At 51.9% G+C, this 133,494-nt stretch overlaps 30 protein-coding genes across 30 annotated transcripts; 11 read left to right on the forward strand and 19 right to left on the reverse strand.

The window, feature by feature from the left end:
• Positions 1-10,258: 10,258 nt before the first annotated feature.
• On the reverse strand, positions 10,259-11,060 carry CDEST_15404 (uncharacterized protein). Its single transcript, XM_062931560.1, has 2 exons — positions 10,782-11,060; positions 10,259-10,713 (listed from the first exon to the last, which is right to left on the reverse strand). The coding sequence occupies exons 1-2, from the start codon at positions 10,938-10,940 to the stop codon at positions 10,690-10,692; spliced, it is 183 nt and encodes a 60-aa protein (XP_062787611.1). The 5' UTR covers positions 10,941-11,060; the 3' UTR covers positions 10,259-10,689.
• Positions 11,061-13,846: 2,786 nt separating this feature from the next.
• CDEST_15405 (uncharacterized protein) lies at positions 13,847-14,173 on the forward strand. Its single transcript, XM_062931561.1, has 2 exons — positions 13,847-13,967; positions 14,017-14,173. Exons 1-2 carry the CDS (start codon positions 13,900-13,902, stop codon positions 14,141-14,143), a joined length of 195 nt encoding a protein of 64 aa, XP_062787612.1. The 5' UTR covers positions 13,847-13,899; the 3' UTR covers positions 14,144-14,173.
• A 459-nt stretch (positions 14,174-14,632) lies between these two features.
• Positions 14,633-15,406, forward strand: CDEST_15406 (uncharacterized protein). Its single transcript, XM_062931562.1, has 3 exons — positions 14,633-14,881; positions 14,937-14,951; positions 15,004-15,406. Exons 1-3 carry the CDS (start codon positions 14,732-14,734, stop codon positions 15,034-15,036), a joined length of 198 nt encoding a protein of 65 aa, XP_062787613.1. The 5' UTR covers positions 14,633-14,731; the 3' UTR covers positions 15,037-15,406.
• Positions 15,407-16,792: 1,386 nt separating this feature from the next.
• On the forward strand, positions 16,793-17,544 carry CDEST_15407 (uncharacterized protein). Its single transcript, XM_062931563.1, has 2 exons — positions 16,793-16,887; positions 16,945-17,544. The coding sequence occupies exons 1-2, from the start codon at positions 16,826-16,828 to the stop codon at positions 17,219-17,221; spliced, it is 339 nt and encodes a 112-aa protein (XP_062787614.1). The 5' UTR covers positions 16,793-16,825; the 3' UTR covers positions 17,222-17,544.
• Positions 17,545-17,787: 243 nt separating this feature from the next.
• CDEST_15408 (Putative FAD-binding domain, FAD/NAD(P)-binding domain superfamily) lies at positions 17,788-19,608 on the reverse strand. The gene is made up of 4 exons (XM_062931564.1): positions 19,352-19,608; positions 18,746-19,296; positions 18,343-18,680; positions 17,788-18,292 (listed from the first exon to the last, which is right to left on the reverse strand). The coding sequence occupies exons 1-4, from the start codon at positions 19,530-19,532 to the stop codon at positions 17,980-17,982; spliced, it is 1,383 nt and encodes a 460-aa protein (XP_062787615.1). The 5' UTR covers positions 19,533-19,608; the 3' UTR covers positions 17,788-17,979.
• A 2,409-nt stretch (positions 19,609-22,017) lies between these two features.
• On the forward strand, positions 22,018-24,835 carry CDEST_15409 (Putative cytochrome P450). The gene is made up of 6 exons (XM_062931565.1): positions 22,018-22,305; positions 22,356-22,472; positions 22,528-22,630; positions 22,690-22,758; positions 22,817-23,422; positions 23,474-24,835. The coding sequence occupies exons 1-6, from the start codon at positions 22,054-22,056 to the stop codon at positions 23,899-23,901; spliced, it is 1,575 nt and encodes a 524-aa protein (XP_062787616.1). The 5' UTR covers positions 22,018-22,053; the 3' UTR covers positions 23,902-24,835.
• Positions 24,836-26,338: 1,503 nt separating this feature from the next.
• CDEST_15410 (uncharacterized protein) lies at positions 26,339-30,348 on the forward strand. The gene is made up of 8 exons (XM_062931566.1): positions 26,339-27,074; positions 27,190-27,370; positions 27,490-27,818; positions 27,923-28,111; positions 28,222-28,490; positions 28,572-28,709; positions 28,746-29,290; positions 29,360-30,348. Exons 1-8 carry the CDS (start codon positions 27,059-27,061, stop codon positions 29,634-29,636), a joined length of 1,944 nt encoding a protein of 647 aa, XP_062787617.1. The 5' UTR covers positions 26,339-27,058; the 3' UTR covers positions 29,637-30,348.
• Positions 30,349-30,955: 607 nt separating this feature from the next.
• On the reverse strand, positions 30,956-34,365 carry CDEST_15411 (uncharacterized protein). The gene is made up of 2 exons (XM_062931567.1): positions 33,771-34,365; positions 30,956-33,709 (listed from the first exon to the last, which is right to left on the reverse strand). The coding sequence occupies exons 1-2, from the start codon at positions 34,260-34,262 to the stop codon at positions 33,197-33,199; spliced, it is 1,005 nt and encodes a 334-aa protein (XP_062787618.1). The 5' UTR covers positions 34,263-34,365; the 3' UTR covers positions 30,956-33,196.
• On the forward strand, positions 31,044-32,796 carry CDEST_15412 (Putative alpha/Beta hydrolase). Its single transcript, XM_062931568.1, has one exon. The coding sequence runs from the start codon at positions 31,513-31,515 to the stop codon at positions 32,731-32,733; it is 1,221 nt and encodes a 406-aa protein (XP_062787619.1). The 5' UTR covers positions 31,044-31,512; the 3' UTR covers positions 32,734-32,796.
• A 2,889-nt stretch (positions 34,366-37,254) lies between the features above and the next one.
• Positions 37,255-38,949, forward strand: CDEST_15413 (Putative Ctr copper transporter; the record flags this gene model as incomplete). Its single annotated transcript, XM_062931569.1, has 2 exons — positions 37,255-38,788; positions 38,841-38,949. Exons 1-2 carry the CDS (start codon positions 38,247-38,249, stop codon positions 38,947-38,949), a joined length of 651 nt encoding a protein of 216 aa, XP_062787620.1. The 5' UTR covers positions 37,255-38,246.
• An 8,498-nt stretch (positions 38,950-47,447) lies between these two features.
• On the reverse strand, positions 47,448-48,686 carry CDEST_15414 (Putative zn(2)Cys(6) fungal-type DNA-binding domain-containing protein). Its single transcript, XM_062931570.1, has 2 exons — positions 47,539-48,686; positions 47,448-47,478 (listed from the first exon to the last, which is right to left on the reverse strand). Exon 1 carries the CDS (start codon positions 48,365-48,367, stop codon positions 47,630-47,632), a length of 738 nt encoding a protein of 245 aa, XP_062787621.1. The 5' UTR covers positions 48,368-48,686; the 3' UTR covers positions 47,448-47,478; positions 47,539-47,629.
• On the forward strand, positions 48,423-50,581 carry CDEST_15415 (Putative cytochrome P450; the record flags this gene model as incomplete). The annotated part of the gene is made up of 5 exons (XM_062931571.1): positions 48,423-48,427; positions 48,677-49,053; positions 49,156-49,237; positions 49,297-49,952; positions 50,559-50,581. 5 exons carry the CDS (start codon positions 48,423-48,425, stop codon positions 50,579-50,581), a joined length of 1,143 nt encoding a protein of 380 aa, XP_062787622.1.
• Positions 50,582-50,766: 185 nt separating this feature from the next.
• On the reverse strand, positions 50,767-52,185 carry CDEST_15416 (uncharacterized protein; the record flags this gene model as incomplete). Its single annotated transcript, XM_062931572.1, has 1 exon — positions 50,767-52,185. The coding sequence occupies one exon, from the start codon at positions 52,183-52,185 to the stop codon at positions 50,767-50,769; it is 1,419 nt and encodes a 472-aa protein (XP_062787623.1).
• A 449-nt stretch (positions 52,186-52,634) lies between these two features.
• Positions 52,635-53,290, reverse strand: CDEST_15417 (uncharacterized protein; the record flags this gene model as incomplete). The annotated part of the gene is made up of 2 exons (XM_062931573.1): positions 52,635-53,155; positions 53,215-53,290. 2 exons carry the CDS (start codon positions 53,288-53,290, stop codon positions 52,635-52,637), a joined length of 597 nt encoding a protein of 198 aa, XP_062787624.1.
• Positions 53,291-53,549: 259 nt separating this feature from the next.
• CDEST_15418 (uncharacterized protein) lies at positions 53,550-55,613 on the reverse strand (the record flags this gene model as incomplete). The annotated part of the gene is made up of 1 exon (XM_062931574.1): positions 53,550-55,613. The coding sequence occupies one exon, from the start codon at positions 55,611-55,613 to the stop codon at positions 53,550-53,552; it is 2,064 nt and encodes a 687-aa protein (XP_062787625.1).
• A 4,180-nt stretch (positions 55,614-59,793) lies between these two features.
• CDEST_15419 (uncharacterized protein) lies at positions 59,794-60,839 on the reverse strand (the record flags this gene model as incomplete). Its single annotated transcript, XM_062931575.1, has 1 exon — positions 59,794-60,839. The coding sequence occupies exon 1, from the start codon at positions 60,295-60,297 to the stop codon at positions 59,794-59,796; it is 504 nt and encodes a 167-aa protein (XP_062787626.1). The 5' UTR covers positions 60,298-60,839.
• Positions 60,840-66,752: 5,913 nt separating this feature from the next.
• On the forward strand, positions 66,753-67,967 carry CDEST_15420 (Putative serine/threonine-protein kinase/endoribonuclease IRE1/2). Its single transcript, XM_062931576.1, has 2 exons — positions 66,753-66,885; positions 66,968-67,967. The coding sequence occupies exons 1-2, from the start codon at positions 66,849-66,851 to the stop codon at positions 67,804-67,806; spliced, it is 876 nt and encodes a 291-aa protein (XP_062787627.1). The 5' UTR covers positions 66,753-66,848; the 3' UTR covers positions 67,807-67,967.
• A 2,273-nt stretch (positions 67,968-70,240) lies between these two features.
• CDEST_15421 (Putative protein kinase) lies at positions 70,241-72,886 on the reverse strand. The gene has a single exon (XM_062931577.1). It carries the CDS (start codon positions 72,559-72,561, stop codon positions 70,324-70,326), a length of 2,238 nt encoding a protein of 745 aa, XP_062787628.1. The 5' UTR covers positions 72,562-72,886; the 3' UTR covers positions 70,241-70,323.
• Positions 72,887-73,672: 786 nt separating this feature from the next.
• CDEST_15422 (Putative zn(2)Cys(6) fungal-type DNA-binding domain-containing protein) lies at positions 73,673-77,020 on the reverse strand. The gene is made up of 6 exons (XM_062931578.1): positions 76,827-77,020; positions 76,304-76,722; positions 75,853-76,237; positions 75,460-75,779; positions 75,052-75,414; positions 73,673-74,984 (listed from the first exon to the last, which is right to left on the reverse strand). The coding sequence occupies exons 1-6, from the start codon at positions 76,968-76,970 to the stop codon at positions 74,414-74,416; spliced, it is 2,202 nt and encodes a 733-aa protein (XP_062787629.1). The 5' UTR covers positions 76,971-77,020; the 3' UTR covers positions 73,673-74,413.
• Positions 77,021-79,170: 2,150 nt separating this feature from the next.
• On the reverse strand, positions 79,171-80,153 carry CDEST_15423 (uncharacterized protein; the record flags this gene model as incomplete). The annotated part of the gene is made up of 2 exons (XM_062931579.1): positions 79,171-79,241; positions 79,310-80,153. The coding sequence occupies 2 exons, from the start codon at positions 80,151-80,153 to the stop codon at positions 79,171-79,173; spliced, it is 915 nt and encodes a 304-aa protein (XP_062787630.1).
• Positions 80,154-81,291: 1,138 nt separating this feature from the next.
• CDEST_15424 (Putative P-loop containing nucleoside triphosphate hydrolase) lies at positions 81,292-81,828 on the reverse strand (the record flags this gene model as incomplete). The annotated part of the gene is made up of 3 exons (XM_062931580.1): positions 81,292-81,299; positions 81,353-81,738; positions 81,791-81,828. The coding sequence occupies 3 exons, from the start codon at positions 81,826-81,828 to the stop codon at positions 81,292-81,294; spliced, it is 432 nt and encodes a 143-aa protein (XP_062787631.1).
• A 4,848-nt stretch (positions 81,829-86,676) lies between these two features.
• Positions 86,677-89,958, reverse strand: CDEST_15425 (Putative quinoprotein alcohol dehydrogenase-like superfamily). The gene is made up of 3 exons (XM_062931581.1): positions 89,821-89,958; positions 88,147-89,760; positions 86,677-88,094 (listed from the first exon to the last, which is right to left on the reverse strand). Exons 2-3 carry the CDS (start codon positions 89,737-89,739, stop codon positions 86,736-86,738), a joined length of 2,952 nt encoding a protein of 983 aa, XP_062787632.1. The 5' UTR covers positions 89,740-89,760; positions 89,821-89,958; the 3' UTR covers positions 86,677-86,735.
• Positions 89,959-90,263: 305 nt separating this feature from the next.
• Positions 90,264-91,186, reverse strand: CDEST_15426 (Putative het-s prion-forming domain, prion-inhibition and propagation, HeLo). The gene has a single exon (XM_062931582.1). It carries the CDS (start codon positions 91,130-91,132, stop codon positions 90,278-90,280), a length of 855 nt encoding a protein of 284 aa, XP_062787633.1. The 5' UTR covers positions 91,133-91,186; the 3' UTR covers positions 90,264-90,277.
• Positions 91,187-92,991: 1,805 nt separating this feature from the next.
• CDEST_15427 (Putative NACHT nucleoside triphosphatase, WD40/YVTN repeat-like-containing domain superfamily) lies at positions 92,992-96,106 on the forward strand. Its single transcript, XM_062931583.1, has 4 exons — positions 92,992-94,709; positions 94,767-94,958; positions 95,013-95,691; positions 95,772-96,106. Exons 1-4 carry the CDS (start codon positions 93,048-93,050, stop codon positions 95,831-95,833), a joined length of 2,595 nt encoding a protein of 864 aa, XP_062787634.1. The 5' UTR covers positions 92,992-93,047; the 3' UTR covers positions 95,834-96,106.
• Positions 96,107-103,497: 7,391 nt separating this feature from the next.
• CDEST_15428 (Putative reverse transcriptase domain-containing protein) lies at positions 103,498-104,560 on the reverse strand (the record flags this gene model as incomplete). Its single annotated transcript, XM_062931584.1, has 3 exons — positions 103,498-103,606; positions 103,639-104,403; positions 104,466-104,560. 3 exons carry the CDS (start codon positions 104,558-104,560, stop codon positions 103,498-103,500), a joined length of 969 nt encoding a protein of 322 aa, XP_062787635.1.
• Positions 104,561-104,619: 59 nt separating this feature from the next.
• On the reverse strand, positions 104,620-105,042 carry CDEST_15429 (uncharacterized protein; the record flags this gene model as incomplete). Its single annotated transcript, XM_062931585.1, has 1 exon — positions 104,620-105,042. One exon carries the CDS (start codon positions 105,040-105,042, stop codon positions 104,620-104,622), a length of 423 nt encoding a protein of 140 aa, XP_062787636.1.
• Positions 105,043-109,243: 4,201 nt separating this feature from the next.
• On the reverse strand, positions 109,244-111,181 carry CDEST_15430 (Putative S-adenosyl-L-methionine-dependent methyltransferase superfamily; the record flags this gene model as incomplete). The annotated part of the gene is made up of 7 exons (XM_062931586.1): positions 109,244-109,671; positions 109,726-110,145; positions 110,209-110,346; positions 110,563-110,689; positions 110,906-110,996; positions 111,044-111,085; positions 111,149-111,181. The coding sequence occupies 7 exons, from the start codon at positions 111,179-111,181 to the stop codon at positions 109,524-109,526; spliced, it is 999 nt and encodes a 332-aa protein (XP_062787637.1). The 3' UTR covers positions 109,244-109,523.
• Positions 111,182-118,228: 7,047 nt separating this feature from the next.
• On the reverse strand, positions 118,229-118,723 carry CDEST_15431 (uncharacterized protein; the record flags this gene model as incomplete). The annotated part of the gene is made up of 1 exon (XM_062931587.1): positions 118,229-118,723. The coding sequence occupies one exon, from the start codon at positions 118,721-118,723 to the stop codon at positions 118,229-118,231; it is 495 nt and encodes a 164-aa protein (XP_062787638.1).
• Positions 118,724-119,950: 1,227 nt separating this feature from the next.
• CDEST_15432 (uncharacterized protein) lies at positions 119,951-120,272 on the reverse strand. The gene has a single exon (XM_062931588.1). It carries the CDS (start codon positions 120,184-120,186, stop codon positions 120,037-120,039), a length of 150 nt encoding a protein of 49 aa, XP_062787639.1. The 5' UTR covers positions 120,187-120,272; the 3' UTR covers positions 119,951-120,036.
• A 1,507-nt stretch (positions 120,273-121,779) lies between these two features.
• Positions 121,780-122,892, forward strand: CDEST_15433 (uncharacterized protein; the record flags this gene model as incomplete). The annotated part of the gene is given in 4 exon segments (XM_062931589.1): positions 121,780-121,846; positions 121,864-122,127; positions 122,161-122,616; positions 122,651-122,892. 4 exon segments carry the CDS (start codon positions 121,780-121,782, stop codon positions 122,890-122,892), a joined length of 1,029 nt encoding a protein of 342 aa, XP_062787640.1.
• Between the last annotated feature and the right edge of the window lie 10,602 nt (positions 122,893-133,494).

Below are 133,494 nucleotides of genomic sequence, written 5' to 3' on the forward strand. Positions count from 1 at the left end.
GAAAGGCGCACCCCGCTGCCCTTCCGGATAGGAACGTCGAAGGTGGCTGGAGGTAGGCTGGACTGTGACCTACGTCCATGCTCAGAAAGTGTTGTGCCTTCCTCATCCAAGAGTAATCATTCTTAACAGTGCGTGCAGCAAACAAACTACACGAGCCCAAATAACAATTTCCTGTTGTATTACAAGAATGCTAGCAAGTAGTGATCTTAATGCGAACGTGTTGTGTAGAAGATGGTGGCCAGTATGCGGCTGATCAGTTACATCGCATCTCTCATGTTATCATTAACTGCGGATCCAGCCACTGTGATAATTGGAACGATCCGGGCATCACGATGTTGGAGAAAGTCGGAACCGAGTTCCAGGGTAGCACTTGATTGTATCCTTCCGCCAATGATGCATGGGATGTCGTATCCGGATTCCAGAGGTTGTATTCCGTTAGGGGAAAGGCGTAATCGAATGGACTGTAGGTCGAAAATGGAGTACTGGTTGTGGTCGGGAAGGGAAATTCGGACGAGTCTGTTTCCTCAATCTCATCCATCGGTGTCCCTAGCTCAACTGGCACGGATGCATCAAGCTGAGGTGTAGAAGGCCCCGTCTCATCTTCCAAAAGACGCCTCACTCGCCGCATGTCGTTACATGCCACTGCTTCGCGGATGTCCTTGACCTTTTTCTGGAGTTGGTCCAATTCGGATCTCATGCGTCTTGCTGCTTCTATCTTTTTCTTCCGGTGCTTGGCCTGGGCTTCTCTGTTTTTTTCCTTTCTCATTTCTGGTGTTGTGCGTGCCATTGCGGTGTAGGTTGGGGACACGCTGTGGATCGTTCTCTGACACAGGCCGAAGTAGGCATTGATATACGACTAGGCGTTAGGAGGAATGGCACTGGCATCGGAAAGCAACTTGGTAGTCCTATGATCTGAAACAATCTCTTTCGAGTTTCACAACTACGCCTTCAACCATAACCGTGTTTCAAGCATCTTACATAAAAGTACTGAAGTTGGCGTTCTGGAAGCAAAGTCACTTGATGAATGTAAATAGCAAGGCGCCAGTGAATTAGCACATCTCGACGGCATGAATTCGAGGGATTCAGCCGAGGATGACACATTACGTACATCGGGCACAATGAAACAGTCGTTCAAGTGAACACTAGAATTAAGAAACAATAGGATCTGACAAGATTGCACTTCAATCTACGTCCCGAGGTTGCAATAGCTGACGATTTGGTGGCTATCGACTCCGGGTTCAATGAGTTGGTGGAGAGGTGAGCATCCGTCTTGCCCCTTATTCACTCGCCATATGGCCTGTAGCTTCTGTGTTTCTGTGTTAAGGGCCAAAGGCCAAAGTTCGTACGTCCGGATTGATTGATCCCTTTTGGAGGCGGCACCTCCGACAGCGACCCTCTTGGTGCCTGTCAGCCATGACAGCCGCAACAAACAAAACACTTGGTACATGCACCGCAAGCCATGCACTAATCAGGCGGCTTGGCATAATTGTGACTGAGTGCATGGACTTCATTAGCAGCACCCATTATTAGGTCAGAGTGGCAAGAATTCAAAACACTATCCTTTGCTGCACTCTGTTGTGTAACTGACGTTACCCTTACGTCTGCCTTATTTAGTGCTTGGGTTATGCCATGGGCGTTGCATCACAGCATATCCTCTGTTGGGACCGGACAAAGCGTGATGATGTTGCAATAGCCTTACCAAGGCGGGCGTGCTCAGACGAGCGTGCCAAAAGAGGCGTGCCAAGACCGCGAGGCAAGACCAATCAGATATGCCCTGTTCGTTCGTGGCGGCGCCTGCTCTCATGGCGCGGTTGTTATTGTCGGGTGCTTCTTATTACAAAACGTATCCATACAATCATGTTGTATCAACAGCGTGCTGCGAATCTACTAGCATCAAGTTGTGCCTCGACTTGGCTCAGTCAGTGGTATGGTTATTGAAATGAGTTGGAACACCCAGTGGGACCCAGGAGATCTCTGGTGATTTTGGCATCGATATCTTTGGATGGAACATGGGAGAAGGGCTTTCGTCCATGCTGCACACGGTGCTGTTACAAAACATTGATATTCAGAGTGATTACAGGGGCATTCGGAATGGGCCAACCAGGCCGACTTGGTCGGATAACTTGACCTGCGAGTCCTACAATAATCCTAGTGCGGTGGAAGGAGAGAGGGACGGAACGGAGGGGAACACATATGGGCGCACGGCCCCCGTCCTTGACCTCATGTGTCGTGACGGTTAGTCAGGGTGGCCAGCGGAATATGCATATATGAGTGAGCAGAAAAGAGTGTCTTATTCGTACTAAAGAGTGGATGGGATCACCACAGGCTTGTGGGCCTAATGCTATCCTAATAACTGTTCCAGAGCTAGGGCCAGGTGGAAATGACAGGCTGGCCTGTTTAAGTACAGTCAGACCATCCTGGATGGGTTATGTCCATGACTCGCATAGAAGCATGCATGGATTCTGTCACACCCCCTCAGAGAGGCAACTGTTGAAGTTGTGTCTCTGGATAAAGAAGAGCTTTTGATAACTGACGATTAGCGAGAGCGACAGAAGGTAGGGTAATGTAGTGTTGAAGACCCAAGATTGGGATTTCCCTTGATCAAGTCGTGTGGTGTTGTGACCACTGCTGATCTGGTCTGCAGATCATCCTACCCAAGCATCTAAGCTGCCTGAGCTATCTCGGCTTCTCTGAGAGCCTTGACTTGTTGCTCAACGTTTGCCATACCTAGCTGGGCTAGAAATCGGCAGTACTTCTGAGCTGGCAGTGCTTTGGTGAGTCCGTCTGCGACCATCTCATTGGTTTTGATCCAGTTGAAGTTGATGAGACCATCCCTGACTTCCTGACGAAGCCAAAGATTGCTGATATTGATATGACGAAGCTTGCTAGTCACTTGAGGTCTCTCGGTGGTGAGGAGTCTCAAGGTTGCTTGGTTGTCGCACTGGAGAGAGTAGTCACCATCAAGATCAAGCTGAAGTTGTTCGACTAGTCGGATAGTGGCCTTGTATTCCTTTGCAGCTTGCGTGAGGGCGACCAGCTCAGCCTCAGTACTCGAGGTAACAACGCGACGTTGCTTAGATGACCTCCAGCCAATAGGGCCACCAAACATCATCATCATATACCCTTGGGTGCTCTTGCGAGTTGCGAGGTCGTCAGCAAAGGAGGCATCTGAGGCACAGAAGAGAGTTCCTGGTCCTTGAGAGTTGTATTCGATCGCGAGATAACGAGTATGATCGAGGTAGTCAAGGCAAGCGTCGGCTGCCTTCTTGTGGTTGGCTGATGGGTTGGTGAGGAATTCAGAGAGTCTGGATGAAGTTCTAGAGATGTCTGGTCTTCCAACGACTCCTGCATAGTTGAGGGATCCAATAAGTCGCTGATAGTGGTGGATTTCGGCTGGAGTTGCTTCCTGATCGTTAGGAGCTAGGTTGTCGACAGCCATTGGTGTCCCAGCTGGCTTCTTCCTCTTGTTCACTGCGAATTCGTCGCAGATCTTGGCAATGTAGTTGTCAAGGCTTAGCCAAAGCTTGCCAGCCTTGCGGTCTCTGATGACTCGTATGCCTAGAAAGATGTTCATTTCTCCTATGATCTTCATCTCGTAGATCTCTTGAAGTCCCTTGACGACTTGCTCGGCCATCTTTTTGTTTTTCTTACGATAAATCACAGCAATATCGTCCACAAAGAAGAAGACTAGGACTCCCTTACCGATGAGGATACAGTCGTCCTCATCAAGGGGAGCAAGTCCAAGTTTCTTGAGAGTATCAGAGAGGCTCTTCTGCCACAAAAGAGGGCTTCTCCTCAGACCATAGAGTGCCTTGCGAAGGATGAGGCAGAATCCCGGCCTGCTGTAGCCCGGAGGGAACCAGACATAAACCAGTTCATCAAGGGTAGCGTTAGTGAAGGCATTTACAGCATCAAGCTGCATCGTCTCTAGGTTGAAACGTGCCACAAGGGCCATCACGCTGCGAAATGATCTTCCAGCGAGTGTCGATGCGTAGGTTTCCAGCCCATTGAGTGGCTGAAGATCTCCTCTGACACAGATCCTTGCTTTGAATCGCTTGAGAAATCCATGCTTGTCGAATTTGTAGGTATATACCCATTTGAGAGGAAGAATTCGATGGATCTTCTGATTGACGTCTTGCAGTCTGGTAAGCTCGAAGGTGCCCTTCTTCCAGACTGTTCGATATTCCACGTTCATTGCTGCCAGCCACTTGGGCCAGAACTTGTGCTCTTTTGCTTCGGAGTATTTCTGGGGAGGTGAGGGGAGGTCTCTGCGATGAATTTGACCTAGATCATGAGCGAAGTCGTCCCATCTATCCTTTTCCTTGGTTGAATCTGTCAACTGGAAGAAGGAAGATCTGATTGATGAAGATCTATCCTTAAGTCGGCGAGAGGATCTTGTAGCTGCCTCTGGTTGGTGATTGGTTTGACCAATTGGCGTTTCCCGATTGTAAATAGAGTTATTGCGGCTTCCTCTTGGTCGTCCTTTTGGTCTCCCTGTACCTATAGTAGGAGGTGGAGCATCCGAAGAATCAGCGACGTGGATTGTTGACTCAGCGGTAGTTGCTGAAGAAGATAATGATAAGGCGGAGGGCGAGCGATCCTGAATTGCAGTATCCGGAGTGGGTGACTCTTCATGGGTTGTTGACTCAGGAGTAGGAGGGTCCTGAATGAAAGGTTGATCTGAGTCTGAAGTTGTTTGTAGTGACAGTTGCTGAGTAACTGTCTCTTCTTCTGGGTCTGTATAGGTTAAAACATGCTCTTCCACCCCCTCAACTGAAGGAGTGTGTGACTCCTGAAGTTGTGTTCCTGGAGAGCCAGTAGGAGTAGGCAGTTGAGGCTCTCGCTGTTGGTCGAAGCACTGTTCCCTGGCATCCCTCGGTCCAACTGCAGCAGCTGAATGATGCTGGAGGTCTTCGTCATTCCACAGTCGTGAATCCATGGGGAGATCTTCACTCTGAGGATCAGGAATCGGAATCTCCAGAATAGAGAAGACTCTCTCTAGCTCCGTTCGATGAAGGAGACTGGTATCCTCCTGGCTGGGATCGTATAGCTTCGTTTCGTCGAATGTGACATCTCTGGTCCTCATGACCTTGTTGATTGCTGGGACCCAGATGCGATAAATGTTGGTACTGTCATAACCACAGAGATACCCAACGTGGGCTCTAGGCTCGGTCTTGTTCGCCTTCTCTTCCCCTCTAAGGTATGTTGCAGTGAGCGGGTAGGCCTTGCAGCCGTATCGTCGTAGATGAGCAAGTTGGGGGAGCTCAGCTCTCTGATGAGTAGTCCAGGGCCTAGAGTTGAGCCAAGAATTGATCAATCCCTCTGGGGTTTGCCAAGCGTGCCTCTTGCGGGGCATTCTGTTGCTGAGATAATTTGCAGCTCTCACAAGTTCAGGGGCTAATTCCTCTGGGAATCGTGATTGATATCGTAGGGCCCTGGTGATCTTGAAGAGAATCTCACCAGCCTTCTCTGCTGGATTTTGAGCCCCAGTATAGGCTGCAGATCGCTCAATAAGCTTGCCGTTATCTGCTGCCCACAAGTCGAAGGCATTTCGAAGAGCTGTTTCCCAATCAAGGCGAAGGATCGAGAGTTTGAAGTGGTATTGTTGCTCAAGAAATGTGGCGATCTGAATGATCGCCTGGAGTCCCTCCTTACGAGAATTGAGGAACCGGACCCATGTAAACCCACTCCATTCGTCCCTTACGAGCAGGACGATCTTCTCACCATTATAGGTCCTTCTCAGTGTGAAGAAGTCTATGGAGACGTAATCTCCTGGGGCGGTCGGATTGTGGTCAGGCCTCCTTCTTGAGACTTTACGAATCGCCTTGCCTGTGCTGCAAGCCTCGCATTCGATGGTTGTCACCCCCTGAATCTTGATTCCTCGGCTGGTCTTGAGCAGATGCTCAAGAGCTTTTGCACTTGGATGGCCGAGACGTTCGTGCCAGATCATGGCCTCTGCAATGGAGGGCGTAAGAGGATCCCTGGAATTAGGTTGACCTCGCTTGGCTGCAGGCTGGGCGTCTGAAAGAACGAAGCTAACGTGTTTATCGGAGGTTGTATTTGCTGGGACTGACGTCGTGGTGTCATTGTTATTAAAGGATGAAGCTTGAGCAATAGTTGAGTCATGATTGTGGTACTCCAGGAGATATTGACCATGTTTCCAAGGTGTGTGATACAGGACCTCTCCTGTTCTGGTCTCAAGTCCTGGATGGCGAACCGTGAAGATCAGGCCTTTTTCCTTCAGGGGCTCAGCTCCAATGAGGGTTACAGGGTAGTCTGGGCAATACCAGGCATCCCGTACGATAAACCCTTTCTTCCTGAGACCACCTTGGTTAGGGCGGATCTTCATAGTCCCGCGAGCGATAGCTGTCATTCTTCCTCCTCCAGTAGTGAACTCTGTTGAATGGCTGAAGTCTAGATCCTTCATTCTAGAGCGATCGTTGCAGATGTGGAATCCAGTCCCAGAGTCGACGATAACACTGTTCCGGAGTGGAAAACCAGCATATAGACTTATTGCTGGAGCGCTGTTTGGGGCAGCATAGAAGGACGAGGAATCAGAACTGTGTTCGGTGTCCCTATCGGAGTCTGACTGCTCTTGGTTGAAGTAGGAAGAACTTTGACCTGCGTTCTCCTTGTACGGTGGAGAGGAAGATTGAGTAGCCGGCTTGTCTGACGAGGCTGACGAGGAGACTTTAGCGTTGTTGAGTCGCCCCTGCGCCCTTGGGTTCTTCTTAAGCCAGGCCTGACCCCGTTCAATAGCCTTCTTGTTCTGAGGATGGTTTGGGTCGTAACTAGCCTTCCTCTTCTCCGGGTTGAAGTGAGGACAGTCAATGACCCAGTGTTTTATATAACCAAGGCAAGCAGGACACTTGGGAACCAGTATCTCGTTTCTTTTCCCTTGTGACTCTGTTGGATTGCCCTTCTCATCTTCTCCTTGCCAAGTGGCGAAGCTAGATGCTTTGGCATCTTTGAATAGCCAGTCAGGATGGAAGGACCTGACCCATTGACGGAAGAAGTTGGCTTGTTGAATTCCAGCACATTTCTCTCCTGCCTTAGGGGGTTTCTTTATGCCGTTTTGGTTGAAGGAGAAGGTAGCAGTTGTATAGTAGCTGGGAGCGAGTGGCTCGACTGCCTTAAGGAAGTCAGCAACTTGAGTGGTTGGGTCAAGAAGCGCTGGAAGTCCAACGTCAACGACCTCATCCATGATGTCAATGTAGTTGCTGAGCCAATCAGACAGCTTGGATCGCTTGATTGAGCCCATGTGAGCTTGATAGCGACGAAGAATGAGTTGTTGCCTCGCGTAGTTATCCGGGGCAAGCTCGTCTCTGAGAGCGATGATCATTTCTCTGAGACTCTCTTTACCACTGACGTGGTTGATGTACTGGGCCTCAACTGTGGAGGTGACCCAGGAAAGAACGGCAATGATGCCTTTGTTAGCCCTTTTGTAGTCTTCCATTCGATCGGCATGTCTGGCCTTAGCCAAGGCAAGCTCGTTGACGAAGTTCTCGGCTTCAGGGCTTGGTTCAGTAAGACGGGGCCTGATGTTCACCACTTGTTGGTCTGGATCTATATAGTTCCAGACCTCATGGATCCTAGCCACCAGCTTGAGGTTTCCGTACCATTTGGTCCAGTCAGCGTCAGAAGTCAGCTTCTGAGTGACCTTAGATGACTCCATGGTTGAGGAAGAGGCAATTGTAGCCTTGTGGGGTTGTATCGATATCGTTAGGATGGATCGATTGCCTATAGAGAGGCAGAGTTGTTGCTTCCGTTGAAGCTGAAGATCCTGGCCTGTGTGGCTGCAGGATTGGCGCTGGCCAAAGGAGACTGAATAGTCTCAAGAGTTGCAATGCACTTGATCGATTGATGCTGTCTGAGTGACAGGTCCTTGCCTCTTGGCTGAAGGAATCAATCAAGACGACAGTTGCTAGAGTCGACTGGGCTCATAACTGACGGTTAGTCAGGGTGGCCAGCGGAATATGCATATATGAGTGAGCAGAAAAGAGTGTCTTATTCGTACTAAAGAGTGGATGGGATCACCACAGGCTTGTGGGCCTAATGCTATCCTAATAACTGTTCCAGAGCTAGGGCCAGGTGGAAATGACAGGCTGGCCTGTTTAAGTACAGTCAGACCATCCTGGATGGGTTATGTCCATGACTCGCATAGAAGCATGCATGGATTCTGTCACGGGTCAGTCGTGCACTTCTCAGGACCTTCACAATACATCAATCAATTACTCACCCACCTCACCCACAACGCCTTGAATTAACTTAAACTAATCGAAATCTAAACCTCCAGATGCTTCTCTATCTATCATCTCACAAGTGCATGCATTGTGACCAATATTTCCGCAGATGCTACAGTGCTTTCCGCGCGGCTGCGCCCTCCTCGCGCGACTACTACCCGCACGCGTTTCCTCCTCCAATTGTGTATTGGCGTCTTTTTGGTCCAAAAGATCTTGTGCCTCGCCGATAGTAAGTGTGCCCCCTTGCCTCAGATTCGTTTTCTTTGCCCTACGACGTTTAGCGAGGCTGATGTTTGCCTCTCGAAGGGTGCGGTTCTCAGCCTTGAGGAGGGCGTTCTCGTGCATTATCGCCATCGCACCTTTCGCAAACTGGTCAACTGCTGATATGATTGGTGTTGGAGAGCTCCCTTGGTGACGGCGGACTCGATTTTTAATAAATTCAGTCTGTGAAGTCGCCTCGGTTGGGTTGTGTGGCGTCTGAGAGGCCCATGGGATGTTCGCGGCTGGAAGGCTCCCGGTCGGTGAAGGTGTTGATAACTTCACATCCAGCTTAGACATGACCTTATCTGGGTCAAGAGGAATTAAACCAGCCCCCTGAAATCCAGCCTTAATGTTGTATGGTGTAAAAACCTTTGAAACCGCAGTCTGGAAGGCAATAAAGAACTCCGTCTTCGTAATGTGGTTCACATGCGATCTCATGAACTGTTCGATTTCGCGACCGTACGCCCGCTTCAATGGACCAAAACACCCAACATCAAGTGGCTGGAGCAGATGCGACGAGTGAGGAGGCATAGCGACTGTGATGATGTCCTTCTCTTTGCAGAAAGCCTGGAAAACGGCCGAAACGTGGCTCTCGTGCCCATCGATCACCAACATCCGATAAAGGCCCTTTGTGCGTGCAGCAGTGTGTTTATCGAAATGGTGAATCCAGTCCAGGCCAGTTACGTTATCGGTCCATCCATTTGTAGTAGGTTTAATCACCCAGTCGCGTGGTAAAGTGCTGTCAGTGTACCAATTCGCAAGGTGGGTTTTACCCTTCACTACTATGAACGGCGGAACGCACCAGCCGTCTGCACACACGCCCTGGATCACAGTAACCCATTCTCGGTTCCCATGCTGGACTTTCTTTCGTTTACCCCTGCGATCAGCGCGCGTAACAACCATCGAGGGCGCGATCTGGCCCATCATAAAGCCGGTCTCGTCAAAGTTGTACAGATCCTCGTCGAGGATACCGTACTTTGTCTTCATGTTATGGAAAAGCGGAAACCAAGCTGCAACCGTCTCAGGATCTTCGCAGAGGGCCCTCTGGTAGTCGTATACGCGAGAAAAACGCGTCTTTATTTCTGGTTGTCGTGCGACAAAGGTCGAGGCCCAGCGCGTCCCAACGCGTGATGCGTCGCGTGCCGCAAGGATATCATTCGCCATATCTTCCACATCGCTGAGCCGAGGCGCAAACCCTCGTGAATCCAGATCGATGACGTATTTGATGACCGCATCCTCTTCCAACTTCGTCAACCGAGCGCTGGCGGAGCGGGTATCCTGTCGGGCGCGTTTTCCTTTCATTCTATCAAGGAAGGTTGATAGAGGAACATCAAAGATCTTCGCAGCGCGTCGGCGAGATAATTTAGGATCCGTTCGGATGGCCTGGACAGCCAGATTAATTTGAGACTCTCTCGAAGGGTTTGCCATGTTCATTGATAGAGATATGTTGAGTTGAAGTTCGGATAGTGGAAATTAGTGCAAAGTGCACGACTGACCCACATGCACGACTGACCCGACACTTACGTTAGTAGTCGATGTATTTGATAGAAATTCCCTGCCCTTGGAAAGAATGGGGCCTTATAGCACTCAATGAGAAATAAGCAAAAGGTTCTGGACCCCCATATTTGCAAGGCGTATGCAATTGCAGCACGCGAGTGGAACGGCGCAGGATATGAATACCAAGCGCACGCATGGGCATGTCAAAGTGTCAAGACCGGTCCAATGGCTGGATCTGAAACCGGCATGGAAGAATATGTGAATGGCATGGAAGTCCTACGGGATGGGGGTTAGAAAGCATTGGTCTTGGAGATACAGCGCGCATTCCTAGGCAAAGCCATCACGTACTTCACAAAGCCTTATGTGACGAAACGACAGTGTTTGAGTTTACTACTGTTGAGCCAGCGGGCAAAAAGGCACAATATTCGGTCGAAAGACCGAATCCCAAGCTACTACATGACTGACCCGTGACACCTTAGCATGATAAGATTGTTACAATCGGCCCAATTGGTCACTGTGCATTGTACTTGTGCAGAACAGTGATAATGATGCAGGTGCATCATTCCCGTTTACGAGTATATCGACGAATAAGCACCAATACCCCAGGCTTCTTTCCGGCATGTGCCCTTGATACGATGATGACATTGCTGTAAGGATCGCTCATCCATCCCATGGCTACTGTGATGCTTTACTGAGGACATCCGATAGGGCACTGCGTATTTGATTTATCAGCTATAGTGTCTTTAGCTACCACTTGAATACAACTTGAATGTCACCTACGCAAGAAGCCTGGCAAACTCCGGGAACCGATGAACAGCAGCTGGGACCAGATCCAGGGATGGGTCCCTTGGAACGGCCGTAGATCTTGGGTTGATCAACAACCGGGACGGCTAAGACCATGGAGGCGAAGAGGGTGGCGAGGACGAGCTTGAGCTGCATTTTGGATAGTGACGGTGGATGTTGTGTTGGAAGTATCGGAACAGTGATGGCTTTGTTATTACCCAACTGCTAAGACAGCTCAACGAAGCGGCTTTTATAGTTTTGACGTCGGTTGTCTCGGAATTATTCATCGGATGTGACACTGTTATTTGTTTCTTCTACAGATTCCTTGTGCCTAATTGCAAGGTCTCAGTGAAGATCTCACGGACTCCTCGCACCTCCGGCCCACCAACACGAGGAAAGCGAAGTCCACGGTATCACCCCGTGACGCAGTTAATATATTTGAGTTCCAGTTGTTTTTGCTTCTCGTTCGATCAGTCCGTTTTGCTCTTCCGCACAACACAGTACCAAGTTTCTGTGAAACTTTTGTCTTCGACACAAACCGCTCAACCCGAGCCGTGGTTCAAAGTAGGTTGAGGTCTCATCAAGAACTCAGTCTTCACAGGATTCGCTGGACAAACCAAGAAGAGATAGTGTCGGAACATTAGCTGTCCGGCCGGCGGCCGGATGACTCGTGTGCCCGGAAGGCTACATATCGGCCTCCAACGGCCATGACAACAACCTCCCTTTGTATTACACACACTAAGCAATATCATAAGTAGACCAATATAACGAGTCTTCGTTGCTTCACCTCGCCGTATGTACGGATACCTGGTATAGTTACCAACAGTTACTGCTATGTACAAGTCCAGTGATCTCCTTGATCTCTTGAGTGCCTTGGGTAGTCCCATTGTGCAAGAGACGTAAGTATCGACTCCCAGCGGTCCACAAATTTCCATGCCCCCTTATTTGGCTATGGAATCTTTTCAACTCGCCATCTGTAAACGACAGGGATTTCCCTAGGTCAGCTTGACCGACAGCTAGAAAGCAGAGCAGCCCTACAAAAGGCCCGACGATTCTTTGCAACTTGCGGCCAAGCTGGATTTGATTGCGAAGTTTGTTCCGATTATAGTCTTTGTTTTCACGTTTTCTGTGCTCTAGGATCTTGTCCAGCTCAGCAGAGTCTACTCTTTGCCTACCTGACTCCTCCTTGGTCCGGTCAAGAAGCTGAGCCATTTGCATAAGCGCATAGTACTGGCACATTTTTGTGAGACCGACCCCACGCTCGCACTTCTCTACATATCGGCTGATCAGGGACAACGATCGGTATGTACCCTGGCTCGCATGTCGTATTTCTTGAAGTTGCAGCCGGTCAAATGAATGATTACTGGACGTCACTACCTCGACGAAGCCCCTCACTGTTTCCTTGCGTGTGACATCCTTCAGCAAATCGTCCAGTCCGTTTGTTTGGGCAACGGAATTCCTAGGCTTTTTGCGGTAGGGCACTCTTGACCCGAGGGAATGCGCCGGAGTCCTCTTGCATCCACTCTGTTGTCGACCCGACCGCCTCAGGCTATTGTCATCATCCGCGCCTCTATTCGAGTAACATTTCTCGGTAGTACGGAATGGGGAACCCTCTCCAGGCTCATCAGAGGACAAAGGCTGTTCTGTCCGGACAGATGAGAGAGGTACGCCTTGGGTCTGGGGTGGCTGTGCACGCTCCGGGGAAACAACTCCTCGATGATTCAGAGCGGTGACCTGGCTCTCAACACGGAGGGCTTTCTGAATGTACTCTGCAGCCTGCTGCAATTGCACTTTTGAACGAGGTCCAAGAGCTGCTAGTTGCTGAAGCTTATCGTTGAAGACGGATAGTTGGTGGTGAATCGGGGCCGCTTCTTCCTGATGTCTTTGAATATACCCCTCGGGAGGTCTGCGACAAGGGCTCCACCCTTGCCGCCATGGCGTTAAATACAACAACAACAACAACAACAACAACAACAACAACAACAACAACAGATGTAAGTGTTGGTATCACAGGCGTGACACCCGATCGGGTCATTTTTTGAAGCAGTAGGTCAATTCTGGTTGTATCTAGTTGCTCAAATGGTAAAAAAGGGAGGAAGTTCGTGATACACGAACTGTCTTGGATTTAACCGCGAGAGTACGGTGATATCCCTATAATGCTATTGGCCAGGAAAAGCCGGCAATCTCCTAGCATTCCTGGCTGGGGCTGGAAGTGGCTGGCGCCACTCCTGTGCCACTATACTCCTTGGGCTTCCGATGAGTTGTTCTAACAGTAAGGTTTATCCTTGTACCAGTGCATCCATTATTAAGCCAAAGCTGGATAAAGATGATATCCGGCCACGTAAGCAGCATCACTTTTGTTTTATCTCCTTAGGTCAATTTGCACAATATTGCCTCGCTGGCCTGACACAACACCTAAGCTAGGAAACTTCCTATTCCGGACTTAAGGTCACAACCAACTCTGAACTGCCTAGTCCGCCTGACCACGAAACAGAGGTCTTCTAACCTCCCCGAAACCAAGCATTCGGTTAACCCGGAAACTTCAGAAGAGATGTATTCATAGCATTTGTCATTGTGTCGCACTGTACAGTGTTTTATCACACGGCTGTATTGGAAGCGTTTGACTTTTTAGAAATCTATAGGCAAACCACCTCATGTGCCACTTTTACCCCACACTTAGATCAGCACATGACAATGCGTCATCTAAATTACTCAGGGTGCAATAGACAATGCGAGGATCCTTATTTCGTGTGCAGGGGTGACTGTTTCTTAGTAGGCGACTACTACCTAATGTGCTTAATAGTGGCAGTTTAAAAGTCGCCGTCTAGGGGAGACTGCGGCTCCGTGCCAAAGTTTATCTGTCAACTATTAAGCTCTTGCGCTTGACCACCCCAGGGCTTTCATCAGCTGGTTAAACTCAAGGATAGCATCAGGAGATGACAAATTCTATCTCGTTAAGCGGTGAAGATCGCTAGTGAGAGGGGAGAGCATGCCTACGGGCGTAGGAAATATCTACTTAAAGGCAGATTGGGCCCAAAATGTTAAACCGATTTTACCGCCTTATATCACAACAACTTCACGCATTCAATGAGTAGAAAAACCGAAATCCGCCAAGATGAAATTACTCCCTACCGTTATTCTAGCCATTTCCGTCAGCGGTGCTTATGCGGTCCCAAGACTGGCGTAAGCTCACTTTGAGGACTGACTTCTGTGCTTTGCTAATAAATTGAAGAAGCCAGCACCCTAGACCGAGAGATCCTGCAGGGTTAGAAGCTAGAGGCATCAAACTTGTTAAGCGACCCAACTCTCCAGCTCCGCCATCTAATGGAGAAACGTGTACAGAGCCCCCATGCAGATAGGAGGTGCGGCTTGAGAGATTTCTAGACACTAGAAGCAAGCTCGGTCTTTAAATGTATATGGAGACATGATCTCAAAGAAACAATGTCAAAACGATGCAATCCGCCATGTGTTGAATGTTCATAAAAGAAGTGCGTGAATTAACAGATATCACTCCGAACAGGTTTTTTTGCACAGTTCAGTTGATCACTGTGCTGCGTACCCATATTACAGAACAGGGAGTAAGGAGATAGGAGTTCTGCTTACCGAAGCTTTTGCTTTCTCGCGCAGTTCGTTGTCCCGACCTGCTTGTGACGCAACTGCACAGGCTACATATTATTGTATTGATTTCTTCGTATTGCTCTACGGGGTCTCAGTAAACCTAATTTCATTATGTGCATGGTACAAGTCAAAGTAGTCAAAACTCGTCTTGCTTGTCCTTTCTGTAAAGGTGCGCATCGGCGTCTGTAGACTGTAGTGACACTCTATTAAAAATTATAAAGACTGGCAGATTTCCACCAACCCGGTGATGAGGGTTTTGTTCGACGTATCGCAACAAGGCTGGCATCATAACGATTCTCTAACACCATAACATTGTCTACTAGGACAGGATGCGCCTTATCATAGTAGTCTTTCTTTTCCTTGGAGCTTCGTCGGCTTCTACTGTAGGGAGTGATGGCCCTTCGAAAGTACAGGCCGCGACGCCTGACCGGATTTTAGCGGCACGGCAAAGCTGTTGTTCAAAAGAATCTGGCGTATGCGTAAGTCCAATTTCAGTGCCTCAGGAGGACAGACGTATCTAACGTGATAGCACAGGTTTGTTGGGAAAAGGTTCGTCTCAACTGGAATACATAAACTACTACTATGGTTAACTGGTACTTAGACGCGCTGCTGCGGACAGAATCCAGGTCCCTAGGCACTATAGTTGTAGAATACCTCAGGCGGAAATTCCGCTTCCGCATCAAGGACATTGCTCTTATGCAGAGGCTTCTAGATATAACGGTTCTAATCTGTTAGTAAATACACCGGGTATCTGTACATACAGCGGTGTGAAGCAACGAAGGCTCGTAATATTGGTCTACTGATAGTATTGCTTATTGAGGGGAAGAAAGAGGGAGGTTATTGCCAGAGCCGTTAGAAGCCGATATGTAGCCTTCCAGGCACACAACTCATCCGGCCGGCGGCCGGACAGCTAATGTTTCACGTAAACCCATAAGACAGATCTTGTTACGACCCGTTAGACAAAACAGGATCAGGGAGCGCCCCGCAGGGCACCTGGCGGCTACAGGACAGGATATGATTGATTGATTGATTGATTAACTACCGGGAAACGAGGAAGCAGACGCTCTAGCCAAGGAGGCCTGCAAACAGATGCCAGAATCACAGCCTCAGCCTACACTCGCGCACTTGAAACGGCAGTCTAAAGCAGTCGCTTTCCAAGCTTTCGCTAGGAGATGGCCGTCAATCTGCCCTCGGCAGTATGCCGACCTTGGGATAGTTCCTCATCCCAAGCCCCCCGAACTTCACCTTCCCCGGCATCTGCTGGGAAGGCTATATGCAGCAAGGTCCCATCACGAAGACTTTGCAGCGTACCACGAGAGATTTGATAACCAAGACGCACTGCTCAACTGCAGTTGCGGACGGCGCAAAAGCCCAGTACACTTTTGCTTCTGTAAGCGCGGCCGGAAGGCCACGCCTCGCCATCTCCGCCAACGCATGGCGAAAGCAAGCATAGATGTTCTGCTAGGCTCTACGCAGGGAGCTTCTCTTCTGTGCGAATGGATGGAGGCAACCAATTTCTTTTCCGAAATCTGCCCGACTTTCGAACAGGAACGTTAGGTGAAGACGGTGGCCTGTAACATAGCTTAGATTAGCATAGACCATGTCGGCACTGCGCCCGGCACGTCCATCGGTACTCCGGACGTTAAATATCATCATCATCATCAGCAGCACACGGGAGGGCATTCAGAGCTCCAAACCCCTCATCCTCCTCACCGTCCACCACAGCAGCCCTGCCCTTGCTCTTGCCCTTGAGCGTAGGTGCAGACAAGGCCGCATCGGTCGTCTTGCCCCTGACCGGGGTTTTGGCCGCCATCATCGGGGTGGTACGACCACCAACCCCCGTGGTCTCGCCTATTGCTTTTTTCTAATGATTACAAGCCACACAAGCCGAGGGATTCTTCCACCTATCCATTGTACGCGCTGTTCCCACGCAATAGAATTATTCCTTTGTCTGTCGCCTGCTGGGGTTGGCCGGATTTCCTCCCGGTGTGTAATGCCCCAAAACCGAGCTGGCAATTCTTTCTTATCAGTTTAATAACGGTCATACAGGGCTTCGCGATTCACTTTGAGTTGATCCCTGTTGTATGGTGCACAATTCGGCAAAGCGGCAAGTCAAAGGGATGCTCTGGATAAGTTACCAGTGGTCATTTCCATGCGCCGGGCAAACAAGGGACACTGACTCGTCTAGAAACACAACACGAGGTGGTTAATTTACCTTCTCTTAATGATCTGACTTGTGAGTGGTAGTTAAACCCCTCTGTTGCTTGGGCAGTGGGTATGCGCTGTTTGTGGGGTTGGTTGACTTAATAACATCCTCGGCGGCTTTTCGGCGCTTCCGAGTCGAGGTTTCCAGTAGGGGTAAACCTTTTTTGTTTACTGGCTTTTTTTGAATTGTATTTATATTTGCTTCTCAACCCTTCCTCATGATATCATTTCCTTCCGCAGACGCGCGCAAAGTTCAATTTCACGTCATACTCAACTCGTTGTTAGTATCATTCAAGCCCCATACTACTTTAAGGATCTTTACTAACGTCTCACTTAGCAAGAACCCGGTGGCAACACGTTGCGCGCACACGATCCGATTCAGCATGAAGACCGGACTCACTACACTTCTCCTCACCCTGTCGGGGCTCTGCAATGCTGCCAGTATGTGCGAGTTCAAACACACTAGTGGCTCGGAAATGTTTGGAATAGGGACTAGTGATGGCTTTGTCAACCACCCCGCCGGTTGCTCTTATTCGTTTGTATGCGAGGCGGCCGGGTGCAGTTTCTCGAACACCCATCCAGCAGGTTGTGTTTCCTCATGCCATCTGCAGTAAAGGAATGACATGCCTTAACAATCACCGGAGGCCAAGTTGATCGCTGGAAGCCAGTGTCACGGTAAAAAGTGAGGGAAGATCCAGATGAGACATTCATACAGACCGAGCGGATCATAGAGACTAAGGCAGAGATTGATGCTCAGTGCGTCAGTCTGTTCGTTAGTGCCACAACAGGCACAATAAAACAAAGAGCTTGATTTACAATCGTTTGCTCAGGGTTCCAAGACTAGGCCTGTGTTGCCGCCAGAATTAGAATCTAGCCTATCGAGTGCCAACACACTACATTATTTGCCAACACGCTTAATAATCCACCTTAGTGTCACAACCCAACAAGCTACAAGAGCTGTAAGCTCCCACTGCTCTCAAGGATTCTGATGATGATGCTAATAGCACATGGAAGCAGATTCTATGTTCCGGCTTACTAGAGATATGGGTAATTATGTGAATGGGCGATAGTAAAAAATAGACACCTATCTGTCTTATCTTGGGCGTACTGAACTCTGCGTATGCGTTCATTCTCTACGTGCCTTTTTCTACATCAATCAAAAGGGTTTTTGTCTTACGCCAGGAACTTTCTTGCCTTGGAAAGCATGGTAGATGTTGTTTAGAATGGTCTGCACGCTAGTAGCTGCCTCTGATAGCGCATCGCCGTCCGGCAGTCCTGGTTGGACCACTCAGATCTTGGCCTGCAACCACAGGTGCTTGTACAATCAAGAGGGACCTTCTCATCTCCCAGAAACGAAAAAGCACCCTATTATTCAAAACCAATCGCCATCATCCACAATCTTTTCCCCTCGTGCTGCGTAATCTAGAAGCTCTGAAACCGTCCATGGCGCAAAGGTATGCCCTGGTGGCGTGTTTGAATTGTGGAATGGTGTTCCGGTGATAATGTGACTAACGCACTTCGTGTACATGTCGTAAGCATACCTCTCTGGGTCGTGCCTGGAGACCCAGTCACCAATCTGCTTATTGACTGAAGAGGGATTCCTGGCTACAGCATCCCAGTCAGTATTATGGAAAGTTTCCCTGTTTTTGAAGCCCATCTTCTGAGCACATGTCACACGCTCAAACCTTCAAACAGGTTAGCCACTAATAGCTTGATGAGCACATGACGAACTGACCTGAGCTTGTTTTGAACCCTCAGTGCCAACGGCGCGTTGTTCTTCCCTCCCAGATGAAGCAGAGCTGCAAGAGAAAACGCATCCTCAAGTGCCATCGTAGCACCGCTCGCCGACGTGGGTAGGAACGTGTGGGCTGCGTCGCCAACCTGGACAACTCGTGCTTTGGGAGAAACCCACGTTTCCCGAGGATTGCGCCACATTAGCTTGAAGTCCACTACCCTGTCTTTCGGGGTTGTCTTGATAAGTTCCTTGAACCATGGCGCCCAGCCCTCCACATAAGGAAGCGCGTCCATAGGATCGGCAGGTCTGGCCCAGTCTTCTGCAGCATTGCCATCGTCCTAAGCACAGAGATTAGTTCAATAGATGCTCAACTGTGTTTTCTGTTCTAATAAGTGTCAACTACCTTGTGTGTGAGCATCCAGATCATATCTTTGGGCGTTTTCCCCATTACCATATGAGCTCCAGGGCCGAAGTACAGCCGACTCTCTGACTCAACGCCTGCGAAGGCCTCGGCAATCAACGGGTTCTGCATGGCCAACTCAACCGGAAAGGTGCTCCTGAACATGGCGAAGCTTGAGCTTATGGGCTCTTCCTTAGTGCCAGCTATCAATCGCCATGATCTTGAGCCGATCCCGTCAGCGGCGACGACGACATCTGCAGTGAGGTGCTCTCCGCTCTCAAGTATGACGCCACCCTGGCTGTCAGTCTCAAAATAATCCACTGCCTTGGCTGAGTTGCGAATGGAAACACCGATTCGTAACGCATACTGATGCAGCAGGCGATGAAATTCAGCTCGGCTCATTCCAAGACCTTCTCCCAACTTTCCAATAAGTGAGCCATCATACTTGTATGCCATGTAAGATTTCGGGAAAGGCGTTTCGTAACATGCTTCAAGAAACCCAGGCCAGTGTTTCATTGAATGCAAAGCAGAGTCCAGGATGCCGATAATATCACCTAAGCCTGATTTTTAGCTGAGTTGCAGCTGAGTTGTTGTAGTGGTGCCTAGTACCGTAATCTTCGAAGTTGGGTCGCCGATCAATGATGCGAACATTATGACCCTTTCGATATCCTTCAATTGCAAAGCCCAAACCAGCGATTCCACCCCCGACTACTAAAATAGATAGTCCAGATGAAGTTTCGCGCTGCATGGGCTCCGCGCTGTCGAATCTGTTTTGGAGTGTGCTCATCATGTCTGTGTCCCGATTTGAGGGGGCGGATTCCCGGTGATGAAAGTTGGGTTTGGATATCTTGTGTAAGATAAATAGGCTTGTTTTAGTGATTACGACAGGATGCCAATAAGCTACTCAAAGCCGCTTATATACAACTTTTGCGACCCTATGGATCTATGGAACTTGACACCAGCGTTCACGGACAATTCGGGGGTGTTGTGGTGCCGAAGCGACAGAAAACTTAGGGTCGGCCCTGGTTCGGGACCGAATGACGATGATTAAACCAAGTTGCGAAGGCCTGGTTTCGGTTGGGCGGTGGTAACTGCCCGCATGCTGGACAAGAATTGGTGGTGCAGGGTTTGTACATCAGGTAGGTCAGAAGACTTTAACTCAAACTGATGTGGTATCAAGATGGCTATTACATTTATTTCCACACAATGAACATCACAGTATGTAGTTCATGCTTACAGCTAGGTGTATGTTCTATTCAAGGCCCAAGTTCGAGTTCTTGTTTTGTATCTAACGCAACTGTAGTTTTCGCGACAGTGAATTTGCTGTCTGAAATACTCATCGACATCCTAGTCTATCAATACTGTCTAGATCAGAACCGCTAATAGGTTGCAGGACCTTTGATTCTTAGATTTACAACGGTGATGCATGGGCGGTGGCGCCTCATTACTAAGCGGAAGAAGGTTCGGATCCCGGGTTTGCAACGCAAGGGTCCAGAAAGTGGACATGCTAGAATGTCCCGTCTTTGATTTTGGAGTCTAAAAACGGATGTTCTCCATGGACTGGACCCCAAATTCCCCTGGTGGCCGAACTCGCCAAACCCCCACACGCTGGACGCGCGATATCGACCGTGTTGGGATGAGTGTTGTTTTTTCAACCTTCTGGATCGGTGGATCCATCGCCTCGGAGAATTTTCAGGGGTATGGCAGTTTTTTCGAAGAAGGTACAAAAAGGGCTTTGGTACGAGCCACCCCACAAACACGGAAACATTGCCTTAACTTTGAGAAATGGGGAAATTGTCGGCGACACCGGGGGCTTCAACAACCCCGAACGCGACCACGATAATCAATTTGGCTCATTAGCTGTTTTCGCTCGAAGCAAATCAGAAATACATGAGAAATTGCCGAGTTTGCCAATTCTGGTCTCGGTCCGTCTCCACTTGATATTGACACTGGCATTAACCAGGGAATTGTCGATTGAGTGGTTGGCCAGTAGCTTCGGAGGGGTTTCAACAACCTTGTTTTCACAAGGATATAGGCACCGCCGCCTTCCCAGAAGCAAATTGACGCGATCTGGCCCATCAAATGGAAGCAGGAAAACCAAAAGGGCGGAATAGGCTCGCTGCCACAGGGTGCATAGACTATCGGCGGCGGCTACTGCTCCAACTGTCCGAGGGCGGGATACTGACTGCAAGAGAAAAGTCAGATGTCTTGACTCGCGTGCTTCAGAGCAACGGTACCGAAGCGTCCGACAATAGAACCCGGAAGCGTCCACTGTAGCCATGCCGCCATGAAGCTACCTGTTGGTAACCCGTCCCGAACGCAGGTCGCTCGTCTTGTGCCGAGACCAATACGAGAAGAAGCTTATGTACGAGCTGGACGAGCAACGAGCCAAGCGTCAACTGAAAGGTCTTCGGTAGTTAAGCGATAGTTGGTCTCTCGTAGTCGGGGCGTTGATATAGGAAAACCACATCACTTGTTGAGTAGGCAATAGACCAAAATGCACAGTATTGCTGGCTGCCAAGCTGTCGCCTGACACTAAGACTGAGTACTTTACACAACATCGGCTTTTCCTCTCGAACTCCGAATCTTGCCGTATGGCCCCTATGCGTGCCATCTGACCCTAGTTCCCGCTGGTGCCCCAGTTCCATTCGTGACTCATCACGCCGAAGCCCTTGAAGCCTTAGACACAGTACAGACCCACCTTCCATCTATGATTCTACCCTAATCCAGTCATTGAGGCCCCACAACATACATCGACGCAGCATTGTAGTCCGAGTTTTCCGGACATGAGGAACGACAAGCCGACCGGAAAAGCCGGCATTCCCAGGTTGCGCGTCTATGTTTGAGGTCCAACTACTATTGATTTATGTTTTTGTTCGGGAAATCGGGCGCGTATTAAGTTCCGGTAAGGGGCCAATAATCGTGGCCGGGTGTTCCTCATTTCCCGTGCCGACATGGGGAGTCAACCAATCAACACACTACCCGGCATCTAACAAATGTTAGCGGAGACTCTTTAATTTGTAACCAAGAGCACTTACTGGCTCGTGCTGCCCATAACCTCAAAGCATTTCTCTCACAGACTTACTATGGCAAGCTACCGTGGTTGCAGCATAGAGCTTGTGCACCAACTACCATGAACTACTTATCACTTGAAACTGTGGATGCCTCCATCAAATCGATGACGTCAGGGCGTCGAATGTGTGGGGTACGGGCCGGTGGACATAGAGGGGTCAAGGCCACTGTATTTAGCTAGAACGACTCCCGATGTCACCAAATATCTCATCACTCTTTATTCTTAGAGCCACAGCATCATGTTGCACCTACAGCTCGACCTGCCGTTGATGGTGACATCTTTTGGTGTTCCTCGAGATGCTTTGGTCTTTCTCCTTCCATTTCTCGTTGGGGTAGTCTCAGTATCTACTTTCTTACTATACCAATGGTCCAGTCCTGACTTATCAGGCTTCCCGACTGCGGTTGAGGATCCTGGTGATTCTTCCCCTGAGCAGAAATCCCCAATTGCACTTGGACCGGTCGGTAGAATTATTCAGGCCAGCTACAACAAGGTTAGTGACTCGTGGTGCGACATGGCTCTTCTTCCTAACAAGAAAAATAGTACAAGAGGCCTTTCGTGATGAAGTTAAGTCTAGGAACCTCGATAGTCCTGCCTCACAAATACATCGACGATTTCAAGAATAACAAAGATTTTGATAATCACGACTTCGTCGTTGAGGTAACTTCATTCATACGTCACGAACGAGATATCTCATGGCTAACACCTTGGAAAGATGTTTCAAACGAAAATCCCGGGCCTTCATCCTGTCGACATAACAACCCATGACGATCGCATCTTTCCAACAGTTGTCAAGTCAAGAATGACTCAAGCACTCGGCATGTGAAGTCTAGAACAGGCTTGTCCATGTACAAAACTAACCTGTGCGTCATTCTAGGCCACTTGACCGCTCATCTGAAGGATGAAGCATCTACAGCAGTTGAACGCTATTTCTCCGGTGGTGGTGGTAAGTCCCATCCAGAAGACCATCCAAGTTGACACTTTAGACTGATGCGACGTGACAGATTGGAAAGCGGGTCCCATATATGGACCTATCGTTGAGGTGATGTCGAGCCTTGTCTCGCTGGCCTTCGTCGGTGGCGACTTTCAACAACGAGATGAGTGGAGAGCCCTCACCAGCGCCTATATCGGGAAACTTTTCCCAGCCCACCATATAATGAGGAGCTGGCCTCGTTGGTCACGAAGCTATGTACACTGGTTCTTGCCCGAGCTGCAAGATGTCCGAGCACGATTGAAGGAGATCAATAATCTCCTGGAACCTCATGTGCAACGTAGGATTGCCGCCAGGGAACAACGAGAACACGATGGAAAGCAGCCTCTCAAATCGCTCGACTCAGTAGACTGGGCTCTGGACGCTGCGAAAGGAAGAACGTTCGACGTCATCGGGTGCCAGTTGGCGCTCACGATAGCCGCATTACACACATCGAGCAACACTACATGGAATTCTTTGCTGGACATTGTATACAATCAAGAGATCATCCAACCTCTCAGAGAAGAGATCATACGAGTCGTCCAAGAAGATGATGGCCTCAAGACAGTATCCATCGCCAAGTTGGAACTTTTGGACAGCTGTATGAAGGAGAGCCAGCGGATGCATCCGATACAATACGGTCAGTCCCAGTTGTTGGTGGTATACATACACAAGCTGACAGATACATCAGGTGTCATGGGCCGACGAGTGAGAAAAACGACACAACTACACGACGGCACCCGTATCCCGAAGGGTGTCATCACCATTGTTGCCCCTCCGGCAATGCTCGACGCAGATGTGTTCGAAAACCCAGGGAAATGGGATGGGTATCGCTTCCTGAAGAAGAGACAACAGCCAGGAGAGGAGAAAAAATGGCTCTTCACCGCTACTTCTCCTGAACAATATGCTTTCGGGACTGGGGCCCACGCCTGCCCAGGACGGCACTTTGCTGGTACAACCATCAAGCTTATTCTGGCCCATCTTCTTATGAGGTACGACTGGAAAAGGCCAGAGGGGGCGGAAAGACGGCCGGATCCCATTGAGATGTCCCTAGACTGGGCTGTTGATCCCTCTGCCAGATTAGCTTGGAAGCCGAGGTCTCCTGAAGTGGCGTTGTAGTCACTTGCATTGTCTTCACGCCTAGAGTCACTCACACTGTACATTATATCATTGGATCGGCAACATTAACGTCAAGCACCCACATTTGGCCCCCCCAAAAATGCCTCACCACCACCACCAGCCTCCTGTTTTCTCCAACTTCATCACATCACAACATTCACATCTTTCAACCGAATGGCTTCATCTTTTCTGTATACCCTTTTCTAGTCCTTATGGGCCAATACACTGAGTATGAGGTCAACCAGGCCTTAGATGCTGTTGCCAATGGCCACTCACACTGTACATTAACTCTAATACCCTACTTCCGCACCACCCCCACTTCTGCACCACCATCATCACCATCATCACCACCACTATCACCACCCATTTCACTATCTCTACCGCCTACCCATATGCAACTTACGGCCTTGCTGGATAATTCGGATGCCCTGGATTCATCCGGACTATCTATATCGCCAATATCCAACCCTTGCGCCCGCTGGATATCCCATATATTAGCAAAGGTCCTCTTAGGCGATAGTCGGACCTTTTTTCTCTTACGCTGCTGCTGTTCCTCTAGCTGGCCCTCTAACTGGCGCACTTCATGCTCTAGATGTACCACTCTAGAGGCCTGCTCATCATACCCCTTTTGCACCTTTCTAGATAGGTGACGAATAGTATGGGTATCTAGCCCATCCTTGCCCAGCTGGTTGAATAGGTGTAATTGGCGCCTTAGATCAGCAGATCGATGGGGGGTTGACCATAGGGCGATAGATATAGCTTCATCCCACTGTTGGCTGCTGGGCTGGTTGGTCTGCTGGCTGGTCTCCTGGGCCTTGGATACCATAGGGTTAGATAGAGGGCGCGTTATAGATACTGGCCATAGTCCAGATGCCCTCCAACCACTCTTAATGATCTGGCTAGTTATCGATGCTTTGCAGGCCTTCAAATAACACTCTAGAAATGCCCTTTTGCCAGCAACTGTTGAATCTGTAACCCAGTCATCTAGAGATCCAACCTCCTTACGATAGGCCTGCTTCAATGGGCTGAAGACAGCCACATCTAGAGGCTGGAGGACAGCAGAGGAGTGTGGCGGTAGATATAGTAGATATATCTTGTTCTGGAAGCATTCCCACATAAAGTCTGTAGATATATGGCTGTAATGCCCATCTAGAACCAGCAGTCTGGCTGCCTCTGGCTCACTAGGCATAGTGCCTGGGATGAAGACCTTCTTCAACCACTCAAGGGCAGTTTTCTCAGTTGTCCAGCCATTATCCGTATATGTGAAGTGCCATCCTTCATATCCAGATAGGTTAGATGGGAACCACTGGGCCTGGACTGATTTGCCCTTATATATAACCAGTGGGCACAGGGACCTCCCATCAGCAGCTACACACTCGATAATAGATACCCATGTGCGGGATCCTGGCTGCTTTTTCTGGATATGCTGTGATGCCATAGAGCCCAGCACTAGCCCATTAGCTCTCTTACCCTCCATGATACCAGTCTCATCCATATTCCATCGGTTGGATGGATTGATACCCTGAATGGTAGGGATACTATCCAGACGATGGAAGAAATCATCGATAACTTCAAAGGAATGGGCTTTCTATCGCCGGGCATCTATTGCCCTGGATCGCCTGGTTACGATCGATGGGTTTCGCCGCAGGAATCGATTAACCCACCTCTTGCCTAGAGGTTGATTAATGCTGCCCATCATACGCTCTGCCAGGCCCTTTAGTTGCTGATGGGTAGGGGCAACACCTAGGGCATCCTGGGTATAAACCCATTCAGCTAGATATTGCTCTTGGGACTGAGATAGCCGCTGCATATGACTATAGGCAGTATTCTTCGATCGCATGCCGTGGAACCGATGTCGAAGAGTATGGTATGGGATTCCCCAGTTTCTAGCTGCCTGGCGGATAGAGCAGTGGGTATGGATATCCCCAAGTGTCCGTTGGAGCTCAAGTTCGGTATATGGCTTCATAATGGGTTGAAGAGGGTATCCTGAAAAAATGGCGTTATTTAGCGATATAAAGCAATTGTTATGATAGTTTGAAGAAGGTGGTGATATTGTGGAAGGAGGAGAAGTTGGGTGGTGCAGAAGTGGGGGTGGTGCGGAAGTGGGGTATTAGAGTTACTGGTACGAAGACGTGCACAGTAAAGACGACTGGCCTCCCTCCCACCGGGATCACTTTCCCTATTGGGGTGGTGGCAGGCATGGCCATGGGTCTTCTATGGCCCATGATACGGGCCTAGGATTAGAGTTGAGGATTTAAGCTTCGCCCCTAAAACACCAGACAAGCATCATTAGCGCCGAGAGTGTGCACGGCGGCCGTTACTCACTACTACCATACCGAGCATAACCACGTATGGCATTTATCTCCCCTCGCACTCCGACCGTGTACGAGAAACGTCGCAGGGTTGGAAGAGAAGGTTGAATGCAACCATTGATTGTCACAGGACAGTTGGAGCAAGGCAATCCTGCGCGGACACTGGTAGGTGAAAGGAGGGTAGCTAGGCGTCGTTTTGCGTGCGCATCCATGACAAATTTGCACATGCCTCACTCCAGTCATTTCCATCCCCTGCCTTGCCCAGGTACCTTAACCACCACCCACCACCCACCACTGCTGCTCCTAGAAGCTCACGCCCAAGCATCCTCCCCCCCCCCCCCCCCCCCATTGACCAAAACTCGGTCGGCGATCCTCGCTCTCGCCCTCGCCCTCACCCTCGGCGAAGCAGCAACGACACAGCAGCAGAGCCTTCGCAGTGCGTGCTGCCACCTTTTCTTACCTATTTTCCCCTCCCTTTCCCCCATTCCTCCCCCTCTTCTTGCTACCTACCACCACTGACTCCCTACAAAGAAAGCCACGAGTCAAACTTGGTCGTCCCGACAGTCTGTTTCTCCCCCCTCCCGTCGTTCTCGGTAACCAAACATTCCAACGAAGCCAACGTAGAAAGAAGGTCGATTCTGTCCCAACTCCCTATCCGGCTACGAAGGCCAGACGACAGTCTTTTATTCGCTGCCCGCACTTTGGAAAAGTCCGTCTCTCTGCCCCCGCCAAGAAGTTATGGAGCAAAGCCCAGAAGCCCAGCAGCAACACTCGCCGATAGACGGACAAGCGGCAAACCGCGGCTCCGACGCACTTCCGAGACCGCGTCCTCTGGCCTGCACTCCATGCCGCCGCCGCAAGGTAAGGGTGTTGATCTCCCCATCCCATCCCCCTCGCCCCCCTCCCCTGGTGGCATCTTGACAGTTTGATCGAGCACAGGGCTAACCGACGGGACGGCTCGTTGCTGCAACGACAGATCAGATGCGACCACAAGACGCCAATCTGCTCCAATTGCGTGAGATACGGGCTGGAATGTGCATGGCCCGAAGGCCGTCGCTCTTCAGGACGCCGCCAGAGACCGTGAGCCCCCCTTGTCTTCGTCCTCGTCCTGTCTTTAGACTCGCCCTCAACCTCACTCTCACCCTCACCCTCGCCCCGTCAATCTCACTTGCCGGACACAGAGGAAGAGGGCTGGGTCGGTTGACCTGACGCTTATCTTCGATCGTCATCGGCTTACCCACGGCTGACACACTCGTTATGTTGCGACCTACAACAGACTTTACGAAGATGTAGTTTCGAGATTGGCCCAGATGGAGAAGCTGGTGGAGGAGCTCCAAACCACAAAGCCCGACCAGGGCACCACGCCTCCACCGCTGCAACTACAACATGCCAATCACCACGACGCCGCCGCAAGCCTCTCGCCCCTGGCCACCACGACGTCATCCTCGAATCCTCACTCTCCCTTATCGAGACGGAAGGCGAGCAGCGCAAGTCCTTCGTCGGCTAACGATGACCCCTATCCTTCGCCGCCCTCTGCTACCTCGTCGAACGGTGCGAGGCTGTACTATACCGGCGCCCCTGATGATAACACCGTATTCGCAGCAGGTAATAAGCTAGAGCCTCCATCTAGAGAAAGAAAGAGAGATGCGGAGAGAAAGTGCGTTTATTGTCCGTGAAATTCATGTTGGCTGACATTCGTCCTTCACCAGGTGCCTGTTCTCTGCTCTCGCCTCAGGGTCTGTCCCAGATTGAGCTCCTCATTGGGGACTCTCGGTTCTCAAATGCACTGAGTTCTCTACAGCCAAAGGCCATTTCCCTGCGCCATCAACCGTACCTGGCACACGACGACCTGAACCACCCTTTGCCTCCTAACCATGTCATCATGGAATGCGTGAACGGTAAGCCATTCGTGTCGCTTTCCATGCCCCTCGGCCCGCGACGGATGGACAGATGATGCTGTGCTCGCAAACCGGGTAACCGGAATAGCTTGCTGACCTCTTACCCTCAGAGTACTTTGTGACAATGAACGCCGGCATACGTACCTTCCAAGAGCATGAGGTGCGAACCGCCCTCAGGTCTTACTTCCAAGGGCAGCCTCCGGCCGACCCTGGGTGGCGGATGGCTGTGAATGTTATGATCGCCCACACGCTCCGAAAGAGGAACCGCATGCGGAACAAGGAAGAATACCAAAAATACATTTACAACGCCCTCGGCATGGTTCCTAACGTTATTCTGCGCTCACCCTCACCCATGACGATAGGGGCATTGTTGTCGACGGTGAGTCCAAGAGGAAGGGGGCTGCATCCCCGACTTTTTGCCGCTGCCTAGTTGTAACTCAGCAACTGATCCTCTCCGCAGGTCCTCTACTTCAGCTTCACCTCTGATAACCACATTGCCCTAACCCTTATGGGCTTTACCGTGCAGCTTCTTCTAATGGCGGGCTACCACCGCCTCGAGCCCGATCTGGTCCACGCAACCCCGCAGAACATAGACCCGGTGAACCGCCTCCATCGCCGCCGCCTCTTCTGACAGGCCTACATCATCGACCATGACCTTATGTTGCGCATTGGAAAGCCCCCACTCATCAGCGACGACTTCCTTCTCGACCTGCCCGAGGAGCACCCCGCCGACGGCTACGGCAAGTACTACTACCCCGGTGATGTGACACTTAACTTCTTCCTTCAGCAAGTCCGCCTCGCTCAGATCCAAGGCCGTATCGCCTCCGCGTTGTATCACCGCACCGGCATACCCCCGGCTGAGCTCAAGGCCGAGATACGCCGCCTTGACGGCGAACTGCAGGAGTGGCGCGAGAGCATCCCCTCAATGATCCGCGCCGACAATGTCGACGCCCTGCTGGACGGCGACTATTCCAGGATGATATCCCTGACGACGTTGCATTTCACCTACTTCCAGCTCGTTGTGGCCATCCACTCCGCTGCCTTCCGGTTGCCCATGCTGGAGGACCAGGAGGGCACCGAGGCCGCGGACATAGGACCCAGTCTCGCACTGTGCGTGAGTGCGTCGCGCGCCGCCATCTCGCTTTTGAAATACCATCAGATCGAACACCCATACACGCCGTGAGTGGATCAATCTATACTGCACCACTGACTACCGTACGAAACACAGCTCACCCGTAACCTGCCTAGATATCTCCTGTACCAAATCGCCTGGAGCGTAGACATCCTCTTCGTCAACATCCTCCAGAACAAGGCGAACCCCCACGCGCGTCGTGACCTCGATCTCATCCGCACTGTCATATCCTTCTTTGAAAAGTACGACCCGGATCACCAGGCCGTCGTCTCGTACCAGATCATCAAGTCAAACCGGGACGGTCCACGTCCGGCCATCCGGCGGTGGATCGCAGCATTGTGGAACTGGCAAGTCGCCGAAAGGAGCCCGCATCGTCGGCATTGGCGACTATGATTGGCCCATCTGGCGCTGCCTGCGGAGGCGGAACTTCCATGCTGCATCGTCGGCTCCCAATAGGTTCACGGGTCCGTACACTCACGGGTCTCTCATTAGTCAGCAACATCCACTGTATTTTTGTTTCCAGCGCTGACCAACAATCGATCACAACCACCATCATATTTCTACCAATGCATTTAAACGACCTTCCCCCTCAAGCGTGTTTCTCATCACAGGAAGAATTGTTGATCAGTCTACATATTTGGGCAGCAATTAGAGACTATAAGTTCATTGTACGAAGGTCGACTATTGGAAGGTCTGGCCGATCAACAATCACCTACTCATGCAATCGATTCCGTTCTGGTTGCCAATTCTCGGTATGAGGCAAGGAAGAATGGAGCGAGAATTAGCTTCTTAAACACCGGGAAGCCAGATTCTCTCAACATAACCATGACACTAAAGACAACCGCAAGCCTCAAGACGATCTCCATTCCCGGGACAATCACGAACCTCAAGATCGGCAGCAGGAAGTGACGCAAGACCATCCGCAAAACGAACTTGGAGACCCTCGAATTGAGCCTCAACACGGGCCTTCAAGCAGGTCGCAAGACAAGGGAACAAAACGACTACCTACATGTAGTAAATGTCATTTAGAAGGCCACACAAGGAGTGCGAAATCTTGTCCCCAACGACACCGCCCCAGCCCCTGCTGAGAAGAAAAATACAGTGGATGTTGCTGACTAATGAGAGACCCGTGAGTGTACGGACCCGTGAACCTATTGAGAGCCTGCATCGTCAAGCATGTGACTGAGCCTAAATACATCCGAACCCGTCAATGCCCCATTGTCGGTGTCGCGAACCCTCCACCAATTCGAGGAACTCGAGGGAAGCAACGACACCTTATTGTCCGCCGGAGGAGAGGTTGTTGCTTTGAAACAGCCGACCGAACCCGGTAAACGAGTTACGAATCTCGATAGCCGGACCTGAGCGGGTGACACCTTGCGACGGACGCCCGGCAACGAGCGAATTGGGGACCCGGGACTTGGCTTTTCTTTTTTTTTTCTTTTTTTTGGTGATTGAGGACACCCCAAGGGACAAGAGCGCGGGCAAAGTCTTGGTGCCTCAACCATGTGGGAATAACAGGCCACTGGAATTTAGTTTTTGATTATCTGCCCCCTGAGACATCTCACCTGCTTTTGCTTTCTCACTCCAAAGACATCGCGCTCAGGAAATTCCGAAGTGGGAGAGAGAGAACGGGGCACAGACCAAGATTGTTGTCTCGCTGAGTGAAACCTGCCCTACCTACCTTTGAGAAAATCAGGGTAAAGTTGGGAGAGCATCAACGGAACCTTTTTTATCGTTTTGTTCTTGTCTTCATCCTTATGGCATGATACCCCCTCCGCCTCGCGTGACAAGATAGACAGACCGGCAGACGGACCCCTGTCAACAATCAGGAGAAACAAAATCCGGGTGCTGAAAGAACGGCCAAACAGCAAATTGTGACGTCAGCGCATCTACCGGACTGCTCAGTTTCACGCTTTCCATCCTTTAACCACGGCAATAATAATCCTCGACTCGACCGAGCGACAGAAATTGACAAGCGCGACGCCAGCGAGCCTAGCCAAGGGGTCGTGACTTCTGCGCACGTCTCGTTCAGGAATGTTCGGACCCTGCCTGCCTGACCTTCTCTCACCCGATTTCTCCCTTGCAACGGGTGTTCCTGCATTGCCGCCGTGAGCCGGCGCACATCTATATCCAACACCATTCCGCGTTCTCTCGTTCAACCACCTTGGTCGGCGACATCGACAGAAGGCCCTTCACTACGACCCGCGTCCGCGCGTCAAACATCTTTGAACATACGTACGACATCACCGACACCCCCCGCTCGCTCGCAATGGTGTCGGGAGAGAAAAAGGCCTCGACCGAGGACAGGAAACGACGATCGGCGACGCACCCGCCCAAGACCTTCAGGGAGCGCTTCCTCCACTCGCTGCCGTTCTACACGGGACCTTATGGCGTAAGCTTCCTCGAGATTGAGGCGCCCGTCAGCCAGCCGCGTGTGGTTTCCAACCTCAGGCGCGATAACGTGCCGCTGCTTAGGCTCGACACCGTCCTGTTCGCCGTCTACTACCCGTGCGCCCTCAAGACCAAGACAGACGACCACTCCGCTCCCGAGAACGACGGCAAGGGGAAAGCCGGCGGGAATGGGATCAAGTCGCAGCCCTCGCGGGTCGGATGGCTCCCTCGCCCGCGTGTTCTCACCTGCAAGGGCTACGCCAAGTTCTTCAGCGTCCCGAACCTGCCGGTGACGGCCTACATCGCCGCCACTTCCATGTTCACCAAGCTCCCGGCGTTGCGCAATGCCAAGCTCGCGGGACACTGGCCGGAAGACATGCTGGGCGACGACGGGCCCACTGGACGGACGGCACGCAACGAGGAGTCGAGTTCCGGCACGAGCCCGACTTTCCCCGTCATCATCTTCAGCCACGGTCTCGGGGGCTCCAGGATGAGCTACAGCTCCATCTGTGGCGAGCTGGCGAGCTACGGTTTCATCGTCGTGGCGGTGGAGCACCGGGACGGGAGCGGCGCCAGAACTTACGTCAACCTGCCCGAGACTCGCGATGTGTCCGACAGCGATTCGTCGACAGCGTACGTCAAGAGCTTCAGCGCCCAGAAAATCAAGAACAAGAAAAAGGGCAAGCAGAGCGACCGGCACTACTGTGTCGACTACCTCTTCCCCAAAGACAACGCCCAGGACACTGCGCCCCATAACGCACGCGGTGTCGACACGGAATTGAGAACGGCCCAGATCGAGATGAGAATGGCGGAGATGGAGGAGGCCTACCGCATCCTCGGGCGCATCAATAGCGGCCGGGGGCACGAGGTGGAAGCTACGAACCTGAGGAGGAAGGGCAACGTCGCCTCCAGCTCCCAGGGTCTCACAGGGATCATGTGGGAAGACTGGAAGGGCAGGATGTTCCTCGAGAACGTGACCATCATGGGCCATTCGTTCGGCGGGGCCACGACGGTCGAAACCTTGCGGACGGAATCGTTCGCCTGGGTCGGCCAGGGCATCATCCTCGACGCTTGGGGCCCAGCCACCGTGCTGCCTTAGGCTCATGCCGTCGCTGACAACTTGCGCAGCTTGATTGATCTCATCTTCGGCATATTCGACCATTTATAGAGGAAGGTATGTGCAAAAGACGAAGTCCTTTAGATGAGGTTTGTTAGTGTTGTGGTAGCTGGAAGTTGGAGGGCAGTCATGTGTTACGGCCCAACCAGTTGGGGTGCTGGCCGGCGTAACTATATAGTGCAGAACAGGGGATAATGATGCAGGCGCATCATTACCGAAGCTTTTGCTTTGTGGTGCAGTTGGTTGCCCTGACCTGCTCGTAACATCATGGTGCTGAGGGGAAAATGAGGCATATTCGGGTGGCCGAAATGCGGTATGTTGACTCATTTCACGATAAAGCCACAAAACTGTGAGACAGTCGTCAGATGAGTGTCTCCTTAGTCTTGGTCTACTTTGACCATTTCTCCCCCCTTCCAGAAAGCCTGATCAGGTAAAAAGAGAAATCCTAAGCGTCTAAGATTGTAAATCTCAAGTTCAACTTGGCATCCTTTAGCTTTTGATCGAGTGGGAAGCCCCCTCCTGACTCCCATACTACCACCTCCCCAATAGTTTTCAACCCGAGTTTTGACTTGTGCTGGATAAGCATCCAGGCCGTTGAAGCGCCGTGAGAAGTACCCAAAATAGCAAGCCCCTCGTCTGAATCCATAGGGAATGTGACCCGTTCATCCCAGCCAGGGATCCTCTGATACCCCCTTCTACGTAAAGCCTGGACAATAATATTCAAAGTCCGCTCATGGGTAATATGCGCTCGGAAGATGACCTTGAGGTTGGTCATTTCAACACCAGAGGCTTCGCAACCGAGCTGCCATTGAAAGAAAGCAAAATCCGATAACGTATCTAGGTCAGGGATGTCTCCTTTAGAATATACGGACTTTGCGTAATGGGGACTGAAGTTTGAATAGAAGATGAATGCGCCGGCAGGTGGGTTAACCACGTTAGTATAATGCGCCGTCGTCGGCTAGCAATACCAAATCCAATTAGCAACTTGAATACGTTCAAACTCTTGGATTTTTACTTACAAATCCAAATCGTAAATCCGGGTACCGAAACCGTCGGTCGTGGACTATGTGATACGCTACGCCCTTCGACTGGTCTAAGGGAAAAGCTGGGTCCGCAAATAACTCGTCTAGGTCTTTCGTAAATTGGGGCCATTCCCGCAGTTCGTCGAAGGGCCACCGTGCAAGGTGACGCGTCCACCCCCAATCGAACATCTCGTCTGGGTCCTTGAATGGGCTGACGATAGAAACCCCGCCGTTGTACTCTTGCGCTTGTGCATCATCTAGCGCAAAAAGACCCTTGAGCCACTTGCCCTTGTCGATTCGGCCATCATAATCATCTGGAAACGGAGGGACTGGTACTTTCACCCGCTTGGTCAGGAGTTGGTCGGGAGAGAGCTTGGCCACAGATGTGGTTACAGGAGACGCGTGGATGGGAAATATGTTAAAAAACAGCAAAATAATTAGGATGCTGCCACTCTTTGAGCCAAACCAATAGATGGCATGGAACATCATCGAAAGTGAGGACTAGTAACTGGTGGGAAGATGGAGGTGCGATGTAAAGAATGAGCGAAACAACGTATGCAAAGCGCGCGGCGAGATGGCCATTAAATGTCTTTGCGTGCTTGCCGTCATTGGAGGAGTTCTAGAAAGGATTTGGAAGCATACACTTGCATGTTGCGTTAGAACTCTTTCAGGGGTAGCTCGTAGGGGAATACCTCGGATCGTTGTGAGAAGTTACCTGCTGTGAGCTCTCTTCTCCACTGAGTTGCCGGCCATTAAGGGAAATTAGAACGGAAATGCCGATTGCCTTTTTCTTCTCACTGCATCGATGCAGCTTAGCTTATAGTCGGCCAATCCGGAGACCCACGCACTCTGAGTGCTAAGGACTTGTTTGCCTGCTATTCACTCTTTAGGTAATCCTCGCCTATGATTAGAGCAGCAGCAGCTGGGTAGTTAAGTAACTAGTAATGAACTAAAATGATCAACAATGCTTCGGCATAACGTAGTCCACCTTCTTCGTCGGTCTCGGTGTGTAAGTCAAAGCACTCACTTCCTGCCCCCCCCACTTCCTGGCCACCCAAAAATCCCTCAACAACATGACTACCCCCCCAACCTCTTCCGTTCACAATATTTTTAAAACTCATCCAAATAACTTCATTTCTCGCAGACGCCCTCCTCTATATCTTATGGCCCAGTATTCTGAAGATGAGCTTAATCAAGCGCTGGAGGCCATTAGTAATGGGCTTAGCCTACGGAAGGCAGCATTACCGTATGGCATACCAAGGTCAACACTCCAGCTTCGATTGCGAGGCAGCCAGTCAAGGAAGGTTGCCTTTCTGATCTCCAGAAGCTCTCCCCTACTCAGGAGGCTAAGCTGGCTGAATGGGTGCGAATCCAGCATGCCTTTGGGCTTGCTCCAACCCATCAGCAAGTGAAGGTATTCGCAGAAAGGATCCTTCATGCCATGGGGGATACAGATCCTCTAGGAAAGCAATGGATCCAAGGCTTCAAAAGAAGAAACCCATCAATCAAGGTCCAGAGAAGTCGCCCTATAGACTCTAGACGTATTAATGGAGCATCTACTGAGGTCATCAGGGACTGGTTCAAACTCCTCGCCATACCAGAGATCAAGGGCATCAAACCAGCCAACAGATATAACATGGATGAGACTGGTATACTTGAGGGCCAGGGATCTAATGGGCTGGTGCTGGGGATGGCTGAGACGAAGTCTGTCCGCAAGAAACAGCCTGGATCAAGGGCATGGGCGTCTATTATCGAATGCATTTCTGCCATGGGCCATGCCCTGAATCCCCTCATCATATATAAGGGCAAGGCAGTCCAGCAGCAGTGGTTTCCTCTGGATCTTGGCCCTGATAAAGGATGGCAGTTTACTGCAACAGAAAATGGATGGACTACAGATGCCACTGCAGTTGAATGGCTGCAGAAGGTCTTCATCCCTCAGACCCTCCCTCAGGGCAAGAAGGAGGCCAGACTGCTGGTTGTTGATGGCCATGGGAGTCACACAACGACTGAATTTATGTGGACATGTTATATTAATAACGTCTATCTCTTATTCTTACCACCACATACCTCCCATGTCCTCCAGCCACTTGACCAGTCAGTCTTTGGCCCTGTGAAGGCAGCCTATAGGAAGGAGCTTGGATACCTCAGTCAGTGGAATGATTCTACTATTGTAGGCAAGAGAAACTTCATAGGCTGTTATCAGAAGGCTCATATGGCAGGCTTGACGATGGATAACATCAAAAGTGGTTGGAAATATACTGGCCTATGGCCTGTCTCTATGGCTAAACCCCTTATGAGCCCTTTAATGCTCCCATCAACACCAGGGCCAGCAGATCAGGCCTGCGAAGGGCAGTCTGGAGGCAAGGAAGTCAGGGAAGCTGAAAGATGGGCATCTGCATCATCTGCAGTGGCATGGTCGACGCCAAGGAGGATGAAGGATCTGGCTGGCCAACTGAAGCTATTCACAGAGCTGGAAAATGATGCCCATACTCAACGCCTTTTATTCAGGAATGTGAAAAAAGGCTTCAGTGAGCAGGCCTATCAATTGGCAACTGCCCAGCATAAGCTTGAGCTTCTGCAGGCCCAGGTTGCTAATACTGCAGCAAGAAAAAGGAGGGCAGTTCAGATGGATCCAAACACCAAGTTCGCCAACATTAAGGACATCCAGCAGGCACAAATTGAAGCTGGCGAAAAAGAGGATATCACAGGTGAATTCAGCGAGTCTGATTTACCTAGTGAAGCTGAAAGCTGTATTGTAGTGGCATCTAGAAGAGGGCAGTAATTAATTGAAGTCGATGGTGGTAACGGAGATGGCTTCATTTTTGGGGTGCCCATATGTGGGGGGTGCCCACAAGTGGGTGCCCGACGTTACGTACCAGGTGTCCGTTTATACGGCAATGTGAAAGTGAATCAGACAAGCGAGTAAAACATCAGACCGCGATCACAACACATTGACGCGACCAGGCACTTTTCTGCCACCACAAATTATGGCGCGTCCAAACAACAAATCTAATGTTCAACTTGCTCTTCAAGCTATCCAAAACGATCAGAAACTAAGCGCACGGGCAGCAGCTAAGATCTACTCGGTCAGCCATGTCACGCCGACCTGGCGACTGAAGGGAATGTGTCGGAACGTTGGCTATCCGGCAGCCGGTCGGATGACTCGTGGGCCCGGAAGGCCACATATCGGCCTCTAACGGCCGTGGCAATAATCTCTCATTTCTTCCCCTCGTACAGCAATATCATCAGTAGACCAATATAACGAGTCTTCGTTGCTTCACACCGCCGTATATATGGATACCTGCTACATTTACCAACAGGTGGTGTGACAGAATCCTTGCATGCTTCTATGCGAGTCATGGACATAACCCATCCAGAATGGTCTGACTGTACTTAAACAGGCCAGCCTGTCATTTCCACCTGGCCCTAGCTCTATAAGACTTATTAGGATAGCATTAGGTCCACAAGCCTGTGGTGATTCCATCCACTCTTTAGTACGAATAAGACACTCTTTTCTGCTCACTCATAGATGCATATTCCGCTGGCCACCCTGACTAACCGTCAGTGAGCTTCAAAATAAACTCAAAAGTCTCCAGGCCGTGTATTCGGTTGAAACGTCTTAGAAACGGTTCCGAAGCGCCTGTGATTCTGCTTCTCACGACATAAATAAAGTTAAGAAAAGTTTCGTATGCTAGTCCAAAAAGCCACGGGATGGAAAGTTTGCTGAATCTGTGAGCAATGAGGGCATTTGGGCCGATTTGTTTACTCCACCGTCTGAAGAAGGCAGACTCATATTCACTTCGGGCAACTTTGTCCGACGAGACGAAGCATTGTCGACCTCGGCTGCAAGAGCCCTCCGAAAAGCTTCCGCTGGAAACTCGCCGCGTATCAACCGTAATGTCCAGTGATCGACAGGGATGGAAGCGCATCTACAAATTACAAGCTCGCCCATTTCCACGAGGTCTCCAAGCGTTGAAGTAGAGGTCTGCCTTGATATTTCGAGCGTGCTAGGCAGAACCTAGTTAAGGTTTGCTGTGTCCGACTATATGGTAATTGTTTCTGTACATCTCCTCGCTTGCTTGATTGTTGTCAGGCCCATCCCGGTACACTCGTGTCAGAACTTGGAACATGTACCGTTAAGCCATATGTACCAAAGAGAGGACCCCTCATTTGTATGAGGCTATTCTATGTACTTATATAGTTCCGTCAACTCGTTGCAACGATCACTACCGATCTATAATGCCGCCCCGGCCGTCTTATCCTCTACCCACCTTGTATAATCCATCAGAAGACCAAGGAACACGATACTCTTTCTTCCTCGTGCCGACTCTGAATCTGAATTAACAATTGGTTCCACGGCCGGGACTGTAGCCTGTGTTTCAAATATAACACGCAACGCCACTCCCTTAGTTTACGTAGCTTTGCCGTTTGCTCCACGACAGCGTCGATCGCTTCAAATCGCAAACCGAAAGAATGAACAGCTTTCTCATGGCCAGACACGGCGATGATGAACACGGGGCGACAGGTGCAGTCACCGCCTCCGAGGCCATGCCGGGAATGGCTATGAGCTCCGGCGCGATGAACGACAGCCATGGCACTTCGGGCGGGAGCACGGGCATGATGATGATGACCATCTTCCAGACCAACATGAAGACTCCCCTCTACACCGAGACTTGGACTCCGACCACCATAGGCACCTACGCCGCCACGTCCATCTTCCTCATCTTCCTCGCCTTTGCCCTCCGCAGCATGTTGGCTCTGAAGTCCATTCAGGAGAAGCGATGGATGGGCAAGGACTTCAAGCGCCGCCATCTCAGCGTCAACGGGAAGCTGGTCATGGCCGGGAAGATGTCAACGGATAGCATGGCCAAGCAGATTGTGCTTTCGGAAACCGGCGTCGAGCAATACGTCACCGTTGTCCAGCAGCAGCACGGTGTCTGGCGTCCGTGGAGATTCTCCGTCGATCCCATCCGAGCTTTGATTGACACTGTGATTGCCGGCGTTGGCTATCTCATGTATGTCTTCGCTCCTGTAAATCTGTGGACCAAAACCTGATTGCGCTCATAGCATGCTGGCTGTCATGACCATGAACGTTGGCTACCTCCTCTCGGTGCTCGGCGGTGTCTTCCTGGGCAGTCTTGCCTTCGGTCGTTTTGCCACCAGGGGCGAGCACTAGAGAGTCTCGGGTTCTTGCAAGAAGAAGCCCAACAGCCTTTGCTCCTTCCCTCTCTCTCTGCTCATCTCTCTCCCTCTCAATGCTGTACCACTGAATTCTGTGGTTACATCGATGGTTATGCGTGGGGTGAAAAATGATGGAAACGAGAAATGGGAAAAGACGGACACCCACACTAAACCCAAACGAACCTTTAAACCCCCTCGACAACACTCTTCTTCTTTTCTTTTTCTTCGGGCTGCACACAGATGTAACTGGCGGATATTAACCGGCAGGGGATAATCTCTCGCTGCATTGTGTTTCTCATAAATAGTTGACCAAAGCAGCGAAGATCTCAAAGCAAGTCCAAAAAGGCTAGGGCCAACCAGGCCAAACAAGTGAAGCTATTCCCAGCCAACAATTAAGTAAATAGCGAGGCCAATTTGATTCATTTGATTTGGCTTGGATCTGTTGGGCAGCGGTCGTCAGGTAGGGGGGCGATAGGGTATGTGGTGTGCGTGTGTGTGTGTGTTATAACGTCGGGCACCCACCTTTCGGCATCCCCCCCTTTTCGGTAAGTCAACTGACAGTATTCGGAATTGTACCATTGCGCCATATACAAAAGAGAGATCCCTCTGGTGCATTTAGGTAGCTTTGGGTACATGTAGTTTCCGTCATCAACCCACCCACTTTTCGCCCACCCAAAAGAACGAAGGCATTCCCACAACGGTATTTATTATGGCATCTATTAACCCTGCCTACTTGCAACTATCCCATCGGGTGCTGCTTGACGCCATTTTTGCCAAGCCCGAGAATACCCACTATTTACCCACTATTACCCCGCATTCAAAGGGGTACTTAACGATACGTCATGTACCCCTATGCTCTTTTACCTATTATCACCACTCTAATTACCATTTTGATTGATGTTAAAATGTCTTCTAGTGCTTCTGATACCTCTGTTGCTTCTGATGATTCTATTACTTCTACACGTAGTTGTATAGTAGTTGAGGTCCTTCCAGAAGACCTTACTGCTGCCTGTAATACAGACTGTACGCCAGAGCGCTGTGACGCAGCAACAGTTCGGCCCCACGAACCTCCGGCTACCGAGCATGGTCCTCCGGGCTCCTTCCGACCCTTTGACGTGCCGGCCCGGGCCCAAGAGGTACGGGAGCTGCCAGCAAGCCCGCTTGATCTATTCGTCCAATACGTTCCGCAGGGCCTTGTTGAGCAGTGGGCCCAGTGGACAAATACAGCACCGTTAAAGCAGGGCCCTCCAACTAGAACAGCAAGAGTGAATTCATGGCGGAAGACTTCAGCAGAAGAGATCTACCTCTTCTTAGGAATCCTACTATATATAGGGATCCATAAGGAATCTAGATTATCAACCTACTGGTCAACCCAGCAGCAAAAGGAGGACCCTATCCACTTGTTTACGCGATTTATTTCTAGAAACCGATTCCAACTACTGCTCCAGCGGCTACGAATATTCAACACTGCTGAATTCCAGCCCAGCGCGACCAGGCAGCCTCGCCAGGGCCGGGGCCGGGGCCGGGCCCAGGATCAAATGCCGGATGTATACCGGAAGGTTAATCAGTGGTCAGCCCATATCCAAGAGACTGGGGATTCCCTTTACACAGCTGGTTCAGATCTTACAGTTGATGAGGCTATGGTCCGATTTACAGGTCGATCTCTGGAAACAACAACGATTCCAACGAAACCTATCCCAACTGGCTATAAGATCTGGATCCTTGCCCAGTCTGGCTACTGTATCCGGTGGCTCTGGCACGTACACGGAAAGGGCCCATACGCATTAGTCCCCCAGGCGCAGCCCGCCCAGTCGGCTAAGCCAGCCGGGCCAGCCGGACCAGCTGCTGAAAAGCTGGCTCTGTTGACACCAACGCAGCAGGTGGTAACTACCCTTATCTCCCTACTTCCAGCTGCAACCTACCACGTCTTTCTTGACAACCTTTTTGCCTCTGTACGGCTCTTTCGTACCCTACGAAATCAGCAAGTTGGAGCTTCCGGTACTTGCCGGAAGGATAGTGGGATAGATAAGATCCTAGCTACTGAGAAAGAGACTGAGGGACGGGGTATCCCCTGGGGCGAAATACACTGTATCCCTACTTTAGATGGGGAGGAAAGTTATCTGCCTGCTAGCCTGCTTACTTAGATAACTAACTAGTAAATAGGTCAACCAATTCACCTGGAAGGATAATGCCCTTGTACTCTTCCTATCAACTGTCTTCCAGAACGGCCAAGAAGTTATCCGCAGCCGCCGCCGCCCAGCTGGGGATTCCGCTGCCAAGAGGGCTGCCCGGCAAGTCTTTGGCCCAGACGTCCGAAAGGACCTTCCAGTCCCTAAGGCAATCGATGAATACAACCACAAGATGAATGGGGTCGATGTTAGTGACCAGATGAGGTCCTATTATCAATATGGCCACCCTATTCGTCGAGGGGGCTGGCAGTCAATTGCCTGGAATTTCCTGCTGGAAGTGGTAGTTGTAAATAGCTTCCTACTACAGCTCTGGGGCAGCCCTAGGTGGCAGAAGGTGAAAACCCACTACCAATGGCGGCAGTTACTTGCAGGCCAGCTTATTCAACAGTTTGGACCATTAGCAAAAGGACGGCAGAGGTCGCGGCCTAGACGGGCTACAGACAAAATGAATACCTCTATTCCATGGGAACACCACAGGAAGGGATCAAGGGGGGCCAATTCACTTTGTTCCTACTGTAGCAATAGGAAAGCTTTAAGAGCCCGCCAGACCCTAGCTGAGATATCTGGGAATAGCCTCATACAGAAGAAAAGGACGCGGAAGGGCTGCTTAGACTGTAATGTAGCTTTATGTACCACGGGAGATTGCTGGTACCTCTGGCATACCCAAAATATATAGGGAACAGAGGTACTTTTACCCTATTGGTTAACTCGACAGATTCACAAGCCCCTATTGGCTCTACCCCGCCCTTGGCAAAAATGGAGCTATCTGGCACTCGATGGGATAGCCGGCGGATCCCCGAGCGTTTTGACCGCTCGGACAAGGGAATGAACCGGACGCCCTTCACGTCGAACGGCTTAGACCGCTCGCCACCTTACGAAACGCTGCATCCCTCTGCGCCAAACTTTTTTTGCGACGAAAACGAAAAGCAACACCCGCATTCCTCGCGCGCTCCGCCTTTGCGCAATTGAGGTGTTCGGGTCGAGTTGCCAGTGTATTCTGCCGCGATCGAGATGAGGGCGTCCGAGCTTCCGAGATACTTGCACAACGGCTCCCAAATCAAATCCCAAAAGGTGCGTGCGGCTTCCTCGCCGTTGCAGCAGCGTCAGACGAGTGCAACCTGCAGGCTCTCAGGACACCAGCAACTGGCTGTGGGGCTGACGAGCGAATTTCTCTCGTAGCTCCGGGCTGTCTCCCTTCGGTTCATTCCTGGATCGCCGGAAGCGTCGCTGGCTGGAACTGATTGAGACAGGAAGGGCTACTATGGGAGTCACTTGCTGTGAGATGTGGGCATCGTAGCGGGAAGACGGAAACGGCAACAGAGCCCATCATCGAGTTGTGTCTGAATCACATCCAACCCCCGTCCTGTGAGTCAGCGTTATCAGGGAATGGGGAGGGGCGAGCGCCAAGACATTTCTAGTCGAGGTCAGAACGAAGCAGAGGTGGAAGGCACCAAGAAAATTTGTCAAGATTTCAGTAATGCTTTTGTGACACAGAATAAGTACCTGCCCAGTTCTTAAATAGAGTGTTGGTGTAGCGGTACGGCATCTGGAAAGATGAGAGCAGTACTGCAGTCGGTATCTGGTTAATTATGAGGTAAACAAGCAACCGAGTCAATGCCCAGGGGGATTTTCCTAATGGTTGACAAATTTTCTCACTTCGCTTGGAAGTCCCACAAAGGTTTTTTAAAACCCACCACCTCGCGCATGGCGATCCAAGAGCGGTGGACGGCCTCGAAGAGGACTGGGAGGGAGGACGATGAGCGCACCGCCACAAGCTCCGGGCCGAGGTTGACGCCGGTGTCACGGTGGACGTCGTAGCCAGTCTATTAAGCGCCTGCCTGGCCCTAGGCATGTCGCTCTACCGGCGCGACGACGTGAGCGTCTGGCCGCGCGCGGCCGTTTACAGCAGCTTCTTCGCGGCCTGCGTTCTCATCGGCATGCTGCTGATCCTGGTGGTGGGAAACGCTGCGTAGCGCCCCTGTTTTTGTGTTCTTCAGCTGTGTCGCATTTCCCATGTTGGATATTCCGGCCTGCAGGCCGAACCAAAGGAGTAGGAGGGTGGGGTCCGCGTCGAGCTATCCCAAGACTATCATGATGATTTTCGTTAGGAGAAGATCGATGAATGGTCTGGGATTTAGCGGGGCCGCTTTGCACCGGGCTCAGGGTTCGGGTTGGCAAGCGCTTTTCAAACCCTGGAGTTGGTATAAGTCAGCTAGAGCCCGAGGGGAATTTTAGGATAGTACCTAGTGACGGAAGAATACAAGACACTGTTGGCAGAGGCAGCTCATGAGCGAATGTCAGTGGGCGTGAAGGTAAAAAAATCGGCGAGTGACTCGAAATTGGTAAAGACGGAACAAGGGCCCGGGGAGGAAGGCGCGACACGAAGGACCACCACAAATCGAAGACATCCTCGCCAGGCGAGGAGGTCCGAGGCTCGCGCTGCCAACGTCGGTCTCACGAATGAATACCCCCCCTGTACCCATTGGTGCCCTTTGGGAAGCCCTTCGTTCGACCTCGGTATTCCATCATTATCATCAACATCTCAACTCAATCAGCAACTTCGACGATTCGACGGGTTCAAGGTCTACTGATGACAAGCCCAGTCGACGAACGATTCGACTTTCACCGAACGCCCCGTGGCGACCGCCCCCATAGCGGCCAACTTCACGAAAAGCCCATTCTCCATTCTTCAACTTCATCCCCACCTCACCCTCCTGCTCACCGACGCGAAAGCTAGCGTCAAGAACGTCACTTTTCACCACTCGACGCGCTAGTCTCGCGATACCCCAGCTTCGTTGACTTCACGTTGACATTCCCCCTCTGACCGTCTGAGTATGTATATGAGGGCTGATCGATCCTTCTCTCCGACCGACGTCTCTCGATTTTCCTCCTGATCGACAATCTCCTCCTTGCACCAACGATTCGACCGACCGTTCAACTTCTGTCGAACCGACTGTTTGACTTTTCTTGAGTCGACCGTCTTGTTTCTTCACACCCGCAAGGAAGCTCATCTTCTGTGCCGCCAGCACCATCATCGCTCTAGCGCTCCACGACCAGGCTTTCGACGCAGCGAGCCTGACAGATGCAACCCAGGTACTAAGAGCAGAGGCCAGGGGTCCGGTCCAGTCTATGGCTTTACGTTGGAAGCAGTCAATGCTCAAGGTTCCGATTTTTCGAAAGCTCAGCGGCGGTGCGTTGGCCGTCGACGAGGCCATGAGCTATTCCAAATTACGAGACGACATGGGCCGACAGAGCCTTGATGCAGGTTTCGAGAAGGCCTGGACGCCACGATTCGCCCGAAGAGGGGCGGCGAATGCGGCAAATGGTAGGCCGAAGTAAGCAGCGGTTGCCGAGGACCACCAATACTAACAACTTCGGCCCTAGGGAATGCGTCTGATGCCGTCCGCGACCAGATGATGCGCCACGATCCCAAGTTTGCCACGTTCCAAGGCGCGTACCTCAACGAGAACGTTGAATTCGACCTCCAGAACACATTCCTAGAAGAGGAAACCGAGGAGCAGATGTACAAAGTGTTTGCGCATGTCAGCCTCACGCGCGATCCCCGGGCAACGAGAGACATGGTCCCTAAGGAGGTCTGGGAGAACTTGTCACCCGATCCGGAAATTCTGGAGCTGGAGCAACGGCGACAGAAGTTGAAGGGTGGTCAATACCGAGTGCAAGGTGAGGAGAACGAGGCCGAGATCCGCAGGCTAACCGAGGAGATACGCACGAAGCGGGATCAGCGCGACAAGAACGTCGTCAAAGAGTATCGCGAATACCATTTCTACAACCGCCCAACATGGGATATCGAGAGGCAAGCAAACGGCGAAGAAGAGGAGGAGTATGCTGAGCCGGAAATCAACCTCCAGATTCCCGAGCGCGCCAGGCTGGCTCACATATTCTGTCACCAACCAGCCGACTGCTCTCACGACAAACTCATGGAGCTTTGGATTGAGGCTATCGATCTGATGGTCACACTTTGCAATAAGAGAGAGACGGTCAGACGAGACCGAATCCGCGCCCATCCTCAACCCAAGCCACCCATCGAAGAGGAGACTCCTCAACCCAAGCCCTTTCCACTCCTCCTTGATCCGAATCAGTGCCCTGACTGTGTCGGGGATGACAGGCTTTCACTAGAAGAACGGACGTTCAGGTATTGCCAGCCAACGGTCAGAAATGACCACTCTGACGACCAGCATCTGGTAGAACGAGAGCGTGCTGTACAACGTGGCGATCTCATTCGGTGCAACCATCCTCACTGCCAGGATGACCCAAACTTCCCGACACTGGATGCGTTCAGACGGCATGTACAGACCTTCCATGGCGTTTCGCTCAGGACGTCAGGCCAGGTCATGCAAAGACGATCAAAAAAGGCAAGGCTTAGACGGATGGCTAGAGGGATAGAAGCCCACACTGAGGGCCAGGCCTAGATTAGATCTATAGAGTATTTATTGTTGACGCTTGGATAGATATACAGAAGTTATTGTCCCTAACACCTCTGTCCTGTGCCTTCAATACAATGCGGTGCTAGTCGTGGTCCTAACGGTTGAAGCACTTGCAAGACCGAGCCAATTGCAATCCTGCTCGAATCTATCGGGCACCGAAATCAGGCACCCCCAACCTTACCAATGCCATTAGTGCGGGGTCCCCAGGATAGGAGTCCCCGACATTGGGCCCCTTTGACGGCAGCACAATAAGCGCCGACCAAGCTGGAGCCATCTCGGCGGCGGCGGCTCTGGGCACTGTTACTATCAGGCCGACCGGGAGCGGATTCGACTAGCAGAAGCATGACTGGGCTGCGGGCGCTTCCGGGAACCGTTAACAGCAGGTCGGCCAGGTTTTGGAGACTACTACGTTGACCGCATTCAATTTACTGGCAGGCGGGACGACATCCAAGTGGCTTACTGGTAACAGTCTCCAAAGCTTCCGTCTGCGGGCCGCCGAAGCGCCCACCCAGGCCATGTTGCTATCAGTGGTTCCACACCCGGGCGTCCTGCCAGTAACCCACGCCGAAGCATCCCGTCTGCGAGGCCGCCGAAGCGCCCACGCGGGCCATGTTACTATCAGAGGGTTCCGTATCCGAGTGATCTACTAGCAACCGAAGTTCGGTGCGAGGACACCTAGCGTAGTAGTAGGGTCTGGGCGGCGCTTTGGGGTGAGATACACTAATTGTGCCCGGCCAAGACAAGGGACAGTATCCTGTCAGCACAACCGTGGTGAGCTAATCGCAGAAACTAGATCCTAAAATTCAGATACGAAAACAAGGGCGACCCCTCCGGCTCGGAAGAACTGTGATGCAGCTTTACGTGAAGATAAGGAAGGTAGCAACTGAAAAGGTGTGATCGCCAGTGATCACGTCAGTGAGCGCTTACTTGGATCCACTCTGACTGCTCACTCCATGCAACACTCGGATTACCAGGTAATCAGATGGAGGCCAGGCTTCACCCAGGAACAACAGGACTTGTGTTTAGTATGGACTTGGACGCAATCATAGACATTGCTGCCGGCTGTAAGAAAATATGTGTGTGTGTGTTCAAGCCTATGATTTACTATTCTTACTACCCCAAATCATCAGACTGGATATGATTTCACGTAGCAGCAAGAAGTGCCTCCTATCTGCGACCATCGGTACAGGGTATGGCCGGTGCAATCACATGAGTCGTGGCGCGCAGCAATTGCCGCCGTGCTTCGGTTGTCGTTCGAATCAATTGCCGTCCAACCTTCTGCTCAACACAGAGCTCCGTAGCTGGCCGTTCACCGGGAAGACAACAATCAAGTGCATTTAGTTCGCAAAATCAAAGTTAAGTTGTCACAGCATTGTTTGGCATCAGCACTGCTTGATGTACGCCCTTCCTACCCCAGCTGCTTCTCATTACCCTCGGCCGTGCCAAACAAAAGTGCTTCCATAGCACAGGCCGCCCTTATCGGTTGTGCTAGAATTGTTTTAACAGCGGTCTCATTTTCCATTCAAGGCTTGAAGCAGAACGCACCTCAACGCAATATTCGCATCGAGCGCCGTGCACGTAGACCCAGATGGGACAGTCGACGCCATGCTTGTATCGATTGATGCAAGGATACCGATCCATAGTGAAGTGGCAGTGAGGATTTGGAAGAGGGGCAATCGTGGACCCGAGATAAACCTTTGTTGACGGGTTGAGAGAGTCGACAGCTACTTATGCTCCAACGATCCCCTGAGACGCCTTCTTTTGAGTGGTGTCACCTCCATGTCGGTGGTCCACTGGTGGATCATCAGCTCAACATGCAACAGGGAGACCGTCATTGTTGATTGGTCAGCCTGAACACCTCACTTACGTTCCGTGCTTCAGAGGGTGTTTCTGGACCAATCATTGTCAGTCTCAAAAGCCCAGAGGGAGTTTGGGGCTAGGTTATATTACAAAAATTCAACGAGGATATGGGGTCCAGGGGCATGATTGGGAGGTGCGTGTCGACAATTGGCTCCCCTGGGGCGGGAGGTGTCTGATTTGACTAGGCGGAGGCCAGTTGCATCAACAAGTTGGCGTTCTTGATGAACTTGACGAGGTCTTCGAGGTCCGTTTCGATATTGACGGTGCGCATGCGGTGTATGATTTCGACGGACTCGGCCTCGGAGCATATCGACAGCAGGCGAAAGAGTTCTTCGAAGAGGGTAACGCGGCGCTGCAGTTCCTCGTGCTTGATTTTGAGGGCGGCAAAGCGAGTAATGTCTGGGCCGGCGTCGTACTCACACCTTGTACGGTCCATGCTGGCACATAAGGAGCACACGGGGCGCTGGCCACCGCACTTTGATTTCTTCCGACGACACGAAGTGCAAGCAATCTTTGTCTGGGGACGGCGTCGAAGCACATTCAAGGCGGTTCCGGTGGAGGATTGCGGTGTCGACTCCCGTTCTGATGAGGCGCTGCTGGCTGCTGATGGGCCTGCGGGTAGAATATTTCGCTGGGATCTCATCGTGACCTTGAGCGCAGGAAGGACACAGGCAGGCCTGGCGGGCGACCAGGATCGTGGAGGATTGACTGGCGATAGGAGGTTCAGGCGTGTAGTAGCCTGGACAGCGTGATCAGCACCGTCGCTGACAGTAGTTGGAATCGGCGCACGGGTGGACGAATCGAGAGAGAGAGGGAGGGCAGAACCAAAGCAGGAGTCAGTGCTAGAGCGGGCCGCAACTACAAGAGCAGCAGGTCCGCCCGATTCGGTGTCTCGATTGTATACAACGAAGCGCGTCATACTACCGGCCTGTCGGGCGTGACGATTTCTATTTTCTTATAGGAGGTTTTTCCCCATGGGGTTTTCTGCGGGTTTCGAATTTTCTGCTTTGGAAATTGTGCCGTCGTGTCGGTTTGGTCGACTCGGTCCCTGAAGACGTTGAGATGCTGCCGCATGTGATGGTTGCGGATGAAATCCCTTTGGAGGGGGCCGCCACAGCGGTGGCTGCTGCTTTTCTCTTGCCAAACTGCCGCGCTCAGGTGCATCAGTCGCTGGGCGCTGGCGCCGGCGAGGACGAGAAAACCAGAACCATCTAACAAAATCCTAAAGGGAAAGAAAATATGCCCCCAACGATGCAAGAGTCGACTTCGTCAAGGACCAGATCTCGCAGGGCACCGCGCAGCCGAGCTTCATCGGCACCTTCATCAACGAGGGGCTCGGCAACGAGAAGGGCAAATGGGGCGATCTGCAGGAGGCCCAGAACGTCGTCGGCCTCATGGCCATCGCCGGCGCCCTGACCATCGACAGCCCCATCCAGAGCTTCCTCCTCGCCATGCTGCACTACCCGGAGTGGCAGACCCGCCTGCAGAATGAAATTGACGAGGTGTGCGGGGGCAAGTGCCCGATGTGGACGGATCGTGAGAAGCTGCCCTTGTTGAGGGCTGTCGTCAAGGAGGTTATCCGCTGGAGGCCCCCTGTTCCCACGGGTAAGTTTGTGTGTGTGTGGTCGAAGGAATGGTGTGGCGGGTCGTGTGTGTGTTTGTGTGTTTCCGATGAGTTCAGATGAACGACTGACACTTGACGTACAGGCATCCCCCACGCTGTCGAGAAGGATGACGTCTACAACGGCTACTTCATCCCTGCTGGCGCCACGATCCATGCTCTTGAGTGGTGAGTAGAATGGAATCTCGCTTTTGGCCCATTCAGCCCGGACTAATCGTGACGCCCAGGGGTATCACCCGTGACGAGTCCATCTACCCGGACCCCGAATCTTTCAACCCGGACCGCTGGCTTCAACCCGAGTATCCGACGTACAAAGAGCCCCTCACGCGGTTCCCCAACCTCGACGGCTTCAGCCAGTTCGGCTTCGGACGCCGGACGTGCCAGGGTGTGCCCATCGTCGACCAAGACCTCTTCCTGACCATGGGCGGCATGGCCTGGGCCTTTAACATCCAGCGCAAGCGCAACGCCGACGGCACCGAGGTGCCGGTGCACTGGAACGACTACACGCCGCTGCTGATCGCCAAGCCGGCGCCCTTCGAGTTCGACGCCGTCGTGCGCACGCCCGAGAAGGCCGAGCTGATGCGGTCCATGTTCGAGGCTGCCAAGGAAGAGGAGGAGCACGAGGAGATGATGATGAAGATGGGCATGCCCGACGTCGACCCGGTGGATACCAAGAAGCAGAGCGCCGCGCCCATGTCGACCAAGCCGCTGCCGTCGTCCCTGAGAATGAACCTTCGCCAGAGGAAGGAGGAGGGCGAGCACGAGAAGAAATACCGCGAGCACGAGCGCGACATCCCCGGGTGCCCCGGCCGGTGGGCGACGGAGAGCGACATTGACTCGGGGAACGAGAAGGGCTACGTCGATGATGACAGCTGCTCCGGGCGTTCGTCGCCGACGACGCTGTCATTGGGGAAAGGATGCTTGACCAGCGTAACGTCGAGGCCGACGGAAAAAGGGATAATAATGGATGGAGTGAAGAGATCATGCGGCGGAGAGGGTGAAGAAGGCTTGTGGTCTGTCGGGAGAACAGGAAGAGGTGGAGGCATGGAGGTAGAAGAGAGTGGGCGAGAGACAGACGAGAGAGAGACGAGAAGAGAGATATCATGGACGGCGCTGATGGGGATTTTGAGATATCAGGGATTCCCTTTGTTTCTGTTGATGTCGTGGCTTCCCGTGCCACGAAGTTGCCCTCGCTGCTACCGAACGGAGGGGGCTGGGCCATCTGAGAAGGGGGGAGACAGACGGAAGGGGGCAGAGGACAGACTAGAATGTGACGCGGATAAATACCTTCTACGATGTATGAATATAGAAATTTACAGCTGCCATGCATCGCTCACTCACTGCTGTTGCAAGTGTTACCAGGGGGTGGAAGTAGTCGGTTACCTACATGCTGCGTGTTAGTTGTCCCCAAGGGGGGATGGTGATGGGTAATAGATCACTAGTAAATTCTTGCCTAGAGAATATGAATTAACGAGTACTCACGGAATAGAGACTTGGGATGTGACGGCTTAGGATCTGGGAAACTCCCGATGAGAAGTCCCTAGTCATCGTACAGTCCAAGACCGTTCTCCTCCCGTGCCCGCCGCCTCATCTCCTCGCTCGAACATATCAACAACTCCCAACTGGCCGCATTCGCCTGCCCCCCCCCCCCGGCCGAATAGACGTCGCCGTCGGGATTGGAGTCCATCAACGCATAGTCATGCGCATGGATCACGGAGTCGAGCCACGTCGACGATGTCGCACCCCAGCTCCTTGGCGTGTTGCTCCAGGTAGTCGACGTAGTAGTTCCTGTTGGGGCTGTTTGGCCAGCTGCGAGCCTGCGTCTGCCGCGCCTGGTCCCAGAGCTCCGAACACGGCCGCGGCGCGAGGTCCTCCCAGAGGGCTCTGTAGTCGCCCGTGATGCACACCATGGCCGCCTGCAGCTTCATGTCCGGCCGGCGGTGGACGAGCTCCTTCAGCGTCTCTTCCGCCGGGATCAAGGGCCACCATATCATCGCGGGCACCTCGTGTTCGCCGAGGCTGGAGGGTGTGATGTGCGACAGGTCGTTGACCATGATGAAGCGCGCCAGGGCGGCGGTCCTGATGGAACGGTTGCTCGGATCGATCTCCTGGAGGGACCACCACTTGGCAAAAGTGGTGTTGTGGTAGATGCTGCGGATGGCGGCCGCGTGCTCGTCGTGGAGCATGGTCGGCCGGCGGAGGCGTACGTATCGTTCGTTGTTCCCCTCGTAAGCCGCCATGAGGATCAATGTGTCCTTGTTGGTGGTCGGCAGGTGCGAGAGGAGGGGCGTGTAGAAGAGCTCGAGGTGCTCCGGGGCGAGCTCCTCGTTGTTGGTCTTTTCCGATGAGGTCTCGTCGATGTTGTAGTCATCGGCGATGTTGAAGTAGTGCTTACCCCATTCCTGGTACGCGTCCAGCCCGTGTCGGACGTTCAGTGAGGACCGCACAGCTGTGTCGCCGTTCATGAAGGAGGGTGACGATGGGCTGTCGGGGTGGTAAGACCGGGCGTAGTCGTCGAGGATCGCGTAGCACACAGGCTGGCGCATGATGGTGTCGAATATGGCTGCAGATCCCTCCTTTGAGGAATTGTCTCTGGCCTCTTCCGCGATGGGGATTTCGGGCAGGAGACCGAGTTCGTCGTAGAGGCCGGCATAGCCAGCGACGGCACAGGCCCGGCCGACCACATACCGCATGTCGGGGTAACGCTCAGACAGTCGGCGGTAGGTTTCTTCGCTGGCCACGTCCGGGTACCAAATGCAATACGGCTTGTTATCGTCGGCCGTCATTTCCGGGATGGCGTTGCTCATGACGAGCCGGGCGTTGCGGGCGCGGGCAAAGGCTCTGTTGTGCGATTCGGAGCAGAGCCTCTGAACGTGTTCCGACATTGCGAAAGCTTCGTTGTGCCGGATACCGTGTATCACGCACGCCGATATCACGCACGCCGATATCACGCACGCCGATATCACGCACGCCGAGACCCAGTGGCCCAGGCCGGTCGGCAGCCGGTGGCCACGGAGTGCGTCCCGACGGTCGTCGCCCGGCGGCGGCCGTGTCACGAGCGCAGCGTCCATGCCCTCGAATGAAACAGTCATCTCAGTCGGAGGCACTAATAACATTGAATACGAGGAGGAGGGAAATGGGCCAGTTAAGGACACGGCGGATGTACAAGAGTGACAGAACCTGGGATACCCTCGCTTTAGTAAAACCGACCCGATACATTCATTACTCGCCAAACGGCATAGTCGGGCCAGGATTGCCCTACAAGGGATAGATACCACTCGTTTATATAGATCTCCTGCAGGCCCAGCAGATCACTCTAAGCAATACAACCACACTTATCCCCATTCATTATGCCACTGCTGACCATACTGAAGATCTGTCAAAGAGTCTCTTTTAGTGTCCGCACATGCATGTGTTGGAGCCACTGTAGAGATTGTGAGTATCTGCGGGGGAGGGGGGGCACCCTAGAAATTCAGGGGTGTGGATGCTATGGGTGGGTGTTCTAATCCACCTACAGCACTGTCTAGTGGCCTAACCGTCTTCAAACACCTCCATCACCCCCTTTTTAGCAGACTTGACAGGCGCCGTCAGGACAGTATCCATGGCTGCAAGCAAATGACGGACACGAAAGCAGGGCGAACAATATGATATGAGAGAGAGAGAGAGAGAGAAAGAAAGAGACATACCTATGCCATCGGAATACCGAAGCAGGAGCCGCCACCGCCGAAGAAGAAGAGGTCGACTGAGGGCTGGTGGTCACGGCAGAGACAGCAGCAGTGGTCTTGCTAGCAACTGAAGTACTGGCTGCCTTGCTCCTCGTCGTCGTGGGCGTTGGCAAAGCACTCCAGGTAGGACGCAAGCAGGCCAATTTTGCTGCCACAGGCTCGGCGGCGTTGCTAACGTCGGCGCCGTGGCCAAAGACAGTCACCACCACATAAGTCCGGTTGTACGCCGCATAGTAGGACGTCTGATTAATTATTAGGGGGTCGCTGTAACCGGTGCCAATCGTCCAAGAACACTGACCGACCTCGTCGAAGGTGAATATCTTGGAGGTGGCGGCATCAGCCAGGTTTGACAAATCCCATACTGCGGACAGAGCTTAGCCGGGCTATCGACATGTTGAAAGACGTGAACATACCAAGGACATCTGCTCTGACGAGGCCGAGCGCGCATCCCGGGCAAGCTCGGAGTGATGAGATCGAGGGCGTTGGCGCCGCACATAGCGCCCGTCTCGCTCTCGGATGAGCCCCAAGTCTTGACGAGACTTGCTCTTCAAGTCTTGCTTGCATTCCATCGAAAAGATTGTGGTTGTATTTCTTAGAGTAATCTGCTGGGCCTACAGTAGACAGATCTATGTAAACGAGTAGTGTCTATCCCTTGTAGGGCAATCCTGGCCCGACTAAGCCTTCTGAGTGTATCCCCAGGTTCTGTCACCGTGCCTGTTCTTCCTTTTCGGGGCTCCGTTGCGTTTCCCCCCCCCCTAATTACCCCGTGGCTGCCGCGCCTCTAACATCTCTATACTATCTGGCAATGGGAATCTGACTAGAATCTGACTACTGATAGTCTTCAACTCACTTGCTTCCAGTAGGCTACTCTCTCGCTCCATAAAACCCGCATGGTCTTCACCCAGGCTATCTTCGGGAGGTTGGCGTTGCAAAAGCCCGGAGCCTTGAGATCTGATCTTATAGCCGTAGAAGATTAGCGGTAGAATACTCTCCTTCCAGACAGGCCTGCTGTGACGGTACCGCCAATCTGTAGCAATCGTCCAGAAACACAAAACAGCTACGACCAGCGTGAGGCAGAGAGGTAATAGCAGCCATTCCCTTCGCATGGAAACACAAACTGTTGTCTGCCATGCCAGGCCTCGAATCTCTCCCTTGCGCATATCTTTGTCTTTAATGTTGTAACTTCGCCAATCGTCGTTTGTGGTTCCGTAATCGAAACGATATCTGTTGGTCATGGCGTCTGCAAACGATGTGAACCAGCGAGTGATGTCGGAGAATTGAAATTCTTCTGGTTTTTGGAACGCCTGTAATACCGCTTCTGCCCCCAGGTTTTCAAGCTTTCCACTTCCCAGGATTTTGCGGCATGTAGTGCCCTTGTACCATTGGCAATATCCATCAAATATCTCAGAATTGAGTATTGTGGAGATTGCTATTACAAATGTCGGATGTTGACGATAGATGCAATGTTCTGGGGCACTAATGTTCTTGAAAGTGTACCGGTAGGGTGAAGGTCCGCCATTGTCAGTGAAGTCGTAAAGAACTAAATCAGTCGTATCAGGATGGGAAGACATGTTCAATATGTCGTATACGTGTCCATCCACCCGACATGGGGACTTGACCGTAGTATAAATGAGATCTTGGTTGGTCAGGCTGTTTGAAATTGGTGGTAGGCTGCCCACTGTATCGAACAGAGGTGCCGCCTGCATGGAGTCTGACCGAATTTGTCTCTCCGAGAGTTGACCGTTGGTAACAGAAGCAGTGTACGTCCGTAGGCATGGATATAAACTACAAACTGCTGCTGTCGAACTGATATTGGTTGTGAGGTAGGTAACATTGATATAAGCCCACCGAGATAAGGTTCTATGTTGCGGGGTCAGGAAGTCTCCCATCCAAGCAAGGTCGGAGGTTGGTTTTATGAGAGACATTGTCGACCCAGCATCACCCTCATAGCTTGAGAGATTAAAGCCGTTCGGTAAAGTTTTATAGCCGTCTTCGTTGGTTGAGACGAGGGGTGAGACGTCTACACATTCACTACACATGCCGACGGTGGAATGTGTCGTGAGCTTGCTGTCGATGAGGTCTTGGTCTTGGACATCCGCTGGATCCCCCCCCGGAAATGTACAGTTTCCAGTTGAGCAGCTGGCGCTCATCTTGTTCTGGACACTATCCGCTTCTGTCGTAGCAGATATGACTACCATCATATGGCCTAGTTCAGGTTTGCCAAAGTTGGAGCTGCCGTCAGGGGTGAAATAGCCTCGACGTGGAACAAAATGAGCAGAAGGAAGTGACGCGTTCAGACCCGGTTCGGGAAACGAGCACTCCATCGTACGGCTGGCTTGCTGAACAAACGGGCCAACAAGAAATGAGGCCAGTAAAACGACTGCGGCGATGAGAGCCACTAGGTCTTTCCACAAAATAGTTGGTATCAGTAGCAGGGCACCGAGACTCCCGCGGCTACCGGAGTCGAATTGTTGGAAGTCGGACAGAGGGCGGGCACGCTCTCTGCTGTACCAGTCCCACTTCCGCTGAGATATAACTTGAGAGACGACAACGACAAGCATAGCCCGGAGGATCGTGGAGAGAAAAGCGAGCAGGGCGTTTAGGTTTATGTGAGCACCCCAGTCGGGTGCTGGCTTCCCATCGTGCAATGCTAGTAAAGCGGCAATAGCGATTAGAAGCCCTGCGGCAAGAGCAACCGACAGGAGTTCCCATATCCAATTGTGAAGAACCCGGTACGAGTGCTGCATGTTGATTTGCGACGTTGCGTGATTGATGCAGATTTGATGTCTAAGGCGGATTAACTTGAAATGAACGTACATGAGTTAGAGAAGTACTTACTTGAGTTGGACTTGAGCAGACCAGAAGGCTTCTAAAGAGGACTTGATAACTCTCTAGTAGTATAGTGTAAAACAAGCTCTGAATAGGCCGTTGCGGCTTTCGCGGCTTTTTGAGTACGTAGACGTCTGCTGATGTAAGATGATAAATTCACACAGCATATTCTTGCTGCTTGCGTAAAAGTAGAAGCGAGCTTGGAATGTTTTCCAGTAAAACCGCAGCAATGGAGGAGGCTTTTAAATTATACTGTATGGTCGGCAGGATTGAGGGGCGTCGAGATGGCTGCAGTAAGCTACTATAGATAATTATGTGGAGTTGGCTGCTGGCATACCTGCTAGCAGGGGATCAGGCTGCATTTGGAATTAGGAAATAGAATGTCTTGGAAGACCTATCCAGGTTTTTGCAAATCAAACCCCTGGAATCTTTGCATTAGGAGATAGGGCTCGTAGGGTTACAATTGGTTAGAGTATCCAATGCACTGTTGCTACATGCATGTTCTAGGGAGCCTTGCTGTGAGGTGCAGCGTGCCTACAAATTGTGTATCAGCTGGGAGTGTTCCACGAATCAGCGGCTGTAGACACTGCAGGCTCTCTGCATCCTGTAGGATTTCTACCTAGCTGTCTCCACCTATTAGATTATAGGGCACTTTGGAAGGCATTCTCAGTGTACTTGGAGATAGGATTTATTAGCCTAGATTAGTTGGGCTGCTTGGCTGCGATAAAGGGACTACTATAGGCTTTAAGCCCAAGAGCTGAGCTTTACGAGATGATACATAAATTTGGATTTCGGCGCATTTCCCGGCGCGGCGCGGAAACTTGTGGGACTTTAATCGCGCGGACGTAGCCGGCAGCCGGGGAAGGGGGCCGTAAGCCGACCGGCGCTTGTGGACCGGCACTGCCCGGTCCCGTGTCATCGATTAGGCGCTTACATCCTCACTAACGCAGCTTTGCATTTTCCGCAAAATGGATTGATCGTTTTTGGGGCGGGATTTGTTATATCTCGAGTGTGAAGGGCTGTTCGTTCGTTCCACAAGTGGCAGAACAGTTCCCGGATGCAAAGCGAGTGCGCTCTCCATCATTTTATTCAGGAGACTGCGCGCACTTCCGCCGATCCGCACCGCATAACGTGGCTTTCCCAGAGAACAGGGTCCCACGAGAATGCCACTCCATCTGACTCGTGAAGAGAGGCTAATATTAGCTAGGGACCCGGCGTCACCAGTGTTCAGAAGCCGACGGTCATACGGGCTAGCGGGGCCACCGCTGGACTCTTCCTGCAAGCGGTGAGAGACAAAGAGGTTCGGTCTCGGTTTGTTGTGGCAAGTCTGTAGAGCACCGTTGGGGACCAATCTCATAGAGAGGAGATATAGGGGCAAGGAGTTTTCGTCACGATTCTAAACAACACCCGTTCCGTTCGGCCTCTTGGGGCCGCCGAGCCCCGTCCTATCCCATTCTATTCGGCTGTTTGGGGCTGCCGGGCCCCGTCTTATGGGGTAGAAGACCACGCGGTGTATCCAGGGGTAACTCTAATACCCCACTTCCGCACCACCCCCACTTCTGCACCACCCAACTTCTCCTCCTTCCACAATATCACCACCTTCTTCAAACTATCATAACAATTGCTTTATATCGCTAAATAACGCCATTTTTTCAGGATACCCTCTTCAACCCATCATGAAGCCATACACCGATCTTGAGCTCCAACGGGCACTTGGGGATATCGATACCCACTGCTCTATCCGCCAGGCAGCTAGAAACTGGGGAATCCCATACCATACTCTTCGACATCGGTTCCACGGCATGCGATCGAAGAATACTGCCTATAGTCATATGCAGCGGCTATCTCAGTCCCAAGAGCAATATCTAGCTGAATGGGTTTATATCCAGGATGCCCTAGGTGTTGCCCCTACCCATCAGCAACTAAAGGGCCTGGCAGAGCGTATGATGGGCAGCATTAATCAACCTCTAGGCAAGAGGTGGGTTAATCGATTCCTGCGGCGAAACCTATCAATTAGAACCAGGCGATCCAGGGCAATAGATGCCCGGCGATGGAAAGCCCATTCCTCTGAAGTTATTGAGGATTTTTTCCATCGTCTGGATAGTATCCCTACCATCCAGGGTATCAATCCATCCAACCGATGGAATATGGATGAGACTGGTATCATGGAGGGTAAGGGAGCTAATGGGCTAGTGCTGGGCTCTATGGCATCACAGCATATCCAGAAAAAGCAGCCAGGATCCCGCACATGGGTATCTTTTATCGAGTGTGTAGCTGCTGATGGGAGGTCCCTGTGCCCACTGGTTATATATAAGGGCAAATCAGTCCAGGCCCAGTGGTTCCTATCTAACCTATCTGGATATGAAGGATGGCACTTCACATATACGTTGTTGTTGTTGTTGTATTTAACGCCATAGGGGCAGGGGCACGGAACCCCTGCCACGACCTCCCGAGGGGTATGAGGCGTGGAGAGCCGTAGCTCAAGCTATATACCATACAGTACATGAACCCATGCTAACGTCCTCCAAGTCATGCCTTAATGGCTATTTTTTAACTGTCCTACTATGTCGCTAGGCCCCGCTGGGTCACCCGGCTCAAGCTTGAATCGAAATGGCAACGAGCAGAGCTCGCTAAACTGTCTGTTGGACCCGTCCGTCACGGGTCCGTCGAATTGTAGATAGGGTCAAAGCCCTTGATCATTTGTGGGGGTAGGAGGGTCCTTAATGGACACCTTATTCCCGCTTGTCGGGCGGATGTTCATCATCCTATTGGGCCCTTGATGGGCACCGTCTCTTCGTGCTAGTGGTTGGTGGCCCCGGGCCACCTATTGGTCTGATTGGTCTCGTTGACGACGTACCTGGCCGCCGGTCCCGCATTGTTCTGGCTGGGGGAGACCGGAAGGCCCGCATATAGCGGGCCTAACCATTGCCTTGGCGAAGCGCGACCCAAACGCTTGTGCCCGCAGCTGGAATCGAACCAGCCCCCTTACAAAGGGGTTGCCAGACGCACGCCACTGCGCCATGCGGGCTTCACATATACGGATAATGGCTGGACAACTGAGAAAACTGCCCTTGAGTGGTTGAAGAAGGTCTTCATCCCAGGCACTATGCCTAGTGAGCCAGAGGCAGCCAGACTGCTGGTTCTAGATGGGCATTACAGCCATATATCTACAGACTTTATGTGGGAATGCTTCCAGAACAAGATATATCTACTATATCTACCGCCACACTCCTCTGCTGTCCTCCAGCCTCTAGATGTGGATGTCTTCAGCCCATTGAAGCAGGCCTATCGTAAGGAGGTTGGATATCTAGATGACTGGGTTACAGATTCAACAGTTGCTGGCAAAAGGGCATTTCTAGAGTGTTATTTCAAGGCCCGCAAAGCATCGATAACTAGCCAGAACATTACGAGTGGTTGGAGGGCATCTGGACTATGGCCAGTATCTATAAGGCGCCCTCTATCTAACCCTATGGTATCCAAGGCCCAGGAGACCAGCCAGCAGACCAACCAGCCCAGCAGCCAACAGTGGGATGAAGCTATATCTATCGCCCTATGGTCAACCCCCCATCGATCTGCTGATCTAAGGCGCCAATTACACCTATTCAACCAGCTGGGCAAGGATGGGCTAGATACCCATACTATTCGTCACCTATCTAGAAAGGTGCAAAAGGGGTATGATGAGCAGGCCTCTAGAGTGGTACATCTAGAGCAACATGCAGCGGAGGCTGCTGTCGAACTGTCACACAGTGATACAACCAATCACGGCTCGGACGACAACACCGATGGCAACGACAGCCAAAGCGACGACCAAAGTGACAGTGATAGTTCTGATCATAACCCCAGCCCAAACAGTCTTGATGAAAGCGCTAAAAGATCTAAGCGCCGCCGTTGGATGGATTGGGAAGAGGAGCGTCTGCGTGTGTACATTGAAGAGAGGAAGGAGTGGTCATGGATTGCAAAAAGGCTGCATCGAAGCGAGCCAGCTGTTACTCAGCATTGGGTGATCATGGAGAGGCAAGACAAGGAGACGGCAAAGTGATTCAGGCATACTTGCTAGTTGCACACGTTGCTACAGCCAGAGAACGGCGGACTTGTTTCTTTGGATAGTTCGAGGAGGGATAAAAGAGTGAGGAAAAAACCAATCAAGGTCTTCTTCACTGTGTTCTTTTTCTATTTTTCAATCCACAAAGTACGCTCCTGGTCCAGACGCGCACGGAAAAGATCGGACTCCAGGATTTTCTCTTCAGCCGAAGAGTGCCAGACATTACCAGCGCCAACTGCCAGTGCCGGGAGGGACGACAGACGGTATCGCACATCCTGCTGCGATGCCGCAAATATCGGCAGATCCGACGCCAGGAGTTCGGAGCCCTCCCAGGACGACACAATCTCCGGGTCATACTGAACGAGCGCAAAGCAGCCGCCAAGGCAATCAGGTTCATAGAACAGACCGAGATCCTTGGGCAATATGGGATCGAGTCGCAACCCAGACAAAGCTGAGCATTGGGGGGAGACTGTAGGTAAAAGGAACCATCGCAAGAGGCATAAAACCTCGACAGAGCCTAGACACATGTGTACATTAGTAGAGAACCGCGAACCACACTTGGTGGGGGCCAGGAGTAGATGAGGTTGAAGAGCAAAGTGGGGAATTTGGAAACAGCTGGTCAATGTTTGCATTGACGAAGTGGGGCTCTACGGATTAACACTCGGAGCGCGTCGGCTATTGGCCAAACCCCGCTATCCGGGCATAGCTGCTGACATAAGAGCGGCTGAAACCGAGTAGGAATAAATCAATCAACGAGAAATGAGCGTCGCGCTTCGCGCTCCGCAAACGTAAACCAACAATCGTTACACATAGGCAGTTAAGGACCAAGATCGATAGCACCGAATGCAGTAGCCGGTTAGTGACTCTACATAGGTAGGTATCACTGAAGGTTGATAAACTTGTGTGGCGAGGCGAACTCGACAAGCGTCACAAGTCCGAAATCGCACTGAGATCCAAAGTCTTCTACAGGTGGAGCAAGCTGATGGGCCTTCATTGCTCGCAGACGTAGTGGTAGAACTGGAACGGCGAGCGATAGACTGAGTTCTGCGAGTAGAGAGACTTGGCCTTCTGAATTGGGTAGAGTGGGAGTGCTTTTTCTGAACCTTGGGAGTAGCTTCCTTTGCTCTGTAATCGACTTAAGTCCCGTAAGACCCCGAGATAGTAGACTCCAAGGTCGCTGGCGCCGAGTATATAAAGGAAGGGGTATCTGGCATGAGAGAACATGCAAGGATAAGAATACCTGATATTAGAGCATTAAGCAGTAACCTTAGATAGTTGCATAGTGGTGAAGTAGTGAAAGACGATAATGACGGTAATCCGATAAGCCGATGAAGAAGGATACGTGACGGAACTACATAAGTACATAGAATAGCCTCATACAAATGAGGAGTCCTCTCTTTTGTACATATGGCTTAACGGTACATGTTCCAAGTTCTGACAATAAGCTGTGATGATGATGATGTATTTAACGTCCAGAGTAAAAGGGACGTGCCGGGCGGTACCGACATGGTCTATCCTAATCTAAACTATTTTACAGGCTGCCGTCTTCACCTAACGTTCCTGGTCAATGACTCGGGCAGATTTCGGAAAAGAAATTGGTCGCCTCCATCCATTCGCACAGAAGAGAAGCTCCCTGCGTAGTACCTAGCAGAAAATCTATGCTTGCCTTCGCCATACGTCGGCGGAGATGCCGCGGGGTGGCCTTACGGCCACGCTTGCAGAAGTAGAAGTGTACTGGGGTTTTGCGTCTTCCGCAACTGCAGTGAAGTAGTGCGTCTTGGTGGGCAAATCTCTCGTGGTACGCTGCAAAGTCTCCATGATGCGATCTTGCCGCATATAGCCTTCCTAGCAGATGCCGAGGAAGGCGAAGTTCGGGGGGCTTGGGATGAGGACTTATCCCAAGGTCGGCATACTGCCGAGGGCAGATTGACGGCCATCTCCTAGCGAAAGCCTGCAGATCGGCTGCTCTGGACTCCCGCTTCAGGTGCGCCAATGTAGGCTGTGGCTGTGATTCTGGGGTTTGTCTGCAGGCCTCCTTGGCAAGAGCGTCTGCTTCCTCGTTTCCAGCTATTCCCGTGTGTCCAGGGCACCACCAAATGTATACCCTGCCAGGCATCGTCCAGCTTGTCCGTCCTCTCTGTGCCCAAGAGGCGGAGAGCTCACTAAAGGCCCTAAACCTAGCCTGGCTGCTTCCTGGGCTCCGGGTGACGAGTCTGGCTGCGACTGCGAGGTTATCGAGGCAGATGTGAACATTGTCTGCCATCCGCGCCGTGGGAGACCTCATGGCTTCCAGTAGGCCCCGGAAAGCGGCTTGCGCTTCTGCGTCAAAGACCTCCGTCTGGTGGCCGAGCGGCTCTGATCCTCGGAAGATCTGCCGTGTGGCCTGGTACCCAACCCAGCCTGCTCCGGCGGCGGTTCTGCTACCGTCCACCATTAGGGAACCGTCAGTATAGACAACAATGTCCCGCTTTGAGAATGTTCCCAGTCTACCTGTAAAGGCGGTGGCCAGTTCATCCTTGGTCTTCCTTGGTTCATAGCCGACCATGCTCAGGGCTGTGTGCCAGTCGGCTGAGCGCTCCCAAGGCGGTAGCTCTAGCGGGTCGATGTATTCGGCATTTCTCTCGATAAGGCTTGCCATTCGCCGCAGTCTTGAGTCCGGTCCGGGCCTGTCTCCGAGCCTCGTTCGGAGGGGGTGTCGATCGTCAAGGCGATGGATCCTTACAGAGGCTTTATGGAGCTTCGCATCTAGCATCACCTCTGCTGGGGGCAGGGCAGCTTCACGCTGTAGGATCAGTACAGGCGTCGTTCTATACACAGGAAGTGCAGCTCGAATAGCCTTGGCCTGCGTAATATCAAGTTGGTTGAGTAGGCCGTTGACCCCGTTCGAGGCGATGTGCCCATTCTTGATCCGATTCCTGCCCGGCCACCATGCCTCTGATGCATAGTACTGAATGGGCAATACGCAGGAGGCAATAGCACGGCGCAGCAGGTGTGCCGGCGCGCCCCAGGCGGTGTTCCCTAGTCCCCGTAGTCCGTTGACCACTTGGCATGCTTTGGCGCAGTGGCCTTTCACATGGTTCTTGAAAGTGAGTCTCCGGTCGAAGTGGACCCCAAGCCACCGTAGTGAGGCCCCTTGATTGACGGCCTGAACTGTGTGCTGTCTCCCGTCCAACAGTCTGACGGTTATTGGCGGGTTTGTATTTTTTGGTCTCTTGGTGAAGTGGATGAGCTCGGATTTATCGGTGTCGAAAGTGATGCCCTCTAACGCCCCCCATTCTTGGGCTTCTTCCCATTCTTTCGCTAGCAGAGCACAATTGTCCTCTAGTGAGGTTGAGCTTGCCATGATGGCAATGTCGTCGGCGTAGCCAAATCGAGACCGCTTCCTGCCTGGATGAACAGTGCCCAGCTTGAATAAGGGTTCGATGTAAAGCATGAAGAGGATGGGGGACACGGGCGAGCCCTGTGGTAGCCCACACTCAAGGTCGAAGACGTCCCCCATCTCTCCGTCTAGTCTTATTCTTGCTCTTCTCCCGAGGACGAAACTCGAGACCCACCGCACGAGGTTCTCCGGCCATCCTTGGCATCGGAGGCGTCGGATCAGCCTCCCTGGCAGCACAGCGTCGAAGGCCCCTCTGATGTCGAGCGTAAGCATAGAGGTGACAAGACCTCTTTGCCAGGCACACTCGATATCGTGGATGGCCGCGGCGATGAGGTCGCTACACGAGCGGAGGGGGAGGGCCCCGAACTGTTGGTCGTGCAGTACCCGGAACTTGACTGTGATCCAGGCAAGCCTTCTTGCGACAAGTCTCTCCAAGCCTTTTCCGAGCACAGACAACAGCGCGATTGGTCTATACGAGCGCGGGAGCGCCCTGTCTCTCTTGCCCGGCTTAGGCAGGATGACTAGGATAGCTTCTTTGAAACAGGTGGGATGCCAGCCCTCGCATACGCATCCGCTGTAGAGCCGGAAGACGATATCCTCGATAACGGGCCACGCTGTCTTGAGGACGGCCGTTGTGATTCCGTCGGACCCGGGGGTGGTGCTTCTCGCAGAGAAGATTGACGTTTGTACCTCGTCTTTTGTAACATGCGGGAAAGGAAGATTGGCTTCCAGGCGAGGTCCTGGGCTCTCTGCTGGTATGTCCGTGGAGATAGCAGCATTTCTGAGGAGGACGCGGGCGAACAGATCCCGCTTCTCCTTCGGCTGTGAGATGAGCGCGGTTGGATTGCTCCCATCCCGGAGTGGAGGGGTCTGGAAGGATCCCTTAGCCTTCTGCCACCCGACCATTTCAAACACGTCTTTGCCAGTGGAGGCTGCGGCGATCTTTCCTCTCCAGTACGTGTCCTTAGAGCGCCGCAGCTGATGGAGAAAGTCCTGTTTCAGAGCGTCCTCCTCGTTTCGCTCCCATTGACAATCTATTCCCAAGGCGCAGAGTCTTGCCACAGTTGCTCTCTTGGTCGTGTAGGCTCGGTGTTTTCGCCTGCAGTTCTCGTCCCAGTATGGTCTCCCAGGTCCTCTGCCAAGCGCACGCCTTGTAGAAGCCGTAAGCGCTTCTACAAGGCAATCTGTGAGCTGCTGTGCTAGCATGTCCAGAGCCTGTGGGTCTCTTGCGTTGCTTGCAGTATGGCGCATGGGATGTATATTTCGCTGAAGGATGTCGAGGAAGAGCTTCTCGTCCATCGTGTCAAGCCGGAACCTCCCCGGGGTTGGGTCGACCGGATCGGTTAGGGCCAAGGGGACCCGGGTCAGCAGGCTTTCGTGGTCTGACGTTGTGTGTAGGGACGTTTCTATGCTGGTGGATGCCCCGTGGAGGCTGCCGGACGCCCAGCATAGGTCTAACGTGTTGCCGTCCTTATGTGTGGCTTCACCTATCGGCGACAGGAGGACAAGGCCAACGGTTTCTGTCCATTCCACCAGGTCATCAGCGTCCGAGGAGCTGGTCGCCTCGGGTTGCCAGGTCCAATGATGGAGGTTGAAATCCCCCGCGACCAACACACGTTCCTGGTGTCCGGGTTGCCAGGCTGTTATGATATCCCTAATCGCTTGGCCTGGTCGCAGCGAGCCACAAGGGGCGTTGTACACGTTGATGACTGTGAGAACTTTCCGCTTTCCCGCCAGGAGTTGTAGGAAGAGCAGGTCTGTGGATGGGCTGGGCAGCGGGCGTGTTTGTACGCCCCGTAGTCCCGTTCCTCTGCGGAGGTAGGTGAGCACCCTGGGTCTGTCTTCAACCCAGTTGTCCACTGGGGTGAAAATCTCGAAACCCGGGTGGCATCTTGTGAGCCTTCTCTCTTCCGAGCGGATAGCGGGCTCTTGTAGTAGCAGTATGTCGACATGGGCCGCGTAGGCTAGATTCAGTGCCGTTTCGTGTGCGAGTGGTCGTCTGGCCACGTTCGCCTGCATGATCTGCAGGACTTTAGAGGGCCGCATTCTCCTGATGTCCCTCATTAGCTTGGTTGCAGTCCATCTCTTCTCCTCTTTCTCGGGATTGTTGATGCGACTGCTGGGTCGCAAATCTCCATGATCTCTCTCCCTCGGCTCGGATGGCCCGTAGCTGTGCCTTGTTCCTCCTCTGGACTACGCCCCTCACCACTTTTGGTCTGATAGGGCAAGTCACGTCAAAGGCGGCATGGGGCCCGTTACACGACGGACACTTAAAGGGGCAGTCACAGCCATCGTAACCCTCAGTGCCGCCGCAAGGTGCCCGGTGTTGTTCGGTCGTGTGGGAAGGAGAGCTGCACTTGAGGCATCTCTTCCTTCTGGTACACGTTCGTTCGTTGTGAAAGCCGCCGCAGCGGTGGCATTGGGGAGACCTCTTCTCCTTCGGAAACTGCAGGTTGACGAAAACGCTGGCCCCCATCAAACGGAGGCGCCTTGGTAGTTGCCTTACGGCTTCCGCCTTGAACCAGGCTGTCACCGTGCCTAGCCTTTCGGCTTCGTCTTTTCTGGAAAAGTATGCTTTTTCGGGCTTGAGTTTCGTCGTGGCCTGGATCTCTTCAAGGAGCTCCTCGGTCGTGATTTCCAGCTCAGTGTTGGTGAGCAGGCAGTGTCTGGTGTAAGGGACGTTTGCGATATAGGCCCGGATCCAGGTGTCGCGCTGCTCGACCGCCTGTGCCTGGAGAAGGGCAGCAATCTGTTCTCTGTTCTCTAGCAGGACTTTTGCCCCATCTGCTGACGATGGTAGGAGTGCTAATCCTGTCTTGACATGGTCGATCCCCTTGAGGGCTTCTCGGGCTTGGGGACTTAGCTTTTCACGAACGAACGCGTAGATGTCGTAGGCTCTCTCGTTGCGGAGCGGGCTTTCAGGTGGCAGACGTGCGAAGATGCGAAGGTCTTTTGAAGCCGCCCGGTTTGCGGCTTGTTTTGCTGGCGTTGGTTCATGCAGTTTTCTGGTAAGCGGCTGGCTCGCCACCATCGCGTAGGACCGAACTTGGGGCGGCTGGTTCTGGGCTGTGTGTAAGGGATGCCCTTGGAAACTCAGGGCGGATTCGCTGGGTCCTGTGCTAGCAGCATGCATGGACCTTGCTAGACCGCGTTGGTGCCGGTCTGAACGCTGCTTCTCTTCCTGAAGCTCTTTCTCCAAGGATTCGATCTTCATCAAACAGTCTTTCAGGAACTGTGCCCTTTCGGCGTCCCGTCGTAGGAGATCCTGGACGAGGTTTGAGAGCTTGTTGATCTCGTCTTTAAGCTCCGCATTGTCTTGGTAGCTGACTTGCTCAACCACTCTGACCTTTGCGGTCGGTTTCCGGACACGTCCAGACCGTCGAGATGTACTGGCGTCCCCGTGAACGGTAATCGATGGCCCTGCGTCTAGAGAGACGGCCATGATGGTGAAATTCAGCTCGCGTGGGCTGATGGTGAGAAATGATAGTGCGGTGGGCCGGAGCCCTCTATGATCTTAACAGCTACTAACAGTGGATACCTTGTGAGGAGAAAGTTCTCTGACAATAAGCTCAAAGTACGAAGTGGAGAGGGATGGAAGAAATTGAGGTAGGCGACACGTGAGAGGGCTGTTGCTGAGGGGCAGGGCGGGGAGGGGAAGAGAGGAGAAATATGGGGAAGTGGAAAGTTCCGTCTGACATGCTGCGGACAAAAGCGACATCGCCCTAATATGTTTAAGATCAGTCGAATAGATATTAAGTCGCATCCCCCATTAAACTTCTCATCAGCAAGCTGTTGCACGGCGCCATGAACGTCGAGATTGAAAATGGTAGTTTACACGAACGTAAGTGCACCAGTCCTTGGCTTGATTTAAGCTGATCAAAGCCGCTCAGTCCATGCGTCCGCTAATACAAGCCCTCCAATAGCTCCAGATTTGCTCGCTACACGCTTCGAAATACTAGACAAGAGTGAGGCATTTGAAGACGTTGACGGCGAGTTCAAGTTCACCAAAACCCTCGTTGTCTACGGGGACGGCAAAAATATCTACCATGCAGTCAGCAAGGCTCGTAGCTCCGAATTATCGAATCTCAGCATAAACCAGCTCACCACCAAGGTTTTGATACCCGCCACCGCTTACAGTCCTCTCTTCGTACCAACCTTCACACGAGCGCCCGACCTGCTGCCATCGAACACATATGTCAAGAAGCCAAGCCTCCTTTCTTACGATCGCATTCATCAAGGTCTTCTAAAGAACAACATCGCGGACAATGTCCTTGCCGAGGTTCAAGTCTGCGAACTCCTGAAGCAAAATTCACATCCCAACATCGCGAGATACCTGGGTTGCCAAGTCTTGGACGGCAGAATTGTCGGTATCTGCTTCGCAAAATACGAAAAGACGCTGATGGAAGCGGTCAATCCACATGGCTTCATGAAAAGGAAGTTCAGTACAACTCGCCAAGGTGTCGGTAACCACGGTCGACAACTGGATGGCATTGAAGACGGCATAAAGCATCTCCATTCACTCGAACTTGTCCATAACGACCTGAACCCCAGCAATATCATGATTGACGGAAGTACATGGGTTATCATCGATTTTGGGTCGTGTCGCTGCAAGGGGGAAAGCTTGGATGGCGTTGGTCGTACTTACGAATGGTTTGACGAAGCGGTGCACAGCTCTCTGCCCCAAAATGACCTGGATGCGCTGCGTGAGATCCGAAATTGGCTGGAAGGGGCCCCCCCCGATGCATTCCAATTCAAAGAGTAGCATTGGATAAGATACTAAACAGTGACGACTCTGTCATAATTGGTCTCGAAAATACAACAGTAATCCAACTTCTCAACCGCTTGTTTGCCTCCAAATTTGTCTCGCCACCAGCTTCACTAATCCAACCCCCACCCCAAAGATCTAGGCTCTGTGACTACCGTGGGCTGTGTGTGGCCAAGCATTAGTCTAATCATTGCTCGGATATAATGGCATGTAGCAATCGAAGCTTACCATTACTTTGGTTTGACGTATGACCCAGAGTTGACGCAGTCGGTCTGCCCGCAGTCGCTCGTTTTGACACGTCGCCCGCTCTGCTCAGTCTTGAACAGACAAGAGTCGACCAACTGTTCGGCAATTTCTTTGGTTTGCATCGTGCTGAAGAGTGCTGGCTAAAGGAAGTCCACGACTGATTTCAAATGGGTAACTAGCGAAAGTAAGACAATGAGAGACCCGGCGCATAAGCCTCACTTTTAGGCGACGACGAGCGGCTACTTATACCTCAAGATTCTATGGAAAACAGAATTCGATTGTTGGTTCTCAGACCACGCTTAGGAACAGGAGGGTCATCGCTATTGACAGCCTATTCAGAGCCAGACATCCAAATGGAGGTTAAGGGAATCTGCTGATTTGCAGCACTCGTGCTCGGCTTACCCCGCTCGACTTCAGAACGGCCGGCGATGCTGCCTTACCTGAACAACACAGCGGCGAAGGTGGCCGTGTACGGATGTGAGGTATCCGTATCCGTGTCGCCCTTGTTTACAAAGAGCTGCAGCCTGTTATAACCTACCGGTCATTGTCGAGGCTGTAGTGGACGAGGCCCCGACGTCTCCGATCGTAGTGGTTAAAGACGGCTTACACTGACGCGCGGGCGCATTGTATGTACTCTGCGCCTGACATAAACGAGGTGATGATACAGTCGACTAAGATTGCAAGCTTCCGACACACCCAAGGTCGGCGTCTATGGTACTTAGGCATTGGATGCTCGAGCTGAACGGGAGTGTGATGAGGCGAAGTAATTATGCACGAGATTAATGACATATCATTTTTGCAGACAGGCGCAAGTCGGCATGCTGTTACTTCCCTCGACTTCTGGGGCTTGAACCTGGCTTACTGTATGAATGAAAATTCAGCGTTAACTGTAAGCACTTAGGCTACACACAACGCAGTACCTCCAAAAACAAGCACAGCAACTTACAGCGCTTGAGTGAAGACGGTTCGTAGAGCCGAAAGAGGCTGCTCCGTTTGCTCCAGTTGGGGATACGCCAAGCCGAGAGAGGCGGAGAAACGGCATTGCATGTCCAGTTGGAAGATAGGCAGTGTGGGCTGCTGGCGTTTCTTTCCTCATCGAATGAAGCAGACCTGGCTCCTGCCGAGAAACTCGAGTGTTCCCTACTCCATTTCTTATGTCGTCTCATTCGTCGCGGAACTCTGGAAGCGCCCGTGGCCTGCTTCTCACAACGCCACTCATTGCCGCCACTGGACTGCTCTTCGCATGGCGCTCTTGGCCTCGCACTCCTTGGGCCAAGCATGACTATCGAAATGGCCCCATTCAACGCCGGCACATTGGTTGGCCAACGTATGGCAGGGCGCCTTTTCTAACGAGGAGCTTCAATCTTTCAGCACACCGAGAGCGCTCGTGCAGCCTTGCGGATCATCCGATTGGATACCGATGGCCGAGACGGGTCGTTACACAGTGACGCACAGTAAGAATCGATGGAGACACGCTATTTGATGGGCACAAGTGTTGAAACGCTTTGGCCGCGGCTCTACCGGTGAAGTAGCTCTTGATAACGGGCCCAGTACGCCCGCAAGCGAGGCGCTGTTGAGGATGCATACATGGCATAATTACGACGTACGTGGCCTACCTTGGGACGGTTGCAAATGTGACATGCGCGATAAGCACGATGCATTTGACCTATCGTTGTTGGTTGAGACTTGACAAGTGAGGACAGGCCAGGGAGTGCCCACCCCTTTGTAGCGGAGCCGTGCTTAATGGGTGGGTTCTACAGTACATATGCTCCATTTTATACTCCATTTGAGAAGGGCAACCAAAAGCTTCCGCAAGCCTTGCTCTTTTTGTAGTAGTGTACTCAATCGCATGGTGCCTGACAAGGGGAATGGCGCCACTATTTCCAGGATGCGTCTCCTGTACTTCTGCCTCTTCTCTGGCGTCTGTGAAAGGTTCTCTGAGTGGAGACTGAAAGCGCCCGTGGCCTGCTTTTTGCAAGGGTTGAAGATGGCCATGGGGCAAAGCCGCTCATTACACCTGTGAACTGCTCTTGGCATAGCACCCACTGGCTCAAGCGTGGCTGTTGGAATGGCACCTCCAGATCGGCACTCTGGTTCGCCAACGTACGACAGGGCGCCTTTCTCAAGGGGATGCAAGACCCACTTTCTTTTTATACATATCACGCAGAGAGCGCTTGTGTATCTTTGCGGATCATCCGATTGGATACAAATGCCTGAGGCGGGTCTGTAATCAACTGTCAGAATTGAATTCAGATGCCCTAGGTTTCATTACATCAGCCTCAACAAGCTTCCAGTGACAGATTCCTGTTCTTTCTCGAAATCATCCTTTCCTTGCTTCTGTGTTCTCCGTCGCTTCCTCTGATTCTGAGCGTTAGGGCCGAGTGAGCCTAGGGGTCGACGACTGCGAAACTCGGCCCGCTCGAAATCCACAATCATAACGTTACCACTTCTTTGATCGTACAGGATGTTGCGCGGCTCCGCATCATGGTGAAGAATGCGCAGCCTATGGATTCTGTTGTAAGCCGCGGCAACCTTATTCACGATATCGATCTTGGTAGTTTGGTTGATGTAGTCAAACAGAGGTAGTCCAGCCCAGCTGAGGAACAAGAAGTGCTTAAAGACACCACTGTCGTAGTAATATGGGAGGACTAGATCCACACTACCGAGGCATACCGGTACATGTGTCCCCTGGATGGGCTGCAGTCGATCGTATAAATCGTTCTCGTGTCGTAGTCGACCAAGGTCAACACTCTCAACGCCTTTGGCAACAAGTGTGTAGCCGGAGGATGATAGCCGTACCTTGAAAAGCGACCCAATCGACCCGGACAGGTAGAGTGGTACGGCGTCCGCATCGCGGCCGCGGTCTTGGGCGAGCTGAATTAGGATGGATCGGAGGAATTGTTCCCGATTTATGTGCTGGTGTCCATGATCTTCCAAATTAGGACAGGTCTTGTCCATTGACCCGCCATACGCCAATCCTCGGAGGCATTTTGAAGTGCAGAACGGGCGGTCTTGTATCCTTTTTTGTTTCTTTTGCCCTTCCTGTCGATGTTGACCCCGTTCGCCTGCCGAGCCTGCGCCCGTTGGCGAAGTGATGGCGTTTTTGTTAGAACGAGTTGATCGACTTGGTGTAGGGGAAGGCTGAGTGTCTTCTTCATCGTCGCTGCTATCGTCCCGTAGACTTGTGTTCGTGTCGGGTTGCTTGCAGCGAGAGCGTGTCTGGATCGGCGAGCGCTTGAAACCTCGCCAGCGTTGGGGTTTGTAGGGAGAGGCGAGAGCTTGCTTGCCCTTACGTACGGATTCGGGGATTTTTCTCAGGACGTCGTCATATTCTACAGCCCAGGTGTCGAGGGCTGCAGCCGCGTCATGCCAGCTCGGAGGAGGCGGCTCGACACGCAGGGCCTGTATGATGAAAGCGAAGACCTGCGCGACAGCCGTACGGTGAAGCCTATTCTCGTCGTCATCTAGGACGTCCAGATTGGGGACGCATACGTGATAGCGGACGGTAGTGGGATCATCTGGAATGTGTAGGAAGACGAAGGCCTCGCCTGTACACACGTATCCATACTGGATGCCCTTGCCAATCATATAGGAGAAGAGCTGGGTGACAACGGCGGCAGCAAGCGCCTTCGAAGCATACGCGAACCCCTCGCCGTCTTTGTTGATCACGTCGCGTTCCGGCTGGATCTCGAACGCCAGGCCTGTGGCGACCTCGTTGCGCCCCAGCTTATGCGGCGCCTTATACTCGATCGCCACGGCAGGAATGTTCCGACCGTCGGAGGTGCGTTGTATGCAGAACTGGTCCGCCCGATTGCCCTTCCCCCGCGCTCTACGCTGGGGCTTGTGGCTCGGCGGTCTCGAGGCTGGGGCCGGTTGGCCTGTATCGCCCTTCTCGATGGACACACGATGCATGTGTTCAGATAAGCTGTCGTCAGTCTCGCCAAGGTTCGTATGGCTCTCGAACGTCACAGTTCCCTGTAAGCCAAGATCGGTTCGCAGTCGCAGGTTATTGTACGCCTCATCGACGAGTTTCTTCACCGCGTTTTCGACAGTATCGCGTTCGTAATTCCGGAGCCCAATTTCGCTACTAATCGGGCTGACCAGGGACATCACATAGTCCAATTGATGTTGAGATGGGAAGAGGGGCTGGGAAGAGAATTGCTGGTCCAAGAAATGGGCCCAGACCTCTTCTTGTGCTGTTGCGAAGTCGTCCCACGGGATAATTCGTCGAGGATAAATTCGACCGGTCGGGTTGGTCGTGTCGCCTTGCGTAGTTAGGGAGCGGTCGGTAACGACCTGAATGGCGAGACTGAGCGAGTGGCAGGCCTCGAGATAAGCCTGAAGTGTTTTTGGTCGTGAAGTTTTCGCAAGTTCCTCGGCTTCCTCGCGTTGGTGTTCAGCTTCCTCGCGTCGGTGTTGTTCTTCCTCGCGTCGGCGTTCAGCTTCCTCACGTCGTTGTTGTTCTTCTCGAAGTTGCTGACGCAGTTTGGCAAGTTCACCCTCCATTGTGGTGAGACTGAAGGGAGTTGAAAAATAACAAGGTTCTGGCAGTGATGGTTCGATTGTAATTGACACATGGGGGATGATATGGAAAAGTGGGAAGGTGGTATGAAGACCTGACTCCTGGGTGATTAGGTAATTTACCTCAAGGTGCCCCCTAGCGTAGAGGCTGTGCAGAGCCTCCTGTGGCTGAGGTGGAACTGCCTTAACAAGCGCTCTCAGCTAGCGTTTTTCACGAGTGAATCGGCTGAGTGACTGGGATTTGAGCGTCAATCTGTACCATGCTAGGACGCTGAGTGGACACAACCCCGGACGACAAGGAAGCGCGCAGATACACATGGCAGATATTAGGGAAAGGGGCGATGCATTAAGAGCACAACGATGTGAGGATACAGACAAGCGCAAGAAGCGGGGTAGATTACGTAGATGAGGATATAGAGGTGTTGTGACAGAATCCATGCATGCTTCTATGCGAGTCATGGACATAACCCATTCAGAATGGTCTGACTGTACTTAAACAGGCCAGCCTGTCATTTCCACCTGGCCCTAGCTCTGCTAGACTTATTAGGATAGCATTAGGTCCACAAGCCTGTGGTGATACCATCCACTCTTTAGTACGAATAAGACACTCTTTTCTGCTCACTCATATATGCATATTCCGCTGGCCACCCTGACTATCCGTCAGTCTACATCGCAACATCGTGACCCACAATAACCAGCACCGTCTCATTACTACGTCTTTGTCCGAGAATAGTTCAAGAGTTGTCGAACCGGACGCCGGTTCGAATCTAGCTGTGTCGAGACCAACTTTGAGTAGGCCTAGACATTGTTTGAGCCCTGAGAAGTCCCTATTCCGATAGTCAGCACGCTTACCGCACAGGTATTCGGAGTGCCCTATGGAGACGCATGGGAACAGGTCGATGGGCAGGCAGCCTGACGGTGCTAGCCAGAATGACAGATGCCTGAACCAGCCTGCCGCCTATCAACCTCTCCACTCGGCGACTCCCTCATCCTGCGCATATCGCAACCCGTATCCTGCTGGCCGAACTCTTCGAACACGCCCGCGCCATCCCGCACCGGTATTATATCCATCCGTCCCATATTCTTCGCACTAAGAAGGTCGCATACGAGGAGGCGGGCCCAGGTCGATGTTGTCGGTTGGATCACTGTGGTCGGATACGCCTAGGGTAGCTCAACAGGTGCGTCCTGATCGCAGACGATGCCAAGGACATTAGTAATACGCTGAATACGTCGTAAAGAAGCTTGAGGGGCGCTGTGGTCGCCAGGCACAGGTCGGGACGGAGAGGTGGCTCGAACTGAGAGGACGGTGGCAATCGCGCAATTACCAAGTGGGGGCTCGGTGAGGGGTTTACCGACGAGAAAGCACGTGACACCTCCCTTTTTTCAACCTCATCCCAGGCATTCTGTGGGGTCGTGACATGCGGCGTCCTCTTTTCCCGTCTCACACTCGGACATGCAAGGCAAGCGCCATGAACACCAAGATACATAGCTCCACACGTGATGTTGTGATTTCCGTCGCAGCACCAAGAGGATGCGCCCCAGATCAGAAAAGTTACAGTAGAAGGAGGAGAGCGGATGATGAATCATTTTTCTTCAACAGAGGGCGCATTACACAGAATATGGAGACTGGCATCTATTTTGGAACAGCTGGTCCTGGTTCGTCAACAGGGGAAAGTGGAGCGTCTCGGGTCATCGTCGGCGCTTCGGCTATTTGCGGCGCTGCTAGCCGCTGTTCAAAGGATGCGCTTTCCATGACACGATACCTACACCGTCTAGACGGTATCATCTAACCTGTGATACCAACAACATTCGACTCTATTCGTTGAAAGCTCCTAAATTACTGGCCCGCATTAGTGAAATCTCGAAACAGCGCAATGTCCTCGAATCTCCCTGCCAAGCTCTCAACTTTTGCTGCGTCCGGGTCTGTCATTGCAAGATCTAGGTCAACCATAAACGTAGCTCGTACGTCTTCTTTGGCATGGTTATTTTGCGTTTCCTGGATATGCTCAAGACACTGTCGCGCCTCAGTCCCAGATATATGCCCGTCTCTCAGCGACATTGTGAGCAAACCACGTGTGATGACCTCGGCAACCCGGTAAGACTTCCGAAGGCCTTCGTAGGCGTATATGCAGGTGAGAAAGTAGAAGCGCCACTCCGGATTCTCTGTCTCGTGCAGCACCTCGTTGGCCACGTAGATTAGGGCACTTTGCCAGAGAAGAGTATATGCTGACGATTCGTAGTTGCACCGATACCTTACGATGAGCCGCTTGAGCTGGCTGACTGATGCGTTGAAGGCGGCGCTAGGGGAAGCTAGGCGAGAAGCAAATGTCTTGAGACGGAGGCTTTCGTATCTCGAAGAGCGAACGAATGGTCTGAAGATATCGAGGATAGCGGCATGAAACCATATGCTGAGGGGAATCTTGTTAGCTGAGTGAAATGAGAACTTGCAGAGACCGCAAGAGTGAATGAGCATACTGTAGAATAACCACATGATGAGGACAGCCATCCCTCAGCATTTGATCTGAGGACAAGGCTTCAATCCAAGCAAGGAGCTCACGGAACTTGAACTCAGCGAAATCAAGTGAGACATGGTCAGGAAGAGGGTTCGGCCACTTCTTGTAATATGCCAGGGTAACGTCATGTATGATGAGCCAAAACCTACACAACGCCGGGAAAGTATGACCCATGTAAGGAGGTAAACCCTCTTCCGAAACCTCGCAGCTGAGCCTGTCTGATTCATCTCGAGTTACACTACGAACTGGTTCTGTAGGTACCGGATAGATGGGTGGATAGACGGGGTACTCGAGTCCGGGTTGTTGGTAAAATAGCGTGGTAAGGCTGCAGGAATTAGCCAAATGTGTGTGAGAGACAAGGCATTCTTACACTCCCCAATTGAAAACGCCCCAGGCGGTGAACGAGTTTGCTCTCTGTGTTTCTCGAGACATGCGTTCAAGGTTTTTCTTAGCTTGGGGTGCCTCTACGCCGAACAGGGACAAGCGTGTGCCCATTCGAAGAGCGACAGCGAGGTATTCGAGTACGTGATGATCTTTGCCGTGGCCCAGATAAGACAAACTTAACAGTTGCGCACTTGCAGCGTTGAGGATGCTGGTGTTATCCTTCTCAAGGAGCCAAAGCCTCTCCGTTTCTTTGCAGAATGGCTCGATATAATGGACTGTCTTTTCCTCGATGGCAGTATACATTTGCTATATCGTCAGTCACCGCTGTCAAATAACCATTTCTAGCATGCCCGAAGGAGCTAGGGTACTTCGAACTTACACAGCCCCAGTACATTAAGGCGTTAACGAGGAGTCGAGAACAATACTCTTGCCGTTGGCCGACAAGATCGGTAATGAAGAGATGTGGATCGAATATGCCTAGAAGCGGATGATCGGTCGTCAGATAGAGCGATATAACCCTCGCGGCGAAGTCGTCGGTGACCGGAACGTCGGTCCAAAAATCGATCTTGAGCTTTCTGAGGCGCTCGTCGCACAGGACGGGGATTGATTTCCTACTCCTCTCGGGAGTTTCACTAGGAGGAGCTTCCAAGTGAAATGTGTTGTCGTTGTCACAAGGAGGCGCGCTATTAGTCGGCTTCGTCGTAGTGCCATCCTCGGATGGATAGTTCAGATGTTGACCATAATTTTCGGCCGATCGCAGTCCGCTTCGGAGGTCAGCATGATCAAGGGGTAACAGACGGGAGCAGTAGCTTAGCACAGGGTACACATACTAATGCCGGAGAGATTTCGATCGACGTAGCCTGCTTGGTTCGAGAAGCATGCGACATTCTGACGCCCTTAGAGGGGCATGACGCGGAGCGGGATACGCGACAGGGTTTTTGACCATCAGTTCAAATTCTAAAGGTAACTGGGTCGAGAGAGTTGCACGGCCTATACCATGATCGAACGGCCACGTCATTCCATCCATGCCACCGTTGATGGTATTCAGAACGGAGTTTGAGTCGTCATTTGCTCGTAGCATCCGCAGCATCCCGAAGGCCTGAGGCTCTGACGCAGACCTCAAAAGCTCGAGTACTTCTTGAGAAACCTCAAGTGGTTGTCCAAGCCTCGGCGATTCCTTCTTCTCGACGTATATGCACTCGGTTGATCGTTTGCGGCAAGCTGCACAAGCCGGGCGTGTTCCGTCACACTACAATGAGGGTAAATTCGGGACAATCAGCAAACACAGCAGCTTGGCGAGGAAAACAACACAATTCAAGGGGTAGTAGCATTGTTCGGGATTGATGGACTCACGCGTGTTTTTCTGCGCCGGCATGCATTGCAAGCAGTATCTGTGCTGACTCGTTTTCTTTTCGAGTGTTCTTCGCGGGAAGAGTCAACAGAAGACCGACCACCGCCGTTTCCTGCCGGTAGTAGCACAGCCAACCTCTTCGACATCGTCGTGATATGCACCGTTTCTAAGTAATGAAGAGGAAAAAAGAGTGAAACCACCACCCACTGGCTAGAAATTTCAAGCTGGCGGATCAACTGACTTGGCGAGAGAGGAATCTTCCATCGAGTGAAAATGACGTCAGGGGAAGCAGCCGCTCCACTCAGAGAACATGCCAAGATCTTTGAGCTAACCAAAAAGGCAACAACAGCATTGAGGTTCGGAGAAAATGAAGGGTAATATTTTATAGGTCATAGCGCTGGATGCAACATGTGAGTGGGGACCCCTTCTTGCGCACCCCCACAACTTGCGCAGCGAATTTCCCTCTACACATTACTTTTCGGAATCGCCACACAATCGATTGACCAACCCAACTAACAAAACAACTATGTTGGAAATACTACTGTTTTGGCCATGGCCAAATGCACCGAAATAGACCTTCAAGGGCACTTGACAATATTCCCGGTGGTACTGCTATACGGAAGGCCTCCCGCGCATGGTACATACCAGAGTCCACCCTTCGGACCAGAATGCAAGGGGGCCGCACTCGATGAGAAGGCCAGGTTACCTCTCAGAAGCTCACACCAGAGCAGGAGTCTCACATTGCCAGCTGGGCACTCGTTTGAGGGGCCCTCGGCATCGCCCCGAACCATCAGCAGTTGAAGGATCTGGTCCAACGCGTGCTCGCAGCCGCTGGTGACTTCCAACTGCCTCGGAATAACTGGATTGACGGTTGCATCAAACGGAATCCTTCTCTAAAGTTTGGCGGGCCGTGGAGCCCCATCAATGGGTCTACCTTGTTCGATTCGTGTGAGTTTGGCTTGTTGACGCCAGTCCCCACGCATAAGAAAATCACCGTCTCATTTTCTCCGTTAGCCTGCACGCATGTCATAGCGGGACGTCGGCCAATCAGAAATCGTCACCCCGCGCTGACACAGAAGCTGGTGCACAAGTGGCCTGCAATCAACGCTTCTCGTGTCGTGCTTTCAGGGCCCTTCTTCACGGGTGGTGGTACTGGTACTCGACTAGCCATAGAAGCATTCACTCCGCGCGACGCGTCTAGGGGCTGTTTGCAAGTGACCGCGTCGTGCGCGTCGTGCTCTGGTGCGTCACGATATCCAACTGAGACACGCAAGGATCCACGCAAGTTAGCTTGCTGGGCGCAACAGACTGTACTTAGTGGCCAACCGTGCTTTCAGCTACTTTGCCTGTGTTGACAAGCATCGTGACTGCCCCATGCCGTGCCGAGCAGCCCATGGAAGTAGCCTTAAGATTCATTGGTAGTGACGCAGTTGTGGCCGGCTGTGGCTCCTTATTGGTGGAGGCAACAGCGTCGAAGAGGCTTGCCACACCCGAGTTACCGAGGCGTCAGTTAATTCCCTGGGGATAACGATATAGGCGACCTGATCCGGCGGGCCGTGCCACTGACAGCGTTTGTGCCCAGGACGACGCAATGCGTCGGCCGTTGTAGACACTGTGTTTGAACAGTAAAGCCCGCATGCCAAAATAGTATGTTTGTAAGTAACTAAAATACAGTAATTCAGAGACAAAAGGCACAGGAGTAACCAGGACGTAGACAATGAAAGCTTCAGGGGGAATGACACGCCTAAATACATCTGTCATCATGCGAGTAAGTAGAAATGGGCAGAATCGCAATAGCACTTGCTGCTTTTCCATGATCAGTGATGATAGCTGTAGAGTGTTGCACATCCAACCGTACCGACAAGACACAGGAGGGCGACGATCACAAGTCGAAAAACCCAGCTCCTCCATGCCTCCACCCAGATCCAGGCAGCCTTTGGTTGTTTTGCCGCTTTTGAGCTAAGGAGAAGGCGCACAATATTCCCATGCCCATTCTGTCTCGCCATGGACACAGCGGTTTGCCCCTCTGTATCTATGAAGTCGGTTTTCGCTCCCGCAGAAAGAAGGATGGTAACGATACGCTCGTCGCCGTAAGCAGAAGGCCAGAAAATTGGTGATTGTCCAGAAGATGACAAGGAATCGACATCGACCTCACTTTGTTGAGTTAAAAGTTCAACAACCTGCTCTCGCCTCTTGTTTGCGGCAATCCAAAGGGGCGTTCGGCCAAAACTGTCTCTGGTGTTCAGTTGAACTGCTGTCTCCAGCAGCTTATCGATTTCGTCCGCGTTGCCTGTCTCAGCCGCACGATAGAGGCGACCGATGTCGTCCCACAAAGGCTCCACCTTCTCAAGCGGGATATACTGGCAAAGATAGTGTAAAGATACTAACTGGCCGCAAGCGGAGGCTGTGAAGCACGCCTGGGGTGTTATAGAGGCTCTAGTTTCAGCGCTCCGTTGTGTAAGAAGGTAACCAACAAGCTGCTTACAAGCCGCGGTTTGAGCTGCGGCCTTGACGACGTCTTCTGTGATACGGACCTCGTCTCCGCGCTTGTTGAGAAGCAGTGCCATGATCTGCTGGCCTCTCCTCCAGTTTCCAGCTGCAGCCTTGACGACGTCTTCTGTGATCTGGATCTCGTCTCCGCGCTTGTCGAGAAGCAGTGCCATGATCTGCTGACCGCTATTCTCGTTCGCAGCTACAGTCTTGACGACGTCTTCTGTGATGCGGACCTCGTCTCCGCGCTTGTCGAGAAGCAGGGCCATGATCCCCTGGCCATGAAATACATTTGCAGCTGCAGCCTTGACGATGTCTTCTGTGATGCGGACCTCGTCTCCGCGCTTGTCGAGAAGCAGGGCCATGATCCCCTGGCCATGAAATACATTTGCAGCTGCAGCCTTGACGATGTCTTCTGTGATGTGGACCTCGTCTCCGCGCTTGACGAGAAGCAGCGCCATGATTTCCTTGCCACTATCCTCGTTTCCAGCTGCGGCCTTGACGACATCTTCTGTGATCTGGATCTCGTCCTCGCGCTTGTTGAGAAGCAGTGCTATAATTTCCTGGCCACTCTTCTCATTTTCAGCTGCAGCCTTGATGACGTCTTCTGTGATCTGGATCTCATCCCCGCGCTTGTCGAGAAGCAGCGCCATAGTCTCGCAGCTACCGTACTCAGCTGCAGTCTTGACGACGTCTTCTGTGATCTGGACCTCGTCTCGGCGTTTATCAAAAAGCAGCGTCATGATCTGCTGGCCACTTCTCCAGTTTGCAGCTGCAGCCTTGACGACGTCTTCTGTGATCTGGATCTCGTCTCCGCGCTTGTCGAGAAGCAGTGCCATGATCTGCTGGCCACTGTAGCGATTCTTGGCTACACCCAATAAGATTTTCTCATCCGTTGCAAAAGGGATGTTGCTTTCCAGATACCATTCCACAGTTCTACCTTTGCCATGTTGTACAGCAACTTCATGGTGATAGTTGCCAATTGCACCAGGATCTTTTGCGCTGAGCCTCATCCATTCATCCGCACCAAGAACGCCGACTAAATCGAATGCACATAAAACCAGCAGAACTGAAGGAACACGTGCAACGGCAACCTTGAGCTTACCCTCCAAGTCCCACATTAGCGGCTTGCGCTCAATCAAGCCCCTGACTCTGTCTTGCCAATCGCAAAGGCGTGAAGCACTCCCCTTTCTAGTCAGAAACTGAAATAGGCTTCGTCCTAGCATTTTTTGTTCTTCCTGTAAGCCTGCCTGCGCATGCTCTGCCCAGAACAGGTCGCAGTACTCTTGAAGATCGTTCTGTTGTGGGTCCTCGAACACTCTGCCAACGTTATTGAGGCAAGTTTCGGCTACAAGTGCATTGATAGACACTGGTTGGTAGGCCACCTGAGACTCGAGGAACTCTCTGACCGACAAATGCGAGAAGCGAAACGCATCCTGCGCAAAATCGAAGATAACGAGGTTGCAGCATAACTGCAGCAGCTGGGCTTTTGAGATCTTGTAAACGAGACCATCCTTTGGTAGACATACAGCGGCTAGGAAGTGCTCTGATTTCAATTGCTGTCGACCACAGAGTAGCCAACTAAGAGCGCTCCGGGTTAATCGCCGGTCTGTCTCTGCCTCAAATGATTCGATTCTGGATAGAATCTCTCGATAAAGATCTTCCAGAGTTCTTGGTAGTCGTCCAAGTCTCTCAAGGATTGCTTCATCAGTCCGCTGGCGGCAAAGCTCCTGCAACTGGAGGCTTGCCCAGCGAAACCTAGGATAGTCAGTACTTCATCTATATCGTAGGGCAATACAAACATACATGCCATGCGCGTTACATGTGAGCTTGTCAACGATCTTGTCGCGCAGCTCTGCTTTGTTGAGGCTGGATCGTAGCAGCTCTCCCTTGCTGATTAGATGTACCGTCTCTACCTGCACAAAATGGTTGATGTCTGTTGTGTTGCGGTCTGAAGAGAGGTGTAAGTTTGGGTAGTTATCTAACTTGTAGACAATATCTTGATCATCCCGACTAGAGACAAATATCTTCAGGAGACATGGAGATGTCTCCAGAAGATCCTCCAGCAGTTCCAAGAGACGACCGCGACTTGCTTCGGCGCATTCGTCGAGGGCGTCGATAACAATAGTTGCCGTCGCGTCTTTGTATCGATCAAGCAGTTTGATGATCAGGTCCTTGCTTTCTTCAAGGCGAAGCGGCCCAGACGCGAACCCGTTTTCTTCTCGTTGTTGGTAAGCCCTGACGGCGTCATCGAGAAGCGGCCCTCCGGCAACAGGGGCAGAGAGCTGTCTGGCAATGCTGGCTGCTATCTGGGAGGGATCGGAGCGCCCAGGCTCGGCTGGGTTACGGGAACAGTAAAAATACACCGGGGCTGGAGTTTGGTTGTTCGAGAATGCATTTTGCGCGTCTTCAACAACAAGTGAACTTTTTAACCCTGTTAATAACCGAATATCTCATTTGTACGGATCTTCTGAACATACGTAAGCTTGCTCTTGCCGGAGCCTGGGATACCATGAAGCCATAGGATCGACGAAGCGCTTTCGTTCTTCCACTGGAGAAAAGTCGGGTCTTCGAGAAGCCATTTACCTGTTCCTTCCATGACCTCACTGTATGTTTGTTGGTGGTGCTGTTGGTGTGGTTCGTTGGAGAGCCAACGGAGAATCTCTACTCTCCGTTTCACTTAAGGAAGTTAACAACCAAGAAACAAAACCTAGGAGCAGAACTAACAGTCAAGTTGATCCGTCAGGGCGCTGAGTGCCTCGTTCCAGCGTTTGACGGGGTCGTTGAACCCCTTCAGCATCTGCTTAAGCTCCCCATGCATCTCAAATTGAGCTTCGCTGCGTGAGCGCACTGATCTGTAATGAGGGGCGGGGACCAACCTTCCAAGCCGAAGACGGCAGAACACTGAGTTACGTCCTGTTGGGCTTCGGTGATGGCGGTAAACGCAGAATCCAACCTTTTTTTCTCTCCCCAGAAAAGCTGGGTCCGGGACCAACCACCTTTGGCGAGCGCTGACAGGTGTGTGGCTTGGAAGCACACTGTGCAGTCCAGTCGTCTGATCTGAACTCACCTTCCAGTGCGTCTCCTTAAGCCCTCTAAGCAAACCATCTTCTACGTCGTATCTCTCAGTGGACCATTATTGCCAGGTGCATCAAGTCCTCATTGCCTTCGCAGAAGGCATCAGCCACCATCACAGCCCAAGGCCTCTGGAGCCGAGGTCCTGAGTGCCCGTGCCCGAAAAGTAGGGCCGGCAGGCTGCCCGTTGGTGGTTGGCGCCGCGTCCAGGGTCGAAGCGGAAACCTTCCGGATCAAACTATGTCAGCAGCTCTTCAGTGCACGCGGCAGCGTCCTGTTGCTTGTCTTTAAACACTTAAACACTGTCGCTCGAGGCAATACGTCCGCAGCGGATCTTGAAGCCTATCCGGAGTCACCACCCGCCTCCTGGGGTTGGAAGGGACATGTCAGTGTTCATGCTTGGGAGCTTAAAGACGGGCCATTGATGAACAGTCTGTTGGCCGCTGTGGGGACCGCACCTGGCGATAAAGAGGTGACAGAATCCATGCATGCTTCTATGCGAGTCATGGACATAACCCATCCAGGATGGTCTGACTGTACTTAAACAGGCCAGCCTGTCATTTCCACCTGGCCCTAGCTCTGTAACACTTATTAGGATAGCATTAGGCCCACAAGCCCGTGGTGATACCATCCACTCTTTAGTACGAATAAGACACTCTTTTCTGCTCACTCATATATGCATATTCCGCTGGCCACCCTGACTAACCGTCAAGAGGTATGTGGGTGAGCACACAGAGACCACGTACTCAGGTCCAATCGATGCCTGCTTTCGACGACTTTCTGCGTACGGTACTCTCTCTTCAGTACCGACAGAGTCTTGTCATCAGGCTTGGAGATGCATTTGCATCATGACAACGCCTGGACTACAAAACGGGCTAGTATCGGTTGTAGCTCGTTCACTCCGGCGCAACCCATCGTTCCAACTTCCAATGTCGCGATGGCATTGCAACCAAACCAAGTGAGCTCTGTCCCGCTTTCGTATGGGATCCGTGCACACTGACCAAGCGTCTTCCTCTTCTGAATGAGTTTAGACCTAATACTTGGTTAAATAGTCTGAAGGCTGTACCTCTACCCAAGAGACTGCGTTTGTGATGGGTTCCGGCCGAAGGCGGGATTACCGGGCCCGGGTGGGCTTTTGTCTTGTCTGAGCAAAGACCTCGTCTTCGATCAAAGTGGCTGGGTTCAGGGCGTCCCCATCAACGCTCCACAGTTTGGCTGGGCAGCGCGGGACGACGTAGGTAAACCACTTTACAGGGGTCTCTATCTTGTAAGCCCCTGAGCAGTCCGCTAGTTTTCGCTTGTCTGTCAGGAGGCCTTGCTAGACTTGCTTGTTTGATGGCCTTAGTGAGTATCCCGTCGCAATGTAGTAGATGTGAGGAATATCTGCCATTCAGAGGTCAGAGGCCGCCAGACTGTCTGGCGTAGGGCAAAAGGCGCGTTCTTCCAGGCGACCGACAGGCCCTCCTCAGGGCGGAGGTCCGCTTTTGGCTGGGGTTGGGCCTGGGCTTTCGTCTGGGGTATGATCTGCGGGCGGGACGGAGCCCGATGGGGCCCGGGGTTGTGATTGGTGCTGAGGCCGTGACGGTGGCCCAGCTCCAGGTCAGTGTCGAATCGTATTCTTCGATACATTAGTTACTTGCCATGAGTTCGGGTTCCAAGCTGTATACACTGAAGCTCCTTGAGCAAGACTAAGTAAGGTTAGTGGGATAAGAAGAGAGAAACTAATGTATAGAAATGGTGTCTAAGAACGATGGTGTTGCTCGGAAGACAACGCCGAATCAGCAGAGGTGTCTGTGTAACCGGGGATCAGCGCCGTGCAATCACGTGCGCCGCTCTTGCCGTGGCGCCTCGCCCATGTGTGTATACTGACATGTAAGGCGGACAACAGTTTGGGCATCACGGTAAAGTGTTACGAGGGTCAGTACTCTGTCGCCGTGTGCTGTGACGGCGGCAAGGAAGAGCGCCGAAAATGTGGCTGAGCACGGTAGCAGACCGCGGAGTGGAATATCGTTGCATTCGTGGCGCAGTTACGCAAAATAGCTTTGCTCTTTGTGGGTGGTTGGCGAGCATGAGCTGATGCCCCTTAGGTTTTGTGTGGTTCGCCAAAACATGCCATTTGCACGCGGGCACCGACGATCTCCCACAGCCAAGCAAAGGCCGTTGTATGTGGCCAATAAGCTCGACCTGTCTGGAGGAACTCATCTATTCCAACCATATTCAATGGCTCATCCGCAGGAAGCAGATTGATCCTGGCTCGCACCGAGACTAGCCTCATTGAGGTGAGACAGTCACTGGTCGCCTCACAGTCTAGAAGCCTTGCAGTAGCGGACGGGGCTCAGACGACATGACATTTCGGTCTTCTCAAAAGCAAGGTGAGCCTGCTAGTACGAATGACCTGCGAATTGTACCAGTACATGCTTCCTTAGGGGGCCTACGTATCTCGTCGCGACGTAGGAGTGAAGAAGGAGCAGCAGGCAGCCCACGTACTGACACGAGCAGCTGCAGGCTATGGACTTTACTGGCTGGGTGACGGCCGTTTTCATTTGCAAGCCTTCTCTCAGGGGACCTACGAGTGAGTGGCGGCTCTTGACATGATTGTGCCAATGCGTAAGCCCGGCAGCGTTATCCGTAGGTGTGATAAGCGAATGTGATTCGAGGCTGACGAGCTCCAGCTATTAGCTGAACGTCGCATGGGCGCCAGTCAATGTAACGCCAACTGAGACGAATACGAGCACACAGAACGCCGCTCAAATGTGCCAAGCAAGCCAAGATGGGCTTGCAGCGCAGTTGGGCAACCACGTGTTCATTGGAATGAACGAATGCAGTGCTCACAACCACCAGTGAAGATGGTTGACTCCAGTCTTGTTGTCTCAGTTGTGGGACAAACCCCGACTGTTCGAGCCAGGCCCGTGTTCGATCTGACCCAGCGAAACCCCAAGATTCGGCGAATCCTCTTGAGGGTGAGGATCCCTGAGAGCCCAATGTGACAGAACCAGTGCGACAGAACCAGTGTGACGGAACCAGTGAGGCAGAACCAGTCAGTCAGTCCTTTTTGCCCGTCTGACGGCAGCCTATTTGAGCTGAACATGTTCCAGGGTTTATTGATTTGTGTCGACGGGCTTCGAAAGCGGCGTCGTTCCCGCGTCCCAGAATGTGTTCCAGCAATTGGACACAAGTCACCTGCGTCGGTGGCTGTGCGGTAACGGGACCGGGAAGAAACAATAGCCATCCACAAAACATAGCCCTCGGCGAGCCGTAGCAAGGCTGTGATGAACTGGTTGCCACGCACGAAGGGCGTCAGCGCTAGCAAATCGAGGACGGCGGAGGCCCCGTCTGCCCTTCCAGTTGCATAGCCTGGGACGTCGTCGTAGCATCGTAGCCTGTCAGATTTTGTTCTTCAATCTTGTCTTGCCGCGTCCATCAGTCGCACGTCTGTTACTGTAAAATGTGCATCTCGGTGGGCCTGTTTCCAAGGATTTGTATGAGCAATATCAAGACAGTCCGGCCGCAGTTGTTCCCTCGGACCCTTGGCCTTATGAAAGCTGGCGATTAACAGCAACAGAGAATGCCTGGACTACAGTTGACACCGCAGTCGGCTGCAGAAGGTCTTTATTCCCCAGACTGTCCCTCGGACTGCATCCCAGGTCCAGGAGGGCATGAATGAGGCCAGACTATTGATTGTCGATGGCCATGGAAATCACACAACGACAGAGTTTATGTGGCTCTGCTATATAAACAACATCCATCTGTTATCCTTATCGCCACACACCTCCAATGTCCTCCAGCCACTTGACCTGTCAGTCTTCAGCCCTCTTAAGGTGGTCTGGATGCCTCAGTCAATGGAATGACTCTACTATTGTAGGCAGGCAAGAGGAACTCCTTGGGCTTTCATTTTAAGGCTGCCCTGGCAGGCGTAGCGATCCGAAACATAAGAAATGGCTGGAAATACACTAACTGTGGCCTGTCTCTATGGCCAAGCCCCTTATGAACTCTCTGCTGCTTCCATCAACACCAAAGCCAACAGATCAGGACAGCAAAGGGCAGGCTGGAAGCAAGGAAGCTGAAGGCTGGGCATCTGCGTCATCTATAGGGGCTCTTTACTACATTTGCCTATTTTGTCAGCTGAGAACTTGTTCGAGCCTTCTAGAGACTACGCTGGTGCGATGTCGGCGCAAAAGTGGTCCCACAACTGCTAGCAGTGCAATCGTAGCTTTCTGTGCCCATTAGTCAGTTATAAAATGGAAGTTTCTCCCCCACCCTTCCTGTGTCACGCATTAGCCATACGATATATAGACAACGCTGAGAGTACCATTAATGGCTTGGCAAAGGACGGATAGCTTTGTAAATTACAGCTGTTGACTTTCTAACGCAAACTGCACCAGCAGTACGCGGCCTGATCGACAACCAAGAGCTATTCTCGATCCTTTCACCGCGTCACACTCCGCTCGGTACTCCGGAGGTACCCAAAGGATATTATGAGAGTTATTCGCAATCCATACGCCGTGCTGTGAGAGCACATGATGCCGACCATCAGGACCTTGGCTTGGTTTCTGGATTGTCACCTCGAACACGTTTTCCAAGCTGCTGTGGCCCTCCAGCGTCTGCTGGCACTGGCCCGTGGCCGCGTCCCAGACCTTGACGGTCTTGTCGCGGGAAGCCGAGGCCAGCTGGCGCCCATCCGGCGAGAAGGCCACCGACCTGACCCAGTCGCTGTGGCCCTCCAGCGTCTGCTGGCACTGGCCCGTGGCCGCGTCCCAGAGCTTGACGGTCTTGTCGCGGGAAGCCGATGCGAGGCGGCGCCCATCCGGCGAGAAGGCCACCGACCAGACCGGGCCGCTGTGGCCCTCCAGCGTCTGCTGGCACTGGCCTGTGGCCGCGTCCCAGAGCTTGACGGTGCTGTCGAGGGAGGCTGATGCCAGCTGGCGCCCATCCGGCGAGAAGGCCACCGACCAGACCGTTCTCCTGTGGCCCTTTAGCGTCCGCTGGCACTGGCCCGTGGCCGCGTCCCAGAGCTTGACGGTGCTGTCCCGGGAGGCCGATGCCAGCTGGCGCCCATCCGGCGAGAAGGCCACCGACCTGACCGTGCCGCCGTGGCCCTCCAGCGTCTGCTGGCACTGGCCCGTGGCCGCGTCCCAGAGCTTGACGGTCTCGTCGTCGGAGGCCGATGCAAGCTGGCGCCCATCCGGCGAGAAGGCCACCGACCTGACCCATTCTCTGTGGCCCTCCAGCGTCTGCTGGCACTGGCCCGTGGCCGCGTCCCAGAGCTTGACGGTCTTGTCCCAGGAGCCCGATGCAAGCTGGCGCCCATCCAGCGAGAAGGCCACCGACATGACCGAGCCGCTATGGCCCTCCAGCGTCTGCTGGCACTGGCCTGTGGCCGCGTCCCAGAGCTTGACGGTGCTGTCGAGGGAGGCCGATGCGAGCTGGCGCCCATCCGGCGAGAAGGCCACCGAGTTGACCTCGTCGCCGTGACCCTCCAGCGTCTGCAGACATGCGTTCCAGTCTGAGTCTATCTCTGAAAGTACAGTAATCCAGGCTGGTGCTTCTGCTTGGAAAAGTCGTCTCACTACGCTGCGGGTAGGGCTAAACAGAAGAGCAGCTGTGTAAAGTTGCAGCGGAAAGCTTTCGACACACTGTTTGTAAGACAAGATAAACCGAAGGGCATCTCGGACGATTTCTGTAAGTTGTGGTCCTCCTGTGCCTGCCTGTAGAAATCTCAGATGGTTTCCTAATACAAAGAAGGTTTGCTAGACTTACAACTAACGTTTCCAGTTTTTGCATTGCTACCACTCCTTGTGGCATGCCTTGTAAAAGACTCTGAGCCTCTAGCCAGTGGAGATAGTGCCTTTTGAGGAAAGCGTGGACCCTGGCGTTGTCTTGCACATCACCGTGCGCTGGGCTTTCTACCGGATTTGAGTGCTCAAGGTGGTCAACCCAGTGTGTACAGGAGTACTTCAGAGGGGATAAAGGATTAGGGTCAGGTGGTAATGCATCCTCTAGAGGGACTCCAGGGGAGCACAGCTCATAGATGTCGCGTCTGAGCGTGCTGGATAACACGTCTAGAGACCTTGAGAAGATGACATGGTGCTGGTGCGCGATGCCAGAAGGCAAGATCTGGTCGAACGCCGTGTATTCCTTGTTCAGCAGGAAATCCTTGGCTGACTGGTGCACAAAGTAGACTGTGTCCTCGCGAATGGTGAGAAAGGAGCCGCAGAGGCTGATAATCTCCTGAAGGGACTTGTGATCGTCCGCCAGATCACGACACTCTTCGATAAGTGTGGTGCACTCGGCGAGCGAAGGTGGGCGATACGTCGTCGCCACAAGAGCAAGGATATGCCCACAGAGCTCGGCGTCCTCTGCTGCACGGATTTGTTGCACCATCCGTTCATAGAAAGCATCAAGTCCAAGTGGGAAGGTCTTGATCTTCTGTAAGGCCTTCCAACGAGGTGTCTTCTCAAGTTCTTGGCAAACTAATGCGACCCAGAGAAATGTGCCGTCCGCATTAGATGCTAGATACTGACGTACTTCGCTGGCGGTATCATCTCGGTAGCCTTTTAGTTGGCTAAGTTGTGATGTCTTGAACGTAATGTAGCTGTCTACAGCTGTTGAGACCGACTTCGCATTGACCTCAAGGGATAGCCTCTGCGCTACCGTGCGTAGCCGTTCTTCGATCTGCGGCCAGTTGCGGCTTGAGACGAGCCATTTCGCACTGGTCGATTGCGATGTTTCTGCAATCAGGACGAGTAGCTGTTCAAGGCCCGTTGAGCACTCGTCTAGTGCATCGACAAGGAGGCAGACGCCCTTCGGCTTCGAGTCGTGGAGCATGCTCGTGAAGATCTCCGACATCGCCTGCCATGCATTCGTGTCCTCGAAAAGCGCCTTCCCGGCTACATCGTACTTCTTCTTCATATGCGAAACGAGGGACGGGTCTTGGTCGAGGAGCATGAAGATCAAGCCGCGCAGTACGGCTGTCGCGGTGTTGAGTCGCTCGTCGGTGGCTTGGCAGAAGAAGTAGGACAAGAGCGTCCTCTGAGCGCGTGTTGCTTCCAGCTCGTCGATGATGCCGCAGAGGAGCATGGTCTTTCCCTTGCCCGGGTCGCCCTTGACCCAAAGCAGTCGCTGGTCCTGGTCGTCGCGCCATTGGCAGAAGTCGGGGTTGTCGAGCACCCAGACGTAGGAGTCCTTGAGCAGACCGCCCTTGGTGTCCTGGATGCGCTTCTTGTCGTGGCGCGGGTTGGTAACACGTAGGTCGGCCAGGACGTGGTTTTCGGTCGATTGGAGATAGGTCCTGTTTCCGACATGGACTTCCGCGTTGCCGCTGGCGTTTATGGTTTGGGCTGCATTTGACATTACAAGTGCAGCGCATGGACTCTGGTGCTGTTAGTTTACTTATCGATCTAGTGTTAGTATCTCCTAGTAGCTGACACGAACCTTGGTTACTACTCGTAGCGACGGACGACCAGAGAAAGTTCATCGGAGATGAAACTAGAGACGGTGAAACTGCTGTGGGAGAGTGCTACTACCTGACGCTGCCCGGGAGGAGGAAGACGGATCCAAGAAGGCGGGGAGACCCCTCGAACGCGGCCTGATGGGTCAGCTGCAGACTGACGTGCCGTGTTAAGACATAACATACAGGCATGTACAGCGGCAAACGCGCCAATAGGACCGAGATATACTATTTTTGGACTTCCGCTGGAAACCGCCTGTTTGGAGGCAGTTGTGATAAGGGCTGATCGGTCTTACATGTTAAGTCGACGAGATACTCAACAATACTCGAGCACAGCTGAGCATCCCCTCCGACGGTTCTGTAGTTGCTCACATTCTAGTTGAACCTTAACGGCAAAATCGTCTGAATTGAACGTCCCTTCAGTCTGGGCAAGGTGATTTGCTAGAACCGCACACCGAACCGACCTCCAATTTGTACCCTGGATGTGTCTTTCGCGTCCACTACTTCTGTCGAATTCGACGTCCGCTCCGCAATGGCAACACCACGAAACATCTCCTCGCTGTATTGGTTACCAACCTGGACGTCCGCATTGCCGGCTCCCCTGACTTCCTTGGCGAAATTTCGACTGGAGATCGTCTGTACCTTCTGCGCAGTAGCATCGAACAATGCCTTGTCGGTATCCTGAGCCGCTTCCTTCAACACTGCCAAAGTTGGCTCGTCCTCGACATCTTCAATTTCGATCCCTGCCAGCCGGCGGCAGGTGGCCTCCACAGGAAACAGCTTCTCCAAATCGTCGACAAAGCCTGTGATTCGGTCGATGGTCCTTTCGAATTCTCGTCCGTCATACAGCGCCCAAGCCGTCTTCTTGGCCAGGCCTATGTCGTTCTGCCTCCGATGCGCAACACCCTTTAGCCGATCGTGGAGCCTGCCGAAGACCAGCGTCAGGTCCTTCTCCGTATAGAGGTCCAGCTCCTCTGGCTTTGCGGTCTTCTCGTATCGACGGGACGTTTTGTTTGCTGCCTGGAAGAGGTCCATGATCTCTTCTAGGATCGACTGTGCGAGCTGGACTGGCTGCTCGACGGGCGTATTCGTGCTAAAAGTGGCATCCTTGCTGACATCGACCGCTTCGCCCCATCTGCTGAGGCGCGTCCGGGCCACGTCCAGCTTGAGTTGGCATCTCTGGTAGTCACGCCCGAAACGGCGGCCCAGCTGGATGTACTCGAAACAATCCACGCAGTTGTTGAAAAGGGCGGCAACGCTCAAGGCACCAGTGACAACACCGAAAACTTCAGCCATGATAAACGTCGATTGTGCAACAGCACCTGGAGTTCCACATGCTTCGGCCAGTAGCAGGGAGAACCTGTGCGCTCTTTAAAGGCCTCAAAACCGTGCCGGCAGACGTAGAAACTGCGCACAGCCCTGCCAGCCCGCATAATCAGGCGACGGCTGCGCCCGGAGGGCTTACAACCAACTGGGTCGCAGTCAAGCTGGCGTTCTTGAGCGCTCCAGCCCGCTTGGGGTCCTCTGAGGGAATTCCAGACGACAGCTCGCGCTACAAAGATTGGGGCTGCAGTCATGCAGGTCATCAGCGCATGTGCCTTGGTTAGTGCAACGGCGCCGTTCATTACAGGTATCTAGCAACACTGACACTCCACGCATGTACCACATCACGTAAGGCTTGGCAAGCTACTTGCACGCACCCAGGCGTGTCCAGAATAAGAGACGTGTCAAAGGCCGAGCAAGCAATTCCATCTGGGATTGATGCCTGTGCTATCCACTACGCCAGTCGTAATCACCCTTATGGGGATTCAGCCTCGATTGAGAGGTGCTTCCGAACAAGCGTGTAGTACATCAAGCAATACATCAGCAAGCTCAGTTAGCCTGCCACTCACGCTGGCTGCAGCGCTCTTGCGGTTATCGCCAGCCTCTTTGGTGTTCGGACTGTACATCTTGCGTTGGTTAACTATGGGCGATCGTAGCTTCAGTTTGGGTTAAGGCGGGTAAATAAGTAGCGGACAGGAACAATTAAGGTCTGGCGACGCTGGGCTTGAGATTCTAGCAGAGCCCTCATAGGGGTGCTGGGTCGATCTGACGGTACGCCGTTAATCACCCCTGACTGTGTGCAATCGGGTCCGACCCCTCAGTATTTCCGATTTGACCGATCATGTGTTGATGCCTAATGTACATTTTTCAAGACCAAATACGCGGAGAGTACTGATCGTTAATCGATTCTGCCTTGTGCGAGCTGAGAATCCATGAAGCCACCAGAATCTGCCTGGGCGTCAACACTGAGGCTTGTCACGAAGGCTGGTGACACAGCATCAATAGTCCTGCCACCTCCACCCCTTGTGGATACTTTGGATAAGCTGCTCCCTGCAGAGCAGGGGCCCGCCACAGGCTAGTCGATTTGGCTAGGGAGGAAGAGCGTGTCGATTCTACGAGACGCAGCCCAGGTAGCCGATCATGTTTTCATGGATGCATTTGGACGGAAAGTAATTAAATCACGGGCAGGAACTACGCAGCGGCCGTGAGTACAGATGAGCAAGCAAAGATCCATTTGGGGAACGAATAGAGCGATACTACGTGAAAAGCACAGGCAATGTGGACCACACCGAGAGTAGGGCTGACTCTGGCGGCAAAAGGCACGTACGCAGTCCGCATTGAGAATCAGTACGGCGGGCGGGATATTTTCGACTGATGCATCTCTTCTCGTTGCACTAGCCAGGTGGCATTTCGACGTCGGTGAGATGGCTGTCCTTGTCTATTTTGAGTGATACCATCCCAAGTTTGCCTGCCCTCCTGTGTTAGGTATGTGATGGAGACGTGTGTAGGCAAAGTCCCGCCGTCCCATGCGATAACTAGCCGCTGTACCATTGCTTTACCGAACTGCTAGATTGAGATTCTGGGTATCTGTGACCTGTGGGTACTTGTTGGCTCGGAGAAGAAGCAACCTGGAGGCGGTGTGCCTCTCCTTCGCCTTCCAATTACAGAACATTATTGACCTCGTGATCGGCCTTTTGCAGCAAAACCTCAGCGATTGGCTACAATACGATGCTTACCAATTCGCAGTCACTGCCCCTTTGAGACGAGTGTGCATATGCAAGCGCGCTAATCATACGTGCCCCTCTTCTAACAACCCGATCAGACTCGGTCATCAGTTAACAGTGCTCCTTTCTTTACGTGCAAGCAAGGAACAAAATCATCATCAACCATGAGCGAAAGCTATGGAACAGAAGTAACAAACACCGTCGGGAGCGTGACAGCCTCTGGCTACGCCCGAGTTCACGTGGGCAACTATACCGGCGACACCGTCATCCACAACTACAACGAACCTCAGCGCAACCGATGCCTCGCCGATCTGCGATTGACCGACCCTCGCGATGAAAAAACACGAATCGAAGATACTAAAGGCGGCCTCCTCAAGGGAGCATACCAATGGATCCTGGACCACGAGGACTTCCGACGATGGCGAGATGACAAGCAAAGCCGGCTGCTCTGGATCAAGGGGGATGCCGGCAAGGGCAAGACTATGCTGCTATGTGGCATTATCGATGACCTATCCAAGTCGCAGGGGCAGTCGAAGCCAAAGTTCAAGAACCTCTGGCGCCCTATCCGTCCACAACTACTGTCCTTTTTTCTCTGCCAAGAGACCAGTTTGAATCTCAATAACGCTACAGCTGTCCTACGAGGGCTGATGTACCGTTTGATTGACCAGCAGCCTCCCCTAATCCAGCACATTGAGAAAGCATACGAACATATAGGAAAACAGCTTTTCGAGGGCGACGATGCATTTTACAAACTCTCGAGGATCCTTGCCAGCATGCTCTGCGACCCGTTGGCAAAGAGATGCTACCTGGTGGTCGATGCTTTGGACGAGTGTAGGCGAGATCAGCAACAACTCCTCGACTTCATCATGAAGAGTGTGTCTCATTACCCTGCGAAATGGATTGTGTCGAGCCGAAACCGACTAGACATTGAACCGGCCATGTGGCTTGACGACTCCCGGACACGAGTTAGCCTTGAGTTGAACGAGAAACATGTCACTCAAGCACTCAACACATTTATCAACCACAGAATCTCAAAGCTCCCATTATTAAGAAGCGATACGTCAACACATAAAGATGTCCGCCGCGAAATTCTATCCAGAGCCGAGGGAAACTTCCTCTGGGTTGATATGGTTACTCGAGAACTCCAAGCAGTTGAGCCATCAAGGATGCTAGGCATCCTGAAGGAAATACCGTCGGGTTTGATGCCTTTTTACGACACGATGATGGCAAAGGTTCGCAATCAATCACGGGAGCACATTCAGCGTTGTATCCAGTTACTCTCGATGGCAACCGTTGCTTACCGACCACTTACCTTGCAAGAGCTCGGAGTTCTATCAAAAGCACATCAAAACGCATCTCGCGAAGGTGATGTTAGGTGGCTAGTTGACAGGTGCGCCGCTTTTCTCACAATTGACCAACATGGATGCGTATATCTTCTCCATCAGTCGGTCAAAGACTACTTTACATCCTCGCCTAATTCGATTCTGGAAGCCTCTCTCGCTGCCATTCATCACACGATGGCGTTGCAGTCAATAGAGGAGATGCAATGTACCTTACGACGGAACGTCTACAACTTGGATTATCCCGGGTCACAACCCCCATTAGGTGGCCCAAACCCAGATCCCCTCGCATCAATTCGGTACTCCTGCCTCAATTGGGTCAACCACCTTGTCGACGGGACTAAGAACCCTCAGGACTTCACTGACGGTGGGGTTGTTGATCGATTCCTGAGAAGCCATTTGCTTCACTGGCTAGAGGCTTTGAGTCTATTGAGAAGCCTGCCAAACGGGATTCTTATCTTATCAAAGCTTTCGGCTCTACTTCAAGTAAGTCATAACGACGACGACCTTGATCTATTATAAGCCCGCGCTAACTATTCAAAGTTGAATCAAGAATTCTTTCAACTAATGAAAGTTACCCGGGATACATTGCGCTTCCTAAGATCCCACATCGTCGGTATTCAAGACAGTCCCCTTCAAGTCTACAGCTCAGCCCTTGTATTCAGCCCAAGAAAGAGTGTAGTCAGAGAACTCTTCTACGAAGAGGAACCAAGGTGGCTATCCATGAAGCCAGCAGTGGAAGATGAATGGAATGCATGAGAGCAGACGCTGGAGGGCCACGGCGGAAAGGTCGAGTCGGTGGCTTTCTCGCCGGATGGGCGCCAGCTTGCATCAGCCTCTTGGGACAACACCGTCAAGGTCTGGGACGCGGCCACCGGCCAGTGCCAGCAGACGCTGGAGGGCCACAGCGGCACGGTCAAGTCGGTGGCCTTCTCGGCGGATGGGCGCCAGCTGGTATCGGCCTCCGACGACAAGACCGTCAAGCTCTGGGACGCGGCCACGGGCCAGTGCCAGCAGACGCTGGAGGGCCACAGCAGAACGGTCACGTCGGTGGCCTTCTCGCCGGATGGGCGCCAGCTGGCATCGGCCTCTTGGGACAACACCGTCAAGGTCTGGGACGCGGCCACCGGCCAGTGCCAGCGGACGCTGGAGGGCCATAGCGGCTGGGTCAGGTCGGTGGCCTTCTCGCCGGATGGGCGCCAGCTGGCATCGGCCTCCTACGACAAGACCGTCAAGCTCTGGGACGCGGCCACGGGCCAGTGCCAGCAGACGCTGGAGGGCCACAGCAGCTTGGAAAACGTGTTTGAGGCAAGAATCCGGCAACCAAGTTCAGGGCCTTATAATCGGCATCATGTGCTCTCACAGCACGGCGCATGGATTAAGAATCGCTCTCACAACATACTTTGGTTACCTCCAGATTACCGAGCGGCTTGTCACGCGGTAGAAGGATCCAGAATAGCTATTGGATGTAAGTCGGGCCGTGTGTTGCTTTTGAACTTTGCGTTAGAGAGTTATTAACTGTAATCACACGGCTGTCTGTCCTTCTAGTAACTACTAAGTCATTAATGCTACTCTTAGTGTTATCTGTATATCTTATTCCTAACGCGTGACACAGGAAGGGTAGGGGAGAGAGTTGTTTCTTATAATGAGCTAGCACAGTTACAGCATGTTCTAGAATCTTCCAACTTGTCCTTTTGCTCCTAGTCAAAAGAAGCGATTTTTACAGGCTACAGCCGTAATAAGGCTCTGTCAATGCCCTCGCCACGCATGGATGTTCCATCATATTACAGAATGTTAGCTGGGCCTGTAATAGTGGTCGAACTGCGTTCAAATGGTCTTTCCATTCTCTCTATTATGGGAGGTCCGTGGTGAAATCTCTGCCCCTTTCTAGAATCCCCTCTATTGTCCATGACACCATTGTCTTGTACATGGTGGACTTTAGGTCCTTTTAGCCAACCAGGGTTTCCCACTGATTTTTGGATCAAGCTTTTCTTATCACTAAGATAAGTATACCAACATCAGACTACTCATGACCAGTTGCGACCTAAACCTTCCTTGGGAGGCTACATGTAGATGGAACCTATGCTTTATTCCGGCTTGCGGGAGGCAATATGGAGTCGCTGGCGGCACTTCCGGCCGAATGATCGGCGACTCGCTGGACAAAAATGCGATACTCAAGGTTATTAATTAGAGTATAACCAGCTGATTCACCCGTCATGCGGCGGTAGATCGCGGGAACCAGGGAAGCACCGCGCTAAGAGAATCCGCTGGGGTTCGTGATGGCAACCTTGGGAGGGTAGCGTCAACAAGGGCCGGCGGTCGGGCTCCGAGTTCGCCCGGGGCGACGACCTGTCGGATGCGGCGCGGGCTATGTCAACTTGCTGACCTACCTCTGGTTTCTCGTGTATTATGGGGTCCCCTGCTTCGCGCTCGTCTGGCTTCAATGGAGGGGGTCCATCCGCTCAAAAGTGGCTCAAGTGTCACTATGGCTGATATGTGGCTGATCGAGAAGGCGGGCTATCCCATCGAGTGCGGATTAACGTCAAAAACGCCAAGGCCAGAAGTACCCACTATTATACCCGCTTTTACCCCGCACTTCAATGAGTACATGACGAAACATCATTTGCACCTATGTTTTCTTCCCTACTGTCACCACCAAAATCATCATTTTGTTCAATGCCGCGATGTCTTCTAGCGATTCCGATGCCTCCGGGGCTTCCGGGGCTTCCGTACGGAGCTGTATTGTGGTCGAGCTCCTTCCTGAAGACCTCGCCGTCGCTTGCACTGCCGACTGTACGCCGGAGCGGTGCGATAACAGCACAGTCCGGCCCCACGAACCCCCGGCCGTTGAACGCGGGCGGCCGGGCACCTTCAGACCCTTTGACGTACCGGCCCGGGACCGAGGGATACGGGACCTACCGGCAGCCCCGCTTGACCTATTCCTCCAGTATGTCCCCCGGGACCTTGTTGAGCAGTGGGCGCAATGGACGAATACGGCGCCGTTATCCAAGGAAGGCCCCCGGGCTAAACGGTCAAGAGTGTATGAGTGGAGAAAGACCTCTGTAGAAGAGATTTACCTCTTCTTAGGAATCCTACTCTATATGGGGATTCACAATGAATCTCAAATATCAAGATACTGGTCAACTCAACAGCAAAAGGAGGATCCTATCCATCTATTCACCCGGTTTATCTCCCGGGACCGCTTCCAAAGTCTACTCCGGCAGCTACGCATCTTTAATACCTCTGATTTCCAGCCTAGCCAGTCAGGTCAACGCCAGGCCCAAGCCGGGATGCCGGATATATACCGGAAGGTCAACGATTGGTCAGCCCATATCCAAGAGACTGGAGATTCCTTCTACGTAGCCGGCTCTGACCTTACTGTTGACGAGGCTATGGTCCGGTTTACAGGCCGGTCCCTAGAGACGACAACAATACCAACAAAGCCGACCCCAACTGGCTTCAAGGTCTGGATTCTTACCCAATCAGGCTACTGTCTACGGTGGCTCTGGCATGTACACGGCAAGGGCCCGTACGGACTAGTCCCTCAAGCCCGGCCAGCAGATAGTCAGGCTGGAGTAGCTACCACGGTCCCATTGACGCCAACGCAGCGGGTTGTAACAACACTTGTTACCTTACTTCCAGTTGCAGTCTACCACGTGTTTTTAGATAATCTCTTTGCGTCTGTGCGGCTTCTTCGGGCCCTCCGGAAGCAGCAAGTCGGGGCTTCTGGAACCTGCCGGAAAGACAGTGGGATAGATAAGATCCTTGTCACCGAGAAGGAAGCAGAAGGTCAAGGTATCTCTTGGGGGCAGACCCATTGTATCCCTGCCTTAGATGGGGAGGTATGAGATTACCAACTACTTTCTATAGAAATCTCTGTACTAACCAGTTTATCTATTTTTAGGTCAATCAATTCACCTGGAAGGATAATGCTCTTGTCCTGTTTATGACAACTGTCTTCCGAGACGGCCAGGAGGTAACCCGTCTCCGGCGCCGGCCGGCTGGAAACTCTGCAAGTAAGCGGGCTGCCTGGCAAGTCTTTGGTCCAGACGTCCGCAAGAACCTCCCAGTACCTAAGGCAATTGATGAGTATAACCATAAGATGAATGGGGTTGATATCAGTGACCAGATGAGGACCTATTATCAATACAGTCACCCTATTCGCCGAGGAGGCTGGCAGGCACTTGCTTGGAACTTCCTACTAGAAGTAATTATTGTGAATAGCTTCTTTCTACAGTTCTGGGGAAAGCCTGAGTGGCAGAAGGTTAAGACCAGTACCAATGGCGGCAACTGCTTGCATCCCAGCTTATTCTGAAGTTTGGACCATTAGCAGGAGGTGGAAAATGTTCACGGTCTCAGCGGGCTTCAGATAAGAAGAATACTTCTATTCCCTGGCAACAGCATCGTCAGGGGTCTAGGAAGGCTTGTTCGCCGCGTTCCTTTTGTAGTAACACGGCAGCACTAAGATCTCGCCAGGCCCTTAGCGATATAACTGGGAATAGCCTCAAGCGGCAACGTAGGTTCACCCGGAAAGGCTGCTTAGATTGCGACGTAGCTTTATGTACCAGGTGAGATTGCCGGTACCTCTGGCATACCCAAAATCAATAGGGAATAGAGGTACCGGAGATACTAGTTATTCATTGGTTGACTCCAATGGCCTCGCAAGCCCTTATTGGCTCTACCCCGCCCTTGGCGTTTTTGACGTTAATCCGCACTCGATGGGATAAGTACTGGGCTTCCAGCACCAGGCGGGTTGTCATGCATGGATGGTCGGATGGATGGATGGTCGGATGGATGGATGGTCGGATGGATGGATGGTCGGATGGATGGTCGGATGGATGGATGGATGGATGGATGGATGGATGGATGGATGGATGGATGGATGGATAGATGGATGGATGGTTGGACGGATGGAGGACTCTGTACGAAGTACGAACACTCGGTACTAAGGTGACGTGATCCAACACTGCCCGTCCCCACTTTTGTCTGCCTATCTGTCAGGCATATGAGGGGAACCTCTCTTTTGTGCACATGGTCCGTTGGTACAATTCCTGCCTGATACTATCCCTCTCGTTGCAGAATTTCCGTTGCTGTCTCGGGACCAAACGAGGTATGCGGTCGCATATTTTGGCTCGCCATCTTGGCTAGAGATATCCACTGAATCCAAAATATGCATGATTATGAATAGCAAAGTTTCAATGCCTGTCGTTCTGACTTTCTTTGCCAGTCCTAATGCCTTAGGATAAAGTTTGTCCATTACAGCTAGTGGAAAAAAGAGACCACCCACACCATTTATCTAGTCCTCTTAGTCTTTCTCTTCTGTTTCACTGGTGGTCTGTGTCTAGATACCAGTTCTGGACTCATGTATTTCTCCGCAACCCATGAATCCTCCCGGTCCGGTCTGCCTGTCCAGTGCAGCATGTACTCCATCTTGCCGTTCCGTGTCCGAGTCTTCAAGACATCTACCCCTTCCCTGAACCCTTTATACTTGTCTTCAAAATTTTCAACAAGCTGGTCATCAAGGATATTCTCCCGCGGTTCCCAACTGTGACTTCCGTCATCCCACTTCAGGAAGAACAGAGTGCTCCCCCATCTACCCAATATACAATCAACAGTGAACGTGTCGTCCTCCTTCGGACAGGGCTCTGTGACCCTATCTATGCCGTAATGCAAAGAATTCTGATGATGGTGAGTTCGGGGCGATCTCGTCGGCATACCAGTCAGATCAATCGGTGTTCTGCTGGATAGAAACTTGGAGTCTGAGCCTGAAACTAACCCAAAGGCTTCGGATGAGAACTCCGAACCAGTCAGAGGGTCATCGCACAGAGTCATATCGGAGAGACTCTCTTCATTGTTGAAATCGTCCGGAAAAATTTCTCCGTAGCCTGTTGTTTCATCAGCATTGTTGCCGTTAGCTGCTTCCTTTGAGCGAAGGACGATTCTGATCTTTCGTGGCCGGGCATCTATGGACTGCGCGTCTACGTCCAGGCCGCCATCGGAAAGCCCAAATGAATGGACTGGGGCTGCTGTTCCAAAAACTGGACCGTCCTCATCGACCGTGTACTCAGAACTGAAGTTAGATGGTGGCTGAGGCGACAGAGGGAACTCAATACAGGAGCCCATGAACTCGTCCAAGGTCGGATTTACTGCTGGGTCAGACGGAAGTAAACCAATATCCGCATCGCCTGTATGACCCCAGATATCGCTCTGTTCATCTGAAAGCGTATAACATGGCAATGCCTTGTTCTTTTCTCCACAAACTTCGTATTCGTGGACAAACAAACTTGTTCCAGATTCCAGAGGCCCTTGTCGAGGATGCAAATGACCAAGGTCCGGAGCAAGATTGCCCTCAACAGCTCTCTTCCTCTTTCTTGCTTTAGAGGGGATCTTCAGGAGATGGGCATCGTGTAAGTGACAGTCGACTGCTTCCTCATCAACAAGTATCTCCGAGCAGAGTGGGCAGAATGCTGGATAGGTGTTTTGTAACTCGTCGGCCTTGATATGCCGGACAACGTCAGCGTCTCTCTTCCAGTGCCGCATCCGCTTCGCTGGATCGTTATCTCGGCCAGCGAGACACCACGGACAGTTCGCTGGACGGATGAGTGTCCGTCGTAGCTCGACAGACCCGCAGATTTTCGGCAGAGGATCAAGATGTGACTTGCAGTGGTCGCTCCACGGCTCCCCGTTTACGAACCACTCGGCGCATATGTAACAGAAATGAAGATCAGTCTGTAACACTTGTCGTTCGTTGGCCAAGTGTACTCGGCAGCATCGATGAGCGTGGGAGCTTCGAGATCTCTCGGGGCTGCATCACGACGTTAGCCTTGTGCGATAATAGGGGAAGTTGAAACATACATGCTAGACATGTCAATGCCGCAAAAGCGGCACTCTCCTGCGACGGGCTCCTCTCCAGGATAATAGAGAATGGAAAAGCCCTTCGATGCGAGAACGTAGAGATCCTGCATAGCTTGCCGCATGCTTTCCGGGCTCAAGGGACTCATCGACAACATCAGTTTCTCGACCCTCTCCAGTTCAGGCAAAAAGTTGACAAGCTGATTGCCTTCGGCAGTCGATAGTTCGGGAGCGATTTTGCCCCTCGTCAATACCTTCCAGTCCCGTCGCTCCCGTACCCACTGCTGGCGGTATGATTCGAGAGCTTTGGCTTTCAACTTGCGCCGCAGATTGCGGAGTGCGCCGACAAGTTTGGACCTGATTATAGAATCTTCTGACAGGTCGATGCGCTTTTGCAGTTCCACAACTTCTTCCTTCTGCCACAAGGCTCTCTCTATAGCAGCGGGGAGCACTATTGGGGCACCTTGTTCGCGGAACTTTTCGAGTCCTTGGAAAAAGTTGACAGCCGTATGGTCCGATTTCTCGCCTAAGAAAGCGCCTAGGCCGTCCACGGAAGAGCAATTTGCAACATAGCTAGCTCCAAAGATGTTTCGGTCTGACTGCGTAAGATGCTGGGATCTCTCAACCTCAGTATATCGTTCTAGGAATAGGTTAACTACACATTACTGCAAGAAATAATGGGCTGTCCTACCGTCGACTTGCTTCCCAAGATAGCGTCGGATTTGATGAATCGATGGGGAAACCCCAACGTAGCCCGCTAATTTCAGTGCCTTATTAAAAGACTGGCGAAACGAACTCTCGGTGAGCTGTTTACTTGTGACAGTTCCGTCTCGGGCAATGCCCCGCACAATTGGAAGATCGAGAACATCCTCGTTCCAGCGAAGAATAATCTCATTGTCGCCCTCTGGAATCTCTAATTCGTAGAGACTTTCCAGACTGTCAAAGCCAAACATGGCGTCGTCTGCAAAGGCCAAAGACAGCAGCAGGGCGGTCGCGCAGTACAGCAGGACATCGTGGTCTCGGGCTGAGCTGCCAAACCTGTTCATTGAATAAGTACAACAAAAACAAACAGAGAAGCCGCCTAACTTACGTATCATTCTCAGTGTTGCGATTGTTCTTTACAAATCTTTGGTCAAACCTCCAGAAAAAGCGGTAGCCGCCGCCCTCCCGTCGTGCTTGAACGATTTCGATATCCTTGTTCTGTTAGTGCCGGCCACAAGATGTCAACCGAATGATAAGTACCTTGTACGTAACGTTGCCAGCGAATAGTGCGCCGATTCTTGCTCCTGTCGTCACGTACAGCATGAAAAGGAGGTGCAGTTGTATTCTGACTCGCTCGTGGGGGACCGTGAGGTCACTCCAAATGGCGTGGAGAAGGCGGTCGAGCGCGATGCGATTGAGGTTATGTTTCTCCTTCTTTTTATCCTCCAAGACGCCTTCTGCCGTAAGGACGCGTCTCATCCACTGCTCAAACGTTAGTAAGAAGACGAGAAACACTATAGGAAAGGACATACCCGATAAATTTCAGTGTGCTGTTGTGGATCAGTCTCCGTGCCAGTCTCGTGCTTAAATGCACGATAGAACGCCTCTGCCCGGCTGACCATAGATTCCGCTGTTGGTCTACCGTTTTCTGCGATCCTCCCGCAACTTGAAGCGATGTAAAAGCGGAAAAAGTCCTTGACTTCGGTCATATTGGGAGCAGGCGCGTTCTTTCGCAAGACGAAGGCTCGGGTAGTGGTAAAATCAGGAGGTGCCGCATTCAACTTCTCTGCAATCCCAACAGCCCTTTGCCAATGCCAGCTGAGAGCAGGTAAGCGAATGAATAATGGTCATATTAAGGTTGAACTTACGTTGCATAGCGATTGAGAACTGTGGCATGCATGGCTGTGGTGTTGCTGACGTACTTCTCTAGGTTCGCTTGGCTGTCTCGTTCTTCGTAGGCACCGTGTTCATACCCCCCAGCCGCCGCCCGAGCAATCAGTTCTTCAGGGGGTACCCCCATGATATCGGGTCGGATTTGGCGTTATCGTGTGGAAATCGACAGTTCAATCAGATTGAGAGGGACCAAGAGGGGCTAAATCTGGAGAAAGAGCAGGAAAATCAAATGAGGGGAAACAGTGCGCTTTTGTAGAAGGTTTGGCGCTCCTTCAATCATACGTTCAATTTTCTGTTTCCTGATTATCGTAGACTGTCGGCGCTTACCTGCATTGACATCCAACCAACACTTGTAAGCTTGGCTGCACCCGCTCACCCGCTGCTCACCCACCACTCACCTTCGGCATCACTCAAAGGGTTAAAAGCAGCAACAACCGGGTGAGCAGTTGGGTGAAGAGATTCCGCTTGAGCAGCATAGTTGAGCGCTACTTGCAGCTTCTGGCAGGTTTCCTTAGTGTTGTTCCCCACTGCAAGGATCGCTAAGTCGTCAATGAAGGCGGTGGCTGTGGTGCCTTCGGCTTTGTTGCAGCCGTCTAATAGATCCGCATTGCAGAAGAGGTAGAGTATTGGCGACAGGGGCGATGCTTGGGGGATGTCTGTGTTAATCCTGTATGCTTCGGATTTAAACCCGTCCACGTGGATCTCCATCTCTCGTGATCCAAGAAAGCTTGCGATCCAGCGTACCGTTATTTCGTCGATCCATCTTTTCCTCAGGATGTGTAGGAGTCGGCGGGGTGAAACGTTGTCGAAAGCGCCCGACACATCCAGGAGGAGTAAGCTTGCTATCTTGCCTGAACCCCAGGCTTCGTATATACGGTCTACTATTCGGTGAAGTGCATGTTCCGTGAACCGTTGATTCCTCCCGCTCTTATAGCTGTCTGGTAATAGTCCATGTGTTTTGGCAAGGTAGCTTAGCCTTCTTGCTATTGTTGTAGCATCCATGATCTTACCAACCGTGTTCAAGAGAGCTATCGGTCTGCATGCTTCTGGTGCTGTGTGATTACTTTTGCCTGGCTTCCTTAACACCGCTGTGGTGGACTTTCTGAAGTTTTGCGGGCAGTTTCCGAGTCGGAGGCTTTGATTGAATATGCGAGCGAGGTGTGGTGTGATCCATTGTCTCGCTATTTGAAGTGCCATGTTGGTGATGCTGCCAGGGCCTGGTGTCTTCAGGGGTCCTGCTTCCTGAATGGCCTCTTCTACTTCACTTTCTGATATTGACGGTAGAGTGATCTGGTTGCTGTATGATGCGTTGTTGATATCTTCGAGGTTTGCTTCTGGAGGTGGAGGTAAGAATGTTTTCTTGAATAGCACTGATTTCTCATCAGGGGTGGTGGCGATCTGAGTCGTGTTTGGTTTCTTGATTTCTGGTGTGATGGTTGGTGATTGATTCTTTCTGGTCCGGGCTCATTTAGCGATCCTCCATAGCGATGTGGGAGATTCGGCCGCTGTTTCCACCGCCTCGCGGTGTGCTTGCAGGGGTTCCTCCACGGTTCCTGGATGGCAATAATGTCGTAGTTGTCGATGTTCGGGTCCCGGAGGAGTGTTACCATGGCTGTATTCTTGGATCTCCTTACTTTGCACAGTAGTATTGTGAGTGTATGTTTTCCATTCATTCGCTATCCTCAACTACGGTCTTCATCGCTGTACTGTCGTTTGCCATCTGTGCGTTTAGGTCGAGTACCTCGACCGCTCTTCGCGACCGGACGTTGATGCGCTTCGAGCGCGTAGTCTCCGCAGCTACCGTGATCTTCTGCTCTGATTTCTGTGTAGCTGTCGGGTTAGGCCTCTTGTGAACCTTCTTCGTCGGGGACCTGCTCCGGCTCGGTTGGTTCTCCTGGGATTGACCTGGTTCCAGTGTCGGTCGTGTGATCCTGGAGGTTAGCCTGGACTGGGCCTCCAGTCCTAGGGTCGGCTGCGGGGCTGATTGTACCTTGGCCGTTGGTTGTAGGCGGTCTTGATCTTGGCCTTCTCGCGTATCCTGGTAAGGCACCTGCCATTCCATGCCTCGTGTTCGCCGTGGCATGCGGCGCATTTCCTTGGGGTCTCTGTGTTGTTTTTCGAAGGGCAGTCTCAGGTCATATATTCTTGCGCGCAGCAGCCGCATGTTGTCATGTTGAAATATCGATCGGATTATCGATGGGAAAGTGGAAACGGCGGCCTGGCTGGGCCAATTAGATCACACGGATCTATCTCCGTCAGGGGCAGGTCCGTCTGGCCAGCCATATCACGGCCTTCGTCGATTCCTGCCCTTCACGTTAGAACCCTTCCTTCTACACACCAGAATCTACGAATACCCTTATACCCATATGAAGCGTTAGTTCACTTAAGTGACCTGTGAAACCAACACGTTGCCTTGCACTAGGTTCTTATGTGGCCTTATGCGTGGCACTTGGAGAATTGCCTCAGACGGCACTATCTATCGTATCGTTCGCATTGGAACACCTGGTCTTGCCAGATGAGTCCCTCGTAAATAAGTTTAATGGCGTCTTCCCTCCGGGGTCCATGGGGTTGCCATGGTGCCTGCGTCGCTTTGAACTTCACGACGAGCACACGGCTATCCAACTGTCTGTCAATCATGGCGAGTTCGGAAGACTAGCATCATCTTCAAGCCTCAGGTTAGAGACCCACATTGTCAGATGTAGTACCATTGCCAGGCCCACGAACGTACCTGCGCCATAACCCGTCATTCCCGCCACCGCGTGGGTTGGTGGTCCTAGGTCAGGCCCTGGCACACACTATCTGAATGGGGCACAAGTGTTGGAGCTCTGCCGCCAGAGAGGGAGCTTTTGATGACGGACCCAGTACGCCCGCAAGCTGTTGAGGATGCATGCTGTACGCAAGCCAAGCAAGAACAATGTTGAGAATTGCGGAGCAAGAAGCTGCGGGCTTCCACTTGTAAGACGTTTCTCGGGTGGTTCGGCGTCATTGTGTATGCCGGGGTTGATGATTAGAGATACACTGACGCCAACAAGGGGTTTAGGATCAAATCTCTTCGACCTCCGATAATGGCATAAGTGTCGGTCAAGTTGGGTGATTATGAGCAGGGTTCAAATCCACGACACTCCACGACACATTCGTGAATATGGCGTGGATATGGATGCTGACTAATAACTTCGATGTGGAATGGGTGGAAATGGATCCATTATGGAAATGGATCCATATTGTGGAATGGGTGGAATGGAAACCTACTTTGTCTAACAATGGTAATTAGTGGGCCGCATCCATGCCTTGGTGACGTCGATGTTATTGTCACTCGTCCATCAGAATCCTATCTAGCGACCCGATCAAACCGGCACGCAACCAACTCCGTAGTGTCTGACAAAGCCCAATTGTGCTGGCATCTAGCCTATTGCGGCTCTTGGTCACCATGCGGCCAGTGGTCGAGAATAACCTCTCGCACTCGGCTGACATTGGTGGCACAGTAAGCAGATCCAAGGCCATCCTAGACAACCGGGGGTATTTAAGCCGCCTCATGTGCCAGTATTCGTAGGGATCTGTGACAGAAGCATCAGCATCCTCGATATCACGCTGCCACTGCCCGTATTCATCAAGATCCAGACCGCCAACTGAGGACCTAGGCGATTGAGCAGGGGATTGAATTGGCGACTCGGTAACAGAAACCCCCCCGGCCGTCAGTCCTCGCTTCTTTGTGCGCCACGCTGTGAACTTGTTTCTTGAGGTCTTCAGCCGCTTATTGGCAGGCAACTCAATCTCTGGGTCATCGACCTCCAGGTCCCTATACTCTCTCTCCCAGAGATCCTGGACCATCTCCTTCGCCTTGGTAATCCATAACTGTCTTTCGTCGTCGTCTCCCCACAAATCGTCAAACAGTGCCCACCGGTAGGCAGGATGAAGAACTGCGGCGCCATAGATCAAGGGGCTATCGTTCAGATGCTCGTAGTATTCGTTCAATTTGAGCCAGCCCAGATTGATGTTGACAGCGAGGTGATGGCCGTCCGGAAAATTGGCGACTGCTCTTTTCGCGGATTCGAGGGTTTCGAGAAGAAATTCATACGCGTGAATAAGATCCCAGCTTGTTCCTGTACAAATCAGCTGTTAGAATAAGAATCGGGCCGCTTTTGAGAAGTATAATTAAGGCTTACCAGACAGTGGAGGGTCGATCTCGTTTTCCTCGACCTTTCTCCGGTGTTTTCCCTGCCCATCACCCTCAAGGCCTCTCACAACCAGCTGGAAGTCAAGCAAAATGTCGTAAAGAGTCCCGAGCACATGCCAATCATCAGGTGTCATGTGATTCTCTTCCTTCAGGAAGAAGGGCAGCTTGGAGCCCTTTTTGATGTGGCCAGCTCTCGTCAAGTTGACCTTCTCCCACTCGTTTGACGCTCTCTGGACAAAAGAATTATAAAATGGCCTTAAGACGAGAGCGCGCTCAATCATCGAGAATTGAGAAAGCCACCGGGTAGCATTGTCGACCACAACTCCAACTGGACGGTGTTTCTTGAGCTGAGCGTCATCAGAGAGTTGGCTCTCGATAGCCTGTACCTTCTTGAGCATATCGGTCCACGTGTCCGATCTGCTCACCTCCTAGGTATTCGTGAGTATAACAAATAAAGCCGGGGATTCAGCCACCTACAACAGCAAAGTTATGCCATTTTCCAACAGAGCCTCGCCTCCTCCAGACTTCATGCTCCTTCGCTGCCGTATGAAGTCCTTCGAAGACCTCTTTCTCGAAAGAATCCGGGTTCTTGCCATACAGCATCTGTTTCACTACTATGTTGACAACGTGACCAACGCAGCGAACCCATCGCTTCTCCCACTCGAAGCCGAATTCTAATCCAAGCTCCCCCATCGAAGTTTTATTGTTACCGGCATTATCCAGTGTGAAATATCCGACTTTATCGCTGATCTCGTACTCTCGAATGATCTCGATGATCTGCCCGGCGATATTCTCGCCTGTGTGCCTCTCTGTAAGCTCAGGCAGTCCGAGGACACACTTCTGTGGCCGATTGTTTGAATCCCGAAAAACACATGTGATGCCGTATAAGGCGTGTCGGTTACCAGACTTCCAGCCATCGTACTGGATATGGATCTGTCCCGGACTCTTTCGCAAAGCGTCCTTCACTCTTTCCATGTTGTTAGTAAATTCTCGCTCTGCGATGGCACGCACGGTCACGTCAGTAATGTTGGCTTTTGTGATCTCCACCGATGGATTGAGGTAGTTGAAGATGTCTCGAAGATCTTGATCGTTAACGATCGAGAAGGATTGGTTAGAATTGACAATCCAGTTGACAAGTTTCTGCTGGAATACAGTTTTGTCAAAACGTTTGATCAAGGTATTGATCAAATCTTGTTCCTTCGGCTCCTTCGGGTTCAACTGTAGAATTGTTGCAATGGACTGATGTGCTTTCTCAGATGCCTTGGCAGGCTTTTGCCTCTTGCCTGTCGGATCCATAATGCCATTGTGGTCCGCGTACAGGTGACCCTCCGCATTCTGCAACCCTTTGATGGCATAACTCTTTGGCCTCGGCCGCTTTTGCTTGATGCAAAGGCAACACACCCATCGGCGTTCCCCTTTCTGGGCATGCTGGATATCGTAGCCGAACTGATATACCCATTGACGCACTTGGCCGTCTCTCTCCGTCAAGGTCCAGCCTTTGTAGAGCTGAAAGAGTCGTTGATTGTCTTCTTCTGTACGTTCTGGAACGGGTGTGGTTGACTTGGTAGGATGGAGGGCGGCCATTTCGATTTGGGGAAATAAGGGCGTGAGTAGTAGTAACCCCCCTAGAATAGACTTGTTTGAACTTCGTGTACGGGTAAAACGGGGTGGAAAATTGTTGCTATTGCGTTGTCGTTGGCGATAGAAAGTACTTGGGGTATGCGCTATTTCACAAGGAAATCCAGGTTTTTTCAGCCCCCACCTAAATCTTCAATCCTTTCCACAATTTCCACATATGGAACATATGGAAGGGGTTCTGTGGCGTGAATATGGAAAGGCTGAAGCCTACGTGGAATGGAATGGAATGGACATGGATCCATATTGTGGATCCATATGTGGATTTCGTGGTATGGATTTGAACCCTGATTATGAGGTACCGGCCAAGGCCCCTGGCTGGATTGCCAAAGAGCGCTGAAAACTAACAGTCCTCCCTTCACGTCCGGAGAACAAACAGCACTTGCCCTGCACCTGAATCTTTGCGACTGGAAAAGGTCTTAGTACAACATACCTCCACTCCGCCGTCGTAGGCGTAGCCGCGTTCGGCTCACATCTAAAGATCAATTTGAGGCATGTGATGCAAATGATGGAGGCGGAATTTGGACAAATTCAAACGACACCTTGCATAAAACTATTGATCGAATAATGATTTCTGCTAAACGGCTCATAACATTTGCTATCTCTGTATGAAAATCATCCATGTCTCAAATGAGTCGAAATCCGGCAATCCGATCGCCTCAGAGACAATGAGTCTCGGCATGTACTTCTGTTTCTGCAAAGAAGAAGAAATATTCAACAAGCTTGGCGGGCTGTGTACACAATACAACACACCCTGCAGTGTTCTAAGACTCATTCCCGGCTGTGACAGGGACAGGGACAGAAGCAGAGGCAGAAGCAGAGGCAGAAGCGGGAGTAGCAACAGAAGCAGGAGCGGGAGCAGCCGTCTCATCCTCGTTCGTCTTCTCAGGCTTGCGGCCCCAGACTCCGTAGCTGATGTAGGTTAGCCTTTTCCGGTTCAGGTAGAGATTCTGGTTGGGAACTTACACATCGTAATACGCATGAACTCCAATCTTCTTGTGCTCGTTCCTGACCTCGGCACAGAACACCCTCGTCTCTTCTGGGCTCCAATCAAGGAAACGAGTGAACGTAGCCAGGGAGACCGCTTCGATCCCCTTCAACGCAGATTCTTGCATCCAATAACCCAGATCTCTATACTTCTTGTCCTTAGCCCACTGATTGAAGGGCCAAAATTCTTTTTTCTCTTCAATATCAACGAAGCCGGCGTCCTCCAACATCTGCTTAAAGGTTGCAGCCATAGTGATCGTGCGGCCAGTCTTTTTCGAAGCCTCAATAAGCATATTTCCCCATTTCAAGGGCTTGAAGTCCTCAGACATGGTGCCATCGTCACACATGAGTGGGCACATATGGTCTTGAAGCTCGAGGTAGCCGCCTGGCTCAAGGGCACTGAATTTTCGCAAATTTGAAAGTCAGTGGAGTTGACTTGACATTGGCAATGATGCCACTCACTCGTATGCCTTGGCAATGATGTCCGGCCAGCTGGAGAAACACGAAAGCATGGATCTGATGAAGATATAATCGAAAGGCTCCCGCCAGGTCCATGACTTTTCGAGGTCATCGACCTCAAAACTGCAATTGGGAGGCACGCTGCAAGAGTTTGTCAGCCGATTTCATAGGAGCATCGAAATCAGGGGAATACTAACAAACCAGGCTAGATTGGACTGAGATCAACACCAATAACCTTCACATGAGTTAGCTACTCTCTCTTTTTGCATTTTTTCGAGAGTGTACAGACAATTGACTCAGGGTGATCATCAGCTGTCAACAAGTCAGCAGATATAGAAGCCAGATTGAACAATTCACTTGCCATAGTCCATGGCCCATACTCCAGTGCCAGTTCCAACGTCTAGGACCCTTTTGGCACCATGCTTCTTCGGGCTGACACATATTTCACCTTCCCAAGTGAGAATCCAGATGTGATGGTTCAGATCTGCTAGATATCAGCTCCAGAATTCAAAATCGTTTTCATCCAAAACTTTTACCAAGGCGGTCTTGCTCCCTCTAAAATTTGCCTGCTGTATTAGAATCAGTCACAGCCATGGGCGAGTCACAAAGACACACCTCGTCGTTGGGAAGAAGATATTCTACACACGATCGTGTCAAATTAGCCTTCAACATGAAGCCTGATCAATGATTGATCACTTACTTCCATCGCTCATCCGATGATACGTGCGGCCATTCTCTCGGCGATAGTCGAGAATGCTGGACCTCAAAGACAAAAGCGACTCGTCTACAGACTACCAGTGTTAGCCCCAAGGACAAAAATCACAGAGGTGTAACCAACAGAGTCGCCAACAGAAGATGCCCCATCGTCATTTTGAGAATCCTGGCTTCAGTGTCAGCGCAGCAATACACATTGATGAACAAACGGATTGCGACTGGAAGCTACCTCGAATTCTTGCTGCTGGGCGAGATCGGCCATTTTTGCAACTTTGTGCCAGACACGTCTTCCTGAAAATCCAGATAAGTATGAGAGAATGAAGATATATGGGAATAAGGAGAGTCGAGGGGAGGGGGGATCGGGCTCGCTATAAGGTATTCGTGTCCCTACGCAAAGAGAAGGCCCCTTGTTATTGTTTCCATGCACATGCGTTGCAACCCCGCTTTTTTGTGTCTATTGGTTCTTTGAATTACACTCCAGGCTGTTAACATGATTGGTTTGCGTCACTTTATCAACTCATGCCTGCATATGCGAGATGGCTGAAGTCAACGTTTGAGCATTTCCGGACAGACAGGGAGGCCACAACAGGCAATTCATCCCCGAAGTCAGGTACTGTGTCTTCTGAAGACGTGATCTGTCAGCGTCGGACACCCCTCACTCGGTCACCCCCCTTGTTCATCACCCTGCACACCCTGGCAGCCGCTTGGAAGCGGAGGAATGTTGCTTGTCAGGATGTTGATGGTTCTCCCCGGGGGCCCAGGATAACGGCTTTGTTGTCCAGACAGACGTGAATTATCCCTCCTTGTGAGGTATGTAGAGCACAGCTCAGCCCTGTCCAGGCGCCCTCTGCTTCTGTATCAAATACTTCAGCGACAATACTAAGCAAGTCTCCTATGCGTTTATCCTCATGCTTCCTTGAGAAGTGGATAGCCTCGCACTTATCAGGGTCAAAGGTGAACATATTTTCTGAGCCCCAGCTCAGGATCTGTGTGACGTCCCCCTGGATAGCAGCCGTATTTGCCTCTAGTGTAGGGCCTATTGCAGCAAGGGTAATATCATCAGCATATCCATACCGCTGCTTTGGGTTGTCTAGCAGGACATCTGCTGAGTAGAGTAGGAGGGGCAATTGGTGATAGTGACGAGCCTCGTGGGAGCGCGAATGCTATGGGAAAGTTCCCAACCTCTGGCGTCTCAAGAATACCCTTGCTCACCAGCCCACCGTCATGAAGTTCGTTGCGGGAGTTGTCTGCGTGACTGCTCGCTTCCCGGTCTTTATATCGGTGCTGGTGAACGAGTTTCGCCATGTTGAGACTGCTGAATATTTTTACCAATGTACAAACTCGTGTGTCTCCTACTGCAGATTCTCTCGCAAGCTCTAAAGGTCCAGTAGAAGGGGTACAGAGTAAGCTCCTGATGTCATCTTCCACTCGCTGGAGAGACGTGGCAATCTAGAGCACCTCGTTACTTGGGATTGTTGAGACTTCCGGCATAGTCCAGAGATTGTACATCTTGCCATGTCATCCCCTCATCCCCTGGATGTAAGCCCTCCGTGCGCCTTGACGAGTTTCCCGCATAGTGAAAAACTCCGCTTGTTGCAGCTAATACATCCAAACATACAGCCCCTTGTGCAGTTGTGCTTTGTCGCCGCCAGAATTAACTGCGTCTGAGCGCGGACCTGAGAGCTTGGAGTGTTCAGCTCTCAATTTCTAGATTCTAGCTCGGCTTTCTTCCAAAATGTGCCCATGATGGACCTGACTACTAATAGGCGGCTCCAGGGATACAATACGCACGTCTTTGAAGTTGGGCAGCGCATCTGAAGCTATCGTGAATGTATCAAAGCACCTGCGTACGTGAGAGAGGAAGCCCAACCGGCCTCGAAGCCGACGCCTCTTGCTAGGATTGCCTTAAGGCGTTGAGGAACTTGGTCTCGTCGTATGATTCCAAAATACGGACGGCTGTACGAATCGCTAGTTCGTGTCTTAAAAGGTTCGTACGTGTTTCATTGTCGTTCTCCGGGATTGTCGAAAAGTGCCGCATTTTAGAGAGGGGTCATCTCTGTCAACTTTGCTGTCATAACTAAGACAGCATTGTCTAAAGAATCTCCCCAGGCAAGTTCGGCAGTATTGAAGTCGCGGCTGATAAATCCTCAGGATCACCTTTCGCAACCCTTCCGCCGTGTTGTCTCTGCCGCGACTAGAATCCTTCGGTATTCATTGTTAGCGCCGTGCATCGCTATGCTAATGGGATAATGACAGGACAGTCCGCAAGCCTGACCTGCTCAACTGGCGAATTGTAGCCGTCAAATCTTGCAAGAAGATTAAAAGAGGAGAGCTCTTGTCAATTCCCATGTTCTTCGCCACCAACACTTGTACCCTGATGGGCCATTCGATCATCAGCGTCCCGAAAACGTGTCGTTTGCCTTTAACGTTCGCGACCAGCTAAGCCAGGAAAGCCCTCTTCATCCTGCTCATTCCCATCAAAGCGCTTGGCGGGATCTATAGAGTCATCGTCTTCTCCAGTATCTTTGTCGCTTTGCTCGTCGCCCACTAGAAACTCTGTTCGATCCTCAGGTTTCTCGGCCTGTCCGCTATGCTTGAGCCAGAGAAGTTTTGCGTTAGCTTGGAATCGCGCTCTGTTGGGCCCCTGGGAGACATAGTGGAAGGATTCAGACATCGTGAACGGCGTGTTGGAATGCCGATCAAATTATCGATGGGACAGTGGAGACGATGGCTTAGCTAGGCCAATCATATCACACAGATCCATCTCCGTTAGAGTGGGTCCATTCGGCCAGCCATATCACGGCCTTCGTCGATTGCGGCCCTTCAGTTAGACCCTTCCTTCTACACACCCAACGAATTCACTAATAACCTCATACCCATATGAACCGTTCGTTTTCAATCGAGTGACCTGTGATACCAACATGGCTTTCACAGCAAGAGTGAAAAGGTTGCTTCCTGATATGTTCAACTTCGGCTTCTCGCTCTGTCGGCCATTCGTTCATTACGGAGGAGAGAGAATATGGAACATTGATACCCAGCTCACAATCTATTGGATTAGACAATTTTCTCTGCTTTTACCGTAGCAGTCTCGCGCCCAATCGCCTCAAGGTCCTGCCGACTTCTCTCAGCCCATGATCAATGCAACCACACTTGTGCCCATTCGTGAGTTATGCGACTGCTGACCATACTGTGTACCTGTTGCCTACCTAGCATATCTCCTGCATGTGTGCCGCAATTACAAAGTAGCGTCCCTTTCCTGTTATCTGTATCCGTATACAGTAGCTGCTGCCGTGTTGCACGCATAAGTATGTCATTGGCCAGGTACTGGGCGTCGGGTCTGTTGGAATGAGCCAATGGTTAATCCTTGCCTACTGTTACACTGATAACAAGATTGATGCAAGAGGACAGTTGGTCGTCTTGATACAACCTGACGGGGGCCTGCGGCGGGCCCGCGGCTACAGTGCCTATGTTGCTAGCGCTAAGTTTGCTGTCCTTCCCGCGTGATGCAAGGGGTGGAAGAATTAGCTCCATGCTGTGGGTCGTCCCGCTCTGAGTCCGGCGAGTGGATTCTGTGAGAAGCTGCTTCTTGCGCCGATGCTGGAGTTTCTCCAACACTGCCTTTACGAGCACGCACGGCCGCTTTTGGCGAAAAGCCGTTTCCCACAAGGCAACACCAGATGGTACGGCGTTGATTCGGCATTTAGCCAGAGGGATTTTGAGATGCAGTGGGCTGATACTGGCCCCTTATATCGATCAGAGAGGCACTGTACGCCTTGTGTTACGCCGGAGGTCTAGTGTACGACGCTGCATTCTTCCAAGAACTGCAGGCTGCCCTCCGGATGCAGGCGCTGGGCCAATCTGCGGATAAGCGAGAGTGCTCGCTCCCAACGTTCCCACTGGACCTTAGGTGCGGAATGATCGGTCGTTGGGAGGAAGTGCTAACCGGGAGGAAGTGCTGGTCGAGGGGGCTACGCCAACCGCAGACCAATGTGGGTACTGCTGCGAGGCGGTATCCTCTTATGGGGTTTCCTGCAAGCCGCACCACTAACGGCGCTGCAGCCCAAGCACGTCTGTCCATGGTTGAAGGGGGCTATGGCATGGAGATAAGAATGCCGACTTCAGAGCAACTCCTTCTGGAACCCCTTACTCAACTTTTCTTAACCCTTAGCTACAAAAGTAGCAAAACAGAAAGTAAACAGGTAAATGAGAATTTCATAGTTAAGTTAAGTAGTTATTTGTACTGTGGAAAAACGACTCGCATACCTGGAGTAGGAAGTCAAAACGCTAAGAGCAATATAAGCCTTGGGAGCTTTAAGGTGGCGCACTGCAGGCTGTTCTCAGACTTATGGGTCGCGACTCAACGTATGCTGCAGCGGCAGGCCGACGTGCTTTGCCGCCTCCAGGAGTGCTCAGCATGGGTCTCTCCACCGTCACAAACCCCAGCTCCATCTCAAAGAGCGGCCAGCGGCGGGCGGTGGCACTCATTACGCCGCGTGCCTTGCCATGTAGATTGGCCATAATACAACAGAATCTCAGAAGTCAACATACCCACTTTCCGACCACCCCCCCATTTCGACCACCAAACAAAGAGGGCATTCCCACCAACACTAGTATGTTCATTAACTATTGACTGCACCTAGATGCCACCACAATACAGCTTTCAGCTTCACTAGGTAAATCATAATCGCTGAATTCAGCTGCATTATCCTCTTTTTCGCCAGCCTGAATTTGCGCCTGCTGGATGTCCTTGATGTTGGCGAACTTGGTGTTTGGATCCAGCAGGACTGCCCTCTTTTTCCTGACTGCAGTATTACTAACCTGGGCCTGCAAAAGCTCCAGCTTGTGCTGAGCAGTTGCCAGCTTATATGCCTGCTCAATGAAGTCTATTTTTACCTTCATGAATAGGAAGCGTTGAGTAGAAGCGTGATTATCTAGCTCTGTGAATAGCTTCAGTTGGCCAACCAGATCCTGCATCTTCCTTGGCGTTGACCATGCCACCGCAGATAACGCAGATACCCATCCTTCAGTTTCCTTACTTCCAGCCTGCCCTTTGCTGCCTTTAGACTGCCCTTTGCAGGCCTGGTCTGATGGCCCTGGTGTTGATGGGAGCAGCAATGGGCTCATAAGGGGTTTGGCCATAGAGACTGGCCATAGGCCAGTATGTTTCCTGCCACTTTTGATGTTCTCTATCGCCAAGCCTGCCAGACGAGCCTTCTGACAACAGCCTATGTAGTTTCTCTTGCCTATAATAGTAGAATCATGCCACTGACTGAGGCATTCAAGCTCCTTCCTATACGCTGCCTTTAGAGGGCCAAATACTGACTGGTCAAGTGGCTGGAGGATATGGGAGGTGTGTGGAGGTAAGAAGGTGGATGTTGTTTCAGTCTGACCTCATGCTTGCCCTGGGGACAGTCTGAGGGAGGAAGACATTCTGCAGCCATTTAACTGCAGTGGCATCTGCTGTCCATCCATTCTCTGTTGCTGTAAACTGCCAGCCTTCATAAGGGCCAAGATCCAGAGGGAACCACTGCTGCTGGACTGTTTTGCCCTTATATACAACAAGGGGATCAAGGGCATGGCCCATGGCATAGATGCATTCGATGATGGATACCCATGCCCTTGATCCAGGCTGTTCTTGCGGACAGACTTCGTCTCCGACATGCCCAGCACCAGCCCATTAGATCTCTGGCCCTCAAAGATACCAGTCTAATCCAAGTTGTATCTGTTGGCTGGTTTAATGCTGATGATCTCTCGCATGGCGAGATGCTTGAACCAGTCCCTGATGACCTCAGTAGATGCTCCATTAACACGTTTAGAATCAATAGGGCAACTTCTCTTGACCCTGACTGATGGATTCCTCTTTATAAAGGTCTGGATCCAGCCTCTCCCTATAGGTTGGGTATCCCCCATGGCATGAAGGATTCTTTCTGCGAAAAGCTTCACTTGTTGATGGGTTGAAGGAAGCCCAAGGGCATGCTGGATCCGCACCCATTCAGCCAGCTTGGCCTCCTGGCTCACTGTGAGCCTCTGGAGATCAGAAAATGCTGCTGCCCTTGCCTGGGTGCCTTGGAGTCGATGCTGAAGGGTAGTCCTTGGGTCACTATACTGCTGGGCAGCCTTCCTTATACTGTGACCGGTTTAAATAGCCTCGAGTGCTTGATTGACTCTGTCTTCGGTATACTGGCTCATAATGCCTGGGAAAAGGAGCCCTGAAAAGATGAGGCCTTTCGGATGAGGTTGAGAATGTTGTGATAGTTTGAAGTTGCAGGAGGAGGTTGGTAATCAAGCAATTTAGGGTGACCCATATGTGGGGGTGGCCAAAGTAGGTGCGCGACGTTATCGGAATTGTCGCGACAGTACCAGCTTTAATCTACTTGTTCTCAATGACTACTGTCCAGTACATACACGCGACTGGATCAGTGTTGATGATGGTCTCCAACCAGACAGGGCCCATCTCGCCATTGGACACATTTTTCACCATGGTCACCGTGTGCTTCAGCGGCCTGGATCAGCAGTCGAATACCAGGAGATTATTGTAACTGGAGCTTATGTGTCGGATTATGAATTGAAACTAAATAGAGAGATTGACTGTGCCATTTTGTACGAAGAAAGCACCGCGGTGCTGTTATGCAATAGCAGTAAGCCTTTGCGGATCTCTCAAATCAAATACAGTAAGAGTCTAAACAATTAAGAAATTGCTTGATCATCCTATAGTTACTATTTTTTGAGCCTTTTTCCAAGCTACACAGTAGAAGATAACGGTGTACTTTATTGTAGCTATTACAAAGCTAGCGCGCCCTGAAATGACTTGCTTCCCTTGGATTGATTTCCAAAGCCTAAATTACATAGCGATACATTGGTGGCTGACTACAAAGACTCTATCTCCTATAACCGAATCTACTTGCCTAGGCAGAGTCACTAAACTCTACTCTCGATATCAGTGTTGGCCATAACCAGCTATGGATGAGCAAGTAACTACCCTTGGCTACTGCCCAGTGGGGTACGGACTGTTCACTACAACATGGCCCTTCAAAATAGCGGGAAATCCAAGAGCATGTAGACACACTGGTTATGGGTGATAACCAGGTCTGAAATGCAGGTTTCATCGTGCCCGTGCAGACAATCGTTTCCCCGAGGAATATTGGAGAGTTAATAGTTTGTGCCGTCTAGACCCTACCCCAGTAGCCTTTGAATAAGCCATTGCTAGACAGGATCAGGCGATAACAACCTAGAATGAATAATCTGGTACCTGTAGTTTCGTAGTCAGCCAGTTCGACCTTGTAGACGGCTGGGTAGTACTCAGTACTCTTTACAGTAAGCAAATACATTTAAGGCGAAAAAAGCAATATTTCGTCTTCGTAGTATCCTTTTGGAACAAAGCACATAAGATGCTGTCATGGCAGCACTCGATCGTCTCAGAAGTTCCGTCGCCCACCACGTCCAACACTCTTTCCTTTCCAGATCGTAGCTGCGCAGAGAGTGACAGAAGATAGGTGGTCTTTAGTGGCTGAGGCGCAACTAGAGCGAGTGACGGCGGTATATTTTCGGATGGTGACACTGGACGGTTGTTGAACTTGAAACCAATTTTCTGTCCGACGTATTCCTCGGCATCCGTAACAGTAGAGACTGATGTCAAGTGGCGTAATATGGGCGGGCGAGTGACTCTGGCAAGGCGACCTGGCTTGCCTGGGACGTAGGAGATTGCATCCAAACTAGTTGCTGGGACGGGGACAGCCAAGCCTAGCTGTGCCAAACCTATAGCGTAAAGAAACCCTATAGCGTAGAGAACTTTTGAGGCCTTCATTTCATATGTAATGAGGTCTAAATGGGCCTTTGCAGTGTTCGATTTGTCGTTTTTAGAGATTATGCGGTACAGGTAATGCAGATGGCAGGAGTTTGACGGGAGATGTAAGTGAGATGCAATCGTTTTGACGTGATGGACCCCACTGGCATTCAAAGCCTGTTACAGATGAAGACTACCAACTGTGGCTGTGAGGACTCTGGGAGGTGATGGGATGTTGTATTTGTAGCGATGTTTGTTGGGGTGCGAGATGTTTGGAGCAGTGGCGGGATGTGAAAAAGTCTGGGCACGCGAGCTGATAAAGGGAGCGGCGCGGTTGGCGACCAGGATGTTGGATAGACAAAAGAATCCGAGCGCAGAGGGTCGGCAGGGTAATGGTGGACAGGAAACCTCGCAAGTAAGTGAGTCAGAATAAGTAGCGGCTCTAATGTCAAGAGGAGATAAGTTCGTGCCGGGGCGAGCTAAGTCTGAAAGGGAAAGAGGAAGAGGGACGCCTTGGACTGCAAACCGGTCGATTCGAGGGGCTCAGGGCTAGGATAAAAATATCCGTCAATCGGGAGCAAGTATGATTGCGTATATGGAAAAGACGAGAGGAATGGGGGGGCAAAGTAGAGCGTTATGTATGATTAGAGTCTAGGAGAAGGTAAGCAAGACAAGGCTAGACCTAGAACGCATGTGGGTGGGGATTGGACTACTGCCTGAAGAGGATCAAGGCTATGCTGCCTATAAGTTACATTGTCAACGGACGTCGTTGCATTTCCAGTCACTTCAGTAGTTTTGACTAGAGTATCATAACTGTAAGACTCGCCGCATTAGTGACCCTTACAGCATCATCTTCCGGGATGTGTAAACATGGCCTAACGGAATCGGGCTTCGCGCTGTTTAATCTCCCTTGGTCAGCCACGGAAGCACATCAGTTGTTGTTATGTCTCTTATGTCGCTGTAACAGCTGTTATATGACCCATGGCAGCATCGTAGTTATGGCTCTTGATAGGTCACCTGCTCAATGGCGCCCGTTTGCGGTTATGATTGTGCTTGGTCTGTGATAACGCAACTAGCCAGGAGCAGATCCTCAACAAAGAACATAAAACCCCATCGTATTTCGATGTTATTTCGGAACCACCCTCTTCCTAATTAATCCACTTGTTTTGTGCACAATCCTCAGATCATTTGCCAACCAGACTGATTTGAAATTTGAAACCTACGTTCAGCTCAGAAGCCAGGGTATTGGAGAAACAGCCAAGACCGGCTTATTCCTGTTGGTTTGATCATATCACAGGTCGCAAGGTATCGCTAGTAGCAGGCGTAAATGAAGCCTATTCATACGTGGGCGAATATCGTAGTGGTGTTGTTCTTGTGATTTTTACGCCTGCCGCGAGGCAGGCACGAAGTTGCCCATGGGTCAGGATGCCCCAGGTGGGGCAATTGCGGGCGGAGAAATTACCACCGATTGTCCCGTAACCCATTGAATCCGGATTTATCCCGATATCCGATATTCCGCCGGTTCCGAAGCAAACAATTTGTGATGAGCACCATACGTCTAGGAATGAGAGAGTGAACAGTGGTTGATATTTCTAAGATCTATTCTACACGATGGTTCGGGTTGAAATACCCGTGAGATCGGTCACGTGTCACCTTCGCGTGACTCGTGTCATTCAACGTGACCTACGGAGCAGTTCTGCTTCACGACACAATTCCTAACACGATACATTTCTTGATGACCTTGCTGCAAAAGCCACAACTGGGCTTAACACTGTAATCGTAGTTCGGATCCATGAATTTAAAGAGCAAGGGGTGACTAATGGCCAAATGAACGATACGCAGCTCCAACGGAATCGTAGGACTGCGGCTATGTTGCTCTCAAGGACACCGGGGCCTGGTTTGGATTAATGGCAAAGAGCCAGTGTCGCAATAACTATGCAAGAATGTTGGTACCACAGGTCACTCGAGTGAACGAACTTCTTAACAGATGAGTTTATTCGAATATTGTTTGGTGTGTCTTCCTCTAAGTTGACTGAAGTAAAGGGCAGCAGACTGAGGGCATATTATCGATCTGACGGAGATGAACCGTGTGATCTGAGTGACCCAATTCATCCGCTGTATCCAATTTCCCATAGATATTCCGGTCCGAGGTTGTCCAACACTCAAGCAAGATATTGAAGACTCCCACAGAGGACAGTTCCGTTCATACCAGACTTTGACATCAGATGCTGCAGAAATACCATCAATGCGGACGGAAAATGCCATGTCTGCTGGTATAGGTAGGAACCTCGCCAGCAGACCTTGGCATCGATGCAAATCATATTGGGATAATTACGCTGATGACAGAACCGTGAAAAGAAGTCTTCTCCGAAAGTAACACTTAGCGTAGGTAACAAGCAGGTGATGTATATTTATAATAATAGTTACAAGAGAAAAAACTATGACATTGATTGAACACAAATGGAGTATCTAGTAGAACCTGGCTAGAAAGCAAGTTGAATAGCAAGGCTGTGGCGTTTCTGCAATCGCGACTGGAGGAGGGACCGCCTAAGGAAAGGCAACCTTACGAAGGTGGGCAGAGGGGAAACCTTATTGTTTCGGAAGTGTCTTGTTGACGCTTCTAAGCGCGAAACTTGTGCGCATACGCTTAAGGTCTTTTGGAAGATAGTAACGTCGAGATTGCCAAGACCAAAGAAGTAGACGCACCCAATCAATCGCTGTTAGGCTACTGGATGGTTTGAAATATAGTCACAAATTGAGCACATTCGAATAGGGTTTCACTGATAAACATAGCGAATCTGGCTGAACGATTCGTGTTTTCGGACAAGAAATGGCCGAGAGGCACATGAAAACACCCTTAAACCCTCTTCCCATCTTTTATCATCTACGAGATCATATACCTAACCTCGTTTCCATCTTAACAATCGAAAAACAGATACCACGGTTGATAGAAAGGCTCATTCAACTTAAGTTTGGTTATACAACGTAACGGCAGCAAAGAGCGCATCATCATTCGCTTCTCCGTTCCAGGAAACATACAAAAGCTATAGCGAAACGAAAAAGTTGAGAACTAGGTGATGGTTATAAGGTATTTTCGTGACCTAACCAGCATTTCGGTTCCTATTGTGCGAGATTGGGGCCTCAGTGAGGACATTTTGCAGCACTTGAAGCCATTCATAAAGGGCAGGACTTAAGCGACCTCCTACAACAACCGACTGAGACTAAGGAAGACGCAATTGTTCAAGACCCAAATATCGACAACGCAAAGCTTGACTTCGTCTATGAGCAGATAGCGGGCTTTATGCTGGAACTGTCGCGTGTGGAATTCCCACGCATTGGCGCCATCTCTCAGAACGCGACGTCTGGTCAGCGGGATGTTACCAGACGACCCTTGACGTACGACATAAACGAGGTTGTTACTCTTGGTGATTAGCTTACTGACCGCCTCACCTTAGCAGCGCCATTCAATTTTGTGAGTCATCTTTTTGCTGCACGTGCGCAGTCTTTTCAAGTTCACCTTGAGGCGCAGCGCAACATCGCTGGCGATGGCGGAAATCTTGCTTGGAACCAGTTCGTCGCACGACATTATTTCGCACGGATGGTCTCTACACAGGACACTGTCAACGAAACTGGGCCATTTCGGCTTTTTTGTAATGGCTTAAGGCCTACGAACATGCTCGCCGATTCGGAAACGCTTCGAATAAGCTCAGTACTCGACTTTGAGTTTACCAACGCTATGCCAGCACAGTTTGCTGATGATGTGCCTTGGTGGTTGTTGCTTCAAAAACCGGCCGTATGGATTAGTGAGGGCAAAGTCCAAGAGTTCCTAACTCTTTTACAGCCGCGAAAAGAGCAGTTCATTCAAGCTATGGAGCGAGTCGAATGCAAGTCACCGCTGGCCACGGAGGAGACAAGTCTCTCGGGTCGAATACGAGACTGCTGGGACAGTGGGCACTTTTGATTCAACCTCGCATTACGGAGTAATTAGCTTTGATATCGACGAAATTTACTGGAAGGTGTTGCATAAAGGCAATTTGGGCGAGGCCCTTTTGGACAGTGCGACTTTGGGGGAGAAAGAGGCCTCTGTGCGACGGAAGAAAGCCCAACTTGACGCCTATAGGAGCGAGAAGGAAAGCGACCAACGTTTTGCTGGTCAGTGGTGGTTGGTCATTAGAGAGTCAACTCAGTAATAATGCCCCTCTTTACAATGCAGAAAAGACGGTTAACTAGGTGCTTGACCAGGGTATTTCCTAGTTAGACTAGCCACCTTACTCGCCAGATATCAACCCAATCGAGCACGTCTGGCGAATGATGAAATACAACCTGCAAAGACTATACCCAGAGGCATTCGACTTGAGAAACTATGATTTAGATATCGGGAAACTTAAGGAGTAGTTGACTGCTGCGTGGGAAGCCATCCCACAGGAGAAGATCCGGAGCCTAGTTGGGTCACTGCCGCGGCGCCTAGAATAAGGAGTCCAATCACATGGTTGGTATACACAATACTAATTAGTAAACAATAACGTGGTTGATAAGCTCGGCGATCAGACAAGCTCGGCGATCACCCAACCGCAACCACAGCACATTTCCAACTAATAAGCAACACCCAGGAAATCAATTGAATTCAAACTAATAAAGGTCCTCTTCCTCAGATATTTCTTCGACAAATTGACATGTTCGCGCATTATGACCGGTGTTCCCACAGACGCCACACCGCCGTTGGCCCGTCTCAGTCCTCGGTCGGCGACCACTACTCCGGCGCGTTTCCTCCTCAATCTGAGCTGTCGCCTCTCTCTGTGATTGAAGGTCCTCTGCCTCAGCTATAGTAAGACTTCCTCCTTGTTTGAGACGGGTTCTCTTAGCCCTCCTGCGTCGGCTAAGCAGGTTATTCTCCTCTCGAAGGATCTGGACCTCCGACCTTAATAAGGCAATCTGGTGCATAAATCCTTGCGCTCCCTTTGATAAATGCTCTACAGCTTCAATAATTGAAGTTGGGGAGCTATTCTGATGGCGGGAGATCCTCCTTTTAATGAGTTCAGACTGAGAAGATGCTTCTGTTGGGTTGTTTGGCGTCTGAGAAGTCCACGCAGGGGGTGTTGTTGGGAGGGACCCTGGAGGTGTTGGAGTGTGTAATTTGACATCAAGCTTTGAAAGCACACTTTCTGCGCTTAGAGGGACAAGCCCTGCTCCTCTGAATCCTCCCTGAATGTTATTTTCCGTGATAGCTTGCGTGAAAGCCTTACGAAACGCAGGGAAGAAGTCTTCTTTCGCAATGTGCGTATTACCCCGGCGTATCTTATCCTCAATTTGTCGACCGTATGCCGTCTTTAGTGGCCCAAAACACCCAAAGTCCAAGGGCTGAAGCAAGTGAGAGGAATGAGCCGGCATGCAGAGTGTGACGATATTGTTTTCCTTGCAATATATCTCAAAGTCGGCGGCGTGGTGACTTTCGTGCCCATCGACGATGAGGAGGCGATAACTACCACTTGCACGCAGTTTTGAATGCCGATCAAAGTGCCGTAGCCAATCTAGGCCTCTTTCGTTTGTTGTCCACCCATTTTCAGACGTTTCAATGACCCAGTCGCGTGGAAGACCGGTTTCAGTATACCAGGTGGAGAGGTGATATTGGCCTGCAACGATGATGTACGGCGGAACGCTGTAGCCTGACGAACTAATGGCCTGAATGACTGTAACCCATTCACGATTGCCAGGCTGCATCATTCTCGTATTTGACCGCCTTTCAGCACTAGTGACGACCATTCCGGATGCAATCTGGCCCATCATAAAACCAGTCTCGTCAAAGTTGTAGATGTCGGAGTCCACGATGCCGTATTTCGCGATCGTGTTCGCCACAAGGCGAAACCACGCGTTTATCGCGCCCGCATCTTCGCATTGGGCCCTCTTATAGTCGTACTTACGAAAAAAGCGCGTCCGAAGCTGTGGTTGTCGCTTGACGAAGTTTGAAGCCCAGCGCTTCCCAACTGGGGGTGCGTCGCGGTCGGCAAGCAGTCGATTAGCCATATCTTCCACACCACTGAGGCGAGGAGGAAACGATCGGGAATCCAGGTCTAGAATGTACTCAACTAGCTTCTCCTCTTCAAGCGCAGTCAAATTTCGTAAGCTAGGCAATACGTCGCGTCGTGACAGCTTTCCCTTAATTCGGTCGCGCAACGTTGAGTAGGGTACTGAGTAGATCCGGCATGCGGCTCTTATACTAAGATTTTCAGTTTGTTTGATTGCCTGGATAGCTAAGTTCAATTGAGCTTCTTTATTCATAAGGGACATTGCTGAGTATAGTGTGATGTGTATGTAAAGGTGAAAGATTAGTTTGTCCGGTTGGGTGATCGCCGAGCTTGTCTGATCGCCGAGCTTATCAACCACGTTAGTTTCCATATAAATACAAAATTTGGTAGTGTTCTACTTAGTTAAAGTAAGGAGGTAAAAATGCAGGAGGCTGGTATTAGTAGGGTGATCTCAGACTTATGTCACCTCACTGTACAGTTCACATAGCGTCCACCGGTTGGCAATCGAGTACAACGCAAGTTCCGACGCAAGTCCGAACGCAGCTCCAACACTGTTGAGACGAACCATCGCCGTATTCTCCGTAAGCAAACCCTATGTCTGATCCTAGGCACCGCAGCGTCGTGACTTCTAGTGCGGTAGGGGCCGGGTTTCTCTCGACAATAGTCGCAATGACCGTCAGGAACATATGTGGTGATAGAATTAGTTCGACCACGCCGGCATATGCGATGAGGGGATGTACCCTCACATACTTGTCGATTCAATGTGGGGTTGAGACAGTCTTGACACTTTAAGATGTGAATTGTGCACATGATTAGTTTCAGACCAACCTGCTTCTGCCTTTTTTTCAGATTGTTCTCAAAGTGAGACCCTGATGGAATCCGCTGACATATAAATTATCCCGTGCGAAGTAGCTGAATCGAAAAGTCTGTCAGTTTTACCCAGCTAGCACGTTAATCGAGCATTTTGACGGGTCCTTATGGTTAATTCGTTGTTATGCTTCTACGTCTAACCACTACTCTGCGCTGTTGTTACGTAATATTTCTTAACAGTTAGAGTGTAATCTAACACATCCGTGGAGTGAAACATAATGAGATCACGTCAATATACGTGAACAGCACACAAAGATGAAACGGGAATAGATATCGGAGCAAGACGCCACGTGTCAGCCATGCACCCTCTGAGCTCCAATCCTGTCGCGCAAACCGAGGTCGAACGTTCCTGTAGAATAGATTGCAGACGACGGCCAGCTTCTGTGAGAATCCTGGCTGCAGGTAGGAAGCGCCGTCCCAGTGAAAGACACTAGCCGGTGTTCCGAGTACTGCATGGAAAACACAGTCCCCGTGAACATGGCAACCCTGCAAAGTTGTGGTCTGGATTAGGAGCGAGTACGTTTATCATTTGCGTGCCAATGAGTCAAGCATGGAAGAGGGTCTCAGAATTGGCGGCAGATAGGGAAATTCCGAGGACTTCCCTCTCCCCTAATTTTTCTTGGCATCTGCTGTTAGTGAATCAGGTCGTGAACCACACGAACCCTTAACAGCCGAAAACTCTTCACTTCTCTGCTCCGGAGCCCTTCCGCAATGGCCTCATAGCCTCCGGCGGGCATGGGACCGTTGCCGGTCTCACCGGCCGGCCCCGATCGGGGCCCTGGGCCACCTCCAGAGCCAACCTCTCCATCAAGGGCTAAACGCCGCCGCAATACCGAGACTCAGCCACTCCGGCCCAGCCTCGCGGGAAGCCAGCCTAACGCCTTCAATCCGGCTTCCCCATCGGCAAAGGGGCCTCCGATCTCAACTCCAGCCACTGGTAGGACCGCCACTGGGTCTATCTTGTCCGCCCTGGACGAGGAGGCCAGGCACTATGAGGCCCGAAAGGACGTCTTCTTAACCATCGCGCAGTCTGTTGATAATGTCGTCTCCAGCTTTGAGGGCCCCAGGAAGCAGATCGCGAAAGAGGCTACGGCCTAAGTGGTCCAAGCCCTAAAGAAGCTCATCAACAGGGAAAATGCTCCAACACTGACCCGGAGCTGGGCCGCCGTTACGGCCTCGGCACCAGGTACAGCTCCGGACCCTGACCCGGCTCCGACCCGCCCAAAGGCCAGACCCCAGACAAAATCCCAGGCTCAACCCCAGCCCCAACCTCAACCGAAAGATGACCTCAGGGTCTTCGTCCGCATCCCGGAGGAGGGCCTGCCGGCTGCCCGAAAGAACGCTCCCTTTGCCCTCCGCCAGACAGTTTGCCGAACCTTCGACCTCCAACTGGCAGATATCCCTCATATCTACCACATTGCGACCGGATACTCACTGAGGCCATCAAACAAGCAGATCCAGCAAGGCCTCCTGGCAGACAAGCAAAAACTAGCGGGCTGCTTAGGGGCTTACAAGATAGAGACCCCGATAAAGTGGTTTACCTACATCGTCCCGCGCTGTCCAGCCAAACTGTGGAGCGTTGACGGGGACGCCCTGGACCCAACCATCTTGATCGAAGACGAGGTTTTTGCCCAGACAAGGCAGAAGCCCACCCGGGCCCGGCAATCCCGCCTTGGGCCGAACCCCATTACGAACGAAGTCTCTTGGGTGATCTCATTCCTAACAGAGATACAACCATTTAGACTGTTCAACCAAAGTGGCAGGTCCCAGCTCATTCAGAAGAGGAAGACGCTTATCAGACAAGACCTGAGCTGCTAGGGCTACCACTCAAACAGCTACTGCAACCGGCAGCCGCTCTGCAACAACTGCAGTAGACCTTCAGACTCGCACGAGACTGGGTCCTGTACAGCCAAACCTCAGTGCGTGAACTGCTGCGGCCCATTCCAGGCCAGCCACAAAAATTGTCCAGCAAGGCCTCTAATGGTGAACGGCGTCCCTACTCTCCCAGACCGGAAGGAGTGGGCCCGGATCCGCAAGGTTGGACAGAAGGCATATGACGCCCTCTACGAGGTCAGTCTGAGTGCCTCTCGGAACAACACCCAACAGCCTGGGGAACTCTCTCCCCCTGGCCAGGATCAACCGCTCGGCTCCAAGCGACTACGCACAAGGACACCTTCAGAGAGCTGAATTGTTTGCCTCGGGGACGGGAACACTGATAGCAGCAGCATGAGTGAAGACGAACCCGAGGACGCAGAGGGCACTCCCCAGATCAACCGCTCTATCCTACCCCTCTTAAACAGGAGCCAGAGGGTAGCCCAGAAACCGAATTACAACGTTGCTAATGCCTACACCCACCTGGAACTCGACTTGGAGACGTAAGCCGAAGCAGGGTCTCTCCAGGGGTGATGCGCGTAGCCCAATGCAACGTAGGGAAGCAGTCGCCAGCACATGCAGCTTTTCTGGAGCTCTGCTGGGCTGAGCTGAATGACATTGTACTGGTCCAGGAACCCTGGATAGGCTATGTTGACAAAATGCAAATCAACACACACCCAGGTTTCGATTCGTACGTCCCAGTAGACTCTTGGAAGGACAGGGAAACTAGACCTAGGGTCATGACCTACGTACGGAAAGGGATGAAGTGGAAGGCCCAGCAGCAGAGGCCCGTACAGACAAGGGACATCTTATGGATCACAGTTGATAGCGCAATAACCGTGGTTAACGTATACAGGCAACCAGGAGATCCTCACAATCACACGACCACAACCCTTCTAGACTACAAGCCGCTAGAAAGAGTCCTTGTGGCAGGGGACCTTAACGCTCATCACTACTCCTAGGAGCCCGGATCGAGGAACAGGAATAGGGGGAGCGACATAGCAGAATGGGCAGAGGGCCATGGCCTGTCTTTCATCGGCGAGACAGGGACTGCGACCCATGCCCAAGGTCATGTACTCGACCTTACCTTCTCGAACATCCCCCTGGCACACGCAGTGATCAGCACACACCTACACCCAGGAGCCGATCATCAAGCAATCGTCTCAACAATCCCGCTTCATAAGCGACGACAACAACAGACAGACGAACCACGGTCACTATCAGTCCCAGACTCGGCCCTACCCCGGCTCAGAGACCTGATTAGAGCAGGAGCCTCGGTCTTACCCACTCTCCAGGACGAACCTACCCCTACCGAGTTGGACGCCCAAGCTGGAGGAATAGCCGACCTTCTCTCGACGGCTGTCCAGGCTGTAGGGAAGAAACGAGGAAAGCACGGGAAGGGGGCCCCTTGGTGGACGGAGGAGTGCGCAGAAGCTCACCGAACGTACCGCGAGGCCTGCTGCCGACAAGCCCAAGAGCTAGAGCAGACCCTACGCCTTCTCACCCCACGCCTTGCTATCCTCGAAGAGCAGAAGGTCTTCCTGAGTACAGTCAGGAAAGCTAAGCGGGCCTATTGGGCTGCCAAGATTGAAGGAGTTACCTCGGACCAAGAACTCTACAAGATCATGGGCTGGCGAAAGGCTAGCCTGGGGGTCAAACCCCCCCCGTTGATAGTGGATGGTCGGACGATCGACGACACTCAGGGTAAGGCCCAGGCACTCCGAAGAGCCCTCCTAGAGAGGTTCAGTGCACATGATGACTTGCCAGGAGACCCTTTTGACGTCCCTACGGGTCTCTCGACGACGGATACCCTGGCATGATGCCATCAGTAGTGAAGAGTTGGAGGAAGCGACCCTGACAAAGACCACGACCCCTGGCGTCGACGGGATCACAACACGGCTGCTGCGGGCTTGCTGGGACCTTCTATCCGAGCCCGTCAGACAACTGTTCCAAGCCTGCATACAGACGGGCTACTTCCCCAACCTTTTCGCAAGGCGGAGGTCGTTATGATACAGAAAGCAGGGAAAACAGACTTCTCGAAGGCCGGATCCTGGCGGCCAATAGCCCTGCTATCCTGCCTGGGGAAAGGTCTCGAGAGGCTGATAGCCAGAAGAATGTCCTACCTTACTATCCTAGAAGGGGTGGCCAGCCCACAACGAATAGGGACTCTACTTGGCAGGTCAGCGGTCGACCTAACCACCTGCCTCGCTCACGACATCGAGATGGCCCTTGACAAAGGGCTCACAGCCACATTGGTGACGATGGACGTCCGAAGTGCCTTTGACTCTGTCCTCCGGAACCGGCTGATTGTCCGGCTACGCCAACAAGGTTGGCCTTGTACCCTGATCAGACTGATATTCTACTTTGCTTCGAATCGAACTGCCAGAGTCAGGCTGGAGGACGCAACAACAGAGGACTTCCTGCTGGCTTGCGGGCTGCCCCAGGGCTCCCCGCTGTCTCCTATTATCTTTCTTCTCTATATCGCGGATATTCTAGCAGATGACTCAAAGCTACGGTTTGGGTACGCAGACGACATTGGCGTTGTGGCTGTGAGCCCCTCGCTCGAGAGTAACGCTGCAATCCTCGGCCAGGAGATCACACGCATCCTCGACTGGGGAGCTGAGAACAAAGTCGCTTTCGACCATAACAAGTCCGAAGCTATCCACTTCACAAGAAAACGCAAGCAACAAAGAGACCTGCCAGGGATCAAGGCGGGAGAACTGTAAATTCAAGCATCCATTGTGCCTATCCGCTGGTTAGGGCTTTGGGTCGACAAGAGGCTCTCCTTCCGACTCCACGTTGAAACGAAGCTGGCTGCGGCGAAGAAGGCTGCTCAACATCTTAAACACCTGACAAACACAAAAAGCGGGCTCGCGGCCGCCGCTGTGCGCAAGGCTGTGATTTCCTGCGTCCTGCCAATTGCCTTCTACGGGGCCGAGACCTGGTATGGAGGCATGACCAAGCCATCCCCTAGCAGAGCCACCAATACCAGCCGCAACCTTGCCCCCCAGACAGGCGCAGTCAGCACAGGCCAGAAGAGCCTTGCGCGTAAGATCGAAAGCGTCACCACGGTAGCGGCAAGGGCTATCCTGCCGGCCTGGAAAACAACTCCAACACGCAGCCTCCTTAGGGATGCTGGACTACCACTAAGCAAGGTGGCTCTGGAAGGCGTCCGCCTCCGCTTCGTAGCACGCCTAAAGAAGATCAATCTACAACACCCTCTTGTCCCAAGGCTCTCCCAACGAGGGCGGCAGCAGACGAAGCTCCAACGGACTGCAGACCTTGCACCAAAATGCCCGAGACCAGCACTCATCCAATCGCAGTACCTCCCAGGCTCACAAGACCTGATTGTCCTTCAGACTAAGAAAGAAGCAGCCAAAACTTTCCAGGCCTGGCTTAAGACGGTACCAGACAACCGCATGGCTGTTTTTTAGGGTTCCACCCTTGCCGCCACGGCGTTAAATACAACAACTACAACAACAACAACAACAACAACAACAACAACAACTATAAGGATATTTCGGTTGGGCCGTCTAGCAACTGTTTTCAATCATGAACAACAACAGTCATCAACACATCTCGCAATCATTATTACCCATTGTAAAACCCAAGTTTCATCTTCTTACAAAATGTACAAACAGTTACAATACATCAATGCAATGCTGTATCACACGGCAAGGGGGAACAAGGCCCAGGCTGGGACCACTTGGGTCACAGTTTCTAAGGGCTAGTACTACCACTACTGTCAAGTCGCTCATTGGCTTGGCCCTTATGTAGGGAACGTAGAAATCCCGATTTAAAGCACAGCAGGGCGGCTGCAAGCTGTTGCTAGGGTGCCCACGAGCTTATCTCAACGTCACGTAAACATTAACAATCCAAAAACAAACCCAACAAATCAAATAACCAGCGCTCAGTACGTCATGTCGACATCGCCAAATCCGCAGTGTTAGGCTTTCCAATCTAAAAATCGTTATTCTCAAATGTCAGTAACGGACAGGATCCGCGCTTGGCTTGCTGGAGTCCCCCACCAGCCTCACGACGACGAACCCCACCACCAGAACGAAACCACTGCCGAACCCGCCACGGAACACACCTGCAAGGCTCAAAAACGACAGTGTCCTCCCCATCTTCCCTCCCCGCCCATGTCATCCGACAGTCGCCTGGACAAGAAGCGCAGGCTCGCGAGCCAGCCGACCACAGTCCTTCTTCATTGTCCGAGTAGTTACCCCGAGCCCTGCCGAACGAACCCGGGCCGACCCCTTTGCTGATTCCGACTCGCATATTGACGCAGATCCGACGCCGAAAGCCACGACAGCCATTGGACCAGGCGCTGCCGCCATTGTGAATCTGGGATTCTCCGGGTCGTCCCGCTCATCGGTCGTAACATCGTCGAGGTCATCTGTCAGCGGTCGCAGCGGTCGGTCGCTCGTCCCCCGTCAAACGCATTGCTGCCTTATCCCTCGACCCGGACGCCGTCGACTTCCGTGACTTCTCCGAGCAGGAACACCCCGGGGTACTGGGCGATATCTTGGAGGACATTGACCGCCCTGTCGCGCGGCATTGGCGTCGTGTCTCCGTCGATGGCAGTAGCATTGGACGAAGCGGTGGAGGGAAACGAAGGCTATCTCTTTCGCGGCGTCGACGAGATTGGTCTTGCGCCTACAAGCTCGAGGCGGGAAGAATGGGGCAAGACACCGCATCCATGGTACCAGATCTCAGCTCCCAAGACAGGTAGAGCTCGCACCGTCTAGAATAGGAGCCTGACTGTCCCGGGGAGCCAGAATGTGACCTGTTGACCTCTGACTTCCTGTCTCTATGCAGACGGGACCAGCTCGTTGTTCAGGCGCGGTGCGAAAAACACACAAGGCGCGAGACTCAGTATGGTTATTAAGCGGCCTTCCGCGCGCCAAGCTCTTCCATGCATCAGGCGGTAACCATGGGACTTTCTCGTCCCAAGTAAAAATTCACAAAGATACTGCAAGATGAGGAAGTGAGCAAGAAGATTTGAAGTGACACCGACGGGGGTACGAGAATCGTCGTGAGCGGATGCCGTCGCGGCTACGCAAACCCTGCTGGACTTTCTGGGCCAGCCGGGTAAAGGAAAATTTAGTATTCCAAGCTGGTTGTATAGCAGTCGTTGGGATCATGGGACGGCTATGTGAGCTCGGTGCCGTTGGTAGAGAGAGCAACAAAGCATAGTCAGATCGGTTACCTGTGCAAAATGGGGCAAAAACTACCAGTACCCCTGAATTTGTCTTTTCCTTTGTCCCTTTCTGGAGTGGCCAAAACAGTCCTGTCGTGTCTACACCTGCATAACTGCCCCGATGCATCATCATCCAACGGGATGTATTTTCTATTGAATCAAAATGCAAGCGTAGCGGTGCATTAAAAGAGACTTCGGCTATATTAAACGGTATACATAGTTTCATATCTTTTACTGATCTCGGTCTCGGCCAGGTTTATAAGCGTCATCGGTTCTGAACTCTCCTCCAAGACCTCAATGTACCGCATCTGTAGGGATATCACGATTTCTTGGCATTTTCGCTGTCTTTCAACTGACTCCAGCCCCTTCTGGAGCAAATTCATTTCGTATCTGACAGCAATCAGAGTGGCGCAAAGTCGATGACCCTGATGTTCTGGTATATCTTGATGGCCATGATCGGTATTGCAAATATTACATGTCATCTTGCGTTCGAGACTCCGTACAAATACGCATCAGCAAGCGCAGAAACCGTCCCTACTAAGCCACAAGCAGTCTTATATCACTCTTCTTTTCGTCAGGAACAACCCATTTGGACATGGCGATGAAGTGGTTGTGATAACAAGAATCGTAATGTCAGACATAACATAATAGACGCTCTACCATCCAAAGCACAACTATTAGGTCTGAGTATCTGAGACAACCGACGTCTATGTTACCACTCGAATTCTTCTCGTCGTATTGAAAGCGTGCAGCGTATAAAATACCAAAGCGGTGCGGTTATCTAGATAGAAACACCACTACCCACCAAGGCAACACAAGATGCC

The sequence above is a fragment of the Colletotrichum destructivum genome, chromosome 11 (assembly GCF_034447905.1).
Source record: "Colletotrichum destructivum chromosome 11, complete sequence".
Classification (NCBI taxonomy): Eukaryota; Fungi; Ascomycota; class Sordariomycetes; order Glomerellales; family Glomerellaceae; genus Colletotrichum; species Colletotrichum destructivum.

Excerpts from the sequence above, each read along its gene's own strand:
- CDEST_15406 (XM_062931562.1), top strand. The coding sequence starts at position 14,732 with ATGCGCCTTATCATAGTAGTCTTTCTTTTCCTTGGAGCTTCGTCGGCT.
- CDEST_15422 (XM_062931578.1), bottom strand. The coding sequence starts at position 76,970 with ATGTCGAAGAGGTTGGCTGTGCTACTACCGGCAGGAAACGGCGGTGGT. Across the intron at positions 76,723-76,826 it reads GCCGGCGCAGAAAAACACGC|TGTGACGGAACACGCCCGGC; the intron begins GTGAGTCCATCA and ends CCCTCATTGTAG. Across the intron at positions 74,985-75,051 it reads CATCATGTGGTTATTCTACA|CATATGGTTTCATGCCGCTA; the intron begins GTATGCTCATTC and ends GATTCCCCTCAG.
- CDEST_15411 (XM_062931567.1), bottom strand. The coding sequence starts at position 34,262 with ATGATGTTCCATGCCATCTATTGGTTTGGCTCAAAGAGTGGCAGCATC. Across the intron at positions 33,710-33,770 it reads CGGATTTACGATTTGGATTT|CCGACGACGGCGCATTATAC; the intron begins GTAAGTAAAAAT and ends TGGTATTGCTAG.
- CDEST_15408 (XM_062931564.1), bottom strand. The coding sequence starts at position 19,532 with ATGATGAGCACACTCCAAAACAGATTCGACAGCGCGGAGCCCATGCAG. Across the intron at positions 18,681-18,745 it reads TCTGGATGCTCACACACAAG|GACGATGGCAATGCTGCAGA; the intron begins GTAGTTGACACT and ends CTCTGTGCTTAG. Across the intron at positions 18,293-18,342 it reads AGGGTTCAAAACAAGCTCAG|GTTTGAGCGTGTGACATGTG; the intron begins GTCAGTTCGTCA and ends ACCTGTTTGAAG.
- CDEST_15427 (XM_062931583.1), top strand. The coding sequence starts at position 93,048 with ATGAGCGAAAGCTATGGAACAGAAGTAACAAACACCGTCGGGAGCGTG. Across the intron at positions 94,710-94,766 it reads AGCTTTCGGCTCTACTTCAA|TTGAATCAAGAATTCTTTCA; the intron begins GTAAGTCATAAC and ends AACTATTCAAAG. Across the intron at positions 95,692-95,771 it reads ATCCAGAATAGCTATTGGAT|TAACTACTAAGTCATTAATG; the intron begins GTAAGTCGGGCC and ends CTGTCCTTCTAG.
- CDEST_15420 (XM_062931576.1), top strand. The coding sequence starts at position 66,849 with ATGAACGTCGAGATTGAAAATGGTAGTTTACACGAAC. Across the intron at positions 66,886-66,967 it reads AAATGGTAGTTTACACGAAC|CTCCAGATTTGCTCGCTACA; the intron begins GTAAGTGCACCA and ends GCCCTCCAATAG.
- CDEST_15421 (XM_062931577.1), bottom strand. The coding sequence starts at position 72,561 with ATGGAGGGTGAACTTGCCAAACTGCGTCAGCAACTTCGAGAAGAACAA.
- CDEST_15405 (XM_062931561.1), top strand. The coding sequence starts at position 13,900 with ATGAAATTACTCCCTACCGTTATTCTAGCCATTTCCGTCAGCGGTGCT. Across the intron at positions 13,968-14,016 it reads TATGCGGTCCCAAGACTGGC|AAGCCAGCACCCTAGACCGA; the intron begins GTAAGCTCACTT and ends AATAAATTGAAG.
- CDEST_15407 (XM_062931563.1), top strand. The coding sequence starts at position 16,826 with ATGATATCATTTCCTTCCGCAGACGCGCGCAAAGTTCAATTTCACGTC. Across the intron at positions 16,888-16,944 it reads CACGTCATACTCAACTCGTT|CAAGAACCCGGTGGCAACAC; the intron begins GTTAGTATCATT and ends CGTCTCACTTAG.
- CDEST_15432 (XM_062931588.1), bottom strand. The coding sequence starts at position 120,186 with ATGGGTTACGGGACAATCGGTGGTAATTTCTCCGCCCGCAATTGCCCC.
- CDEST_15409 (XM_062931565.1), top strand. The coding sequence starts at position 22,054 with ATGTTGCACCTACAGCTCGACCTGCCGTTGATGGTGACATCTTTTGGT. Across the intron at positions 22,759-22,816 it reads CTATTTCTCCGGTGGTGGTG|ATTGGAAAGCGGGTCCCATA; the intron begins GTAAGTCCCATC and ends GCGACGTGACAG. Across the intron at positions 23,423-23,473 it reads GATGCATCCGATACAATACG|GTGTCATGGGCCGACGAGTG; the intron begins GTCAGTCCCAGT and ends CAGATACATCAG.
- CDEST_15404 (XM_062931560.1), bottom strand. The coding sequence starts at position 10,940 with ATGCAGCTCAAGCTCGTCCTCGCCACCCTCTTCGCCTCCATGGTCTTA. Across the intron at positions 10,714-10,781 it reads GAGTTTGCCAGGCTTCTTGC|TGCCCTATCGGATGTCCTCA; the intron begins GTAGGTGACATT and ends TCAAATACGCAG.
- CDEST_15412 (XM_062931568.1), top strand. The coding sequence starts at position 31,513 with ATGGTGTCGGGAGAGAAAAAGGCCTCGACCGAGGACAGGAAACGACGA.
- CDEST_15414 (XM_062931570.1), bottom strand. The coding sequence starts at position 48,367 with ATGACGCGCTTCGTTGTATACAATCGAGACACCGAATCGGGCGGACCT.
- CDEST_15425 (XM_062931581.1), bottom strand. The coding sequence starts at position 89,739 with ATGTCAAATGCAGCCCAAACCATAAACGCCAGCGGCAACGCGGAAGTC. Across the intron at positions 88,095-88,146 it reads AAAAACTGGAAACGTTAGTT|GCAGGCACAGGAGGACCACA; the intron begins GTAAGTCTAGCA and ends AGATTTCTACAG.
- CDEST_15410 (XM_062931566.1), top strand. Across the intron at positions 27,819-27,922 it reads TAACACCGTATTCGCAGCAG|GTGCCTGTTCTCTGCTCTCG; the intron begins GTAATAAGCTAG and ends GTCCTTCACCAG. Across the intron at positions 28,491-28,571 it reads TAGGGGCATTGTTGTCGACG|GTCCTCTACTTCAGCTTCAC; the intron begins GTGAGTCCAAGA and ends TCCTCTCCGCAG.
- CDEST_15426 (XM_062931582.1), bottom strand. The coding sequence starts at position 91,132 with ATGGCTGAAGTTTTCGGTGTTGTCACTGGTGCCTTGAGCGTTGCCGCC.